The sequence below is a fragment of the Rhinoraja longicauda genome, chromosome 31 (genome assembly GCF_053455715.1).
Source record: "Rhinoraja longicauda isolate Sanriku21f chromosome 31, sRhiLon1.1, whole genome shotgun sequence".
Classification (NCBI taxonomy): Eukaryota; Metazoa; Chordata; class Chondrichthyes; order Rajiformes; family Arhynchobatidae; genus Rhinoraja; species Rhinoraja longicauda.
In genome coordinates, this window is record NC_135983.1 from 28,092,343 (window position 1) to 28,213,945 (window position 121,603).

Below are 121,603 nucleotides of genomic sequence, written 5' to 3' on the forward strand. Positions count from 1 at the left end.
CCCTTCTTCAGACTGAGGTCTCGACCCTAAATGTCACTCATACCTCTCCAGAGATGCCCACTAAGTTACTTAAAAAATTTAACAGGAATTTGAGTGGTAACCGTTTCACACAAAGGATGGTGAGCGTATGGAACAAGCTGCTGGAGGAGGTAGTTGAGGCTGGGACTATCCCAACATTTAAGAAACAAGGCAGGTACCTGGATAGGACAGGTTTGGAGGGATATGGACCAAACGCAGGCAGGTAGAACTAATGTAGATGGGACATGTTGGCCGGTGTGGGCAAGTTGGGCTGAAGGACCTGTTTCCACACTGTGACTCTATGGCTGCATCATTTTGTGTTTATCTTCTTCACACAACCCTGTCCTTACTTAAAGCTCTGATTCCAAATGATACGGCCACGGCAGTTTATTCTCACCGCCCTACCTTCAATCGTAGCAGGTATTGTTATGTTTTAAAAAGGCAAATTGCTGGAGTAACTCAGCGGGCCAGTCAGCATCTCTGGAGAATACAGACGGGTGACGTTTGGGGTCATATGGTCATCAGGCATAGGAACAGAATGAGGCCCTTCGGCCTGTCTAGCCTACACAGCCATTCAATCATGGCTGATCTATTCTTTCTTCTCAACTCCATTCTCCATAATCTTTGACACCCAGACTAATTAAGGGCCAGGGCCTTTATTGCACACGTCCTTGGTTGGCAAGTCTGGTGTGCACAGGATGGATGAGATAATTTAGTTTAGAATATTTTAGAGACACAGCGTAGAAACAGGCCATTCGGCCCACCGAATCTACACCGACCAGCGATCCCCGCACATTAACACTATCCTACACACACTGGCGAAGTAGGCTTGATGGGCCGAATGGCCTGATTCTGCTCCTATCACTTATGACCACATGACTAGGGACAATTTTTTAAAACATTTATACCAAGCCAATTAACCTACAAACCTGTACGTCTTAGGTATCACAAAGTGCTGGAGTAACTCAGCAGGTCAGGCAGCATGTAGGAGAGATGGAATGGGTGACGTTTCGGGTCGAGACCCTTCTTCAGACTGATTATGTCTTAGGGGTGTGGGAGGAAACCAAAGATCTCGGAGAAAACCCACGCAGGTCACGGGGAGAACGTACAAACTCCTTACAGACAGCACCCGTAGTCTGGATCGAACCCGGGTCTCTGACGCTGTGAGGCAGCAACTCTACCGCCACGCCACCGTGCTGCCCCACACACAACAGGAAGAAGAGGTACAGGAGGAGAAAGAAAACATTTGATGGGGGGCAGAGAGAGGGGGAGTTCAAAGAACACTGTGCATGAGAGCACACAGAGAGGGGACTTGGGGAAGATTTACCTGAAAGTTTTGTAACGTTGTTGGCACCAGAAACCATGGCGACTCCTGCATACTGCCTAAGTGAGGTCTGCTGTATGATCATACTGGTTTGCTTGCAAAAGAAAGCATTTCACTGTACATAGGTGACTATGTAATCTGCGGCTATCAAACTGTACAACTCCTCCCCCTTCTGTCATAGGGTAGACTGACTCCCCCCCCCACCCCACCCCTCCCCAACCCCCCCCCAAGGGAATGGAGGTGATGGCTGCAACGCGCCTTTGTGGCCAGCTGTAGTTGGGAATATAACATGGCATCAAAATGGTACCTCTTGCATATTGTCTCAGTGGGCTGCTCTTAGGGTTGCCAACTGTCCCGTATTAGCAAGGGCATCCCGTATTTTGGGCTAAATTGATTTGTCCCATACGGGACCGCCCTTCTCCCATATTAGGTCCGGGGGTCACTGTAGGCCCGGACAGTGTAGGCCCGGAGGCCCGGGCGCCGCCTAACAGAGGTTACATAGCAACCCGCCTCCCGGCCCGGGCGGCGGCCATTAATGGAGCGGGAGCGCGTGGCGTCACCTTGTCCCTTATTTGGGAGTGAGGAAGTTGGCAACCCTAGCTGCTCTGTGCCTTCTGTACTATAACTGTGCTTATGTACAAAGGGGAGAGTTTTGCTTAGCTGTATGCAAAAAATATATTTCACTATACCTGGTACACGTGGCAATGAAGAAACCATTGCACATCGGTAATATCAGGCCTGGCTGTCCGCCATTGTCTAATCAGACACCCCAAATTAACAAGTGTAAAGAGCCTGAGGGAAGAACAGATTGTCTTTTAATAATCACCACACACGGGGAAAAAAACAGGATTGAAAACAAAACAGCATTTCAACAAATCAATTTATTTTCACAGAAAAATACATTATACGATATGCAAGAACAGATATTGGAAAAGATGGTGACCAGTTTGGCAGAGACAAATTATACCGGAAAACAATAAATGTTGACATTTAGTGGAATGCATGACCAGCACTGAGATGAACACTGGGATGCTGCAGATCACCCCAGCACCTGCGGCCAAATGACAGAATGACAGAAGAAACCAAGAGGATCCAAAGCAAACACCAGTCACCTGCTCTCTGGATGCACGTCATTCTATGCAATGCGATGTAGACTTCATAACTTAAATCATTCCTCACGTAACCACTACTAAACAAGCCTCCTCCACAACTGAAATATTAACATCGGCCAGCACAGTAAAATGCGTGTGCAATTTTAAAATGAAAGCATATTTCTTCTCACGAGAATGATAGTGGAACGGAAACTTGTGACCTTAACAATTTAAAGATCAGCGTTAAAATTAATCAAAGGAGCTGGCTAATGATTAATGTGTAGGAAGGAACTGCAGATGCTGGTTTACACCGAAGATAGACACAAAACGGCTCGATTGTAATCATGTATTGTCTTTCCGCTGACTGGTTAGCACGCAACTAAAGCTTTTCACTGTACCTCAGTACACGTGACAATAAACTAAATTCAACTCAAATGCTGGAGTAACTCAGCGGGTCAAGCAGCATCTCTGGAAAAAAGGTCGACGTTTCGGGTCGAGACCCATCTTCAGATACTGAAGAACGGTTTTGACCTGGAATGTCACCCGTTCCTTCTCTCCGGAGATGATGCCTGACCCGCTGAGTTACTCCAGCATTTTGTGTCTATCTTTGGCTTACAATTAACTTCCCTTCACATGGAAAGCAGTGATTTGCAGGTAGTTTTAATGTTTATCTAGTGGGTTACTGTTTCTGCAAGTTCGTAGTTTGATTTGATTGTTTCTAACAGGTTACTAACAGGTCCCTGTGCTGTACTATTCCATGTACTAGGTTCTAACCCTCACTGTAAAGATTTGGGAAATCAAAGCTGCTCCTGTTTTATACACGTAGTGTTTCAAATATTAAAGAAAAACCCCACATGAAGAGATGAAAGGTGCTGATTTGTGCATTAGAGATTTCCTGGGCAAGAAATTCAACCAGTAGATTTTTACATGTTTTGGTTACATTCAAGTCTGTCAACACCATCTGAAAATTAAAGTGAAGTTTAATTAAAGTATTTGGAGAAATCTGCAACAGAAGGGGAATAGAACTAATTTTGTGTAGGGAGGAACGGCAGATGCTGGTTTAAACCAGAGATAGACACAAAAAGCTGGAGTAACTCAGCGAGTCAGACAGCATCTCTGAAGGGAAGGAACGGGTGATGTTTCTGAAGAAGGGTCTTGACCCGAAACGTCACCAATTCCTTTTCTCCAGAGATACTGTCTGACCCGCTGAGTTACTCCAGCTTTTTGTGTCCATATTTGGTTAGAACTAATTTTGTAGCTGTTTAAAAGGGTAGGCACAAATATGATGGGCAGAATGATCTCCTCTTGTACTGTATGAATTCACACACAGTCAGGTGTGGGCATTAAAACTAAAATGTTAACCTCTTTTCCATCTTAGATGCAGATTTAGTTTAGTTTAGTTTTAGAGATACAGCGCAGAAACACCCTAGTTGTGCATTTTTTTCAATTTTGCAAAAGTGGTTGCCCAATAGTTGCCGGGCCTCAATAACCTGCAGACAACAGGGGGCACAACGAACGGTTAGAGCTGCTGCCTTGCGATGCCAGAGACCCGGGTTCAATCCTGACCTTGGGTGCTGTCTGTGTGGAGTTCGCATGTTCTCCCTGCAACCTCGTGGGTTTCCTCCGGGTGCTCCGGTTTCCTCCCACAGCCCAAAGACGTGCAGGTTTGTGGGTTTATTGATCTCTGTAAATGTATTGTAGCGCGCAGGGAATGGATGAGAATATGGGAATAACATAGAACTAGTGTGAATGGGTGATCGATGGTCAGCATGGACTCTGTGGGCCGAAGGGCCAGTATCCATGCTGTATCTCTAAACCAGTTAAACTGGCAGTTCAGGAGTAAGCTGATTCTAATCTGATTTGAACTTCAGGTTACTTCTATATTACCTGGGAGTACGAACCAATTTACTGAATTCTGACCAAGAGACTGGGATCAATGGCCTCCGAATAAAGAATACTTTACAAAACATATCCCCAAATTAACTGTCATTTCTCTTATCATTAAACCATCAAGTGTAAAGTGGAGTATGAGAATCATTTTTCTTCAACACAAAGGCTTTGTACAACTTCAACAGTTGGACTGTAAACAAAATATCACCTAGTTTTAACTAGGTTTCAGTTTCAATAAATTTCCACATAAATGGTTTCATTTCTATTCTTAACTAGATTAAAATTAGTTTCAATCAACCTACACAATGTAGATATTTCCTTCATTTTTTGTTGTTGACATTACCCCGGCATTTACATTCAATTATATTACAATCACGCGACGTAATCATACAAAGGCATTTATATGGCTGTCATACAAAGTTAGTATTTTCCCAGTTTGAGCAAAAGAAGCCTCTGTCTTTGATGCTGCTCAATTGAGGTGCAACCTGTGCCCATTTCAGCAACACGAACCTTCCAGCTAGGAACCATCAGCAGGAAGAATGGGGTTTCTGAAGGTGGGGAAGAGGGGGTGTCTCCATACCCTCAACTAAATTAGCTTCAAAAAACAAATTATTGAGCAAACTGATTGCTTCTCAACAGTGTTAGAAGCCAGTTGAGGGTTTTTTTAAACACTTATTTCCACGATGCTAGCAAGATTGTATTTATTGCCCATTGCTGGTTGGTGGCCGATCTGGCTCTTTCATGAACACGTGGTTTTACAGGCTTCATCCACGGCTGACACAAAAAGCTGGAGCGACTCAGCGGGTCAAGCGGCATCTCTGGAGAAAAGGAATAGGTGACGTTTCGGGTCGAGACCCTTCTTCAGTCTGAGAGTCAGGGGAGAGGGAGTCTAACGATGTAGACGGGTCTTTGGACAAATGAATGGAAGATATGCAAAAAGCAAAGAAAATCAAGGAAAGATGGAGCCCACAATGGTCCATTGTTGGCTTGAGATAGGTGATGACGAGTGGTGGAACTCAACAGGACAACAGTAAAACTAGTATAATGACTATGGTGGGGAAGGGACAGAGAGAGAGGGGATGCAAGGATTACTTGAAGTTAGAGAAATCAATATTCATACCACTGGGTTGTAAGCTGCTCAAGCGAAATATGAGGTGGTGTTCCTCCAATTCACGTTTGGCATCAGTCAAACTATTGAACATCAACCATGTATAGTGGACAGAGTGGGTAGACGTTACCGGCAGAGTTTTTAAAAAACTTAGCATTCTTTTCTCTGCTCCAACGCCACAAGCTATCAGCTTGATCGAATTTTAAGGCCGCAAGTACGACCATAACCACTGTCAGATGGATACATTTGCTTCTCACAAGTTGTCAAAGGGTGAAGGATGGAACTCCATTACTTTTCATTAAACCAAGGACTGATTATCAGCGTTTATGTTCACTGCCAGTAATTCAATCAAACAATCAAAATAATTCTCTTTGTCGTGAAGGAAATGTAGCACTTTAATAAATGCGGAGCGTTTGGAAAGAGAAAGATGCAAGGCTGGCAAACAATAGTGACGCTGTCATGTACTTCCAGCCAGTCTACTTGGGAGGCAGTAAAGAATGGACCTTCAACATCGTGCATGCAAGATGAGGAGGCAGGGCTATCTATTGTGTTGAATCCAAGTCTCCCGTTTCAGCACCCCTCAGCAAATATGAATCAACTTTCACTTTCAAAACTTTTGAATGTACCTTCAGTTTTGATGGGCGGCGGGAGAATTCAGAAAACCTCAGGTGAAAAGTGTCTTCAAAGTGAATGTTAATTTGTGTAGGGAAAAAAAACTGCAGATGCCAGTTTAAATTGAAGGTAGACACAATGCAGGAGTAACTCAGCAAGTCAGGCAGCATCTCAGGAGAGAGGGAATGGGTGACGTTTCGGGTCAAGACCCTTCTTCAGACTGATTTCTGTTGATTAGCTAATTAATTTATTGCATCGAATGGAAGTTGCATTCCCAATCTCGTTGTACCCCTGTACAATGATAATAAAGATATATTGTATTGTATATGGTATTGTATGTCTGCCCCCTCCCCTGACATCAGTCTGAAGAAGGGCTCGACTCGAAATGTCACCCGTTCCTGCCTAACCCGCTGAGTTACTCCAGCATTTTGCGTCTACCTTTAATTTGTGTGGGCATTGATAATTACCCCCATTCAATTACCTCATTTAAAGTTAGGGACAGTTGAAAACGGCTAATTCTGACGGAATAAAATTTACTGATGGAATACAGCAACAGAGAATTAATGGCATTTGAGCATTGAGACGACTTCTGTGAACACTTACCCCAGAGTACAGTTAAAAATTAAATAGCCACATGTCAGAGGTCCATGAATTATCGGAGCAGAATTAGGCCATTCAGCCCATCGAGTCGACGCCGCCATCCATTCATGGCTGGTCAAACTTCCCTTCTCAACCCCATAACCCCCGGCACCCGCACTAATCAAGCCCCTTTAACAATCCCGTGAGAAGCCTTTACAACAGGGCGGGTGCTGTACAAATGCACAGTCGACACCTCATCAATGCGGATATACTGCCCCTTGCACTTTCAGTCCTTATTTTTACTGATCAGTTGGACAATATCATCGCAGTTCACCGCAGCCAGAAGGGCAGGGAACACTACTGCTAAATTGGCCGCGTTGTGAACTGACCACCAGTCTGTCTGTTGCACAAGAGCTCCAGAAGAGCTATCGAACTCTAAAACCATTGAACAGGAACAGTGGTCAAAGATCAGCTCATGAATACGGTGCCTCCCATCACTCTCCAGTCCATCAAACATTACAAGCCATTTTCAGAAGAAAGATGATTCCAGGGATGAAAGTCTCCCGTGAACTGCTGAACAAATCAGCTCAAGAAATATAAAGACGAGCAGCAGCACAGGACGTAATTAAGGAGGCATCGAGCATACAGAATTGACTATACCACCAGGATGGGGGTTGGGACTCGGGCCTGTGGTTGAATTCCCCACACAGTCAGAAACAGGAGTGAGATCAATGGAGATGCAGACAGTCCTTTGGTGCACAGTTGAACGATCTCTTGAGATGTAGATAATTCTCCCCTCGTGAAGTGTGTGTATAGTCCAAAGAGATAGCAGACAATCTAGCTACTGTTCGGTGGATGGTGTAGAGATGAGTCATCAAAAAGTGGGTTCTTGACCTCCATCTCTCCTGTCTGTGGCGAGCAAAACACAAACACAGAAATTGAGAGACACAGCAGGAAGATGCGGAGGAAATGGGTGTTCTGTTTAACACTGCCTGGTGCCATTCCCATTCAGTCTCCCCAGCCTACCTGAAAAGTTACCCTTTCAGAATGCAAGCAAGAGAGCGAGCTGTGAATGGGTTTGAAGCTGACAGGAACTGGGCTGCTGATTCACAAGCCCTGCCGCTCAGAGAAGACTGCATGTTAATAGGCTTGTAAAGATGTAATAATATGGCTAATATCTGTTCTCTTTGCCTAGCTGTGAGGGGCATTAACATAAGAAAAGCCCGCTGGACCTCCCTCCTCCACATTGTCCTCACAGCACTTTACTCGCAACAAGCAGCAATAACAGTGTCAATGGCAGGAGCTGCAGTAAAACTTGTTCAGTATTTTTTCGCCCGCAGCTTGTTTTTTGGTAAGGATTCCAGCATCCAGTTTCTTGTGTCTCCATTGGAGGCCTGTAAACTCTGGATTACTAGTGCTATGTGTCATAGGGTCATAGAGTTATACAGCGTGGAACCAGGGCCCTTCGGCCCAACTTGCCCACACTGACCAACATGTCCCATCTGCCTGCGTTTGGCCCATGTCCCTCTAAACCTGTCCTATCCATGTACCTGTCCAAATGTTTCTTAAACGTTGCGATAGTTTAAGACTATCGGGCCACAATTTAAGAATAAGGGCATTTAGAACGGAGATGAGGGAAACCTTTTTCACCCAGAGAGTTGTGAATCTGTGGAATTCTCTGCCTCAGAAGGCAGTGGAGGCCAATTCTCTGGATGCTTTCACGAGAGTGTTAGATAGAACTCTTAAAGATAGGGATATGGGGAGAAGGTAGGAACAAGGGCATTGATTGTGCATGATCAGCCATGATCACAGTGAATGGCGGTGCTGGTGCGAAGGGCCGAATGGCCAACTCCTGCACCTATTGTCTATTGATAGTACGTGCGATAGTACCTGTAGGGTCAATGAAAGTAGAAATATGAAGACAAAGCAAATTAACACTTTGATGCTGTCAGAGCACCAGAGGGAAGGTTTCTGATTTTGGGGACATTTGTAACCAGTTCCAGTGCAAAAGGAATTTGTTCAGGTTGGAACAGGTTGCAGTTTAAGAGATTTTGAGGAGCGATAGTGGAAGATTTAAAAGCAAATAGGCCAGGGGGGTGGGCAGCAGCAGCATGCAAAAGTGAAAGCCAGGAAGAGGTGGAATGTCAGATAAAATCAGAGCACACCGGAGTCGAGATCTGGAGATGACTAAGAGTCACCACGAAAAAGACAAAGACAGGTTTAGAATGCATGTGTATAAACACACACGTGGTGATTAAAGGTGATGAGCTACAGTACAAATAGCCTTGTGAGAATGTGATGTGACGGCACTAACAGAGATATGACTCGCAAATGGCACAGTACTCTCAGGCATGATAGGGCTGCACGGTGGCACGGTGGCACAGCGGTAGAGCTACTGCCTTGCAGCGCCACAGATCCAGGTTCGATCCTGACTATGGATGGCTTATCTGTACCTTCTTCCGTGAGCTGCATGGGTTTGCTCCGAAATCTTTGGTTTCCTCCCACACTCCAAAGACGTACGGGTTTATAGGTTAATTGGCCTTGGTATATAAATATAAAATTGTCCCAAGTGTGTGTAGGGTGATGTTAATGTGTTGGGATTGCTGGTCGGTGCGGACACGGTGGGCCAAATGGCCTCTGCATCGCTAATCTCTAAACTAAAAATCAAAGGAAGGAGATAAAAGGGATTGCTCTGCAAAGAGCCAACAGGGACAATCGGTGGAAAGCCTAACGTCTACACTGTAACGGTTCAATGATCACTCTGCGTAGGAAGGAACTGCAGATGCTGGTTTACACCAAAGAGAGACACAAAATGCTGGAGTAACTCAGCGGGACAGGCACCATCTCTGGAGAAAAGGAATAAGTGTCGTTTCGGGTCAAGACTCTGCTTTCACAATACTTTGGTACTTACAGGAGCCAGTCCTGGGCATTCATATACTGTGAAATCACCATCTTCATTTTCTCCTTCCGATTCTGTCGCTGAATCCGGTACTTTGGATTCATCTTTATTTCTGCATGGCAAGAGTGCAATTGTCAAGGAAGGATAATATCCAGCATTTGGAACAGTACATCACCCCTTCCTCAATCCTAAATGTACAGCAGAGGTCCTGGCAAAACTACTTAGCTTGCTAATATTGTAATATCAAAGTTACACAGATATGGTTTAAAGTGAGAAAACTCTGGGTAAGTCACCATTTTCCAGCATTTGTTGGGTTTTAATGATGTAGAAGAGGTCCCTATCAAATATACACAAATGGAATTTCTTCCCTGAAGTCCCTCATAAGTGATAGGAGCAGAATTGGGCCATTTTGGCCCATCAAGTATTCTCCGCCATTCAATTATGGTTGATATTTTACGCTCCCTCTCAATCCCATTCTCCTGCCTTCTCCCCATAACCCCACACCCATACTAATCAAGGCCGTACTAATCTATCAATCTCTGCATAACTAGTCGTACTGATCGATCAAGCTCCGACTTAAAATATACCATTAACTTGGACTCCACAGCTGTTTGTGGCAATGAATTGTAAAGATTCACCACCCTCTGACTAAAGACATTCCTCCTCATCTCCTTTCCAAAGGTACATCCTTTTATTCTGTGGCATCTGATCCTACACGCTCCCACTAGTGTACACATCCTCTCCACATCCACTTTATCCAGTCCTTTAACGATTCGGTAAGTTTCAATGAAGTCCTCCCTCATCCTTCTAAACTGTAGCGTGTACAAACGCTCATCATGTGTTAACCCGATCGTTCCTGGAATCGTTCTTGTAAACCTCCTCTGGATGCACTCCAATGCCATCACATCCTTCCTCAGGCATGGGGCCCAAAACTGCTCACAATACCACAAATGCGGTCTGACCAGTGCCTTATACAGCCTCAGCATTACATCCCTTGCTTCTATTTACACATCAACTCCAGTCTATTGGTTTTCTCATTGCTGTTTCTAGGTTGTCAATGGTGCAATTCATGAATAAAACCCATGGGTTGATCTCAATTAAAGTAGCATGGATGAATGATTTGGCACAGCCTCCATGTTCTTAACCAAGAGCATCCTGTGGTCAACAAGGTCACTGATGATTGTAGGGAGGAACTGCAGATGCTGGCTCACACAGAAGGTCAACATAATGTGCTGGAGTAACTCAGCGTGTCAGGCAGCATCTCTGGGGGAAAAGGATGGGTAATATTTCGGGTATGAAGGAGGTTCCGGACCAGAAACGTCACCCATCCTTTTTCTCCAGAGATGGTGCCTGACCTGCTGAGTTACTCCAACACTTTGAAGTGTCTATCTAATGTCATTGATGAATTGAACTGCAATTGCCAATCCATTTTAACTTTTTGTGTTTGATTGTATGAAGTTCACCATCACTAAATGAATTACTCAAAATACTCACTTTTCCATTGAGAGCATCTGCTGCTTCTGATGTTGGTAGTGGTACATCTGAGCACTCTGTGCCAGTTTATTGTCTCCATTCTAAACAAAGACATACATTTATAAAGAAGGTACATTTAATATTTTGAGTATCCATTGTAAGATAATCTCTAAAGTAATGTGTGGGAAGGAACTGCAGATGCTGGTTTAAACCGAAGATAGACACAATAAGCTGGAGTAACTCAGCGGGTCGGGCAGCATCTCTGGAGAAGGAATGGGTGACGTTTCGGGTAGAGACCCTTCTTCAGACTGACCCGCTGAGTTACTCCAGCATTTTGTGTCTACCTTCCATTTAAACCAGCACCTGCAGTTCTTTCCTTCACAGGTGAGAATGTTGAATAAAAAAAAGCCATGGATTTTAAGATTTTGGCAGAGAGAGAGAGAGAGAGAGAGAGGGAGAGGGAGAGGGAGGGAGGGAGGGAGGGAAGGAGGGAGGGAGGGAGGGAGGGAGGGAGGGAGGGAGGGAGGGAGGGAGGGAGGGAGGGAGGGAGGGAGGGAGGGAGGGAGGGAGGGAGGGAGGGAGGGAGGGAGGGAGGGAGGGAGGGAGGGAGGGAGGGAGGGAGGGAGGGAGGGAGGGAGGGAGGGAGGGAGGGAGGGAGGGAGGGAGGGAGGGAGGGAGGGAGGGAGGGAGGGAGGGAGGGAGGGAGGGAGGGAGGGAGGGAGGGAGGGAGGGAGGGAGGGAGGGAGGGAGGGAGGGAGGGAGGGAGGGAGGGAGGGAGGGAGGGAGGGAGGGAGGGAGGGAGGGAGGGAGGGAGGGAGGGAGGGAGGGAGGGAGGGAGGGAGGGAGGGAGGGAGGGAGGGAGGGAGGGAGGGAGGGAGGGAGGGAGGGAGGGAGGGAGGGAGGGAGGGAGGGAGGGAGGGAGGGAGGGAGGGAGGGAGGGAGGGAGGGAGGGAGGGAGGGAGGGAGGGAGGGAGGGAGGGAGGGAGGGAGGGAGGGATTGAAAGATTGAAGTGATGGGTTTAGTGACACTACACCACTTACATTTTTTATTTGCATGGGAATTGGGTAAAGAAATGCTTATTTAAAGGGTTCAACCTTCTAAAACAGTGAAAGAAAAACTTGCATTTCTATTGTACCATGTCAATTCTGGTAAGTGTTTTTCACAGAACCAATCACTTTTGAGTGCAATATAAACAGAAATATTTAGGATCTCGGGCAGCATCAGGTGAGGTGAGAAATAGACCAAACATTTTAGATTAATGAGCACTCAAGTTTCAGTTTCGGTGTAGACTCCTTGAACTTACCACAGATTTCTCAATTTGGGCATTGGATCCAGTTATGCCATAGCCTACATAATCTGTTTTCTCAGTTAACTTCACTTCCTTATGTAACCTAGAATTAAAAAAAAAAAATCATATAATAAGATCCTATGCAAGTGATAAAGAAATTCCATTTTATTCAAACGGGGTTATATTTTGCGACGTAAAATTAGAAAAGGGCGGCACGCACGGTGGCTCAGCGGTAGAATAGCTGCCTTACAGAGCCAGACACCTGGGTTCGATCCTGACCATGGGTGCTGTCTATACAGAGTTTGTATGTTCTCCTTGTGACCGTGTGGGTTTTCTACAAGATGTCCAGTTTGCCCCCACACTCTAAACATACAGGTTTGTAGGTTAATTGGCTTGGCGTAATTGTAAATTGTCCCTAATGTGTGTAGGATAGTGTTAGTGTGCGGGGATCGCTGGTCGGCATGAACACGATGGGCTGAAGGGCCTGTTTCTGCGCTGTATCTTTAACCAAAATAAATATGTTCATGTGATAGGAGCAGAATTAGGCCGAAGGTAGACACAAGATGCTGGAGTAACTCAGCGGGTCAGGCAGAAGAAGGGTCTCGACCCGAAACGTCACCCATTCCTTCTCTCCAGAGATGCTGCCTGACCCGCTGAGTTACTCCAGCATCTTGTGTTTACCTTCGTTTCAAACTAGCATCTGCAGTTTTCTCACCTAAGCAGAATTAGGCCGTTCGGCCCATCAAGTCTACTCTGCCATTCAGTCGTGGGCTGATCTACCATTCCCTCCTAACCCCATTCTCCTGCCTTCTCCCCATGACCCCTATCACCTGTGCTATTTAGGCAGGGAATAGATGGATGCAGACCACAGTGTAGGCAAATGGAATTTGTTTATTCTAGAATGAAGGAGGGCCCCGAAGGCACCGAGCGTTTCAGAGCTACACTGTTCCGTGTTCCACACTGAACATTCCATCACTGTGTCCGCTCATTATATTGTCAAGCTTGAGTGTCAAAGGCTATTCCATCTTCAGCTTTTTACCATTCTATTATGTTACATTATGTTAAGATCAGTTCTCAGTTGCCCTCGTTTCAAGACACAAAAAGTCACATTCCTCCTTTACTTTTTATCGTTTAGCACTTAAAGATCTTCAAAGCCTCAAAGCCTATCTATCCTTCCTTCTATTGTTTTTTGACTTGGAGGAAAGGTTGAAGCCTACAGCTGAGTAACGGCATCCCATTTTATTCTGAATTTATGATCTTTATTAATCCCTTCAAACAATTTGAGACGGCTTACCTGAACCAGCAGATGCCTGCAATGATTAATCCTGAAATTCCAGCCACTGTGAATACAATGATTAAAGCTGAGGAATAAATAACAGGTGAATGTTAATTACTTTCTACATTCCTCATAATAACTTCTACTTTTCATGAAATTGCACTTTATTAAAACTAGACTGACATCACCTTCACTTTTAACAAACTCCCACAGGAACTTAAATCATTGGGATACGACACCAGCAAGTAAAGTGACTCTACTGTGTAGGAAGGTATCACAAAATGCCGGAGTAACTCAGCAGGCCAGGCAGCATCTAGGAGAGAGGGAATGGGTGACGTTTTGGGTCGAGTCCCTTCTTCAGACTGAAGAAGGGTCTCGACCCGAAATGTCACCTATTCCTTCTCTCCTGAGATGCTGCTTGATCGGCTGGGTTATTCCAGCATTTTGTGTCTACCACACCTGAGGAGATTTCACAGTGCAACAGATAAAATGTGTAGGAAGGAACTGCACATGCTGATTTAAACTGAAGATATGTACAAAATGCTGGAGTACCTCAGTGGGACAGGCAGCATCTCTGAAGAGAAGGAATGGGTGACGTTTCGGGTCGAGACCCTTCTTCAGACTGTCTGTCTAAAATGTCTATTTTTTACCCAAAGCAGCTAGGTGCGAGGATAATCAGCAAGCAGTGTGCTGGGTACGGTCAGGCACTGCTGCGTTTGGTTACAGAGAGTGAGGAATTAAGTTGCATCCCGCCCACTCCCTCTTCTCCCCTCTCCCATGGGTACCGAAGTGTGAAAACGCACACCTCCAGATTCAGGGACAGTTTCTTCCCAGCTGTTATCAGGCAACTGAATCACCCGACCAACAACTAGAGAGTGGTCCTGAGCTTCTATCTGAGCTTCTATCTACCTCACTGGAGACCCTCAGACTAGCTTTGATCAGACATTACTGGCTTTATCTTGCACTAAGCGTTATTCACGTTATTCCCTTTATCATGTATCTGTACACCGTGAATGGCTCGATTGTAATTATGTATTTAGTTTCACTGCCTGGTTAGCATGCAACAAAATCTTTTCACTGTACCACAGTACACGTGACAATAAACTAAACTAAAAATCTTCAAAAGACACCGTGTGCTGGAGTAACTCAGCGGGTCAGACAGCATCTCCGGAGAACGTGGATAGGTCCATGTTCTCCAGAGATGCAGCCTCATCTGCTGCGTTCCTCCAGCACTTTCTGTCCTTTTTTGTAAACCACTATCTGCAGTTCCTTGTTTCTCAATTAAAATCTTAAAATTTTGATTGGCAATTTTAACTCTTGCAAGCCACACTAAATTATGTGCATTGTCTATATTGACTTTCCCTCCACCAATAAGGACGATGAACTGGGAAACAGAAACTTTTAATTTCAAGAATAGTCATGCCGTTTATTTTAGGAGCTGGTTGATGTAGTCAGTCGCCAATTAGACGGTACTTCACAATTCAATGGCCTGTGATTAATAGGAGCCTGAAATACATGGTGATTGCCCAATTAAACCAAGGATGTGTGATTATTAGGTTTGCACTTTGATGCTAATGAAACTGTCTACAAAGCACAAGTTTAAAATTTAGAGTGGATAAACCCACTCCAGATTTCAAGGCATCTGAAATTATTTATTTACAGTAAGTATGCTGGCGGATTCATGCAAACACAAATCGGCAGAACGCACCGTGGGAACTGCACTCGTCCCCCCCTGCCACCCCAGTAATGGACTGTTCCAGATGCTACGATCAGGCAAACGTCTCCGCTGTCACACTGTAAAAACGGAGAGGATGAGACGGAGTTTCTTCCCACAGGCCATCAGGACTGTCAACTTTTAAAACCCCAGAGACTAAATTTTTGTCTACACTATAGTAACTTATTAACTTTATTTATATGTTGTAACTGTAATTCTTTTTTGTGCACAATCCGCAGGCATTGCCACTTTCATTTCACTGCACATCGTGTATGTGTATGTGACAAATAAATTTGACTTGACTTGAAATCGCTAAACATATTTTCTGATGGATTTGCTTTACCAAAACCCTCTGTGCTATTAAATTCACTGAAGGGTCAGCATGAAAGCCATTAAGGTAGATTTCGATTTGTGCCAAAATGTTTCCAAACTAGGACCACAATTCAACTAACCATCGAGATCAGAGTCAGCATGGCAATGTGGTAGCTAGTTCTGCAGCCTCACAGTTCATAGAAAGAGAAGCGATCAGATCAGAAGAAAATGCTGACTCCAGTCATGCAACTCACTACAGTTAAAGAAAGTTGTTGATTACTGTGACACCTATAATAATAATAATAATAATAATATATTCCTTTATTCGTCCCACACCGGGGAAATTTGCTGTTAGATTTATTTTTTTGTTTAGTTTTAGAGATACAGTGCCGAAACAGGCCCTTCGGCCCACCGTGTCCACACTGACCAACGATCCCCGCACATTAACATTACCCGACACACACTCGGGACAATGTTTACATTTACACCAAGCCAATTAACCTACAAACCTGTACATCTTTGGAGTGTGGGAGGAAACCGAAGATCTCGGAGAAAACCCACGCAGGTCACGGGGAGAACGTACAAACAAGCTGCCGTAGTCAGGATGGAACCCGGGTCTCTGGCGCTGTGAGGCAGTCGCTCTAACGTGGCGCCACTGTGCCGACTATTCTCGTCTTGTACTCCCAAGAATTGCTAACCCTACAGAATCTATCTAGGGCTTGTGAAACCATGATTGAACTTTGTAAGAAGGCTGCTTTCATTCCCTGCATTGGAGTCATTCCAACTGGTTTGGAAAAGAATAGCTGCACAAACTGCAGCAATATAATTTATTTTTTACCACCAATTTGTGAATAAAACGACAAACACCCATAGACCTTAAAAAATCCACGCAGACCAATTTCTCTGAAATGCAATGGATACTTACTGAGCAGGATAACATCGGCGACAGGAACAGGTGATATCTTTGGGTGACTCTTTACTGCTGCCACTTTATTAGTTGTGTGTTGCCATGTGCTTGTCGTCACTGAGGATGCATCGTTGTCAGATAGTCGGCCCGCACGAATTGCCCTCAATTTATCTTGCAGTTGAGCAGCTTCCACCCTGTTAACTGTGAACACAAAGTATTGCATTGGAAACGTGTATTTGACAAGAGATCAGTTTCGTAATTTTTAGAAGATAGAAACACAATATGCTGGAGTAACTTAGCGGGACAGCCAGCATCTATGGAGAAAAGGAATGGGTGACGTTTCGGGTCAAGACCCTTCTTCAGACTCATTTTTGGTAAAGACTAGACCAAGTGGACCCTTTGGGCCGAAACCACTCCTGCATTGGTGCAACACCCTCTCCTCCCCCACTCCCCTCTCCCCCCCACTCCTACCCCCCCTCCGCCCTCCCTCCCCTCCTCCCTCCCTACCCCCCTCCCCTCCCCTCCCCTCCCCCAGCCCTCCTCTCCCCACATCTCCCCATCTCCAACCCCCTCCCTCCCTCAACTTCACCCCCCCACCCTCTCCTCCCTTCCGTCCTCTCTCCCCCTCACCCCCACTCCCTCTCCTCCCTCCCCCCCCACTCCCTCTCCTCCCTCCCCCCATACTCCTCCTCCCCCTCTCCTCCATCCCTCTCCTCCTCCTCCCTCATAATTTACACCTACATCTCCTGAAGGCAGCAATTACCTTGATGCATTTAATGTGGCCAAATATTTATTCCTTGCCAAATTATTAACGACAATATAAAAAACCTGTTTGTGAGTGTGAGCATATATACATATACTGAACTTTTTTTCTCATTTATTATAGTATATTATTTACAGTGTACTATGTTTACATATTCTGTTGTGCTGCTGCAAGTAAGAATGTAATTGATCTATCTGGTACATTTGACAATGAAACACTCTTAACTCAGCGGGTCAGGCAGCATCTGTGGAGAACATGGATAGGTGATGTTTCACAGAGTGCTGGAGTAACTCAGCGGCTCAGGCAGCATCTGTGGAGAACATGGATAGGTGACGTTTCACAGAGTGCTGGAGTAACTCAGCGGGTCAGGCAGGATCTCTGGAGAACATGGATAGGTGACATTTCGGGTCGGGACCCTTCTTCAGACTGACTGCAGTGTACAAAGTACTGGAGTAACTCAACGGGTCAGACAGCCTCGACCCGAAACGTCACCTATCCATGTTCTCCAGAGATGCTGCCTGACCCGCTGAGTTACTCCAGCACTCTGTGAAACGTCACCTATCCATGTTCTCCAGAGATGCTGCCTGACCCGCTGAGTTACTCCAGCACTCTGTGAAACGTCACCTATCCATATTCTCCACAGATGCTGCCTGACCCGCTGAGTTACTCCAGCACTCTGTGAAACATCACCTATCCATGTTCTCCACAGATGCTGCCTGACCCGCTGAGTTAAGAGTGTTTCATTGTCAAATGTACCAGATAGATCAATTACATTCTTACTTGCAGCAGCACAACAGAATATGTAAACATAGTACACTGTAAATAATATACTATAATAAATGAGAAAAAAAGTTCAGTATATGTATATATGCTCACACTCACAAATACACATATATATAGATCATATATATATATATGTACACACAAAAAACCAAACAATAATAGTGCAATAATAACAATAATAGTCTACGTAGTTCAGAGCTTATTTGAGGTTGTAGGGTATAGTAGCCTAATAGCTGTCGGGAAGAAGCTGTTCCTGAACCTGGACGTTACAGTTTTCAGGCTCCTGTACCTTCTTCCCGAAGGCAGGGGTGAAATGAGTGTGTGGCCAGGGTGGTGTGGGTCAGTGAGTGTGTGGCCAGGGTGGTGTGGGTCAGTGAGTGTGTGGCCAGGGTGGTGTGGGTCAGTGAGTGTGTGGCCAGGGTGGTGTGGGTCAGTGAGTGTGTGGCCAGGGTGGTGTGGGTCAGTGAGTGTGTGGCCAGGGTGGTGTGGGTCTCTGATGATGCTGGCTGCCTGTTTGAGGCAGCGACTCCGGTAAATCCCTTCGATGGTGGGGAGGTCAGAGCCGGTGATGGACCGGGCAATGTTCACAACCTTTTGCAGTCGTCTTCGTTCCTGAGCGTTCAAATTGCCGAACCAGGCCATAATGCAACCAGTCAATGTGCTCTCTACTGTACACCTGTAGAAGCTCAAGAGAATCCTCTCTGACACATCGGATCCCCGTAATCTTGTCAGGATGTAGAGGCATTGATGTGCTTTCTTTATTGCATCAGTGTGCTGGGTCCAGGAAAGATCTTTGGCAATATTTACACGCCCAGGAATGTGAAGGTTTTGACTCTCTCCACCGTCCCGTTGATATAAATGGGATAAATGGGTCCTCATCCTTCCTCTTCCAAAGTCCACAATCAGTTCATTGTTCTCACAAGTATTGCAAGCCAGGTTGTTGAGCTGGCACCATTTGGTCAATCAGCCGATCTCACGTCTATACTCTGACTCATCACCATCTGTAATTCGTCCAACAATGGTGGAGTCGTCGGCGAACTTGAAGATACTCCAGCACTTTGTGGGGTTTTTTTTGCAAACCAGTATCTGCAGATCCTTGTTTCTACTACCTACGATGTATCTAACATTTAACCATGCTTACAACAGAGCCCATGATTATCTGCACACAATACTCCCATTCTTTCCTCTCTGTCGTTTTGCTCTTAAATCCCTTCCTCTTTCACTATCACTTTAGATCTTTTACTTTTCCTCCCTTGCCTCTTCCCTCCCTTTTTCATCCCTCCTCAATTCTCTCTAGCATAGTTCTCCCTCCCTCATCCCCTTTTTATCCATCATAGAGCAGCCAATTTTTTTTTAAAGATATATTTTTTCCAAAAATAAACTGTATTCAGAATAATAAATATATATATATACAAAACAAGAACAATGCAAAACTCTTCCGGCATTCTCAATGGCTATACATAAATTCATTAACGTTATATTTGGTAATGTTTATAAAAACATCATTTTAAAAGGCACCCTTGCCACTCATGTAGTATATGAAAATAACTGCAGATGCTGGTACAAATCGAATTCAGTCTGAAGAAGGGTCTCAGCCCGAAACATCACCCATTCCTTCTCTCCTGAGATGCTGCCTGACCTGCTGAGTTACTCCAGCATTTTGTGAATAAATACCCTTGCCACTCATGTGGTCCCCTTCCCTTGTACCAGGAGGGTAGGGTCGCCAACTGTCCTGTATTAGCCAGGACATCCCGTATTTTGGGCTACATTTGTTTGTCCCGTACGGGACCGCCCTTGCCCCGTATTAGGCCCGGGGGGGCACTGTAGGCCCGGACACTGTAGGCCTGGGGGCCGCTGTAGGCCCGGACAGTGTAGGCTAATGGAGTGTGTTCGAGGAGCGGGGCCGAGTGTGTTCGCCTAACTTAGATTACGTAGCAACCTGCCTCCTGGCCCGGGCGGCTGCCATTGGTGGAGCGGGAGCACGTGGCCGCTGGCTGAGTGAGCTCACATGGGACGCGAGCGGTGACGTCACCTTTTGTCCCTTATTTGGAAGTTAGATAGTTGGCACCCCTAGAGGGGAGTCTCATCCAGACCTTGCCCCCCAATGTCCAGCAGTGGAAAGACCCTAGACTGTGGTCCTCCCCCACAGACCCTTGGCGTTGGTGAAGTTTCGGGACGGCTTAGGTAATGTGTCGGATCCCGGCCCAAAATATCACCCATCCATTTACTCCAGAGATGCTGCCTGACCCGCTGAGCTACTCCAGCACTTTGTGTCTTACAATGGAGGAAATTAGATTAAAGTTTCAATAAACAAAAGAGCAAGTGACCAGAGGAGGCCACCGTGAATACCCTACAACATGTTAAGCAGGTTTATGTGCAGAATGGGATACGAGGGGCCAAAACCAGGGTAAACAAAAAAACACCCAAACCCTCCTTCATCCACACTTACGTATTTTTTCAACACAGACAACAATACATGTTTCTGAGCTAACAACACTGCGATTGTCACCACAGATCAAAGTGCCACCATTTTACAGCAGGTAATGGTGACCAGCAGAGAACCTGCTTGTTGCAATGGTGCAAACAAAGGAACAAAACCCAGCAGGGGCCTTAAACAAAGGACACAATGGGTCTCAAAACCATTTATTTCACATTTCGGAGGTAGACACAAAATGCTGGAGTAACTCAGTGGGTCAGGCAGCATCTCTGGAGAGAAGGAATGGGTGACGTTTCGGGTCAAGACCCTTCTTCAGACTGAAGTCAGGGGAAGGGGCGGGACCCGCCCCCTCCCCTGAAGAAGGGTCTCCTCCCGAAACGTCACCCATTCTTTCTCACCCGAAATGCTGCCTGACCCGCCGAGTTACTCCAGCATTTTGTGTCAACCTTCGATTTACACCAGCATCTAGATTTTTCTTCCTACATATTTCACATTTCGGATTTGGTCTTAAGCCCTCTGATGTGCTGAGTGAAAGTGCACTTACCCGCTGCATTTGTCTGTGACCGATCAACCTGCTGGGCCAGAATCGATGCTAAGTAATCAATATCACTATCAATATCTTGGTCTCCATGTTGCATTGCTGTGGGGAAGAAGAGAAAACATCTGAATAGGGCCGCAACCTGCAAGTAGTTTTAATGACAGCAAAGGAGAGATAACAGAAAGTGAACTTTGTAAAGATCAGATTACATCGAGGGCCCAAGCCAATTAAGCTGTACAAACTACTTATCCTTTTAACATCCAGTGCAAACTTATTTAAATAGTTAATTTAAAAATAAGATAAAATGTCCTCCAGGTCTGATTTAAATACACGGTAAATTGTTAACGTGTTCATTTTTGACATTAGCTGCATTTAATGCTCCTGACACAAGGCTTGCACATACACTTTGGTTGGTGCATGAATGCATACTACACTGATTTTCACTGCAGCAACTTAGTTTAGTTTAGTTTAGAGATACAGCACGGAAACTGGCCCTTCAGCCCACCGAGTCCACACCGACCAGCGATCCCCACACTATCCTACACACACTAGGGACAATTTGCATTTACACCGAGCCAATTAACCTACAAACCTGTACGTCTTTGGAGTGTGTACGTTCGGAGTATGGAGTTTATACGTTCTCCCCGTGACCTGCATGGGTTTTCTCCAAGATCTTCAGTTTTTCTTCCCACATTCCAAAAACGTACACTTTATAGGTTAATTGGCTTTGGTAAAATATAAAACATGTTCCTAATGTGTGTAGGGTAGTGTTAATGTGCTGGTCGGTGTGGACTCGGTGGGCCAAAGGGCCTGTTTCCACGCTGTTTCTCTAAACTAAACTAGAATCAAACAGCAGGCCAAATGGCCCTTTGATCACATTTAGTAGCCATTAATATCAACTCCATTTTATTCATTCTTCATCATTCCCGTCAGCTCTCTCCAGATTCTACCACTCACCTACACAGCAGACAATTAGGTGCCCATCTAACCTAATCTGAATGTCTTTAGGATGAACGAAAATGGAGCACCCAGAATTAAACACATGCAGGCACAAGAAGAACACACAAATTCCACACAGACAGCATTGGGAGGTCAGGATAGAAACTAGGTTTGATGAAACTGAGAGGCAGCAAGCTCTACTAACTGGATCACTCGAGACTTGTGGGATTTCTCGCCCATTTTTGATCAAAATGGGGAAGGAAAAAAATTACATAGTAACATAGAAATAGGTGCAGGAGTAGGCCATTCGGCCCTTCGAGCCAGCACCACCATTCAATATGATCATGGCTGATCATCCAAAATCAGTACCCCATTCCTGTTTTCTGCCCATATCCCTTGATTCCGTTAGCCCTAAGAGCTAAATCTAACTCTCTCTTGAAAATATCCAGTGAATTGTCGTCCACTGCCTTCTGTGGCAGAGAATTCCACAGATTCACAACTCTCTGGGTGAAAAGGTTTTCCTCATCTCAGTCATAAATGGCCTACCCCTTATTCTTAAACTGTGACCCCTGGTTCTGGACTCCACCAACATTGGGCACTGAGTGCCTTAAGTTCCATCTGTTGGCTACAAACAGAAGTCCCACACAAAGAAACAGTGTGCCACCTCCCAAACTACCCATGCACCCTGCCAACACCTCCTGCCCCACGACCAGGGTTGCCTATTTCCTCACTCCCAAATACGGGAGAAGGTGACCTCACCGAGCCAGCGGCCACATGCTCCCGCTCCACCAACGGGCGGTCGCCATTGGTGGAGCGGAAGCACGTGGCCGCTGACTGGGTGAGGTCACCCTTTGTCCCTTATTTGGGAGTGAGGAAGTTGGCAACTCTACTAATACGGGACAAGGGCGGTCCCGTACGGGACAAACTAATTTAGCCCAAAATACGGGATATCCCGGCTAATACGGGACCGTTGGCGACCCTACCCACCACTGGCAGAGTTTTGTGTGTCCTACATTGACCTCATTGTGAGGAAAATTCATACAGAAATATTGGAATCAAATAATCCTCAACACAGACATTGAATGAATTGTCAAAGAGAGTGAAGCTAAACATCTAGGCAGCACGGTGGTGCAGCGGTAGAGTTGCTGCCTCACAGCGCCAGATACCCGGGTTTGATCCTGACTACGGGTGCTGTCTGAAAGGAGTTTGTACGTTCTCCCCGTGACCTGCGTGGGTTTTCCCCGGGTGCTCTGTTTTCATCCAACATTCCAAAGACATAAGGGTTTGTAGGTTATTTAGCTTTGGTAAAATTGTAAAATTGTCTCTAGTGTATAGTATTGCGCCAGTAGTACAGGGGCCACAGTCTAAGAATAAAGGGGAGGCCATTCAAAACTGAGGTGACAAGGAACTTTTTCACCCAGAGTTGTGAATTTGTGGAATTCTCTGCCACAGAGGGCAGTGGAGGCCAATTCACTGGATGAATTTAAAAGAGAGTTAGATACTCTAGGGGCTAGTGGATTCAAGCGATGTGGGGAGAATGCAGGCACAGGTTACTGATTGTGGATAATCAGCCATGATCACAATGAATGGTGGTGCTGGCTCGAAGGGCCAAATGGCCTCCTCCTGCACCTATTTTCTATGTTTCTATGATCACTGGTCGGTGTGGACTCGATGGGCCAAAGGGCCTGTTTCCACGCTGTGTCTCAAACTAAACTCAAACAAGACCCATCAATTTTGGTGTAATAAAGACTCAGTTTCTGGTGTTGTTAAATAAAACTGTCAACACCACATACCATAACCCCAAACAACTGTGAGCAGTTGCAAGGGAAGGCAGCAGGGAGCCTGGTAATCACATATCACACTCTCTCCCGACAGCAGCAAACAGGCCGAATTCTAAGCAGAGAGGGCTTGACCCAGGCAGCAGGAGCTGGTACAATTGTAAATTAGCTGCTTGCACAGTGTCAGCTTGCAAACACTCAATGGGTCTGAAGGAAGACAGATGAGATTGATGACAAATTGCTTTACTTCTTAATAAGCAGCTGGCAGCCTACCCACCTCCTGGGCTCCTCCTTCACCCACCCACCCCCACAGTTCACAATGACCAGCAGCCTATGCAGCAACCGTTCCGAATGGTACTGGCCTGGGGTGGAGCAGCAAGACGATGAGTTTGGATTGATTTAATCACTCAGAAAACATACAATGCCCGAGATAATGTCTGCACTTTCCTGTTCGGTTGGACTGCATACTAGTCAGTTTTCCTTATCAAGTCTTTATCATCCTAGCCCGGCATTATAACGACGTTAATGCCTTGTTGACACTGAGACTCGGTGCCGACATTAAGGCAGTAGACAATGGACAATAGGTGCAGGAGGAGGCCATTCGGCCCTTTGAGCCAGCACCACCATTCAATGTGATCATGGCTGATCATTCTCAATCAGTACCCCGTTCCTGCCTTCTCCCCATACCCCCTAACTCCGCTATCCTTAAGAGCTCTATCTAGGTCTCTCTTGAATGCATTCAGAGAATTGGCCTCCACTGCCTTCTGAGGTAGAGAATTCCACAGATTCACAACTCTCTGACTGAAAAGGTTTTCCTCATCTCAGATCTAAATGGCCGACCCCTTATTCTTAAACTGTGGCCCGTTGTTCTGGACTCCCCCAACATTGGGAACATGTTTCCTGCCTCTAACGTGCCCAACCCCTTAATAATCTTATACGTTTCCATAAGATCTTCTCTCATCCTTCTAAATTCCAGTGTGTACAAGCCTAGTCGCTCCAGTCTTTCAACATATGACAGTCCCGCCATTCCGGGAATTAACCTAGTAAACCTACGGTGCACGCCCTCAATAGCAAGAATATCCTTCCTCAAATTTGGGGAAGCCTGTGCTAGCCACTTGCAAGAGCTGGCAGTGTGTCCATAACTGACTTATAACTGCGCGTTGTAACTCCAGGCAAACCAGCAGAGCAAACTGCAGGCATCACACAAAGATCACATAGGGCGGCACGGAGAAACAGCGGTAGAGTTGCTGCCTTACAACGCCAGAGACCCGGCTTCAATCCTGACTACGGGTGTTGTCTGTACGGAGTTCAGACATTCTCCCCGAGTCTCTTGCCCAGGGTCGGGGAAAGGAGAACCAGCGGGCACAGGTTTAAGGTGAGAGGGGAAAGATTTTATAGGAATTTGAGGGGTAACCTTTTCACACAGGGTGGGAGGTGTACGGAATGAGATGCCGGAGGAGGTAGATGAAGCGGGGACTATCGGAACATTTAGGGAGCAATTAGACATGTTTAGAAGGATATGGGCCAAACGCAGGCAAGTGGGACTAGTTTAGATGGGGTATGTTGGTCAGTGTGGGCCGAAGGATCCGTTTCCACGCTGTATAACTCTATGCCTCTATAACTGTGGAGAAGATTCTCATTCAACTGCAGTTTTTTCCCCTCTCGGCCATGCTGAGTTGAATTCTGCTCCGCCATGGAAAGTGAACAAAGAAAGAAATCTATCAGATACACAAAGTTACTGGAGCATGACTGCAGCATTATGCTGACGGCTGCTCACTGCAGTAAACACATCATGTCCAATCCACTTTATGTGCCAACTTGTTATTCTAGATCTCATAGTCAATAGTCAATTTATTTGTCACATACTATTGACTATGAGATCTAGAATAACAAGTCGGCCACATAAAGTGGATTGGACATCTTGGAGCGTCCTGGACAATACAGCTCACCCCCTCCATGACACACGGGTCAACCCGAAGAGCACCTTCAGCAACAGACTGGCTCCACCAAGATGCCGCACAGCACGCTACAGGAGACCCTTCTTCCCCATGGCCCACTCCTTTCCCTTTCGTCGTGGGGTAAACTGACTCCCCCCTCCCCCACCTCAGTCTTTGCACATCCCAAAGCCTGCCTGCACTTTCCACTCGTCACTTAAATTTCATGTTTCACATGGATCTTATTGCGTTTTATGACTGTTGGCAGTCCAATTTCCCTCCTGGGATACATAAAGTTCTATCGTCTTGTACTTGCAAAGTGAACCACATTTCACTGGGAGTGTTGGTAAATAGCACACGTGTATTAGAAGATCATCACCTTCTCTATTTTACATATTAAGTCCTGGAAACGGGACTGGCTGGCACTTGTTTGTCCCGTGCACAAATCAGCCATAAATTCCAATAAACAGGCATTTCTGGCCGTTATTCACTTTAGTGAGTCTGACATTGCTCCTGCAATGGATAAAGGCATAAAACATCAGGCTTTGCACAAAGCCTATTTGCATCCTCATCAAAATAAATTAGTGCAACCTGTGACCAGGTTTTGCTGCATTTATCATGACTATTTTCTTGGCACTTTGCTGAAGTGGAAAGCTTTACTGGTCAATCTGATGATATTTTTGATGGTGACTCGATCAGGTATTAACACAAAGCACAAAACACAAATCATGACACAAAGAGAAGATAAAATTTAAATTTGGTTTACTTTTAGTTAAGTTTATTGTCACATGTCACATGATGTGCACGGTGAAAAGCTTTTGCTGCGTGCTAACCAATCAGCGGAAAGACAATACATGATTACTATCGAGCCATTTAAGGTGTACAGATACATGATAAGGGAATGACGTCTAGGCCACTAGAGACAGGGCAGCAATCTGACTAGGAAGCCAGAAGAAGACAGGAAAGTCCAGTAGCAAATAAATGAACAGTTATTGGAAAGAAAATGGGTTGGGAAGACCTTCTCCCAAACTTGTTTTAAGAGATATTGTATTTGTGGTTGTAATTGAGGGAGAGCACAGGACAACTCCACTGATGTCTCAGAATAGTGCCTAGGAAATCTAAGACCACAAGACACAAAATGCTGGAATATCTAGCGGGTCAGGCAGCATCTCTGGAGAACTTGGATAGGTGGCGTTTCAGGATTAGAAGGGTCCTGACCCGATAAGCGACTTATCCATGATCTCCAGAGGTGCTGCCTGGCCTGCTGAGTTACTCCAGCACCTTGTGTCCTTCCTTGTAAACCCCAACACCTACAGATCCTTGTTTCTACAATCTGACATCTACATTGGTTGATGCAGTTTTGTTTAATGCCTCATGTGGGAAGATGTATTGATATCATTCTCCTCTATTTATCCTTCCCCCCCCCCCCCCCCCACCCCTCCCCCCCCCCCCCCCCCACCCCCCCACCCCATGCAATTCGAAAAAAAATCTGATTGAGACCAAAAAGGATGCAGCCTTTTTGACAATACAGATGAAAATCTGTGTTTGAAAGACCTGGAAACAAAAGAGAGCTTCTGGCTTTATTCTGCTAATTGCCTTTGAAGGCTCTGCCCTAGCTAGGTACAGCTTTGATCTTCCAGCGCTCTGTTGCACATGTAGTGTCATGCTTGAAGCTAGATTTGTTAAAATAAATTCATTTATTTAATTTATTAAAGCACATGTAGGTGGTACCTGGGAGGAGTTGGCTGCGCCTAACGGCTGCGGCTCTCTGGCAGTCTGTTGTCTTTTTTTCTTTTTTTTTGTTTGTGTCGGTGTTGGGATGGTTTTTGTTTCTGTTTTTGGCTGTGTATGTGTGGTGGGGGTGTGTGGTGGGGGTGTGGGGTGGGGTGGGGCGGGGGGAAACCTTTATTTTATTAGGTCTCTTCCCCGGGGCGCGGCTCGGCTGCGGGCCTTAACATTGCCGGCGCAGCTCGGCTGCGGGACGTTTCAGTGCCCGGTGCGGCTCGGCTGCGGGCCTTAACATTGCCGGCGCAGCTCGGCCGCGGGACGTTTCAGTGCCCGGTGCGGCTCGGCCGCTGGACTTAACATCGCCCGGTGCGGCCGCGGGACGTTTCAGTGCCCGGTGCGGCTCGGCCGCGGGACGTTTCAGTGCCCGGTGCGGCTCGGCCGCTGGACTTAACATCGCCCGGTGCGGCCGCGGGACGTTTCAGTGCCGGGTGCGGCTCGGCCGCGGGACGTTTCAGTGCCCGGTGCGGCTCGGCCGCTGGACTTAACATCGCCCGGTGTGGCCGCGGGACGTTTCAGTGCCCGGTGTGGCCGCGGGACGTTTCAGTGCCCGGTGCGGCTCGGCCGCGGGACGTTTCAATGCCCGGTGCGGCTTGGCCGCTGGACTTAACATCGCCCGGTGTGGCCGCGGGACGTTTCAGTGCCCGGCGCGGCTTGGCCGCTGGACTTAACATCGTCAGCGCTGTTCGGCCGCGGGACGTTTCAGTGCCCGGTGCGGCTCGGCCGTTGGACTTAACATCGCCCGGTGTGGCCGCGGGACGTTTCGGTGCCCGGGGCGGCTCGGCCGGGGGGGCCTTCCATCCCCTTGCGGGGGCTGCGCGTGTCGTTTGCCTCGGTAGGGGTCGAGCTGCCTGTCCGTGGGTGCGGGGGGAAGAGAGGGGAAGTTTTGTTGCCTCCATCACAGTGAGGGGGTGTTTGGAGTCACTGTGATGGATGTTTGTGTTGGGGTCGGGTGTCCTGTGTTCTTTTCTTTTTGCTGTATTTTGTGACTGCTGAAATTTCGCTCGGTGTTGTGCCGAGTGACAATAAAGTGTTGTTATGTTATGTTATGTTATTCTGCCATTGCATATATAACCTTCACCATAGGATGGCAGCAAATACCCACTTTTCTGTGAGTTTTCCAAGTTTATTATCATTGAGTCTCCTTAAATAAAAAGTGAAAATATCAATGGATTCCTGTTGGAAACCCAGGGGTGTCAGGTTTTCTATCACAGAGCAGGGGAAGTGACAATCCAACAGGAAAAGCAGTTTAATACTCCAGTAAGATTGTTCGGAAAAAACAACGCTTGGAGACTTTAAACTTATCAATTGTACAATCTTTTCATTGCTGAGCTTCATTTACCTTGCCTCTTTCTTGGTAGGCTTTCCGAATCACATTTACATTCAGATCTATACTCCGAGCATCAGAAATCTGTTTCTCATGATGTTGCTCCCATCATCAGTAAATCTTTGGATGATACAAACAGAGGTGCCAGAAGTTACGGGGGGAAGGCAGGAGAATGGGATTAGGAGGGAGAGATAGATCAGTCATGAATGAATGGCAGGGTAGATTTGATGGGCCGAATGGCCTAATTCTACTCCTATCACTTATGATCTCAATGTGACACTATGCTTTGGGTGAATGTAGAAACAAGGAACTGCGGATGTTGTTTTTATAAAAATAAAACATAAGGTACACTTCTTCTGAAGGATCCTGACCCAAAACATCATCTATTCACGATCTCCAGAGATGCTGCCTGACCTGTTGAGTTACTCCAGCACTTTGTCTCTTTGTTTGGATGGGTGAATGTGCTATTCTGTGTTGATATTATAATACTGACTGCTGCTTGCTGAAAATGGGGGAGTTAAAGTGTTTAGCAATCGGGAAAATCTCTGACAAGGCCCCAGCAATCACCTCTCTTAGCAGTTTAGGATACATCTCATCAGGCCCTGAGGATTTATCCACTTAAGCCCACTAAGACAGTAAATACTTTCCCCTATTTAATGATGCATGCAGGTACAGCAGGCAGTGAAGAAAGCCAATGGAATGTTGGCCTTCATAACAAGAGGAGTTGAGTATAGGAGCAAAGAGGTCCTTCTGCAGTCGTACAGGGCCCTAGTGAGACCACACCTGGAGTACTGTGTGCAGTTTTGGTCTCCAAATTTGAGGAAGGATATTCTTGCTATTGAGGGTGTGCAGTGTAGGTATACTAGGTTAATTCCCGGAATGGTGGGACTGTCATATGTTGAAAGACTGGAGCGACTAGGCTTATATACACTGGAATTTAGAAGGATGAGAGGGGATCTTATTGAAACGTATAAGATTATTAAGGGGTTGGACACGTTAGAGGCAGGAAACATGTTCCCAATGTTGGGGGAATCCAGAACCAGGGGCCACAGTTTAATAATAAGGGGTAGGCCGTTTAGAACGGAGACGAGGAAAAACTTTTTCAGTCAGAGAGTTGTGAATCTATGGAATTCTCTGCCTCAGAAGGCAGTGGAGGCCAATTCTCTGAATGCATTCAAGAGAGCGCTAGATAGAGTTCTTAAGGATAGCGGAGTCAGGGGGTATGGGGAGAAGGCAGGAACGGGGTACTGATTGAGAATGATCAGCCATGATCACATTGAATGGCGGTGCTGGCTCGAAGGGCCGAATGGCGTCCTCCTGCACCTATTGTCTATTGATGCTCGTCTTGGAGATGTCCACCAAACATAACGCAGCAGCATTTTCCGGTTATCCTGTAAGTAACATGGTTGTTAATTGATACCTATTTTCAGGAACAGGTCCCGGCAGCAGCGATCTCTGCCCACAAGCTGATCCTTGTGTTTAAAATGAAGCAACGAGGAAACGTGCATTGCACTCTTGTGGGAATATTTAATATTGAAAAAGCAACTAATAGTTGGGCATTCCATCAGATCTGAATAGTCTTTCATGTGAATTTTGAGACCGCTTTATTATAAGGCAACCCTAGGCTGCATTTGAGGTTGTTGTTCTGCTCACGTTTGGATGTGTATCAAACCTTACAGACTTGCTGGTAGATACAAAATGCTGGAGTAACTCAGCGGGTCAGGTAGCATCTCTGGAGAGAAGGAATGGGTGACGTTTCGGGTCAAGACCCTTCTTCAGACTGATGAAGCGTCACCCATTCCTTCTCTCCAGAGATGCTGCCTGACCTGCTGAGTTACTCCAGCATTTTGTGTCTACCTTAGATTTTAACCAGCATCTGCAGTCTTCTTTCAGCGAGTCTGTGGAATTCTCTGCCACAGAAGGTAGTTGAGGCCAGTTCATTGGCTATATTTAAGAGGGAGTTAGATGTGGCCCTTATGGCTAAAGGGATCAGGGGGTATGGAGAGAAGGCAGGTACAGGTTACTGAGCTGGATGATCAGCCATGATCATATTGAATGGCGGTGCAGGCTCGAAGGACCGAATGGCCTACTCCTCCACCTAATTTTCTATGTTTTCCGACATATCTTACAGACTTGTTGTTGTGCCTCTATTAGCAAATAACAGGCAAAGATGACTTGATGGCTTTACCAAGTTCTTGATTGCCAGTGTAAACAGAACCAATCCTTTTCACATCTGTACAGATACTTCTGTGAATATTATGAAACGATCTGTTCTGAGAAATGTGTATTATTGATCATCTGTATTTGCAAATTAAGATTTACTGATTAAATTAAATTTCTTTAGAAATCCAATAGGTAACATAGAATTTTCTAATGCATGTAATGGCCAATAAATTGTCCAGATTCAGGGAGTTTCTTTCTTCCAGTTTCTTCCCAGCTGTTCTCAGGCAACTGACCCATCCTACCATGAGCAGTCTCGAGCTACTATACTATCTACCTCATTGGAGAACCGAGGACTATCTTTAATCGGACTTTTCTGGACATTATGTTGCGCTAAATGTTATTCACGTTATTCCCATTATCATGTATCTGTACACTATGGACGGCTCGATTGTAATCATGTATTGTCTTTCCGCTGACTGGATAAGATGCAACAAAAGCTTTTCACTGTACCTCGGTACATGTGACAATAAACTAAACTAAAAAAAAGTTTTAAATGTAATGCAGATATCTGCAAATTCTAAACTACATTTTAATGTATTTATACTTTACTTAAAAATCCAAATATATTGTCAATAAAAGCTGTTAAAACCAAAATGTTTCCTAATGCTGGAGGGACTTTCCCCCCTGCTATCTGTCCGGCATTTCTGTGGAAATAGGTCTTTATTTGAACAACTAAATAATCCCTTTTCAAAGTCAGAGTGAATGAAAAGCATAAAAGCCCAGATCCCTTGGATGCGTTTCTGTGCTGGCTTTTCAACAGTGCACTCTAATGCTCAGTCTGAGTACTACCACACAAAAAGGCAAGGGGATATCAGAGAACCAAAGTGGGGTGTTCACCATTTAAAAACCAAAATGTGGCAACATTTGTCTACTTGCAGAGTGAATGAAGTAGTCATTGACATTAATTTTACAACATTATATTGCAACTTCCAAATATATTGACAGCAACCAATGTTGGAAAAAGGAGAAATATGTATTATGGAGATCACTAGTATTATAGAGATCACGTATATTTTCCAAGAATAATATTGAATGCCGAATTGTCGTAAGTGGATGTAAGACCCTATCAACTGTTGAGGCAGATATAAAAGCTCATTTTTCTGCTGAAGTCTTATTAATATATCCTTTCAGTGCCAACTAAAGCAGATTAAAAGCTCATTCTCTGTAATAATTCACTGAATATAAATCTTCTGCAATGTCTGCCGATGCAAAACTCTTTGGGATGGCTGTGGGTGAAAAATGCACTCAGCATTTTACAGGAATATGTGCAGTCAAAGACATCATGGCGGTAGTATCAGAAATAAACTAGTCATAACAAAAATCAGAAATACAGGCGCTAAAAGAAAAAGCATCTAGGGGAACAACGATTCAGCATCGGCAACCTTTTAATTCAGCCAAGGTTCACGGGATTCAAGTTCTTCCAGGAGGGGAAGTCCCATGCGACCTGAATCCATTTACTACTAATGCACATCTATAATAAAAGCTGTTCACAATTTGGCACGCTGAGAGCACAGAGGCCACGTTAACTTTCTGTTGCTGGATTCCTTCCCTTATCCTGGTTACAGAATCATGGACGCACATTTCTTTTTAAAATATTTTTATTTATTTACATTTTTAAGGTCAGGTAGTGTGTACAATTACAATGGCAGTACTCGGTGTTAAACATAGAGGCAAGATAAAGTAATGTCCAGTTAAAACAAAACATAAGAATTGAAACAACATATAGTAGAGCAAACAAAGAAGAAAAAAATAAAACATTTACCTTTTTCTTTTAAATACTAAATATTATTCAGGAAATGAAGGATGCACATTTCTGATGGCTCACGAGTCTCTTGCAGAATCAAGAAAACATGCTTTGATAAATGAAAAGACAGAGTGTAGAAGTCACCATGCTGTGACACTTATCTCAAATACTCCAAATATGAAAGCACTTAGGGCCAATCTCACTGGTCAGCATTGACAACAGGTATCTACAATGACTAAAGCCACACATTCATGGAGTGTACAGCATGGAAACGCATTGGACCCACGCAGGCCAACATGTCCCAGCTACACTAGTCCCACTTTATTTCTAGCCATTTTATTTCTCAGCATAATTCGCACCTTTATAACATTAAACAAAGATAATCTATAATCACACATTGCATTGGCCTGGACATGAATCTGCTGTTTATTGTGTAAAACTCCCGTGTTGCTGCCATTTTACGTCTGCCATCAATTTCAGGATTTCCAACTCTTCAGCGTTGCTCATGTCCAATGCTTTGAGTTGGTCATACTCACGTGAGTCCCAAATGCTAACTTTGTGCTCAGTCAACTCTCCACATCCATCAAAGGTGGAACTTTTAGTGTTAAACTGACCGTTTGATTCATGGATGTTGGGAAAGCCATGAATGATAAAAATGCCTGTGGCATCAGATGTTGGGGTTTAGATATTTATTTAATTTCAACTAGGGGAGTTGAAACAATGCTGCATACAACAATACTGTTATTTTAAAATCTTGTCTAATAATTACCAGTTTGCAATGGCGATTCCAATATGACACCACAACATGGAGTCACAAGGAAGAACTGCAGATGCTGATTTACAAAACAAAAACACAAAGTGCTGGGGTGACTCAGCGGATCAGGCAGCATCGCTGGAGAACATGGACCTGTCTACGTTCTCCAAAGATGCTGCCTGACCTGCTGAGGTACTTCAGCACTTTATACACAAAATGCTGGAGTAACTCAGCAGGTCAGGCAGCATCTCAGGAGAGAAGGAATGGGTGACGTTTCGGGTCGAGACCCTTCTTCAAAACAGCTTCTGCAGTTCCTTGTTTCTCAATTAAAATCTTAAGTACTTGTCTTCTGCCTAAGTGCAAATTGCAAGTCTGAAAAGGAAGGCCAATCCTTCAATGTTTTACAACCTTGCCTTTAGAATTAACTGATCTATTGAGGAATGAGTAGTAAGGAGTTTCAAATTAATAAGATTAGGATATTTTTCCATTATGTTTCAAAATGGCATTAATTGTGTAATGAACCAGATTTGATAAGGGAACTCAAGGTAAAGGAGCCATTACGAGGTGGTGACCATAATATGATAAGTTTTAATCTACAATTTGAGAGGGAGAAAGGAAAATCGTAAGTGTCAGTATTACAGTTGAGCAGTTGACCCTCGGACTATCTTTGATCGGACTTTACCTTGCACTAAATGTTATTCCCTTATCATGTATTCATACACTGTGGGTGGCTCGATTGTAATCACTGGTTAGCATGCAACAAACGTTTTCACTGTGCCTTGCTCCACAGGACAATAAACTAAACCCAATTGAACGATTTGAGATAAAAAAATAATACTTGCTCTCATGGAGCTAGTGAAAAAATATTTTTTTCAACTCATATTTCTTAAACGCACGTGCAGATGGTGTAGCTTCCCATAGTGGAAAATGGCAATATGGTCATAAGGTCAGAAGTGAAAGGAGCAGAACTAGGCCATTCGGCCCATCAAGTCTACTCCGCCATTCAATCATGGCTGATCTATTTCTCCCTCCTAACCCCATTCTACCTCCAAAATGGCGGCGCTGCCCTAGCAGCTGCGGCTTACCTGCGGTCTGTTTGTCTCTGAGTTTTTTGTTTTTTTTGTCTTAATTGTAGATGTGATGTCGTGTTTTTGTGTTTGTGTACTATGTGTGTATGTGGGGGGGAGGGGGGGAACTGTAAAATTGTAATATGTGTCCCTTCCGAACGGAGACCCGACCTTTGTTTTCTGGGTCGGGTCTCCGTTCCTGCTGCGGCCTACCATCGGCCCAACTCCTGGAGCTGGCGGCCTCCAGGGCTCTGGTTCGCAGAGCCCGCGGACCGGACTCACCATCAGCGGAGCCGACCGGACTCACCATCAGCGGAGCCGACCGGACTCACCATCAGCGGAGCCGGCCGTCCTCGGAGGCTGCGGGAGCGGCTGCGACTCGCCTTCGGCTCGGGCCACGTAGATGCTGACATTGGGAGCTCCGGCAGCGGCAGCGTGATTGCCCGCCCCGGGATGTGGGGCTTGGGTCGGCCCGCCGCGGACAATTCACCGTCCGGCGTGGCCTGAAATAGGCCGCGGGATTTTTCTCTGCTCGGCGGGGGCTTCAATGTCGCCCCGACGTGCAGCAACAGCGGCAGCGACAGCGTGTTCGCCCGCCCCGGATAGCGGGGCTGGGGTCGGCCCGCCGCGGACCTTTCACCGTCCGGCGCGGTCTAGAACGTGGCAACGACACCAGCCTGGCCGCGGGAGAAGACAGCAGGGGAAGGGAAAAGACATTCTGGCCTTCCATCACAGTGAGGAGGGGACTGGAGGAGACTCACTGTGATGGATGTTTCTTTTTTTTGTGTGTTGGTTGGGGTTGTGTAATTTGCTTGTTTTATTGCTTTTATTATTGGACTGTGGGTGACTAAATTCCATTTAGTCACCCATTCTAGATGACAAATAAAGATATCTTGAATCTCTTGAATCTTGATCTTGAATCTTCTCCCCATAACCCCTGACACCCGTACTAATCAAGAATCTAACTATTTCTGCCTTGAAACATACCGAATAGTGAAGTGGTTGTAGAGAGGATGTTTCCACTAGTGGGAGAGTCTAGGACTATTAGCCTCACAATTAAAGGATGTTCCTTTAGGAAAGAAATGAGGAGGAATTTATTTAGTCAGAGGGTGGTGAATCTATGGAAATCTTTGCCACAGAAGGCTGTGGAGGCCAAGTCAATGGATATTTTTACGGCAGAGATAGATTCTTGATTAATACAGGTGTCAGGGGTTATGGGCAGAAGGCAGGAGAATGGGGTTAGGAGGGAGAGATAGGTCAGCCATGGTTGAATGGCAGTGTAGACTTGGTGGGCCAAATGGTCTAATACTGCTCCTATCTGGCCCCCCTCCCCCTCATCCTTCTAAACTCCAGCGAGTACAGGCCCAGTGCTGTCAAATGCTCATCATAGGTCAACCCACTCATTCCAGGGATCATTCTTGTAAACCTCCTCTGGACGCTCTCCAGAGTCAGCACATCCTTCCTCAGATGTGATGCTCAGATATGGACTATTTTCTAGGAATACAACCTGCATATCGTACGGATAAAGGTATTGCACTTCATAAAGAATAAGTATGTTGCATAACAGAGAATCTGGGAATGAAAAACAAACTATTCAGGTAGGTTCACAGAAAAATCTACAAAAACTAATACATCTCAAGGTTAATGAACTAAAGTCCCTTTCAACTGCCTGTGTGCTATTATTTCATACTATGCTATTTGACAAAACTGGAAGAATAATAGTTTTGGAGAAGACTTGAGGACATAATCCAAGATGGCAAGGGATGGAATTTAACACTGCTCTTCAATTCACATGTCATACTGATGGGTAACTGAGAAAGTGAGAGTGGCTCTTCACATAGATGAGCATCCAAGAGCTTACAGGTAGATCTGCTTCTTAATAGCATCTTGTACAATCTCACGATATCCAACAGCATTTTGCGTCCAAATATGTGGCCATTGCAAAGTTAAAAATTGGTTTCTGCACGTCTACAAAGATAGAGTGAAATACTTTGGAAGAATGCTTCAGTGAAGCAGGCATTGAGTAATGGGTTGAATGGTCTGTTTCTAAGATGCATTTCTATGATTCATATCCTCTGTGACTCTACAGAATGTCAGGATTTGATTCTAGTGCTCCACTAGACTTTATTGCCTTCCATCACAGTGAGGAATGTGGGGGGGGCTGCTGTCGTGGATGTTTACATTAATTTATATGCAGTTGGGCCTCTTATTGCTTTTTTGGTATGACTGCATGGCAAAATTAAATTATTTCTATATTGCAAAACATACTTGGTTAATAAATTAATTACGATTACGATTATTTCAAAAGCTGACTGGTCCACACTTACATATCTAAACAAATACCTTTGAATATTCTGCAATTGTGAATCTGTAATGAAATGATAAGAGCATGCATAAACTGGCAAACCTATCCTCCAAATACAACACCGCTCTAAATAAATAAAGACCTTAATCAAATTGAAAGACACTGGTGCAAAAACAAAATGAGTAAAGGAAAAACAAGGAGATGGACACAAAAAGCTGGAGTAACTCAGTGGGACAGGCAGCATCTCTGGAGAAAAGGAATGGGTGACGTTTCGGGTCAAGACCCTTCTGTGTCTGAAGAAGGGTCTCAACCCAAAACGTCACCCATTCCTTCTCTCCAGAGATGCTGCCTGTCCCGCTGAGTTACTGCAGCTTATTGTGCCCATCTTCAGGTTTAAACCAGCATCTGCAGTTCCGTCCTACACAAAGGAAAAACATGGTTTGACGTCATGTGAAGCTCTCAAGTGGATTAGTTTTTTGATTTATTCACAAGCAACAGCAATCCCCTATCTAATCTCATCGATCAATTATTTTGGTTAATTGTTTAATTTATTGCGTTATGCCTTGAATTAGCCAAGCCACAGAACAGTGATAAGCATCTTTCACCTGTAGCTTAAAGATCAACCTCCAAAACCATTTCATTCAATGCAGTCCAGTTCTAGTTCAGTGACATCAATGAACATGGTTTAGTAACTTGCAGCAAAATTATATACCAACTGGTCTGCAGGTTCCCCCTCAAAATAACTGATATAAATCTGGCATCAGGATTAACCACCTTTAATCAAATGTGCACTCTTTTAAAAATATCATTAATCGTTCTTCCATTCTGGTCTGTGCCAGTTCTGATCGTTTATGAGGTCAAATACACATCGAGATCCTTGAGCCAATTAAACATTTTCATTCATTCATTTTGATGAGATTAATTTCATTTTGACAACCTCCACTATATTTTTTAAAAAACAGATTCAAAAATCATTCGAAAAACTGGAAAAGGGCAATGTTTTTCTGGATGCAGATACAACTCAAATTCTTTCAGGAATATATCATCTTATTATTGCTGTTTTTATTCTAACCTTCCCTCGTCTGCAAGTTAAAAGGTAAATAAACAGAGCTCAGTGATGTCACTGGCATAAAGCTGGATTGGATTAAACTGCTGTCTTTGTGCCACCAGCCACGCACGCAGCATTGAGGACGTTGCTATGGACACAGAAAGAGCTATTCCAAGGAATCTATCAATATCCTGAAGGAAAGGATCAAATTAGCTTTAACGGACAACATCATTCTACAAATTGACGGTGAAAGAAAAAGTTAAATCTGAATACAGCATCGCCTCTCATTAATTCCAAACCTAAAATGAGGAAACAATCAGTTTTCTATAAATGCAGCCTCACATCTAAGGGTTAAAACCCACCCTTACCTCTCCAGTGTCCATGGTCTCTGTTCAAAGGAGTGCAGATACTCAGGGTAATTAATGCAAAAAGGCACTTTGGAAATAGAATTCTCTGTACATTCATTCTTGCAGACAAAGTAGAAATGTGAAAGGCAAACTAAATGTGGCCGTAGGCTGGTTTCCTTCTTCTCGTGGAGAAAGACGAGGTATTGCAGGATAAAAGGCACTGGCAGCTGCCCTGCAGTCAGCCCGTGTTGAATCTGAGAGCTTTCAGCAAAGTGGGATGAGTGAATGAATACCAGCCTGTTCTCCACTGGCCAATAGTAGAAACGCTACCAGAAATTTGTGGAAAATGCGTAATAGCTGTGACATAGAAGATAGCGTGGAAGATGACAGCCTGCGATAACTCAGCATTGCACTGAAACACATTCTGTCTGGTATTCATTTGCAGCTTCAGATTTCTGTTTCAGATGAGCATCTTAAGAAAGCGTTTTAAATAAAACTGCCCTGCTATGCACAGAACAAAGGTTCTATGACTTTCATGTATTTTAGAGATACATTTCCACTTAATATGATGGAATTTTTAAAAATTGATCTCATGACTCTGATCATATATATCTGAGGACACCGTGGGAAGCTAGAGAAGAAATAACTGGCATCCTGGCTGAGATGTATGGATCATCATTAGACATGGATGAGATGTCGCAAGACTGGACAGTGGCTTATGATGTGGCTCTAATTAAGAAGGGCTGCAAGGAAAAGCCTGGGAACCATAGATTACTGAGCCTGACATCTGCATCTGTGGTAGGCAAATTACTGGAGAGTATTCTGAGAGGGGGGGACACACACACGCACGCAAGCACGCGTACACGCGCACACACACACACGCACGCACGCACGTATAGACAGGGGCTGATTCGGGATGGTTTTGTACCTGGGAGATGATGTCTTACGAATCTGATGTTTTTTGATGAAGTAAGCAAAAAGGTTGACGAGGGCAAAACTATGTTGTCTATATGGACTGGACGAGTGAGGCATTTGATAAGGTTCCCAGTGGCAGGCTGCTCTGGAAGGCAAGATCGCGCGGGATCCAAGGAGAGCTGGCCAACTGGATACAAAATTGGCTTCATGGGAGGAAGCCGAGGGTGATGGTGGAAGGTTATTTTCTGACTGGTGGCCTGGGGCTAGTGCTGTGCCCATGGATCGGTGCTGGGTCCATTGTTGTTTGTGGTTTATATTAATGATTTGGATGAGAATGTAGAAGGCATGATTGGTAATTTTGAGAATGACACTAAGCGGTTGTAGTTAGCGAAGACGGTCAACAACAAGTACAAAAGGATCTTGCTCCATTGGCTGAGGGATGGTGAATGGAGTTTCATGCAGATAAGTGCAAGGTGTTGCATTTTGAGAAGTCAAACCAGGCCAGGACACTCACAGTGAATGGCAGGGCCCCATTGAGTGTTGTAGAACAGAGGGATCTAGGAGTGCAGGTACATAGTTCTTTGAAAGTGGCATTGCAGGAAGCTAGGGTGGTCAAGAAGGCTCTTGGTAAATGGCCTCCATCAGTCAGGATATAGAGTGTAGAGGTTGGGATGTTATGCTGTGACATTGGTGAGGCTCCATTTAGAGTAAAGTTTTCAGCTTTGGTCACCTGCTATAGGATGTTGTTAAGCTGGAAAGAATGGAGAGTGCCAGGCATGACCAGCACCAACAAGAGTGAAGTCTGACCACTTATCCTTGACATTCATTGACATTAGCAAAATTCCCACCCTCAGAAATGTGAATGGAATTCGCTCTAATTGTCTTGGCCGATTCAAAAGCTTTCTACCCTTGTGAAGAATTATATCATGCTCCTGCATGGAAACAGGCCCATTGGCCATCAAGCATCAATCTAAATCGTCCATTTTATTTTCCCCATATTACCTCTTTGGAACCCAGAGCACTTGGAGGAAACTCAAGCCGTCACAGGGAGAAGGTAAAAACCTAACGGATGGATCACACCAAGGCTGGTTGGGATGCAGAGACAGTCAGGATTGAACCTAGGTGAAACTAGTACATCTCCAGCCTTCTTTTGCAGTACAGATCACTTTTATTTGCTGTTTTTGTGCCAGAAAGCAATGCTTTCTTGGACAATACAGTCCACCCCCTCCATGACACACTGGTCAACCTGAGGAGCACCTTCAGCAACAGACTGGTCCCACCAAGATACAGCACAAAACGCCACACGAGATCTACTTTTACATTAATTGTTCATTTGGAAAATATGAATAGGAAAAGATCTGTGTCCTTCAATGAATAATGTTATGTTGCCTTTAAGGGTCTTGAGACAGGATTAGCTCATTAGCGCCTTATACTTGACTTTCTTTCCTCACCCCCTTAACTAAATACAGTACTGGTTTGCGTTAATATTCGATCAACTCCTAACCTTTAATACTCATTTCTTACTGCAGCTATCGCGTTTGCAGGCCAAGGACAAAAGAGCAGCTGGCCTCATAGAAACAGAAAATAGGTGCAGGAGGAGGCCATTTGGCCCTTCGAGCCAGCACCGACCGCCATTCATTGTGATCAAGGCTGATCATCCACAATCAGTACCCAGTGCCCGCCTTCTTCCCATATCCCTTGATTCCACTAGCCCCTAGAGCTCTCTCTAACTCATCTCAAAGACAGTTTGAAGATGTCCTCGGCTGCGATTTTGTCATTGATGCAAGTGTCCTTGATTCCACCCACAGTAAAGTTGCCCTGCTGTTACTCCTGATTTACTATAAACTCAAGGTGATCATCAGCCTCTGGCACTGCAAGGCAGCAAATCCACCTCTGAGCCAACGTGCCGCCAGATTAATTCTCATCCCTCATAACTAGGGTCGCCAACTTCCTCACTCCTAAATGCGGGACAAAGGAGACGTCACCGCCCCGCACCCCACGTGACCTCACCCAGCCAGCAGCCACATGCTCCCGCCGGGCCCGGGCGGCCGCCATTGGTGGAGCGGGAGCACATGGCCGCTGGCTGGGTGAGGTCACGTGGGGCGCGGGGCAGTAAAGTCACCCTTTGTCCCTTATTTGGGAGTGAGGAAGTTGGCCACCCTACTAACACGGGACAAGGGCGGTCCCGTACAGGACAAAACTAATTTTGCCCAAAATACGGGATGTCCCGGTTAAAACGGGGCAGTTGGCAACCCTACTCACAACCGTCTCTCCAAGAGAGTTCTGGGAAACTCCACACCCGACTCCTCCCATCCATGTCTTTCCCTTAGATTTTTGATGCAGTGATTATTACTCATGTTCAAGACGAGCACTCAGATTGCCAACAATGAGTGATTCTTCTTCGCATCTCTAACCCTAACTACAGCTGAATCACTGTCATGGTTCAAAGTATGTGCTAGAACACCCCTCCATTTCAAATATCTGCCCTTTCGCAGTGATAGACAGAAAATAAATCGAGGCTCAGTCAGTTCTTTCCTCCTACACCACTTGCTGCTGTTTTTGAAAAGGTCACAGAATCAGCATCATAGAGTAGCCTGAGTTACTAAAGCCTGAAAATGAGACCCTGCTGTGATGTCTGGTTGTAAAGCACGTTTTTGGCCATGTGATGAAAGGCAATGAATTTTGCGTCTATTATCGAGTTCGGAAATTTAAAAAGGATAAGTCCAGAAGGATTTAAATATTTGATGAGGGGATTAGAATTGCCGGGATAAGCAAGGTACTCAATTTAATTTTTTTTTTTTACCAGCATACAATGGGGCATGGAAAGTAATAGCGTTAATGTTACAGGTTGCAGATCCTTCATCAGAACTGAGAAAGCGATAAAACTAGTTTTAAGTTACAGAGAAGGAGAGGGAAGGAGCGGATAGGCAAGGGAGATTTGTCCAAGTGACCCTAATGCTTACAGAGATAACTCGTTAACTAATTAATAAGGGATGGTAGAGAGGGAGAGAGAAAGCAAGCAAATGAACATGATAAACGCTGCACAATACTAACCACTACCTCAGCAACTATGAACTTATGTGCACTATTTATTTGGTTGCAATGCAGACTTGGGTTTTGCTCTATTATGGATGGACTAGTTACCTTGTTTTACTGATTATTAATTTATTGTATTACAAACCATTGTATATTTGTATGATCGCGTTAATTGACCTGTAAAGCTGCAGCAAGCAAGAATTTCATTGTTCCATTGCCTGTCCATATGACAATTCAAATCTCATAACACTTTTTTAAAAATATGCAAATCATCCAGAAAACCCATTGTGCACATAACTTAATATAACAATAACCATTTAGCGCTGAAATCCAATCATTGCAAATGTAATTTTAATTTGCAAAGCAATAAAATTATGTGATTTAATTCCTAGGTCAATTGTGCTTGAACCTCGGGTGACGTAATAAAGTTGTTGTTGTTGTTGGTCCTTCGGGTTGGAAGATGACCATGACTTCACTTTCAGTTGGAGGATTGGTGACTGTGGGTCCGGAAGTGACTGGTGAGACCAATCGGGGCCCGGAAGGCATGCCCACACGTAGGACACAAGTGGATGGGTGCTGCAGTGGAAGTGGAGGTAGCCCGGGCCTTGCTCGCGGTGCGTTTCCTCTGGGCCTCTGCAGTGCGTCTGTTCTCTGCTGCACGGGCTCCTGTGGTGAGCTTGCTACGCCAGGTTGGACGGTCCAGAGCAAGAGACTCCCAAGTGCTGAGGTTGATGTCCAAGTCTTTGAGGGACACTTTGAGGCAGTCCTTAAACCGTTTCTTCTGTCCTCCTACTGAGCGCTTGCCCAGACACAGTTCTCCATACAGAAGCTGTTTCGGCAGTCGACTCTCGAGCATTCTGACGACATGGCCTGCCCATTTGGCTTGGGCTTTCCGTAGGAGGGTGTGGAGGCTGGGGATTCCGGCCCGTTCCAAGACCTCTGTGTCGGGAATTTTGTCCTGTCACCTGATGTGAAGGAGTCTGCGTAAGGCAGCACAAGTGAAAGTGTTTGAGCTGTTTGGCATGTCTGCTGTAGACAGTCCAGGTCTCACTGGCATAGAGAAGAGTGGTGAGTACCACTGCACGGTAGACCTTCAGCTTGGTGGTGAGGCCGAGTCCTCTCCGCTCCGCTCCCGCCTTGGCAATCCTGTTGTTGACCTCAGCGTCAATGTTCACCACTCACGAGAGTGTACTACCCAGATAGGTAAAGCTGTCGACTGCCTGTAGATTCTGCCCCTTCACCGTGATGTGTGGTTCCTGGTAGGGCTTTTCAGGCGCGGGCTGGTACATAACTTCAGACTTCTGGGTGCTAATGGAGAGACCAAAGTTGTCACAGGCCTGTGAGAAGCAGTCCATTTCATGCTGCATCTTCTGCTCTGTGCTGGCATTGAGGGCGCAGTCATCAGCAAACATAAAACGATCAGCATAAAGTAAAACGATGGTTGGAGTAGACCAACTCGGTCACAGTTACACAGGTGATTATATGGGTAATACTACCTTATACAGGTAATTATATAGGTAATACCACCTTGAGTGGGAGAGGGTGAACTGAATAGCAAGCAAGGTAGTATTGACTGTCGAATATAATAACAGATGTTATTTAACAATATGGACATCAATAATAGGTAAATCAGGATAAGGTGAAATCGATCGGTGGCATTCTCAAGCAATTTGGATCTACGCGTTCTTAATATTTGCAGTTTTTTCACCAAAATCACATCTATTAATTAGGTGTTAATGGTTACACTTTCAAATATGAATGGGTTGCATAGCAACACAAGTTATAACTTTCAATTCATTCCATAATTGGGAAAATGTATTATGTCTCACTGATTCAATGGCACAGTGGGGCTTTGATTGTCACACGAGCGAAGTGCAAACGCAGAGTGAACTTCTCTTCTTACAAACAGTCCAGTAGAGCATTGCCACACGCAAACACATCCCCGATTAGCAAGTGTACAGGAATAGTCCATTGACCCCGCATGCAAGAGGTGCTATGTAATGGCGTCATTTTCAAAGTCCAGGCTGGGCTCTAGTTTTTTAGACAAACCCCAGGCTGCTGTGGGCCACCAGCCATTGCCTTCCTTGAACATCTGGACCGACCAGCGAACCCACGTCCCTCTTCCCGCCCATCCACCATTGTTCCCTGGGGGAGTCTCCTGCAGCCAGATCCCCCGTTCCCTCTCCTCTTCTACCGGCCTCGCTCCTTGCCGGTTGCATCTGGCATCGCCGGCTCCATCTCCCGGCCTGTGGTCTTTGGTGGATGAGCCGGGGCCGGCTTAGTGGGCTTCCCCTTCCAGGTCGTGGTCCATTGGGTCCCATGATCAGGGCCGCTCGGCAGGCTCCCCCTTCCAGACCGCGATCCGCTGGGTCCTGTGTGTGGGGAACCAGCTCGGCAGCTACCTACAGCAGGCCGCGGTCTGCTGGGTCGCGTTCGGCCACGGGGGGGTGGCTCAGCTGCTACCCCCTGCAACTTGCATTCAGCCGTGGGGTACCGGCTCGAGGGCTTCCCCTTGTTGGCCATGGTCGGCTTGGTTTTGTGGGGTACCAGCTCGGCGGCTTTAAAGACAGCATCCATGAGGAGAACACTATCAGGCTCCGTATCCACCCCTTCTTCCAGCCATGATCCTGCTTTGATTCCTAGTTGTTAATGTAGACATCTATTTAGCCCCTCTCTCAGCCACATTCTTGCCCATGCTCCCCCCCCCCCCCCCCCTCCCAGGTCTGTCCATGTTTCCCCTGCTGGACAAGTAGAGGAACAGTGTCCTAAAAAGATTCACAGGAAGACCCTGAAAAATCTGGGCCACTTCCCATACCTGGAGAGCCACCTCTCAGTTAAAGCATTCACTGACAATGATGTACATCGTTGCATTCATTCTAGAGCAAAGACTTAGATCAAATGTGGAGGGAGGAAGGAACTGCAGATGCTGGTTTAAACCGGATAGACACCAAAAGCTGGAGTAACTCAGCGGGTCAGACAGCATGTCTGGAAAAAAAGGAATAGATGACGTTTCGGGCCGAGACCCTTCCATAGAAGGATCTCGACTTGAAACGTCACCTATTCCTTTCATCAAAGACCTAAATCAGTTGAGGAAAAGGGTGCTTGAAGATCGAGATGTAGAACCCTACATGAACCATGAGAATCAGTGATACCTACCTTCTTTTTTTAGTTTAGAGATACGGCGCGGAAACAGACCCTTCAGCCCGCCGAGTCCGTGCCGACCAGTGATCACTGCACACTTTACGCTATCCTACATACACGAGGGACAATTTACAATTTTACCAAAGCCAATTAGCCTACAATCCTGTACCTGTTTGGAGTATGGGAGGAAACCGGATGCAATTGTACACTTCCAAGAATTTGCCTACCTACAGCAAGCATTTCAAAGCATAAGCGTGGTACTATCAAGTCTGTCTTCACAAAATCCTCCCAAGTCCACTGAAAGAGTAAGCAAACCAATATCATGTCCTCTCCCTAGCTGATTTACCTTGCATTGGGGCTCTCATTTACCCTCAGGCCATGTCCTTCACATGCCTGAATCTATATGGGAAAACCCCTGAGGTCCATAGAAATGCATTTGAATGAATCTATGGAATTCTCTACCCCAGAGCCTTGGAGGCTAGGTCAGTAGGGATGTTTAAGTAGATTCATTTTTGAAAGATAGTGGAAAGTTAATAGGGTTGCCAACTTCCTCACTCCCAAATACGGGACAAGGTGACGTCACTGCCCCGCGCCTCACGTGACCTCACCCAGCCAGTGGCCACGTGCTCCCGGCCCGGGCGGCCGCCATTGGTGGAGCGGGAGCACGTGGCCGCTGGCTGGGTGAGGTCACGTGGGGCGCGGGGAGGTGATGTCGCCCTTTGTCCCTTCTTTAGAAGTGAGTAAGTTGGCAACCCTACTGATACGGGACAAGGGCGGTCCCGTATGGAACAAACCAATTTAGCCCAAAATACAGGATGCCCTGACTAATATGGGACAGTTGGCAACCCTAAAAATGAATCTGGCACAGACGAGGAGACGAGGCCTGAAGTAGATCAGCCATATCATCCCGAATGGTAGGGCAGGCTTGAATGTTCCAGCGGCCTACCACTGCTTTTGTGTTGTTCAAAAGGATTCCAAGCTGAGTCATGAAAATGGATCACGAGGTGGTCAGAGGATAGGGTTTGGGAACAGCTCCATCCAAGACCACAAGAAATTGCAGCGAATTGTGGACGCAGCCCAGACCATCACACAAACCAACCTCCCTTCCATTGACTCCATCTACACCTCACGCTGCCTCGGCAAGGCCAGCAGCATCATCAAGGACCAGTCTCACCCCCGGCCACTCCCTCTTCTCCCCTCTCCCATCAGGCAGAAGGTATAAAAGTGTGAAAAAGCACATCTCCAGATTCAGGGACAGTTTCTTCCCAGCTATTATGAGGCAACTACCTACCACAACCAGAGAGCCATCTTGAACTACTATCTACCTCATTGGTGACCTTCAGACTATCTTTGATTGGACTTTACCTTACACTAAACGTTATTCTCTTATGTATCTATGTAAATGGCTCAATTGTAATCACGTATAGTCTTTTTGCTGACTGGTTAGCACGCAACAAAAGCTTTTCACTGTACCTCGGTACACGTGACAATAAACTAAACTAAGGTTCAAGGACATTCTCAAAGACTTCTTGGTGAGTAAATACCAGGAGTCTCTTGCTGCCCATAATAGGGGCACCACAATTAATGTGAGCATTCCTAACCTCAAAATAAATCCACCCAGATTCCGGCTGCTCAATATTAACCAGTGATCCCTGATTATAAAGGTCAAGGCACAGTTGCCGGATAAGGTTATGACTCATATTTCCACACTCTGTATTCTAGCTGGGCCTTGTTCCAAAATAAAAACATACTTGACTATATTTTATATTAACAAAATATAAAAGCCAGAAATGTTTTCCTAACTGGAACTTCAATCATCATTCTCACATCCATCACGCTCCTTTCTGAAGCTGAAGTAAATAATTGAACAGCTGTAACCAAAACACACATATTTTTCACAATTACACTCAATGCAAACCATAACATGTAATTTGTCCCAGTCTGCCAGAGGTTTGTAGGCACACAAAGCTGCTTATTCAGATTACTAACAATGCAATCAACACCGAGATATCTTTGGAACAGCTGCCTACTTCAACCCCAAGGCAGAATCGCAGTGTGGCTCCAAAGGAACCTGTATTTATTGAGGATTAGCTCAACAATTGTCCCAAATCCCTGGATTTAACAAAAATTTCCACGGAACATCTTCTCCAGATTATCACAGTGTCAAACTGCCCCTCGTCAAATTCATTTCTTGCTGGTTCACATATTTCACTAAATATCTTTTTTAAAATAGATCACGGCATTGCACATCCATTTGGGCTGTTGCTCAGTTGCAAGTTTTCATGTTCGTCAGAATTATGTGGACTTTAATTGTGCTCGCAAGCTAAAGATGAACACAAAACCTTAGAATGACTCAGCGGACAGGCAGCATCTCTGGATGGAAGGAATGGGTGATGCTTCTTCAGAAGATGGGTCACGACCCAAAATGTCACCCGTTCCTTCTATCCAGAGATGCTGCCTGTCCCGTTCAGTTACTCCAGCATTTTGTGTCTATCTTCAGTGTAAACCAGCATCTGCAGTTCCATCAATGGTTCAATGGTCCTTTATTGTCACGTGTACCATTTAAGGTGCAGTGAAATTTGATTTACCATATAGGCATACCAGAAAAAAGCAACAAGAAACATAACTACATAAAAGTTAACATAAACATCCACCACAGCAGCTCCCCCACATTCCTCAATGTGATGGAAGGCAATAAATCTTATCTTCTTTCCTCCTTATTCTCCCACGGACGGCGCAGTTGAACCATCCGTGGTCGAGGCGGTCGAAGCTCCCATGTCCGTGGCCGTCGAAGCACCTGCGATCGGGGCGGTCGAAGCTCCTGTGTCCGGGGCGGTCGAAGCTCCCGTGTCCGGGGTGTCGAAGCTCCCGTGTCCGGGGCGGTCGAAGCTCCCTTGTCCGGGGCGGTCGAAGCTCCCGTGTCCGGGGCGGTCGAAGCTCCCGTGTCCGGGGCGGTCGAAGCTCCTGCGATCGGGGTGGTCGAAGCTCCCGCGGCTTGGAGCTCCCGAAGTCGGTCCCTAATACTGTTCTACACATACTCTCAAGCTATTTGCATGGCGCTCTGGGTTAACATTAAGCACTGCGCTGAGGAAATGCTATGCTGTGGAAGGTGCTGATGCCCACCTTTCAAATGAGATGTAAAACTGAAGCTTTATTTGCTCACTCAAATGAATATTGTAGATTGCAATTTGAGCAAGGAAATTATACATTTGTTCTCAAATAAACATCACTTGAGACACCCTGAAATTGCAGGAGGGTTTGACGGCACTGGGCCTGTACTCGCTGGAGTTTAGACAGATAAGGGGGAACCTCATTGAAACCTACTGAATAGTGAAAGGCCTGGATAGAGTGGATGTTTCGAGGATGTTTCCACTGGTGGGAGAGTCTAGGGCCAGAGGCCATAGCCTCAGAATAAAAGGACGTACCTTTTGGAAGGAGATAAGGAGTAACTTTAGTTAGTGGGTGGCGAATCCGTGGAATTCATTGCCACAGACGGTTGTGGAGGCCAAGTCAATGGATATTTTTAACGGGGAGATTGACAGGTTCTTGATTAGTACAGTTGTCAGGGGTTATGGGGAGAAGGCAGGAGAATGGGGTTGAGAGGGAAAGATAGATCAGCCATGATTAAATGGCAGAGTAGACTTGATGGGTCGAATGGCCTAATTCTGCTCCTCGAACCTATGAGAGGTATTGTAAGTAAATAATTTTTTCTACCATTATATATTAAGGTTTCGCCACCAACTGCAGCTGTTCAGATTGGCTTTTGCTGCTTGAGCCTAATTCACATGCATGACCATCTCCCCATTAAATGCTTGCAGCCCACGCTAAGTGGAACTGGGGAAACCTAGGAGGAGAGGGAAATGGATGAACTGGAGCAAGCAAGAAGCAGGGAGAGAGGAGACAGGATTTCAGGGAGCATGGGATGCGAGAGGGGCAAGGAGGATGGAAAAGCAAAGGCTGCAGTAACTGAGTGGAGTTACACAGGGAAAGAGAAAAGGAAGTATTGGCGAGGCAAACAGAGCATAAATAAATAAATAAAAGGACCAGCAAGAATAATGGCGTGGGAGAGAAAAGTGAGTGAGTGAAACCGACTGAACTACAGCCAAACAAATGAACATGTATAAAAAGGCAAAAAAATATTTTACGTGTCAGAGGACCAGTGATTCAGACTTATGTTGGGATCAACTTGCTGTTTTTTTTTTAAAAGAAAGAGTACAGTAACATGGCAACCAAATCAACTCCATTCTGATTTACAAAATCTAGATACATAATAAAAGATGAAAGAAGATTTGTGATGAAGATCCAGTTAAATTCTGGATTAACAAGATCAACAAACCTTGAAAAAACGAACACATGCCTATCTTGTGTACTCCAGGTTTTTTTTTTAAACTGTGCAGTTGACCAGAGAGGATGCAGTAAGTAAGGCGACAGGGTGAGTTATAGATGGAGATCACCGCGACTCCAATAAATAATAGCAACTGCTGAATTTCCACCCACGCACAATTTGACGTGGAAATCCTGAAATTGCTGTCAGCAATTTAGCCCCTCGCCACATTGTTTACAGCACTCTCCAAAGGAACCAGGAGAAATCTCTTGAGAGGAAATGAATGCATCTTAACACACTGGGCCTTCTGTAAAATAGCCTGAAAATCCTGCAACCTCATCGAACATATATATACACACATACATGATATGACTGTTGGCAGACCAATTTCCCTCCTGGGATAAATAAAGGTCTATCGTATCGTATTGTATCGTAAACACATCATATATTCAGAAAATATCATGCATTTTGAATTTTCTTTCTTAAAATGTTTGACTTATTCAAGTTTTACTTGCCAATCTCTATTTAATCCATTTTTATTTAGCAATGTGCCTCTGGCTTCCTGGGTTGCTGAGCATTAGAGTTTTCCCTTTTGCAGATGGCTGCTAAGTCAGCAAGATAACAATTTAGCTCCTGGACCTCAGGGATCCCTCGAACTGACAAACTCAGGACATTTTCGCACAGAGGTCTCTCTAGCCTTGCTTTCAAGGCTACCAGATAGTGCCATCGCTTTACAGCTGACCAGAAATTCCAACCATTAAATGTGTTGAAAAATAACATGTGCAGGATTATGTCTCTCATTCTTCCCACTATTGCAATATCTCATCCCTCAGTCCATATGTTGAAGTGCCACAGCAGTAGACTTTAAACAGAATTAGCTTTTTAAAAATATTTTGTAATAGCTTGTATTACATATAATATATCATATATAACCTATATTGTATATATATCATACTTATATAGCATATATTTTATATAATGCATATTTTATATAACATATATTTTTATAGCATATATATATATATATATATACACACACATATATATATATATAGTTATTTTATAGTTATAATTATTTTAATAGCTTTAAAAAAAAGTGCCTGAAGATGGGTTTGACCCGAAATGTCACCCGTCCTGTCTCCAGACCCGCTGAGTTACTCCAGCACTTTGTGTCTATCTTCTTTGAAAAATGCAATCCTTATTACTTTCAGGAAGAATTTATTTGATGTGGCACAAGAGTTTAAAAAATAAATCATACAGGATCAATTGGGTCTTACAACAGGCAATAGACACGCTTAAGAGTTTAAAGTTAGTTCTCATAAAGTGGGTATTTGCAGGCAAATGCAGCATTGGTTGACTAATTGCAACCACTTTGAGATGATGATGCTACAACTGAATAGCTTACAAGGCACGTTCCAATTGAGCAGAAAGGTGCCTTGTGATTGCATCTCAGCCAGGCTGGACAAGGGAGACAGGTTTACCTTCTGATAGATCATTCCATGAAGATATTCAGAACCGCACAATTTGAGCTGAAAGGATGAAATAATTTCAACCATCTTCTATTAAACAGCATTGTATATAATAAAGCAAGCCAGTTTTAAAGAAACAGATTGAACAGAGGGAAAACACTTCCTCAAAGCCTACAAACACAGCACCTTTAACTTATTCCTTTGCCCAAAGTTTACAGGTAGATGGAAAGGACTCTCTAAAAATCAGAATTCAAACTTTTTATTACATACCATGCTGTGCAGAGGGGTTCCGTACACAATTTCCTTTCCCATCTTCAATGAAGTCAGGGAAACATGGCCCGCAAAAATTGACGCCAGGTGCGCAGGATGCTCTTCGTTTAATGGTACAGTCCAGTGGTTTGGGACAGACTCCAGCTGAAGAGTAAAGACGAGGAAGTCAGAACATCAGACCCAAGTTTCTGAACATCTTAAATAAGTCAGCAAAGACAAAGGAAATTGTTCATTGCATCAATATATCATAAATTTCCCACTCTGATTACAGAAAGAAGTCGGAAGAATGCGGTTGAGGGGGATAGAACAGCCATTATTAAATGGTGAGATGACTCGATGGGCCGAATGGTCTAAATCTGCTCCTATGACTGATGAACTTTCACCATAGGTTTCTGTTTTTAATGAGTTGTGTTCATTGCAATCACCATTAACCCATCCTATTAATGTGAAAGGATCAATAGAGAATAGACAATAGGTGCAGGAGGAGGCCATTCGGCCCTTCGAGCCAGCACCGCCATTCAATGTGATCATGGCTGATCATTCTCAATCAGTACCCCGTTCCTGCCTTCTCCCCATACCCCCTGACTCCGCTATCCTTAAGAGCTCTATCTAGCTCTCTCTTGAATGTATTCAGAGAATTGGCCTCCACTGCCCTCTGAGGCAGAGAATTCCACAGATTCACAACTCTCTGACTGAAAAAGGTTTTTCCTCATCTCAGTTCTAAATGGCCTACCCCTTATTCTTAAACTGTGGCCCCTGGTTCTGGACTCCCCCAACATTGGGAACATGTTTCCTGCCTCCAACGTGTCCAACCCCTTAATAATCTTAATAATGATCAAATTCTTAGTGAACAAAAGCGGTGGGAACATTGAACAATTTAGGAAGCTACTTCCTGCAGAGTGGAAGGGTGGCACTTGATATTCAAAACCTTTGATGGGTAACCCCACTTTCATGTCCCTAATTGATGCCTGAACCATGACAGTTTCCAGCATGTTCAGTTTTTGGATCTGATTTTTAGTTTGTAAGATTTTTTAAAACAATGCTCTGAAACTGTGAAAACTGGGAAAAAAACATCAATCATGGGAACAAAACCAAACTGATCGTGAATGTCCTGGAAGCAGAATGAGACTGCTATGATTCAGAAAACAAATGGAGAAACTGCAGTGTTTACCATTGACTAGTAATGGCTATGACTCATGTTCTACTGTGAACGTGATAAGCTTCAAATCAACGACACCAACTCAATGCCAGCAAAACAGTTACCAATGTGGAATAACAAAGCCACCTTGAAAAAAGTCCTTTAATGAGATATTCCCTCAGCAACAGCTTGTTGCCGATGGATCACAGACTTGCATTGCAAAGCCACATCATCTTCGTCGACAAAGATAGACACAAAATGCTGGAATAATTCAGCGGGTCAGGCAGCATCTCTAGATAGAAGGAATGGGTGACGTTTCGGGTCGAGACCCTTCTTCGGACCTTCCTCTTGAGACTGAAGAAGGGTCTCGACCCGAAACGTCACCCATTCCTTCTTTCCAGAGATGCTGCCTGACCTGCTGAGTTACTCCAGCATTTTGTGTCCATCTTTGGTGTAAACCAGCATCTGCAGTTCCTTCCTACACATTTAATCTTCATCAACATTCTCTTGCAGCCTCTTAACTTTCAAAGGACAATTGATTTGCCTTGCTTTCCAGTTAGAATATATAATCAAATGTATTTCCAGAGAAATAATAGTCTAGACCAGAGGTTCTCAATCTTTTTCATCTGCAGCCGAAAACTGATCAAACAAATGGCCCATATTTTAAGCTAGCATGATAAAGGAATTAATAATTTTGTCACACTCATTTGAGTTTTCAAAACACTTTAGTTTGGTTTTGCAACTTAATAATCACAAAACTAAAGCTTTCAATAAAAATCTAATTAAATTATTGAAAACAAGTTAGAGCATGGAATAAAATTCAAATTAAATTGTTGAACACAAAATTAAAGCATCAAATAAAAATCAAATTAAATCATTGAATGCAAAATTAAACCATCAAACACTAATCATATAGAACTTAATTAAAACATTCAATACAAACTAAATCAAAGCCTTAAATAGAAATCGAATTAAAACATCTAACACAATTGGTGACTTCCTTGGTGTTGAATTTAGTTTTTTAGTTTAGTTTAGAGATACAGCATTGATACACCGAGTCCTCACCGAAAAGCCATCTCCGCACATTAACGCTACCCTACACTAGGGGCCATTTACACTTATACCAAGTCAATTAACCTACCAACCTGTAGGTCTTTGGAGTGTGGGAGGAAACCAAAGTTCTCGGAGAAAACCCACGCAGGTCACGGGGAGAACGTACAAACCTCGTAGCCAGGATCACACCCAGGTCTCTGGCCCTGTGAACGCTGCAAGGCAGCAACTCTACCATTGTGCCACCGTGCCTCCCGTTCAGCCAGTGGCTGAATCCGTTCAGCCAATGCACGGATTACTGGAAGAATATTGATACAAAGAGCCCAGTGCAAATCAAGGATTAAGCAGATTTATTTAGTTTCCGTATTTGCAAGTGCCGACAATCCTGCTTCTCAGTTATATGTGGTTGGAAGTGGAAGCAAGGCTTTGTTCGTTTCAGCAGAGAGAACTGGAAAATCTTGAAGTTCTCATCAAAACTACACCAAAGGAATTCAAATTTCTCCCTCAAAACCTGACTAGCTTGGAGGTCAAGCAATTCTTCCCGAAACTTAGAAATGTTCTCAATCAACTTCAGTTGCATTAACTTCAATTGGGTTTTGATTCCAACTGCTCTCTGCCACCTCAGTATTCTCAAGTATTTCTGGAATATCACGATTCAGCTCCATTTGCAATCTTTGCTGATATTTCTGAAACATTGACTGAAACAAACAGCATAAGGTGGCATAGGCCCCATAGCAAAGCGCCCACATCGCGGGGCTGGAAACTGGAAGTGTCCTGAGCTAATTCTGCTACCACCATCATCTATTGTACAAGTGATGGCTCCCACTGATTGTCGCCGGAAGCTTGCCAGTGATGTAACATTTGAAACATGAATGATGGACACGAAAGAAGAGGTGACATAAGTAAAACGTAGCAGAATCTCCTCTGATTCTTCCAGAGATTAACCATCCACTTTACCTGATTCTTCCAGAGATTAACCATCCACTTCACCTGATTCTTCCAGAGATTAAGTGCAGAAAAGGTAGAAAGTTTTCTCTTTTTTCCATGTTTTTGCTCCTTAACCCAAGTTTCTGTTGAATGATGAAATCTTCTCACCAATTTCAATCATGGTTCTTGCATCTCCTTGTTGAGCGCATTCAAGAGTAAAAAAAATATCCTCCAAATAAGCAAGCTGAACCAGCCACGTTGAACTCTGAAATTTACCAGCCAATTCATGACTCTTTTCTTGCAAGAAAGATTGCAATCTCGGTTCTCAGATTAAGAACTCGCACAAGAACCTTTCCATGAGATGGCCAGCGGATCGCTGAGCAGTACAGCAGATCATGGCACTCAGAACCCATTTCTCCACTTTGGAGCATTTTAACTTGACAAAGTTCACAGCTTGATGACTTCTCACAGGGGGGCATGGAGCTGTGGCTGCATTTTCCAAGGTAGTTTGATTATCCAACATGCAGAGAATGATAATGGCATTTGGATTTTCTTTAATGACACAAATGCAAAAGCCCAGTTGACTTCCCACCAGTGCTGGTGCTCCAACACCACACCGAGCATAACAGTTCAACCACAACAGGCCACGCTGCTTTAAGAAGATGCTGGGCGGCTGAAAAATATCTTGCCCGCATTGTTGCCATCAGTTTGTTGCAAAATTAGAATTTCTGCCTGAATAGTCACTATTTTCAATGAAACGAACAAACACGAGAAGTTGAAGATAGTCTACAATATCCATGGACTCATCAATTTGTAATGCATCAAAAAGTCCTTTTTTTGTTTTGCCCCATCATCAGGTAGACAATGCGATCCAAGGCTGCTGGTTTTACCAAATCCACTCCAATACTTCTTGGAGTGAGCAATTCTTGGAGAGAGACTTCTTGGCATGAGCAATTTTCCAGGCAACTTCAAAGGATGCCTCTCATGTCTTTTTCAGGGAGACAGCAACAGTACTGCATGACACATTTATAAGAGCTTTTAGAAAAATATAACATTTGCTCCTCCCAGTCTACCCACCTTTCCCTTGCCTGATGAAGCTTGAACAAAGCAAGGTTACAAGACTGCACGTCAACCGTTTCAACAACTTTTGCCACAAATTTGCACCAATTAAAAAAAAATATGGATCCCTTCACGTCCAGTTTCAACCCTTTGTGGCACAATTATGGGTCGAGACCAGAGGTTGGGAACCAGTGGTCTGGGCATGGAGTAAAGTAGCATATTCCGTTCTTCAACAAAGAGCTAGCATCAAGGAAATGTGAAAGAACGATATACGGTTGCACAGCATCCTTCACTGCAGTTACTGTGATAACTGTGAGTGAAATTGAGTCATAAAGTCGTACAGCATGGAAACGGGCCCTTCGACTCAACTAACCCGTCTAAACTAGTCTGGCTGCATTTGGCCCATATCCCTCTAAACCTGCCCCATCCATGTACCTGTCTAAATGTTTCTTAAACATTGCGATAGTGTAAAAGTAAATAAGTGAAATGTCAAGCAAGTTGGTGGGTCAGGAGTTATAGATATGCTGGAAGAGGCAAGGATTGATAACAGAAGATTGAATTCCCCAAAGGAAGTGAGTAAATCCGATATGAATCTACACACTGTCATCTGGGACAGGTTACATATTAGAATGATGCAATCAGCCACAATGCCAATCCATTTCAATGTTCCATTAGCTTTAATATCATAAATATTACAAAGCACACAAATCCACAAAATACCATTTGGCACACCTTAATGTAACCACCCAGAGCACATTTAGAGATGGTTGGGATTTAAATCAATAAGCATTATGTCTGTTGTTTACTAATATTGTTTTAATAATAATTCACGGTAGTGTTCGAAGCAAAGAAAAGTGGCTTAGTGGGACCTCGCGTGATCGAGAAAGGTTTTACTAAAATCAGCATATTCTTTTACTTTGTGAATTAAAGAGAGACGTTACTCAAGAATTTCCTCTGTCGTGCTTTCACCATCAACTGTGCAGAGGCATAGATCAGTCATGATTGAATGGTGGAGTAGACTCAATGGGCCGAATGGCCTCATTCTACTCCTATAATGTGTGGACTTGTGACCCACACAAAAGTAAAGTGCTGCAAATTGGTTTCAATAACATACCTCAACCTCAAATTCACTGGGTGTACCTCTCCTCTGCATTTTTCCTTTCATAAAACCAGCCTGAGGAACCTGCCAATGTAGTCAATTGGGAGCACGAAGACTGGAATTTGGATCCATTGATGTTTGTTTAAAACCATCCACTTCATTGAAACCATTTACTTTTAGGATCTGCAAAGACAGACTTTCTCGAGCTTTTTGTACATGTGCTGCCATCCGTGGCAGGGAAAGTTGCAGGAATCGAGTGCTTTGAGTGGTGCATTTTGTGGACTACATTGTCCTTGTCGGTGTTGAGCTGTGACTTTTATTGGACCTGCACTCATCGAGGCAAGCTGATAATATTATATCACACTGAAATTTAGAAGAATGAGAGGAGATCTTAACGAAACGTATAAGATTATTAAGGGATTGGACATGTTAGAGGCAGGAAACATGTTCCCAATGTTGAGGGAGTCCAGAACAAGTGGCCACAGTTTAAGAATAAGGGGCAGGCCATTTAGAACTGAGATGAGGAAAAACTTTTTCAGTCAGAGAGTTGTGAATCTGTGGAATTCTCTGCCTCAGAAGGCAGTGGAGGCCAATTCTCTGAATGCATTTGAGAGCTAGATAGAGCTCTTAAGGATAGCAGAGTCAGGGGGTATGGGGAGAAGGCAGGAACGGGGTACTGATTGAGAATGATCAGCCATGATCACATTGAATGGCGGTGCTGGCTCGAATGGCCGAATGGCCGAATGGCCTCCTCCTGCACCTATTGTCTATTGTCAACTCCTCCTGCCTTGTGCTTTTTAAATGCTGGAAAGACTTTGAACTGTTGGGAGCTGTTACTTACTGCAGAATAAGCAGCCTCTGGCCTGCTTTCGTAGCCACAGCATTCATGTGGCTGGTCCCTGTTGAGTTTTTGGTCAGTTTGTGATCCCAAGGATAATGATGACGGCAGGCTTAAGATAATGCTATTGAATGAGAAGGCTAGGTGGTTGCATATTCTCTCTCTTTCTCACTATGTTAACATTACATAGAAACATAGAAAATAGGTGCAGGAGTAGGCCATTCGGCCCTTCGAGCCTTCACCGCCATTCAATATGATCATGGCTGATCATCCAACTCAGTATCCTTCATGCCTTCTCTCCATACCCCCTGATCCCTTTAGCCACAAGGGCCACATCTAACTCCCTCTTAAATATAGCCAATGAACTGGCCTCAACTACTTTCTGTGGCAGAGAATTCCACAGATTCACCACTCTCTGTGTGAAAAAAAACGTTCTCATCTCGGTCCTAAAAGACTTCCCCCTTATCCTTAAACTGTGACCCCTTGTTCTGGACTGCCCCAACATAAGGAACAATCTTCTTGCATCTAGCCTGTCCAACCCCTTAAGAATTTTGTAAGTTTCTATAAGATCCCCCTTCAATCTTCTAAATTCTAGCGAGTACAAGCCGAGTCTATCCAGTCTTTCTTCATATGAAAGTCCTGCCATCCCAGGAATCAATCTGGTGAACCTTCTCTGTACTCCCTCTATGGCAAGAATGTCTTTCCTCAGATTAGGAGACCAAAACGTACGCAATACTCCAGGTGTGGTCTCACCAATGCCCTGGACAACTGCAGCAGAACCTCCCTACTTTCTTTTCATCAGTGTTAATTTTTTTTTGTAGATTAATCCCTTTAAGCAACTGGGAGGCTTTTGTCACTGAAACACTAAATAAGTGCAGGAGTTGGTGTTGCATTACCCTGATCTATTTTGTGTCCGTTTTTACATGCATGCTCAAGTTTCTGCAATATACAGATACAAATTGTTAGTGCTTGTAGATTCAGATGGTATTAAAACATGAGAACCTCATCTCATTTACTGCTTGAGGCAAGTGTAACTGTTGACATTTCAATAACATTTGTCACAGTCTGGAAGGCTGCATTTAACAGAGAGCATTGGTGCTGCATGATTTAATGTCAACAATTCGCAAACATGGCTATAGTACTGAATCTTAATTGCTGTTAATCTGCTCACAGGAAGAAAATACAGGCAACAAACATAGATTGAAGCAAATGTGTCAGACACCTTATGCCGTGTAATTGAAGATTTTTACTCTTTACTGTGAACAGAACAGTGCTGTGTGTGGCACAAGCACAATTTAGGATACCCTCAAAACAAATGATCAAATCAATCAAAAACAATTGTGTCGCACCTTAATGCACTTCCCAGCCTGAAAGCACAAAAACTGGATCAAGTTATATTCAATATTCCAAGAGATTGGTAGAGCCTGGAGCAAACTTGGTGGGCCAAATGGCCTTATTCTGCTCCAAGAACTCATGGTTGCTTGGCAAAAAAGAACATCTTCTCAATGCTACTTACTGTCTCAGAGTCTTCATTTGTGCGCAAGATTAAAAGCTACACCAACAGGAATTATGTACAAGTGCTAAATGCTCCGTATATCAGGCCAACAATATGGTGTTCCTCTCCGATTGGGATGAACAGGGCAAAACATCATCTGCTGAAGCTTCCACAGCTTCCCTATCGTGCAGTTTGGAATAATCTTTTTTGTTTAAGACATTTGGTTCAACGTCTTAAACAAAAACTCAGATCCTCAAACAGGGGTTTCTCATCTCTGAAAGTGGACTTGGACTGCTTGAAATATCAGCCCTTCAATGCATCACACTATCGCATCGCAATCTGTTCATCACACTGTGATGTCCATTGCACTCGGCTGCGTGCCTAGCAAAATTGGCCAGTAGGCCAACAAACAAGCGCTTTTGATCACGATCAAAACAAGACTTGGAATTTCCCCAAGTCTATTTTATGTTTAGTTCACAATAGACCAAGTGGACCTGTTGGGCCCAAACATCTCCTGTATTGGTGCAGCACCCTCTCCTCTCCTCCCCTCCCCTTTCCACCTCCTCCCCCCTTTCCTAATCCCCACCTCTCCTCCCCTCCCCCTTTCCCCCTCCCCTCACCCCACTCTATCCCCCATTGTCCTCCCTCCTCCCCCTCCCTTTTACCCCCCCCCCCCTCCCTAGGAGATAGATTTAAACTTTAAAATGTGAATAACTTAAAAAATATAACACCAATTTCAATGAAACTTCTTCCATTAACACCAAAAGGACGGCGGTGAGTAAGGTGGGCCTAAAATTGTCGTGCTATCGTGTACCGTTTTGGCTGTAGTTCAGGAACAAACAAATAAGTTTTAGTATATAGATGTTTTAAGCATCTATCCATCAATAGTTATAAAGATGTTGAGTGAAGACATTTACACAAGTGGCAGAGATTAATTACTTGATATATTTTTTTAATACAGGTGGAACTGCAATACAGGAATATTGTGGGTCATCTGTTTACTGGCCATCCCCAGCTTACAATTGCCCAACTTATTGTCACCCCGTATATGTGAACAAGTTCCCATAAAAGTTACTAAACTCAAACGAGAACTTGTTTTGAAAAATAAACCTGTTTCCATGTAAGCGTGTACACAGTAATCAGTTACCGCTTTCTCTTATGGACACGGGCTGGCAATTTCACTGCCGCCACTTGCGAGAATCAATCGTTTCTATATTATATTTGTGCAGGGGTACTCTATTAAACAATGTAATAGCCACTGATCAAGCCCATTAAAACTAGCCATTGGGGAGAACTAGGTGGGAGAGCAGCTGTGACACAGGGGGGAGAATGGGCAAGGCTGGGGGATGAAAAGAGGGGGACTGTGGAGGAGAAAGGAAGGGGGCAGGGGGGGAGTAGTTAGAGGTTACCTAAAGTTGGAGAATTCAACATTTATACCGTTGGGTTGTTGTAAGCTGTTTCCCTTCACAGTCTGAAGAAGGGTGCCGACCCGAAACGTCACCCATTCCTTCTCTCCAGAGATGCTGCCTGTCCCGCTGAGTTACTCCAGCATTTTGTATCTCTCTTCACAGATGTTTTCTGACCTGCTGAATATTTCCAGCATTTTCTGTTTTTATATTAAGTTTCCAGAATTTGCAGCGTTTTGCTTTTGCAGGGTTTTTAGACCAATCCTGAACTACTGTCGATCCTGAGACTATCTTTTATTGGACTTTACTGGCTTTACTTTGCACTAAAAATTATTTCTGTACATTGTAAATGGCTTGAATGTGATCATGTATTGTCTTTCCACTGACTGGTTAGCCTGCAATAAACACGTTTCACTGTACCTCAGTACATGTGACAATAAACTAGACTGATAAATGAGCTTTCAAAACATCAATTACATGGTAAAATTCTTGACATTTATAAAATTAACCATCAAAATGTTTAAAAACCTCACTCTGATAATATACTCCTCATCTTGGGTATTTTAGAAAAGAAAAATCAGTCTATCAGATAAATATACAAATTTAAAAATCTTTGATTGGTGCGATGGCATAATTTGTCAAAATATCCAAATACCCTAGACTTGCCCTCAGCTTTAGCAAAGGAATTAATGAAGAGTCTAAAGAAGGGTCTCGACCCAAAACATCACCTATTCCTTTTCTCCAGGGATGCTGCCTGACCCACTGAATTACTCCAGCTTCTTTGCCTATCTTCGAAATAATTATAAATCTCTTTTGGCAATGAGTTACTGTGACTGTCAGAAAAAAGTATATTCATTGCATTGTGCATGGATCATCAAGATTTTAAAAATAATTAGCCTAAAGATCTATTCTTAGCAGAGTACGCAAGCATTGACATTATACATGACAGATTAAGTTAACCAGTTAAATACTTACACCCAAGACACCTGTGACAAAACAGATACAGAAGCCAACACCTCCACAGAACACTATCTGCAATGTTCTTCATATTTAGAGTCAAAGGGAAGTTTAAAACAAAGAAAGCAGACACATGGACCTATTCGTCCCACATCAGGTGTGGCACTTCAAAACTATTTGGCCCTATTAGGCGGTAAGATAAAGATTCATGTCCCATGATTTATCATCATTAACTGATGTGCAATCTGTGCATTTATTAACTGATCACAGTGATCATCTACTATGCTTCTGAAAATAAAACTATTTAATGCACTGATTAGAGCTATCTTTTCCTTAGGGGATACGCAGAGAAGCTCATAAAGCAAAAATAAAAGTTTACTTGTTGTCAGTAAAATTTCTCCTGTTCTATAAAGGCAGAGTAGTCGGAAATTTTAAGGTTATGCCGGCTACTAAAATAATTGTCGTTTCTTGGTGTTTCAGGCAATTACACTTGGCTCGTGTTGGAAATCTTACTTTAATTTCAAAAATACATTAAGCTTTGATTAATCGATGCTGACAAATGCAGAGAACCTGTCTCCATAACAACAGCCCACAAGCTGAAACAAATGTGTTACTAATGGACTGAACGCCATTTGATAGCTGGGGTATTAGAAATTCTTTGAAGCTTATGAAATGTTTATAAATTAATGCAAATAGCAGATTTGGCTGTTCAGTGCCAACATCGATTTTACAGGCTGCAAAATCAACCAACCTAACGTGGCAAGTAGAATTAACAGCAAACAATCGCACAAAAGCGGAAGGTGAAGTGCTATTAAAACGTGGTCCCAACATTTACCTACAAAATGATTGCTTGCTACAAATCACCCAAATTTAAAAATAATTTGCTTTTGATTTAATACCCGACCAAAGGACACAATAGCATCTATTCAGTTTGCTATCCCCATTATTTATATTAGAAATGATAATGACGCGAAGTGTAAATGTTCCGACTAATAATCTGAGTACAGCTGGGAATACTGCAGGTACAATCTGGTAATAATTACTGTATGAACTCCGTTCACGGACACTTTTCTCATGCTTCCCATACTTGCTGTGTTGCCTGAATGAAAACTAGCTCTCTCGTGGACCCTTGTCTTGTGGGAAAAGGAAGGAGTTGATGGTTCACAAGCTGCTCTGGGAGGTTTGTACGAGGAAGGGCAGGGGGGGGTGGGGGGGGCATGGGTTGTGACGCAGCTTTGAGGATCTTGGGGCCCGGGTAAATTTTGACGGTATTAAAGGTTGACTACGGGATACTGTTTGCAGAAAAAGGGGCGTCTGCCAAATGCCAAATGGGAGGCCTTTAAACATGAGACAGTGAGAGTTCAGAGACATTGAAGCCCTGGTCAAGAAAATGTAGGTACGTGTCCGATATAGGCAGCTGGGATAGAACGAATCCCTTGAGTATAGGTGTAGGTGTACACTTAAGAGGGGAATCAGTAAGCCAAATATACATGCGATAGCATTGGTAGTTAAGTTAAGGGAGAATCCAAAGAGATTCTAAGGGCAAAAGAGTAACTGTGGAAAAGATAAGTCCTTTAAAGATCAACGAGGTGTTTTATGTGTGAAGGCATAGGACGTGGGCGAGATGTCAAATGAATATTTCTCATCTGTATTTACTGTGGAGAAAAACGACTATGGGAGGGAAGTTGGAAAAGTTATTATTGACATGTTGAAGAGTCCATATTAGATGAGGGGAAGTGCTGAAGGTCTTAAAACACATTAAACGTAGATAAATACCCAGGGCCTAATCATATGTATCCTCGGACATTGTGGGAAACTAGGAAAGAAATTGAAGATCCCCTGGCAGAGATATTTGTGCTATTGATAGCTAGTGGTGAGATCTCACAAGTCTGGAAGGTGGTTAATGTTGAACCTCTATTTTGAGAAAGGCTGCAAAGAAAAGCCTGGGAACAGACCAGTGAGCCTTACATCAAGGATGGGCAAATTATTGGAGGTGATTCCGAAATAAATGATTTATATGCATTCCGAAAGGCAGGGGTTGATTAGGGATAGTCAGCATGTGTGGGAATTTGCGACTCACCAATTTGAGTTTTGTTGAAGAGGTGACCAAGAGATTGCTGAGGGCAGTGCAGTAGACCGTCTATATGGACATCAGCAAAGCCTTTGACAAGGTTAGATCACACAGAGAGTTGTAAATCTGTGGAATTCTCTGCCTCAGAAGGCAGTGGAGGCCAATTCTCTGAATGCATTCAAGAGAGAGCTAGATAGAGCTCTTAAGGATAGCAGAGTCAGGGGGTATGGGGAGAAGGCGGGAACGGGGTACTGATTGAGAATGTTCAGCCATGACCACATTGAATGGCGGTGCTGGTTCGAAGGGCCAAATGGCCTACTCCTGCACCTATTGTCTATTACAACATTCCCACCACTGTTGTAAACATAAATTAGCTGCAGGTTTCAGACAGCCAACTGCCTCAAGTGTCTGAGGAGTAGAGGTATGTGTGTTTTTCTTGCTGATCTGTGACTTGGTCCCAACACACAAGCTCACACAAGTAGGGCTGCCAACTGTCCCGTATTAGCCGGGACATCCCGTATTTTGGGCTAAATTGGTTTGTCCCGTACGGGACCGCCCTTGTCCCGTATTAGTAGGCTTGCCAACTTCCTCACTCCCAAATACGGGACAAAGGGTGACGTCACCGCCCCGCGCTCCACGTGACTTCACCCAGTCAGCGGCCACGTGTTCCCACTCCACCAATGGCGGCCGCCCGGGCAGGGAGCACATGGCCGCTGGCTGGGCGAGGTCACATGGGGCGCAGAGCGGTGGCGTCATCCTTTGCCCCTTCTTTCGGAGTGAAGTTGGCAAACCTACACACAAGCCATGTCAACAACAAAGCAAATCTAATAAACTTATTCATTCTGATGGCCTGGAAGACAAAGTTAAGAAAACCTACATCGGCCAGTCTGGCCACGCAAAAAAATAACATTTCATTGTTGCAGCTGGGACCTTCAACGGGATCAAATTTTGAGAGCCAAAGTTAAAGCATGGCAATATTATATCAGCTCATTTTGGACTTTAATTGAACTATATCAGTAATGATGCCTCAATTTGGAGAGCAAACCAAACGTTGCCAATTTGTATTTAGTTCCAGTTTAATGCCTATAACATCCAGTTCCAAAATGTTACTGCAACAAACTTTGATACCATGTGGTCTTAATTATCAGGCACCAAATTACAGTAGGCACAGTCTGATTTAATATTATAATTCCTCTCGCACTTGGCTTTCAATAGATTTAGTTAAGATGAATTTTAAGATAGAGCCGCAGGACTGAGCTTCCATTCAATATTGGAGGATTTAAAAGATTAGCATTTGATTAACTTAAGCAGTTAGTTTTAATCCTGTTTTATACAATATCTATGTGCTTATAAACCGCAGTTTCATAAGTGGAATTTTCTTCCATTCATAATATTCATTCCAAGCTATTACTGTAAAACCAGCACATAGTTCTTAAATCTGTGAAAGAAGACATCAATGATGAACCAAAGGCCAATGTCTTGCACGAATCATAGAATAACTAATCTATCGTACTTTTCAAAGAACACATTGTTCACAGCACTGCAGGCAGTTTTCTCAGCAGTCTGAGAAAAGCAGACGAATCTCCCACTTCAATTTATCTGCCTTAGTGGTCTACAATTTTTGCTCGCAAGGCCAGGCTTTACAATTGAAACCATTTCAGAGGACCACTCAAAGGAAACGTATTTTGTCCAAGACATTTGCCAAAAAAAATCAAACAAAACAAGTTATTTTAGATATAAAAGGTTACCCTTTCACACCTTCTTCAAAGGCACAGATTTCCTATTTTCCAGTCAGGAAGCTGAATGTCCTTCCTCCCCACCCACCCCGAGTAACCTTTGAACTTTCCAGTTAAAGTACTCAAGATTCAAGGATAAACATCAAGGAATGAAGGCACAGCAGGAATAATAATTCAAATTATCTTGCACCCTTTGAGTATATATCAAGCTCACTAAATTGCAGTTGGTGCTTGTTGATTCTGAAAAATGATTGTCCACCAGTACTATATGTACACTGAATAGATGGCTGGCGCTCAGAGACTAGGTAGGAAGCAGTGGGGAATTGATCCCCACATCTGAGAAAGGTTTACCTTTATCTACCCTGCTGGTTATGTGTTCAAACAACAAACAATTACCTTTATGTTCTTCCTTAATAAAAGATTCTTACATTTTCACCAAAACACATGCAAATACAATTTATTTACTCTTGTTCCCTCGTTTGTTCACTCCCTCTGATAATTTTAAAAAAAATCACAACCAATGCATTACCATGGACATACAAACTTTGGACATTGTGTCTACCTTCGATTTAAATCTGCAGTTTTTTTCCCCTACAAACCTTGGAGTTTGAATTGGCCACACACTTTAAAGGGTAACAAACATTATAATCATCTCAATATCATCTTAACATCTCAATACATTAATATGAACAGCTCTACTGCAAAGAAACTTCTGACTTAAGGTCTGAATATTTTAGAGTATGATAGCCAGAACTATAATCAATTCCACAATACTACCAACTTGACACAGGTGAAAGTATTAGTGAAGTGAATCACAACATGTGGCATAAACTTCGAGTTGGTAAAAACAACTGTGGTACAGAGTCAAGACTGAAATCAGATGGCTTTCAACCTTGTGATGTATGAGGGTCGAGAGGAAAAAAAAGGTACTTCTTTCCATTGAACTAGGTCATTGGATAGCTGATTCACTAAATTTATAGATGAACTAAGGAAATCCAGTATTCCTGTTCACCGGAATTAGCAGATGTAGACCCGATATCTTTCCCATGCAGCTCCAGAGAGTGAAGCATATCAGATGCTCTTGTGGGTAAGGTAACTCCAAGTTGAATCATACCAATGGTGAGTATTTTTACTCGTTATATAATCATTCCTTCCAAATTATTACCAAAATCTTGGGCCTAGACTTTCATATTATAAAAATCAATGCAAAAGAATCTCCCTCCTCCCACCCCACCCCTCTCAGACTACCTTGGAGATTTTTGTTTAACCAATCCATCAAAAAAACTATGTGCCAGCAATAAATAATGATGCAGAATGGATGTTTTGCTTCCAGAATGCTGCACGAGGCTCTGTGTTCGTGCGTACAGACTGCTGCCCAAGCCTATTTGTCAGCATGGTAGACACAAAATGCGGGACAGGCAGCATCTCAGGAGAGAAGGAATGGGTGACGTTTCGGGTCGAGAAACCCTTCTTCAGACTGGAGCACAATGCATTGACAGTGATGAAAAATGAAGAGTAAAATCAGGTCAGAAATGAGGAGAGAAACCAAAGCACAATTGATTGAAAGAAAAATGACATTTTTTAGCAAAGGAATAATGAGGTCTAAAATAATCCACGGCAAAGTCATAACTTTTGTGGTAACTAGCAATTAGTGAGATTTTATAGCACCGGCGCACAAAATTAAAATGTCCAGGCCCAGACGGTTGATCGATTTTGTTCTTTTCGCAGCGATATGTGAACCAAGAGCAATGCCATCCAGAGTAAATCTTATTAACAATCACTTCTGGATGAAATCATTCCAATGACTAAAACAGACTGCTCTCCCCGTCTATCAATTCCTTCTTGCAACATTAGACAGGCATCTATTGGGAATAACATTTTCTGCACGGCACCTTGCTGAATAGTCTCAGGGAAAAGAAACCAAAAAGAGAACACGAGAGAGGAAGCGAGCGCACAAGAGCATCTGATCCACCTCCTGCCATGCTTTGCTTACGGCGCCCTGGCTGACTGGTACTGAATCATACTATTAGCTTACATCTCTGATGAATACTCGATGTGTAAATCGTGGACCTCTCTCTCAACCATGGCAAACACAGCAGTTTATCTGATGATCATGGAGAATGTGACTTTTTTCACTATTTGCTGTGCAGCAGGGGGACAGAGAAGCAGAGTTAACATTTCTTGTCGAAGACCCTTCATTAGACATCTTCAAGCTAAGATGTTAACTTTTTCCCCTCCCACAAATGCAGTTCGACCTGTTGAGTGTTTCTAGCATTTTCTGTTTTATGCTAAGTTTCCCTTTTGTCTATTTCCACTGGAGTTAAGTATAGTTTTGTTCAATCAGGAAGCGCACTGGTCACTGTTTAGCACTTCCTTCAGGATTGTAATATTTTGACCAATTTCACCTGTATTTTTGAAACTTAATGGTGGAGGAAATGTTAGGAATTTGCCATTGGGTCTTCATTTAATGACATTTTAGCCCAGCATAAAAGGAGAAATGTATTTTGTGATCACTGGCATCAACTTCTGGAACAATATAGGTGCCACTAACAAATTCCAAATGAATTAATATAAGAAGGTATGCCAATGTGTGGTATAGATACCACTATCAATGCAGGCCAAATATTTGAATAAGAATCCATGTGACTGATAATGTGACTGATCACTGAATAAGCAACCATCATGTGATATTAATATATTAGTTGCATTCATCTTTAATCCATTTATTTGTGTTAAAGCAAAAATGGCAAGATTAAGAAAATGTGTATTTAACAGTTTTCTAAAAGAAAAAGTTGGTAATCTTTCTGTTTAATAAATGGCAGAAGATATTAAGTATATTCTTATTGCTTAGTGCAGCAAAAGCAAATTCTACAAAAGTTGACTGCTGGCAAAAATTGTGTTGTCACAGCAACACCTATGGCTGGTCAGCAATTTCTACTGGACAACATTGATCTATAAATCATTAAAGAATTGTATTCCACCAAATGTCTACCTTTGCTTCCATTCACTTTCCATCAGAACTTTAGCACATCTGGGTATTGCTTTTTAAAGTGCTGTGTCTACCTCTCACAGTATTACGAGGACTGGAATGCAAATACAAAGTGCTGACACTCCTGTTCTGCCACATTCATCTGGGTGGAACATACTTAAATGCATATTTCCTCCCAGCACATGGAACAAGCCCCAAAGATTATAACTTTGCTTAGCAAACACACACACCTCAAAGGGTGGGTCCCGTAGAAGCATAAGCTGAAATTTCATCCAGCGCTCATTAATGACTCAGCTTCCAGATCGTGCTTCGATGGTGTACTTGTGCCTGTGATATTAACCAAGGAACACAAGAATGATCCCAGGAATGAGTGGGTGTAAAAAAATAACTGCAGATGCTGGTACAAATCGAAGGTATTTATTCACAAAATGCTGGAGTAACTCAGCCGGTCAGGCAGCATCTCAGGAGAGAAGGAATGGGTGACGTTTCGGGTCAAAACCCTTCTTCAGAATGAGTGGGTTAACATATGATGAGCGTCTGACAGCATTGGGCCTGCACTTGCTGGAGTTTAGAAGGATGAGGGGGGACCTCATTGAAATTTATAGAATAATGAAAGGCTTGGATAGAGTGGATGTGGAGAGGAGGTTTCCACCAGTGGGAGAGTCTAGGACTAGAGGTCATAGCCTTAGAATTAAAAGACTTTCTAAGCATGGAAAATATTAGCATTAAATTAAAAAACAAATTACTGTCCAAATAATTTCTCCTAACCTATTACCCCTACAAACACAACCCCCTCCACCCCACCAATTCAATACAATTTTAAAAAAAATCAGAAGTTAAAATGCAGGAAAACATTCAGCGCAATTGGAGCACTTTGATTGGTTTGCACACAGTGCTAGTCCTATTCTCACATCCACCTGTCCGATCTTCATCCATCCAGAAAGTTGACAACTATTTGCTTCAACCATTAATACTGGAGGTAATACTCTGCATTTTTTAACAACTTTTGAGTTTGAATCATACAAAATGGCACTGGAAATGTGTCATGTACCATCTCAATGTCATCTACTATTGCTATGTTCTTGTAACTATGTATGATTTTGTGCTTCTGTATGGTGAGATTTTTACTGAACTGTATGCAAAAAAGGAGTTTCACTGTCCTGAAGTTAATGAGGATACCGATGAATCATTTTAAAGGTTTTCTCTCTCTGTAGATGCAGCCTGACCTTTTTTAGTATTTTCAGCCAAAATGTTCTCCAGAGATGCTGCCTGACCTGTTGAGTTACTCCAGCACTTTGTAAACCAGCACCTGCAGTTCCTTGTTTCTCCTTTGAATACAGGTCAGTTAATGTAAAACAGTATTTCATCAGTAGCAACAGAAGTATTCTTAAAGGGTTGCTCAATTAGTGATAAATGAGGAATGATTGTTTGCTCATAAATGATGTCTTCTATCCTTGGGGGCCTTCTGCAATCAGTAACATAGTGATTTCAAATCCAAATTATTTCCTTACAAGACTGGAGTAATTTTGTACCTCAAAGCAAAACTCAGCACTGAAAAGAATAAGTTTACATGTCAAAGGAAGAGAATCGATTACAAACAGGATGCCCAACAATGAAAAGATTTTTAACCAAATCCATAATAAAAATGGGGCTCAATAAAGAAATGCTATTTTGGTGCGTTTTCCATCAAAAATCGATTCAGTGAAGATTTCTAAATTGGTTTTGTCAGCTCCCTTTTGAACCCTGCATAAAACCAACAACAATGCTCAGTAGGAATAACCAGATCAAGTATTTTTCTTGTGACATTGTCAGGCGTAACAACACAGCATTTGACGAGGTGAAAATAAAGTTTTTAAATAAAAGATGAGAATTAGCTGTCTAATGCTGCTCCGAGTCAAAAAAGCTGGAAAGCAACAGATTTAATTTTCGGACCGCATGAATTATTGGTACATCGTCTAGGCCCAGGTGACAGTTGTGACTGAAAACTAAAACAGCAAGCTTCCTCTTGCTTTAGCTTAGTGCTACACAAGATATGAAATCTGACACATCATTGACACCCCACTTACATTAGCAATCACATTTCTTAGCCTGTCAAAATTTTGAAATTTATAAACAGTCATTCCGAGCACAGCATGCGTTGATGATACTGAATCATCCAACAATAAACGAGTCTGATTAGCGGCTCCCTGTCAAGCCCACGCAAAATCATTTCTTCTTAGAAATTCATGTCACTGCAACAGTCATTCACTTCAAATGATTATTAAAGTAATTACAAAATAGGGACCTTACTCTTAAAGCTTGCATTTGTTGAAGTGAGCATGGACTTAAAACGGAAAATTTAGATTTGTTTGCAAACATAAAAAACAAATCAGTAATGGCAAAGTATTATACAGCCGTCGATACATTTGCCACAGCCCAATGACCACAGAAGGAGCAAGAGCTTAAAATATCCTGGAACTAATCCAGTTGCCCTGTCTTACTGGAGGCCCTGGGGCTGCCATCTACCAACAAGAGCAGGGAAACGGAGCGCAAGAGAACAAAAATCATCCATCCCCGTGCACTGACCGAGCAGTTTCAGTTAACACGCTAGTAGTTCAGTAATGATACTTGCAAAAGAGGGAGGAAATAAAAGGAGGACTTGGTACTCCCACCAAGGGAAGATGTGGTAACACATTGGGAACATTCAGAAATGCTGAAAGCCAGAAAGAGATTATGTGCATTTAGAGCAGGGGTTCCCAACCGTTTACCCCTGGCAACTTTTCGAAAGTAAATTTACCCCCACCCTGTTTAGTTCAGTAATTTGAGTTTACACTTTTATCATAATAAAGCAACCGCCAAAAGGGAACATTTAAAATACTGTTTTTAACATTATTATTTTAAATTCAACTAACAATAATGGTAGGCAAAATTTACCCCCTGGGGGTAATTTACCCATGGTTGGGAACCATTGATTTAGAGCATGTAGTGGAATGGAAAGAGAGGACAAGGCTGATTTCCTGAGGGGGAACAGAAGGGCAAATGCAGAAATCAAACAGACAATCGAGGTCTCTTATCACATATAAGAAAATAACTGCAGATGCTGGTACAAATCGAAGGTATTTATTCACAAAATGCTGGAGTAACTCAGCAGGTCAGGCAGCATCTCAGGAAAGAAGGAATGGGCGACGTTTCGGGTCGAGAAGAAGGGTCTCAACCCGAAACATCGGCCATTCCTTCTCTCCTGAGATGCTGCCTGACCTGCTGAGTTACTCCAGCATTTTGTGAATAAATCTCTATCACATATGGTGAAGGACAATCAGTGAACCACTGTTATAGGTAGCTGCATTATCAAAAACGTCAAAGAAAAAACAGAATGAAGGACTCAGCAATGGAAAGGTAATTAAGGTGTCTCAGGGAGTCAATGTGTTTCAACATTGTGTATACAAGCAAAGAATCTCACTGTGCCCAGTTACATGTGACAATAAAGTATTCCTTTCCATAACGAAATGAAGATGTAGTCAAAGAAGAGAAAAGCTGGACCACATGATGGGAAGAGAAGGGTAGAAAGTGGCAGCGATTTTTAAATGTTTTCTAATTTGGAGTGAACAGAAAATGATATCAATGCTGGACATATCTTTAAACTTCAGAATTTAACATCATTGATGTTTTTGTTGCTGAATATAGTCTATCCTTGTTATTACAGACCTCTATAACGGATTGTGGTTCTAGTGGGCGGAGCAGAGTACGCAGACCCCACTGTTTCTTTAAGATCACGGGCCGCTAGTCACACAGAGAAGGCAATGGCAATTGACAAGTGATTGCTTCAATCCATACGTGCAATGATACTCTTAAATACTTGTACAATGATACTCTATTAAACAATGTAACAAGCAGCCTTTAGTATTTTTAGCTACAGTAACAAAACTACATTTTTATCAGTTAAAAGGAACTTTCTATTTGAAAACAACCCATTGGTCCACGTAGTGGCCACTAGGTGGATGGAACAAATCTCATACTCGGTTACAGCGGGCAGTCGACAACAATGGAGACCATTCCCCCCCCCCCCCCCCACTTTCCATTATAACAAGGGTATATCAACAGGTGCAGGAGTAGGCCATTCGGCCCTTCAAGCCAGCACCGCCATTCAATGTGATCATGGCTGATCATTCTCAATCAGTACCCCGTTCCTGCCTTCTCCCCATACCCCCTGATTCCGCTATCCTTAAGAGCTCTATCTAGCTCTCTCTTGAATGAATAACAATGTATACCCTTTATACTGTGCTACCAATGACCATCTCAAGTTAAATGGGAGTGAGCAGCTGCTGAACATCCTCCTACCACGTATGTAACATAAGGAATATCGGATGTAATTAATCCATTCCAGCATTATGCCACAATAAGTTTCTGTTGACTAAACAGGTACAACAATTATGTAAATTAGCAATTATTATTCGATCCTATCTACCCAGATATTTGCTTTGGGCAAAGATTTTAAGTTCAAAACAGTCAATGCTTCTTTCAAACAGGCTGCTGAACAGAAACCACAACAAATGGATAATATAGAACAATAGCAAAAAATGCTATAGGGAGAAATTATAGAGGTGGGCAACACTGAAAACCCTTTGCACTAGTTTCCACACCAAGTATAATAAACATCATAAATTCCTGGGTTTCATCTCCATCCTGTATGAACTCATTGATCAGCATCCCCCCCACCCCTACTCAGCAAAACAAACCAGTCCTTTTGAAAAAGGGTCTCAACCCAAAGCTTCACTTGTTCCTTTTCACTTGCTGCCTAACCTGCTGAGTTACTCCAGCTTTTTGTGTTTATTCACAAAATGCTGGAGTAACTCAGCAGGTCAGGCAGCATCTCAGGAGAGAAGGAATGGGTGACGTTCTCTCCTGAGATGCTGCCTGACCTGCTGAGTTACTCCAGCGTTTTGTGAATAAATACCTTCGATTTGTACCAGCATCTGCAGTTATTTTCTTACACCAGCTTTTTCTGTTTGTCTTCCTTTTAAATCCAAAGGGTTCTGCTGGAAACCCTTAAACATGGAGGCAAACATTACTTGGCTATGACATTCATCTGTGAAAATGAACACAATCCTGACTCTCCCCCAAAACTGAAGAGGAATTTTAATTGCAGATGCTAGAATCTGAACCAAAAAAGTGGAAATACTGGAAAAACTCAACCAGTCAAGCAGCATCTGTGGAATGAGAAACCAGGATCTCTCACCTGAAACATTAACTGTTGTCTCTTTCCAGAGATGCTGTTTGACTCATCGATTTCTTCCAGCGTTTGTTTTTTTTGTCTCCAGTAATAAAGTTATTTGGAGTGGTTGAAGTGTTAATAGGGTCCATGCTACTTCACTGTAACTGGTGATACTGGAATAAAAGTAATCCGATCAGATTCTTGAGATCATTTTAAATTAGGCCATATGTGATCTGCACCTCAACTTCATTTGCCTTTCTTAACTACAAAATCTATCTCTACTTTTAGCAAAGATGGAAAGGAAAACAAAGTTAACAATTCCATGCGTGTTGTTTCATTCCTGAATAATCTGCAGGGTATTGTTGTAAAGGGTGGGGTAACCATGAACTGCAGTACAGAGTGTGCAACGCTACTGAACAAGGAATGCTCAGATTATTTGCGACTTGTTTTATTAATTGGCAGTGTTGTAATATGTCTGTATTTACACAGCTAGATCATTGTGGAAATAAAAACAGACCTTTCAGTGGAAGTCAGCAGGTCAAGCACATCTGCAGAGGGAATTGGACAGACATAGACAGTTCGAGTCAGGACCCTTCTTCAGAAGGCCCTGAAATGTTGTCCATCCATTTCTCCTTACTGAGACTTCTTACCAACTAAATTCCTAAAGCAGTCCCTGTTTTGCTCAAGATTTCAACAGTTGGAGTATTTTGTGTCTGCAGATCATCGTGAAATGTTTCATCTAGTTTATTTGACTTGTCTGGAGATGTTACAGATTGTTTTTCCAATTTGGACAGATAGATGTATAGAAAGAACTTTGAGGCGTGTGGGCCAAATGCAGGCAAATGCTAATTTGTCTGCTATGAAAAGGTTAGCCTGGAAAGGGCTTGTTTCCATGCTGTAGAGTCCTATGTTCCATGACTCTGTTTTCCTGGACTACTGAAAAAAATGGTCTTATCCACTCCCAATTGAGTTCTTTTAGCAGTTAAAATTGCTTTAATCGCATGTATTTTTCTCTATTGTTTCTTAGTCTCGTGACCATTGCTCAGAGAACAGTGACGAGGAGTAGGCAGGAGAAACAACACTAGTCTCCCTCTCTTTTGAAACAGGGAGCATTCCAAGATGGTGCCCAACCCAGGTGACTATTTGCATGCTAGCCACAGAAGCAGTTCTACAAACACATTACAACCGCTCCACATTCTTAAAATCTCTATTCCGACAGCAACATATCTTATTCCCTTATCAAGTATCTATGCTCTGTAAATGGCTCGATTGTAATCACGTGTTGACTTTCTGCTGACTGATTAGCACACGACAAAAGCTTTTCACTGTACCTCAGTACACGTGGCAATAAACTAAACTGACTGACTGGTCCACACCGGACTCATGGCTAGTGCTTTCTCATAGCAACACGGTTAAATGCAGAATTTGGATAAAAGCTATTGGGGCACAGAGCTCATACTCTTAAAGGACTGAGGCACTCTGCAATCTTTGAAAAATATTTGGGGGGAAAAAATCACTCTTCACTTTATATAGAAGACTAGTAATGGTACAGCACTGTTATGTACTCGCGCTGAGTAAAAAGCAACACTAGAGATCTCCAATTAATAAATAACTTCCATTAAAGCAGCTAATTATATATATATATATATATATATATATATATAGAATTTTAACTGCTGGGAAACCACTTTCCTGATTTACCAAAATAGCTTTAAATATTAATATCAGTCCCTACGGTTACACTAAAAGGGTGTCACTCCTTTTGCTTTGATGACATTGAATAACTATGGCAGTTCACCAATGAATAAATTAACACAGCAAAGTATTGGTGCTGGGCAGGATGGTTGGCAGCCACAGCCGACCACTAAACTTCCACCATCAGTAACAAATTCTCTAATACTGCAATGTTTGCTTAAATGCAGGTTTCAGGATCTGGGCCTTGCTAGCAAGAGCATTCTTCATTGCCCAATGCTAATTTCCCTTGAACTGAAAGGCAGGTTAGTCTTCTCAAAAGGGTATTTAAGAGCCAATCACAACGTTCAAGAAAAACGATGATGGATTCTTCAGCAATTATGGAATGTCTTTGGGATAAATCAACCTCAGTTTCATACCCCTTACTAAAAGCATATGCTAATTTACTTTTCCTTATTTGATTTGCAAGTTAATGTATTTGCTCAACGCTGATCATTACAACATCTATTTAGAAAGGCGTCACTAGTGTGGTCAAACCTGGTAATGTGTAACAGGAGCTCAGTAAAACAAAGTTTGGTACAAAGCCCCACAGGAACATTGGACTGCATCTTATGGGGAGCTTTGGTGCTCCCATACATAACTCTCAGCAACTTTGGGATGCTAATACATTCACATAGTAATGAAAACACTGAAGTCCTGAATTTGACATCAGTATTTCACTGCTGTTTTGTTGTCCACATTTCAAAACATGAAAATTGGAAGTTGTAGAAATTCCCCATCACCAACAGTGGGGAATTTGCAGCAAGATCTAGCACAGGCATGCTTCTCTGTTTAATTCAGTTGAGAGGTATGGCTATGAGGACCCAAGATATTGGTTAATACAGAATCTTAAAATATTTAAAGATGCATAAAGTTTAAGTATAACTCGGTTAGGTTTCTTACTTGTTGCTTCTTGATGAGTAAGGGTGTTTTTGATTAGTACGAGTGTCAGGGGTTATGAGGAGAAGGCAGAATAATGGGGTTGAGAGGGGAAGATAGTTCAGCCATGACTGAATGGCAGAGTAAATCTGATAGACCGAATGGCATAATTCTGCTCCTTTAATTTATGAACTTAAACGAAGAGAGACCATTGGGATTACACTGAACACTTTGTAACTTTGTCAGTGCCCTCTACGTGGCTGCTATTTGCATACTTTGCTAATGGTATGCAAAACAAAGAATATTCACTGTGACCTGTCGTATGTGATAATAAAGTATAATTCAAGAAAGTATCATTCATTCAGCCACACTGCCAAGCTCACAAGGGAAAGCATGACATCCTGACCTCTAATTTCTTTTTTTGGGGGGCTAATATTTTCAAAAGACCAGTTAAAAAAACAATAGAAGATAGGCACAAAATGCTGGAGTAACTCAGCGGGTCAGGCAGCATCTCTAGATAGAAGGGATGGGTGACGTTTTCGGGTCAAGACCCTTCTTCAGACTGATGTCAGGGGAGTGGGCGGTACAGAGATAAAATGTAGTCGGAGAGTGTTACAAATGTTTTTAATTCTGTTGGTAACCTTATTGCTCACAACTGCTCCAACTAATAAAGATTTAAAGCTCTTCAAAATCATATGTTGGTGATTAACAAACTATTTTTCTTAGTTAGTCCCTGCGGTTAATGATTACTTCCTCCCATTCCTATTCTCTGGGTTCTAAAATGGCTTAAAAATTGTGTGTGGAGTTCACAAAGTCTACTGTAGCTGGGAGTTTGACGGGATATCTCGCTGGGTTGTTCTTCCATGAAACTTCCATATCGTTCGTTTGGCCTAGCACTGCTTCTGTCCAGCAGCTGTGCCTGGTTATTTGTCTAATATTACTCTTAGTTTGAGAAGCCTTGGCCAAAACCCAATAACCCAAAACAGTTGGTGAGAATGTTACATTCTGTCCAAGATTTTGAGGGAAACCCAGATGCATGTTGGGTTCTCCTGGAGTTGTTTGCCACAGTGGATCTCATAGCGCTCATTTTGGTTAGACATACAAATTGTTTCGTTTAGATTAGTTTAGAGATAAAGCATCTAAACAGACCTTTGGCCAAACGAGTCAATGCCGATCATTGATCATCCATTCACACTGGTTCGATATTATCCCACTCTCTTATCCACGCCTCACATTAGGAGCAATTTACAGAGGCCAATTAACCTACAAACCCACACATCTTTGGAATGTTGGAGGAAACCGAAACACTGGGAGGAAACCTACGTGGTCATGGAGAACGTGCAAGCTCCACACAGACGGAAACAGGGGTCGGGATCGAACTGGGGTCTTCTCTGGCGCTGCGAGGCTGCAGCTCTACCAGCCAATTGTAGAATGCACATTGAAGTTAAAGTTGATCAAGCTATATTAGAACCGTGACACAAAGTTGAATGACATAGACACTGATGAAATATAGATTGTTATTGCAAGGGAAGCTGGAATTTTTAAACCAGTGATATCAGAACCATGGATTTACAAATAATCACAAACTGGTGGTCTAAATCATGGGACTGGCACAGAAGAAGGGGAGATCGGTCATGATCATATTGAATGGCAGTACAAACTTGTGGGTTGGTCTAGATTACCTACTCCTTCCTTCTGCTCCACCTTTCTCGTTTCTTATATCCAAGCCAACAGACAGGATAAAAGTATATTTTTCCTAATCCTAAAAACAACATGAATTTGGAGGGATCCCAATCCAGCTTCTAAAGAACAGCATTCATTTTACTTAACTTTGCTAAATAAACTGATCTCTATAAAAAATTTAAAAAACGCTCAACGTGTGAAAATACAGGTTGCCAAATTGATGGTAGTATTAAGATATAGCAATGGCAATGGAGAACAGTTTCACTTCAGATGTTCTGCACCATCTAAGGATGCTCAATGATGACACCAAATCCATACGCAATGGTTTAATTTCACAGGGTCAGTCATTCAGCATCTTGAACAAAACTAAAATCGTCCAGAAATATACGTTTTTGAAAAATAAACCTCCACTGATTAAAAAAGTTCTTCAGAAGTATTAGGCAGGCATGCAACACTTGTGAATTGGGTAAGCACAGTGGAACAGTAGGCATTGCAGCTGCCTCTCAGCTCAATTGTCCTGGTTTTGATCATGACCACCAGCGATCTCCTGCAACCACACTGCAATCCTCCTTCCTCTGTATGCACCAGTTTCCTCGCACACCTGAAAGAATTGCTGGTTAAATGGTTACTGCAAATTATCCCAAGGTGGGTAGTAGGAGAATCAAGGCGGAGTTGATGGACACAGTAGAGAGAAAGGGTTAAATCAGTGAGGAAATAAAAGGGAAATAAGTGGAAGAATGGGGTGGGAGGTGCTTTACATCCTTGTCGTCTACCCTGGGTAGCTCTACGGAACTGGCAACATTTGCAGCAAAGCGTCAACTACGGTACTCTGAAGCACCAATTACCACTTCTGATTGTTGTAGTTGACATACGAAAGAAGAAGAGGTGGAAGAATGGGATTGCCAGATTGTTATGGCTGGGAGAGACTCATGGATAAATAGCCTCCTATTTCTTTTTAAAAAAAAGAGAAATTGCAACTGTATCAAAACCACTGAACAATGAAATGCGAATGATATTTGCCACATCAAAGTCTCATATTATAGACCAAGAACTGGAGTTTGGAGATTTTAAAAAAGATTGTTTAAATAACTAAATGGACTATGAAATCAGAAGTTTAATTTTAATTTATGAGAACGAATATTCTATTAAAACACAGCTTGCCCCAAGCTTGTTGTTTACATGGAATAACAAAGTCCCAATGACGAAGTTAAAGATCAACTATATAAACATTTAACAGAACCGAGCTTAAGTGAATCCATATTTAGCTCCAATCTGAGATATTGCAAGCTGTACGACAGTCTACCAGCCAGAGGTCAAAGCTGCCTTTTATCAGTGGTATTTTCGGGAAAACAGGCTTATTGTTTTGCTTTTGAACAGGAAATAAATTAGAATTTGAGAAACAATTTTGTTTGCATCATGTTCCACCCACTTACTGCCGGAATGAATCATAACATATTATGTCTCACAGACTAGGGAACAGTGTCTGCCAACCACAAAGATGGAATTACGAGTGGAGATAATGATGCCCAAGGGCAAAATGGGTATTTTCAAAAGTAGAGAATGAAAGGTTCTTGATTAGTAAGGGTATCAAAGGTTATGTGGAGAAGGCAGGAGAATAGGATTGAGAGGGAAAGATGGATTTGCCATGAGGGAATGGCAGAGTGGACTCAGTGGGCCAAATGGCCTAATTCTGCTCCTATGACTTACGAACTTATGAAATGAAACTAGGGCCGAGCTATCATTACTCATGTGGTCGTGTATGGTATTCCAGTTTCACATTAAAATTTAATGTTGTACCTTGAAGATAGACACAAAATGCTGGAGTAACACAGCGGGACAGGCAGCATCTCTGGAGAGAAGGAATGGGTGACGTTTCGGGTCGCGACCGTTCTCCAGACTGAAGAAGGGTCTCAACCCTAAACATCACCCATTCTTTCTCTCCAGAAAAGCTGCTTGTCTTGCTGAGCTAGTCCAGCATTGTGTGTCTATCTTCGGTGTATAACAAGCATCTACAGCTCCTCACTACACTTAATATTGTACATGATGTGGCTAACCAGAAAATTCCAGGAATCCTCAAAACTCAAGAGCTCCTAATTTTTGTTTGCATGTTCATTGGGGTTCCTTGCTTTTCTACACATGTTGAAATTTTTGTTACTGAAATAATTTGACACTGAATAGTTAGAACAACCTTTAGTAATTTCAGGAGAGACCCCTAGGAGAATGACTATATTTTAAAAGGTGTACGCCATTCAGAAAAAAATGAAAACTGCTCATTTTTGTAAGAATAATAAACATTAAGATTAACAAAGAGTTTTCCTTCTCATAAATTGTAATTCTATAAAATAAATTATACATCATATGCTATTTACAAATTAATAATCTTTAGTGACATTCTCTTAACAGCAATAATATGTTACAGGTTACAATTAGATCACTACTTTATGTACTCTGGATAAAAGCAACAGAACACAGCCTTGTTTTAGTTGTACCTTTAAAGATACAGCATGGAAACAGGCCGTTTGGCCCACTGAGTCCATGCCGACTATTGATCACCCATACATCAGTTCTATCCTCCATGCTAGGGACAATTTTACAAAAGCCAATTAACCTTCAAACCTGTACGTCTTTGGGATGTGGGAGAAAACCAGAGCACCCAGAGAAAACCCACGCGGGCACAGGGAGAACGTACAAACTCCATGCAGACAGCACCTGTAGTCAGGATTGACCCTGGGTCTCTGGCGCTGTAAGGCAGCTACTCTACTGCTGTGCCACCATGCCACCCTTGTGAAATTTATTTATTTCTGTTTCTTGCAATGGAAAAGAAACTGCGGTAATGGCATTCTTCTGTCACGATACAATGTAATGGTGAATTTTTCATACCTTAGGCTGGAATCTTCACATCCTAACTAATGAACAATGAGAGAAGAAAGAGGAAGGATCTAGGCCAGCTTTCTTTCTATTTTCTAAAATTGAACAATGGTGTTAATAGAATCATACCTCCTCAATAATTAAAATTTCATTAATACGGCTCAAGTGCTCAATAAATATTCTGGAAAGTTTCGGCTTATCTTAAAATCGGTGTCCTCTCAATTAATCTACTAGAGAGAACAAAGCGTTGGGGGGGGTCCGCCAAGAAAACAAAGAGTAACTATTGGGGACTACTTTGTAATTTTGTCGGCACCTTATACATGGCGACTCTTCGCATACACTGTGTAGGGTATGCAAAAAAGGTTCACTGTGACATGTCACTTGTGATAATAATTTATTCACAAAATGCTGGAGTAACTCAGCGGGTCAGGCAGCATCTCAGGAGAGAAGGAATGGGTGACGTTTCGGGTCGAGACCCTTCTTCAGACTCTCGACCCGAAACGTCTCGACCCGAAACGTCACCCATTCCTTCTCTCCTGAGATGCTGCCTGGCCTGCTGAGTTACTCCAGCATTTTGTAAATAAATACCTTCGATTTGTACCAACATCTGCAGTTATTTTCTTACACTTGTGATAATAAAGTATCTATCAATCTATCAAGATGGCAGATCCGCAATTATTAATATTTACCTTTGATATGCCTCATCAGATCATAACTTCACAAATTTGGTGAAACAAGTTTTTACTTTCAAAGAAATGCTTATCCATGGTAATATCCCAGTCAATGTGCACTACATTTTTTCAATTATTTATCTAAAATTACACACCGTATTCCAACTGAGTCCCTATATTTTACATGCATTCAAAATTAACTATCCTCTTTTCTTTTTCTAAGCCTTTAGGTAAAAATAACATTGATTTTCTTTACCTTTTTTACATTTTATTTTATTGCTCTATCACATTTTATAAAATGTGAGACCATTAGGATAACGAATACAGACATTTCATCTGGGTAACAAAAGAAAGTTTCAAGTCAGTGGGAAACTTAGCCAGTACTATCTGTGACAGCTTACGACATACAAAATTGCTGAATGCAGTATAACCATGCTCAGACCAGCATATGAACGCATGGAATTTTTCCATTAAAATCACTGCAAGCAATAATCTAAGTGCTGCATTAATGAAGGGCATTACAAGGTTGCTTTAAAATTCAGGAGACTGCATGATTAAAAAAACATGTTACACTCTGTGTGCAAGACTGGAATTATTCAGAAGAAAACGAAATTAGAAAATAAAAATGAAGATCCTCAATAAGAAACTATCCATGCAAAACACCGAAACACTGAAATAGTTATACAAGCACTCCAGCTTTAATAGATCTGCCCCCTTTTTAAAACCGATTAAGTCCGATTAATATGGATGACCTCTGCACTTGGCACTTCCAAGCCTCTCTCCCATTGGCATGATACCGCAATTTTCACCCAAAATATGCTTATACCAGTTTTTCATAGAGTATTATATTAACTGTAGGGGATCGAATTTACAGAGGTGCTGGAAATTGTGAATAGGTTGCTATTAAAATTATTCTCAGATTGGGTGGAAACGCCACCCATTCCTTTTATCCAGAGATGCTGCCTATCGAGTTACTCCAGTATTTTGTGTCTATCTTCGGTGTCAAGATAAAAGAGGGAGAAGTTAACAGAAATGAGCCAACCAAGGTCCGACCTAGTTTTGTAACCACTTGACAAAATAATAAGCTGGCTCGTTCATAGATTGTTTTTATTAATTATATCCATCCAATTCCTAGAAGCCTCTGCTCAAGGAATTAAATGCAGTGCAGAATGTGATGACTTTGTAATGGATCCAATTTGAAGGAAAATATAGATAATTTTAACCCAGATAAAATGAAAACTCCTGCTGAAGCAATATCGTTATACCAAAACATGCCAAGAAACCCATTAAAGATTTCAGAGAGTTCCAAATTTACAGATTCTATTGAATTTTGGTAAAATGAAGACACTGGGAAAAAGGTTATATTTTTTGCTGAAATTATATTTGTAAAAGAATACTGCAGCTTGCAGAGAGAACATGGAAGACTTTGACAATATGAAACATGCCTTTCTTGTTACCAGGGTGGTGCTCATTGATCCTGGGGCATTACAAATTATGAGACAGTGCGCAAGATGCTGGAAAACATCAGTTTTCATATCTGGCATTATTTCAGGTTGGTCAGAATGATGAGAAAGAATGCCCAGTTTTGGTAAGATTTCATAACCTGCTAGTTTTCTTTATAAAGATAATAGATAGCTCAGTTGCTTCTCATTGCATCCATAGAGGAGTTCCAAAAATTATGTCCCGAGTCGACTAAAGAATGGCAATACATTTCCAAAGGTAGACACAAAGCGTTGGAGTAACTCAGCGGGTCAGGCAGCATCTATGGAGATAAAGGATATAGAGCAGATCACAGGAAAAGTGCCCAGACATGAACATTGTGCAACTGTCAATGAACATCCAGTGATGAGATATGGAATATGACCCTGCTTCCGGTGTCTCAGCGTAGATATAAACGGTCAGGGGGGAGATCCGGCAGAGGTAGGTTGAGAGAGGACCTGTGCCTTCTAGATGTTTAGTGTAGACACAAGAGACTTCAAAAGCTAGTGTCTTGAGCAAAAAAACAAAATGCTGGAGAAATTCAGCAGGTCAGACTGCATCCATGGAGGGAATGGTCAGATGATGTTTTGGGTCAAGACCCTTTTTCAGACAGGAAATGTGTAGTGTGTTTGGTCTAAGGCCCATCTTTTCACACACAATGCAAATAATCTTGACTGTTTTACCAGGACCTTACAGAATTTCAGCAAGATATCTTTAATAAATTTCGCTGAAACCACGTGAGTAAACTCTTCCGCATCTTTTTTCGTATTTTGACCTCCTTCATAAGCTGTGATGGCTATGATTGGACACAATGTTCCAGCAGGGAGGCGTTTAACTATCGATTTTAGTTATTGCCTTGAATTTAGAAGATTGAAAGTTTTTTTTGATAAGAATTTATCGGGCACTATTTTCTCTGGTGAACAAATTAAAAAGCATTTAATTCTACCATTAGGGCTCGGCCAATCAGTACTGAAGTGAGGAAGCAAAAACATTGCAGAAATCTGGACCTCCACCCCAAAATATTCATTTTTGGATCAATAGAATTTTTCACAGCTGAAATCAACATTATTTCTTCTCACAAAGATATCCTTTGATCTATGACCATTTATTCCTATTGACAAGCCTCCTGTAGAGGTCATGGAACACATTTTAAAGCTGGCGCAAGATAAGGCAAAGTGCTTTTTTACTGGTAGGTCTAGCATTGAGGTAGAGTAACAGCATATAGTTTGATATGGTGAGGTTAGCAATTAATGGAATAGAACAGCATTTCCTTATCATTTAGAACCTAACTGTTTATGGACTCCTCTTAGATACAAAGCAGATACGAACTGCAGATGCTGGTTTGTGCTGAGGATTGACACAAAATGCTGGAGTAACTCAGCAAGTCAGGCTGCATCTCTGACTAAAAGGAATAGGTGACATTTCGGGTCGGAACCCTTCTTCAGACTGAAAGATAGAGAAGCGGTCTGTAGAAGGGTTCCGACATGAAACATCACCTACTCCTTTTCTCCAAAGATGTTACCTGACCTACTCAGTTACTCCAGCATTTTATGTCTGGTTTTGCTGTACAACTAGTCACCATATCACAAAATATCTCTGAGTAGACAAAGTCTGCCAATATCTTCCGAATAATCTCAAAAAATGCTAATTTTTATTTTTCCTCGGAATCAATTACATCATAATTTGATAATAGCTCTGACCAAGACGCCAAGAATTTGCAGAAAGCTTTGGATCTGGTCCATCACAGAGATTGCATCTACACTTTACGCTGCCCCAAGAAAGCAGCAAATATAATCAAGGCCATTTCCAGTCCAGTCATCCCTTTTTCTCCCCTTTCCGGTTGGGCAGAAGATACAAAAACTTGAAAGCTTCTGGAACAGCTTCTGCCCTGCTGTCATCAGACTACTGAATAGTTGTCCCATAAGCTTGGATGTAGTCCCAATCTTCCAATTTATCTCATTGTAAACCTTTGACTTTTTCTCTGTAAATGTAAGGCCATAATGCTGTAACACTATTCTATGCCCTGCATTCTCTTTGCACTACCTGCTGTACTTCTGTATGACTTAATTTTACTCGTATATAGTATGATTTGACTGGATAGCATGCAAACAATCGCATTTTAATTTACCTCAGTACATGTAACAATAATAAAAATACCAATACACGTGCAAAGTTGTTCACAGCCTCTGGGTATATGTGGAAACGTTATTGGTTATTATCTTCATCATGTACTGCTACTGTTTGCAAAGTAAAGTTATAGCTGGAATTCTTCAAGTGGCAAGTTGCTCAATTTTGATCCAAATACTATGAAGGAATCATGATGTATTTTAAATCTTGGGTTCCTGGATTAAACAAAGGGGAACTTTTTCTGAAGGAGGGTCTCGATCCGAAACGTTACCCATTCCTTCCTTCCAGAGAAGCTGCCTGTCCCGCTGAGTTGCTCCAGCTTTTTGTGTCTATCTTCGGAAACTTTTTCTCCGTCCTTCTCAGGTGGTGGAGGGTGAAAGTTTAACATCTGCTTCCCAAAAGCAGCTCTGTCAAGTTGCTGCAATGCATCTTGCAAAAAGGACAAAATATGAGATGACAGAATAGAAGGCGGCTCAGAAAGCAGCAGTAGAAAGGGATGTTCCTCTGTATTATCTCAGGGGTTTGGTCCAATTATATTGCCACCAGCACTCCAGCCTTCCGATCTACATGGCTCAACTGCTCACCAGGTAAATTTACCAATGTTATACATTACCCCTGTTTTTAGGGTTTCCAACTATCTCACTCCCAAATACGGGTCAAGGTGACCTCACCCAGCCAGCGGCCACGTGCACCCGCTCCACCAATGGCGGCCGCCTGGGCCCGCTGTAGGCCGGGACAGTGTAGGCTAACGGAGTGTGTTCAGGAGCAGGGCCGAGTGCTACGCAACCTCCGTTAGGCAAACACACTCGGCCCCGCTCCCCGAACACACTGTGTTAGCCTCCAATGCGGGACAACCCAATTTAGCACAAAATACAGGATGTCCTGGCTAATATGGGCCAATTGGCAACCCTACCTGTATACAACAACTCCTGTATATGATGACTTCACAAGGTCTTCTCTGTCTGTCTCATCAAAGCCAGATACTTTCATTAGAAAAACTATAATCCATAAAATGTGGTTGGAATGTGACTGGCAGAGTAATTTTACGTAGGCAAAACTAGATTGAGATTCCAGTCTCATTATCAACATTTTCTTATACTTTTTGTGCTTTTATAACCTCCCTTGTAACCTTTTTTTGTAATAACTCTTTTGTAATCTTCCTTGTCCTACCCCTTTTCAAAACAATATGATGAATCCTTAAGTCAACAATCCTATCTTGTTGATTCTAAAGTACAAGTCTGCCTTCTCACAAGCTATACTCCTCTAATACAAGTCCAATATGTTGAAATAAAGATCACATAGCATTAAAGAATAATCAAAAGTAGAACAGCGCTCATTTCCTTTAATTCTCATGTAACTCAAATAGTTATCTTTTATAGATTCATGGCTCTTCAACACTTTGCCAATTAATGATTCTTAATTTTGTTTTGAATGGCAATCGTTTTTAACACAGTGGGACCAGATGCCCACATGAACGTACACGTGCACTATACCAACCTCGTTTGAATCCCTAATGAAGTCATGCCTCAAGGTAAACATATCCTCTTCCCCGTAACAAAGTGTCTCACGAGTGCCCCATGTTTTCCTTATTGCCTTGCAAATCTAGATCATATATATGGAGATGCAGTGACCTAGTTTTGCACACATTTATCAGCGACTAATACTCACTGCCGAGGTTCCAAGAGTAATCATAAGACTTTGTTCATGCAATGATATCCCAATGCATGCTGTGGTTAAGAACAGAACATTAGAAGAAGTTTTCTTAACTGCCAAAGAAAATGTGCTAAGTACTGAAAGCATTTGTTAAACCTGTTTAATGCTGGGGCTTGGATTAATAGTTTTGACAGGAAAATAGGTGATGTGTTAATTCAGATTTATACATGCTCCATTGACTTACTTTGCCTTATACCAATCAAATAAAAGGTAAATTAGATGACGAGATGAGAACACAGTAATTAACAGTGGATCACCACTAATAAGTAAATTAACACAAATCCCGTCAATTTATACCATGACTAAAGCACAGAATTTCTTGCAAACACTTTGACCAGTTCTGCAATTCATAAGCACAAAAAAAGAATTAGACCATTCGGCCCATCAAGTCTACTCCGCCATTCAATCATGGCTGATCTATCTATCTTTCGCTCTCAACCCCATTCGCCTGCCTTTTCCCCATAAACCCTGACACCCTTACTAATCAAGATAGGGTAACAGGACCAAACTCAGGTGACTACTTAATTCAAGCCATAGTTATGCACCAAACATTGCCTCTAAACATACATGTTTTGTTTTAATCAATTCATTTTTTATGACTGGAAAAATAAAGCTTACAGTCCAGGGCACTACCTCAGTCACCACTACCTGGATATGACAGCTGGAAAGTTAATGATTCTCAAAAACACTCTCTTTGCAGAGTTGTTCATTAACTTTGAATATTTTGAAAATGTCTGGAATGAGCTGCCAAAGGCAGGAATATTAACAACAATGAAGATGTATCAGGACAATTAGTTGAATGAGCAAGGCATAGAACAATATGAAACTAATGCAGTCAAGTGTGATTAGTATAGATAGGCATGATGGCTGCCTAGATGCGATGAGCCAAAAGAACCTGTTGATATGCTGTAAAATTATGAGTCAAGTTCTAGATTTCTCAGCAAGGTTAAGCATTCTCTCTGCACTCAAGTCTTTTAAATCCTTGTGAGAATTTTAAATGGTAGAGAATGAAGACCTAGCCTACTCAAAGCCATCCTATGAACTTAACCCGGCAAATTTTCACTGCATTCCCTCCTTACATTTTACCTTACATTTATCATTTTATGATAAGGAGACAAAAATTGTAAATAATGCTCCAGGTTTGGTTTCATCCGGGCCCTATACAATCTTAGTTGCAGTTGTATTCTAAAATTATCTTTATTTTGATCAATATATAAACCTCCATAACATTTCCAAACACCTTTTTCATGTTGAGGAAAAAAATTAATTTTCACTGATCAATGCATAATTTTGACAGGTTAGTTTAGTCCGAGTGGGAAACTACTTTGGTTTGCCTAAACTTTCCATTCTTATAATCAGGAGCGATGAAACATTTATTTCATTGTTGTGGATTGGATTTCAACCGAATTCTCAGAGATGAAAGGTTGGTGCATTACTGAGTTTATCATATGACCTCCACAATACCCAAGGTAAACAGCTTATTTAATCTACATAATTCTGCAATTATACAGCTGCAGTTAAAAAAAGGCTTGTCATATGACTATAATGAGCTGGATCGAGTTCAAACATGAGCAGTGTTCCGTGCCATCTGTCCTTTGTTGTTCAGCACATCATCATTATCATCATCATCATCTCTGTACTCTAACATAGAAGTCAGAAAAATACTGCAAGTCAAATGCTAACATCGCTTTCCTGACGCACGTCACTGTTCCGGTTCTGACTGGGCCGAGGAGCCAAGATACTGTTCACAACCCCCTTTCAGCTTTACATCAGCCAAGGGACAACCTCATTAATCTAAATGGAATCACCAGCTTTCTTTGAAAATAGACAATAGACAATAGGTGCTGGAGGAGGCCATTCGGCCCTTCGAGCCAGCACCGCCATTCAATGTGATCATGGCTGTTCATTCTCAATCAGTACCCCGTTCCTGCCTTCTCCCCATACCCCCTGACTCCGCTATCCTTAAGAGCTCTATCCAGCTCTCTCTTGAATGCATTCAGAGAATTGGCCTCCACTGCCTTCTAAGGCAGAGAATTCCACAGATTCACAACTCTCTGACTGAAAAAGTTTTTCCTCATCTCAGTTCTAAATGGCCTACCCCTTATTCTTAAACTGTGGCCCCTTGTTCTGGACTCCCCCAACATTGGGAACATGTTTCCTGCCTCTAACGTGTCCAACCCCTTAATAATCTTATACGTTTCGATAAGATCTCCTCTCATCCTTCTAAAAGGATAAAACTTCTGTTCACGTTAATCATTCACTTCCCGTGCATGTTATTAATTGAACGGAATATCAAAGACACACACACACACACACACACACACACACACAGATATCCGAGCAAAACAAGCTTTAGTCAAAGGCGCTACTGTGGACAGGGCCCAGGTTGCATACTGAACGGAGACCTCCACTGCCCATAGAAACTAGGTGCAGGAGGAGGCCATTCGGCCCTTTGAGCCAGCTCTGCAGCACTGCAATGGATCTAGTGGGTGCCACTGCAGGTAAGTAGTGAAATTAGCCCCGAGAATGAATCCAAGGTCAGTCAAACATGACCTAGCTCATTATTCTTCATTCATTTTCACAAATATTTTAATATTTCTAATCCCCCCCGACATGAGTATAAAGGACAGGTTATATCTCAAATCCACATAGCAATATATCCTTGCAATCAAATTCTAGGACTGTATGTACTCTTACTGTGTTTTAGAATTTTAATCTTATGAAAGCAGTTTTCAATTAAGAAACTGCAATGCCCTATATTGCATGTGTACATAATGTAGCGTTAATTCCAATGAGTGAAGGTTACATTGAGGGTGATTAAAGTGTAATGGGCTGAAAATAAGTGCTTCATTTTAGGTCTGACCTACGCAAAGGCAACTTGAAAATCTTTTGCAGCTCCTGTCACTTTCACAAAGATTCCACCACTAGACATCTTCCCCTTTCAATACTATGAAGGAACCTTAGTATATACTTTCATCTCCACAAACCACTCCTCTTCTCATGGCACTTTCTCATGCAACTGCAGGAAACATTAACCAGCTGTTTAACCTCAACCCCCACCACCGAGAGTGAACTTTCAATGAAGTTATGATTCACATGCGCTTCCTCCGGTGCTCATGAGTCTCTACTGTAATGGGGAAATTGTTATATCTACTGGGACCAGAACAATTCAATTCTTACTTGCTGCAGCTTATACAGGCTTACTAAAGCAATAAACACATAAATATATAATGGAGTTATACGGGTGGAAACAGGCCATTCTGAACAAGACGTAATGATGCAGCCCTATAGGACTTTGGTTTGGCCACATTGGGATTATTGTGCGGTTCTGGTCACCCCATTAAGATGGGGAAGCTTTGGAGAGGGTTTTCCCTGGATTAGAGGATTTCAGCCACAGGGAGATGTTGGATTGTCTTGCTTTCTGTGGGATGTCAGAGGTTGAGGGGAGACCAGATAGAAGTATATAAAATTCTGAGGGGCATAGTGTAGACAGTCAGAATATTTTTCCCAGAGTGGAAATGTCCAGCACTAGAGGACATAGCTATAAGGTGAGAGGGAGGTTTAATGGAGATACCACTCACTTGATACAACAATTTACCTAGCTACTGACACCATGGTGACATAACAGTTTATCAACATGCCTCTAAAATGAAAGAGAACCATGCTTCCCAAAAATCTCTGTTCGCTGTTATTGTTGTACAAGTGGAATCATGAATTCATTCTACGATTATTTCAGTCTGATAAATTATGAGCAAACATTAAATATATCCATATTATACAGATCAGTTATTTGTGACCTCCAACCGGACATGAAAGCCTTGCCTCAAAGCTAAAATTCTCTTCCGGATGTTTAAGTCTTTTTGTAGCCTTTTGCATCCATATTGATGTAACCTCATTTAGACCACAACTCATAATTAGTTTTATTTTGATTCTGTGCCTAATGTCACCTGACTACACCTCTAAAATATTATGGATTATTTATCTATAGGTGTTGATGTAAACTTTCAGCATCATACAAAAAGTTACATGTTTTTTTAACCATATCCACTTTTGAATTGTTTACTCTCAGCTAAACACAGGAAAGACACGGGTAACAAAAGACATTATCTCCACCCTGGAGCATTGTTTCGGATATTATTCCTTCTTCCCGAGAAGATGCTCAGGTTGAACCAGAGAGTTACAGCCTCAAACAATTAGTCCCTTAGGCTTGGCACTCCTCTATCCCCCACCAACATTGTTTGTAAATTAATTTGTGATTTTTTAGTGAACAAGTAAAAATACAGATGCATTTGGAGACAAGATTATTTCCTTTACAGATTCAACTAGATTAAAAAACAGAAATCATGCTGTCAAGTTGAGAGAGAAATATATAAAGTGTCTGGCTTCCAAGTGAAATTCATTATGTGCATAACAGCCCGAAAAGGCAAATTGGCAACTCCAGTACTAAAGGCAAACATTACATCATCTACAAGAGATTTTAAAGCACAGACAGACATTGCTGGGAAGGATCTCTCTGCTGCCTTCATTGCTTACTTAAATAGTGTCAAAGGAATTCCAACAATTATGACATCTTGCAAATGCAGGAACAAAGAGAAAATTGACATATTGTAACTTGAAGAAAACAAAATGTAAATATACAGCAGGTATGTTTCCATCTAAGAAATAGGTGCAGTGCAATCTCCTTTTTACTCAATGATATCTGGAACATGAGGTCATATGTGATAGGAGCAGTATGAGGCCATTCAGCCCATCACGTCTACACCGCCATTCAATCGTGGCTGATCTATCTCTCCCTCCTAACCCCATTCTCCTGCCTTCTCCCCATATCCCCTAACACCCGTACTAATCAAGACTTTATCTATCTCAGCCTTTAAAATATCAATTGGCGGCCTCCACAGCCTTCTGTGGCAAAGAATTCCACAGGTTCACCACCCTCTGACTAAAATGGTAATTAGGTTGGTTTTGTCTTAACTTCTACATCACCTACTCTACATTTCAAAAATCCTCTGCTCCATCAAAACAAATAAATAGCAAGATAATATTTCCAGTAAACGAAGTGAAATTGCAAAACTCCAGTAGGAAATTAGGCAAGAGGTATTGAAAGATTAGTTTAGCAGCTTAAGTACCCACTTTACAATCCCAGTATGTCCCAAACATTTCTCAGCCAGTAAAATAATCACTTTTGTAAAGTTTTTAAAAAGTGACAATTTATGTACTGCAAGGTACCACAAACAGCAATGAAATAAAATAAACACTTTGGCAGAGTCCCACAACCCCCCTTCCCTCCATCGAGCCCCACCTACTTCACCCCTCCATTTCCTCCCCCCCCCCCCCCATTACTTTCCTCCCTTGGGCTTTTCAATCCGCAACTCTTCAACCCTGTCTCACCCCTTCCTTTCTTATTTCCTGTTATTCATACAGCTATCTGCAAACTCCCTATATATTTTCTAACTCTCCCAGACAACTGGGGGAGCAAATATAATCTAAATAAACCAAAGTGACCATGTCCTTCTTATTTCTAAGTTCCACCCATCTCTTCTCACTGGACAATCCAAGGATATCCCAAGCACTGCCATGAGGTTTCCCTAATCAATTGACTTCTCCTATCAGCAGTTAATCAGCAGGACAGGCAGATAGAAGGAATGGGTGACAATTTGGGTCGAGACCCTTCTTCAGACTGAGAGTCAAGGAGAGGGAGACACAGAGATATGCACAGGTAAGGTGTGATAATGAGATCAAAGGGGACAAAGCTCAAGGAAGATGTAGCTCTATTATGCCTTAAGTATATGTTCCCGAGCTACTGGACCGACCCTTCCCTCTATCATGGCTATAATATCTCAGAACCACAAGAGGGACTGTCATTTTTGAGGATAAGATGCTAATCAGCTACCATTAGCTGGGTGTAAAGCCATAACAAGGTCAAAATGCCGTTGAAGTACTTTATGGTTCAAAAAGCCATTAAAGTGCACTCTCAAGAAGCATAGTGGTAGAGTAACATTGTGGTTAACAGAGCGGCAGCCAGCGTTTCAGCCTATTGATCCAGAAACGAGAGTCTGAATTCACACAATAGCCGTTGGCACTTCTAATTAAATAAATATAGATTTATTAAATATATATAAAATCTAGTCTCTGAAACAGTAATCAATTATAAATACCCAACTGGTTCATTAATGGGTTTCAGAAAAGGAAGGCTACTGTGCCTATACATTCTAGCTCCAGGCTCATCATTGTGGGTGATTTTTCAATGTCATCTCTGTTCAGAAGCAATTAAAGGAGGTCAGCAAGTGGTGGGATTGCCAATGGCTTCCACATACAGGTCATACGCTACAATGGAAACTAAAGAAACTGCAGATGCTGGAACCCTGAGCAAAAAAAAAGACTGCTGGTGGAACTCAGCGGGTGAGGCAGCATCTGTGGAGAGAAATGGATAGATGGTATGTTGGGTTAGAACAAATGGATAGATGGTATAGAACAAATGGATAGATGGTATGTTGGGTTAGAACATTCTTCAGAACAAAGGATTCCAATACAAAACACTATCTGTCCATTCATCTCCACGGAAGCTGCCTGACCCAGAGTTCCACCAGCAGTTAGTTCTGCTGTAATTAGTGAATTGGATATGGCGCTATCGATGAATCAGGGAACGCAGACCAAATTAGTCATAACAGGATTTAGACCAGGAGCTAAAAAGTCACTTAAGAGTTACTTTGGAACTTGGCAAGCAGAAAAAAAGCTGTTTTTTGGGAAAAAACACAATAGACAATAGACAATAGACAATAGGTGCAGGAGTAGGCCATTCAGCCCTTCGAGCCAGCACCGCCATTCAATGCGATCATGGCTGATCACTATCAATCAGTACCCCGTTCCTGCCTTCTCCCCATACCCCCTCACTCCGCTATCCTTAAGAGCTCTATCCAGCTCTCTCTTGAAAGCATCCAACGAACTGGCCTCCACTGCCTTCTGAGGCAGAGAATTCCACACCTTCACCACCCTCTGACTGAAAAAGTTTACATTAACCACTCTACAGTATTCAGACACCCATTGTTCAAGAAATGAGTGCTAGTTTCACTGCAGTGGGCCATTGGAAATTTCCAATCATTTGTTTCTATTGATACATGTGCAATGATAACATATATTTTTTAAATAACATATAGACTTTCGTACTTTTAGCTGGCAGTAACAAAATAAACCTATAACTATTTTAAAAATGCCTTTAATTTTGGAAATCCCGCAGGAAAACTAATTTTGTTGCTGCACCTGAAATTCTCTAGCTTCCAACACACATTTTTCAACTAACACAAAAAATGTTAATGCAACTTTCTGTACTACAAGATTTCTTAGAAACTCAACTTTCACCATGTAGCAGAACTACCTGAACTGCACTGCAAATGGATGAATACAAAAATGTAATGGTGAACAGGTAACCTGAGTCATCTCATCTCAAGATGGGGGGTAATGGAAAATAAATTCAAACACTTGGTTGCTTTGTAGTTAAATATTTTTTTGTTACAAATCTTGTTCTTAAGAGTAACCTATAATCAAAACGGAAATATCTGGCTCAACGAGCATAACAGGACATTTAAATTGCAGAGAGAGACCGATCACACCAGTTTGCAATGAGTCCTATAATTATAAATCAACCGTGGCCAAAAGAAATACCACTACATAACCATCTATTAAAAGTGAAGGATCTATATAGCTTATCCATCTACATTTAATGTCATGAAGTATCATGTGAAGATTAATTATTTTTTAACTCAAATATTCTTTCACCTCAATGTTCATTCATGCAAGTAAATACACATGGAATTAGTTATTTTACAACAGAGAATAATCATTCAACGGGGAAAAAGCAGGAACTGGGTACTGATTTTGGATGATCAGCCATGATCATATTGAATGATGGTGCTGGCTCGAAGGGCTGAATGACCTACTCCTGCACCTATTTTTTTATGTTTCTATGTCAATGCCCTTATTTCAATGCCCTTTAAACGATGCAACAAAGGAGCTGTTTTTCAGTGACAGGACATTGAGCCAAGTTAAATGATAAACAGTTCATCTGCACTCCTGGAAATAAGTAGAAGCAAGAATAGCCCCTTACACCAGCTCCGTCATTGTGTAAGATCATGACTGATCTTTTACCTCAGATCACTTTCTTATACTAACCCCATGTGCCTTTAGATCCTTAATATCCAAATGCCAATTCATAGATGAAATATCTAGACAGTGAAATCAGACCGTTTCCTCCAACAATGAGCAAAAACAGATACTAATGGGCGAGATATAAAACTGCATCATTAGTAGAATCCAGACACCATTACAACTGGCAACATCCAGAGGGCAAAGAAATCCTGGAAGCAATTATAAAATCTCTAGTTTAGTGAAGATGGAGGAAGGATAATTGACTAAATGGTTTATGTATGGAATAATAGCTGACACTCAAATAGTTTCTAGGCAAAAATCTAACCGAAGGATAAAATTGGAATATTCACAAGATAGAGATGAGATCACTTCCAAAGGCCAATCATTGAGGACATAAGCATGGGTGTGACAATATAAAGCATGACTGAAAGGAGTCTTATAGATAAAAACAAACAACAGAATGAATACAGGAGATTTATAGCGAGAATTGTGGCAAGTAAAAAGAACAGATGAGTCAAAGGAGTCCTTCCTTCCAAAATGCTGGAGAGCTTTCCTCCCTCAGACATCGTGTAGATTATCTGGTCGTGACTTGCTGCTTGTATGACCTTACTACTGACAAACTGCAGTCATATTTGTCAAACTAACAAGCTAAAATGCAAGCCATCTACTGTATGCAAAATGTCTTGTGACTAGCTGAAAGTCGGCATTTCAATGTTAGCTTCTATTTTTTTTAAATCATTCCATCTACAATTGCTTTCTCCCAAATGTATTGCCTAGTTTGTTTAATGCATTCCTTCCAAGTCACTATATAGAATTTAAGGCAATGTCCAGTATATTGTTTTCTCGGTCCTTGCCTGTACCTCCATCTTCTTAAATCATCGGAGATGTTGCCATTATTTAGGAAACGGGTGTTCCTCTCTTCCATTATAGATGAGGCCCTCGCATGAATTCACAACAGCTGAACATCAAACATTTGTATGTTAAATCAAAATATTTGTTAAATATCCTGTGTTATGGGCAAGCATAAATTCATATAGGACACAAGTTCCAGCCATTGTTATTCTATAAAGGTTGCATTCTTGATTTGAACAAATCAGTATGTATAAATGTTACAAACAACATATATTAATCAGATTTTTGAAAATACAATAGTTCACTAAATCATTTTCTGGTCTCCAAACATTTTATATGACAGTGCCAGACAATAATCGTACTGTTATTAATTCCCACCTTTTATAATAAATATATTTATTTAAATATAGAATGGAATTAAAAACAAATGTTTATCTTAAATTTGTAAAAACCAAGTAAAGGATTTGTATTAACTGATAAGTTAAGCATTTAAAACTTGTACTGCAGGTAGAATATGAAAAAAATATAAAGTCTTGCTTAAACAAAGTACAAGCAAGTTTTTTAAATAGCTCGGCTAATAATCCATTACTTGCAAAATGTATCGCAACACTCTCGCCACTATACATTTTTACATTTATTTTCTTAACCTGTTAAAATGCAACTTACATTCCTCTCCAAAATGTTCATTATCTAAACTGCACTCAAACTAAATGATATCCAGAGCAAAAGTAAAATTGTGCTCATCATAAAAATCATGAAGCTTTATGAACCATGACGCTTTATTAAATAAAGAGCCTGCTTTAACTTTTGATTCAGACAGATTTCTCGATGCTCACTTTTACAATTTACTCCGAATATCTCTAACAACTACGTTATTGACAGAAGATTCATCAAATATTAATTGTATTAATGCTGTACACAATTTGTGTTTGTCCAGATCAGCAAACGTTCTTGCATTAAACCCTAAAAGTACGCATTTTTGATTACTCCAGACATTATCCACATTGCAGATGCATTAAATATCGTTCCGCTGTGACCTTCACGACTTCATTTTAAGCTCTTGATAAAGGAATTTATAAATTATACTCTTTTAACATCGCTCCTGAGTAAATATTGAGTTGCATTAAATTTTTACTTTATCACGAGGAACTGCAGGTGCTGGTTGGCAAAACAAAAGAAGACACAATGTGATAGAGTAACTCAGCGGTCTGCCTTACCTCATTGATTATATAGTGTCTTTACATTTTAACTTGATCTGCTTCAGTGTTTGAATTAAGTTTTAGCGTATGCTTATAATGAATAATCTATCCATCCCTAAACCATTCTGCCCACACATACCAACTGCATAGGAAGGAACTGCAGGTGCTGGTTTACACCGAAGACAGACACAAAATGCTGGAGTGACTCAACGGGTCAGGCAGCATCTCAAGAGTCACGAGAGTGTTTTATTGTCATATGTCCCAGACAGAATAATGTCATTCTTACTTGAAGCAGCACAACACAATATGTAAACATAGTACTTTGTAAACAATATAATAAACAAGATTAAAAAGTTCAGTACAGTTCATATATATTTATATATATATACACACACACACACACAACTTTTTGCTCTCACATATGTATGTGCATGTATACATGTACATAAACACACATACAGGAGAAAAGGAACACCGATTCCTTTTCTCCAGAGATGCTGCCTGACCCGCTGAGTTACTCCAGCATCATGTGCCTATCTACACACACACTAACTGATCATTTGTTCCCGAGGTGCATCCACCATCAACTCTAGGGTCTCCCGCAGCCCCAATGCTCTGATGACAGACATTGTTTTCACAAGCGCTGATAATGGCCCGGCACTGATTATGACAGGCAGCATCTACAGAGAGAAGGAATGGGTGACGTTTCAGATCGACACCCTTCTTCAGACTGAGAGTGTAAAAACGACTGGTGAAAGCAGAGGAAATGTGTAGGGAGGAACTGCAGATGCTGGTTTACACCGTAGATACAAAAAGCTGGAGTTACTCAACGGGTCAGATCAAAGTAGATGATCTTCAAGGAAATGTAGAATGGTTCACTGTTGGCTGAAGGGAGGTGACAAGGAGGCATAATGGCCCAGGTACCTGAACACCGCCAGTTACTGTGTGAAGCCACCACCGCAGCCAGCGGCCCAGACCCACAGACCGAAGACACAAAATGTTGGAGTAACACAACGGGACAGTCAGCATCTCTGGAGAAAAGGAATGGGTGACGTTTCGGGTGGAGACCCTTCTTCGTCTGCTCCACAGACACAGACCCACACACCCCCACCCCCACACACACACCCCCACGCACACACACACCCACACACCCCCACACACACCCCCACCCCCACACACACCCACACACACACAGACCCACACACACAGACCCACACACACAGACCCACACACACACAGACCCTCACAGACCCCCACCCACACAGACCCCCACACAGACAGACCCCCACCCACACACAGACCCCCACACACACCCACACACCCCCACACAGACCCCCCCCCCCACAGACCCCCCCACACACATACACCCCACACAGACACACCCACAGACACAGACCCTCCCCTCACACAGACCCCCCCTCCCCACACAGAGCCCCCCCCCACACACGCACCCCACAGACCCCCCCCCCACACACACGCACCCCACACAGACACACCCAGACAGACCCTCCCCTCACAGACCCCCCCCCCCACACGCACCCCACCCAGACACACAGACCCCCCCCCCCCACACGCACCCCACACAGACACACAGACCCCCCCCCCCACACGCACCCCACACAGACACACAGACCCCCCCCCCCACACACACAGACCCCCCCCCCACACACACAGACCCCCCCCCACACACGCACCCCACACAGACACACAGACCCCCCCACACACACAGACCCCCCCACACACACAGACCCCCCCCCCCACACACAGACCCCCACACAGACCCCCACACTCCTACACCCAGACCCCCCCACACACACAGACCCCCCCCCCCCCACACACACAGACCCCCCCCCCCCCCACACACAGACCCCCACACAGACCCCCACACTCCTACACCCAGACCCCCCCACACACACAGACCCCCCCCCCCACACACAGACCCCCACACACACACAGACCCCCACACACACACAGACCCCCCCCCCCACACACAGACCCCCCCCCCCACACACACACACACAGACCCACCCAGGCCTCTTACCTGCCGGCCGCAGCTGCAGCACCGACGCTGCGAGCAGGACGACGACGACGACCCTGAGCGGGCGGCTGCCGGGCCCCAGCGGCGCGGTTCCCCACGGGACTCCCATCCTCACCACGGCGGCATGGTGCAGGTTGCGGCGGCAGGTAGTGAAGGAGCTCGGTGTGGTGCGCGCTCTCTCTCCGTCCCTGTCTCTATCCCGATCCCAGGCGAGTCCGCTCTCGCTCTCGCTCCACCTCCACCACTGGCGCCGCGTCGCCACGCAACCGGGCCAGGCCCCTCACGCCGGCCACGCACCCGCGTCACCGCCGTACGTCATCGCGCAGCGTGCGTCAGGTGGTCGCGGCGGTGCGGTGAAGGCCTTGGCCGATAGATGGCGCCTGACCCAAGCTCAGGTCGGCTGAGTGCAATCAATGCCAGCACAATGAAATAGGTCAATGGCAGCACAATGAAATAGGTGCTGGCTTACCAACCACCTCAACCCAAGCTGGGTACATTCAATGGCAGCACAATGAAATAGGTCAATGGCAGCACAATGAAATAGGTGCTGGCTTACCAAACCTTCAGTATCTCAACCCAAGCTGGGTGCAATCAATGGAGATGCTGGCTTACCACCTCAACCCAAGCTCAGTACATTCAATGGCAGCACAATGAAATAGATGCTGGCTTACCAACCACCTCAACCCAAGCTGAGTGCAATCAATGGAGATGCTGGCTTACCACCTCAACCCAAGCTGGGTACATTCAATGGCAGCACAATGAAATAGGTCAATGGCAGCACAATGAAATAGGTGCTGACTTACCAAACCTTCAGTACCTCAACCCAAGCTGGGTGCAATCAATAGAGATGCTGGCTTACCAACCCTTCAGTATCTCAACCCAAACTGAGTGCAATCAATGGCAGCACAATGAAATAGATGCTGGCTTACTAATCCTTCAGTATCTCAACCCAAGCTCAGTACATTCAATGGCAGCACAAGGAAATAGGTCAATGGCAGCACAATAAAATAGATGCTGGCTTACCAACCCTTCAGTATCTCAACCCAAGCTGAGTACAATCAATGGTGGTGCAAGGAAATAGATGCTGATGGAAATACCAACCCTTCAGCTCTCTCAACCCAAGCTAAAGTAGGGTGAGTGCAATGAAAGGTGGCACAAGAAACTAACAACTGGCTTACCAAACCTTGAGTTCAAGCCAAGCTAAGATAGGGTGAGTGCAATCAATGGTGGTGCAAGGAACTAAACGCTGCTTTACCAAACCTTGAGCTATCCCAACCTAAGCTGACATATGGTGGGTGCACAAAGAACTAGATGCTGGTTTACCAATCCTTGAACAATCCCAACCAAAACTAAGGTTGGATGAGTGCAATTAATGGTGGCACAAGGAACTAAAAGCTAGTTTACCAAACCTTGAGTTGGATCAACCCAAGCTTATGTTGGGTGGGTGTAATGAAAGTTACACAAGGAATTAGATGCTGGTTTTCCAATGTTTGAGCTATCTCAGCCCAAACTGAGTGCAATCAATGGTGGTGCAAGGAAATAGATGCTGGTTTACTAAAACTAGAGCCAATTCAACCCAAGCTGAGGTAGGCCGAGTACCATGAATGGTCGCACAAGAACTAAATGATGGCTTACCAAAGTTTGAGTTATCTCAAGCCAGGCTGAAGAAAGGTCTCGACCCGATACGTCACCCATTCCTTCTCTCTAGAGTTACTCCAGCTTTTTGTGTCCATCTTGAGTGTAATGAATAGCGGTTCAAGGAAATAGATGCTGATTTACCAAAGCTTGATCTATCTTAAGCCAAGGTAAGGTTGGGTAAGTGTAATTAATGGTGACACAAGAACCAAATGCTGGATTACCAAAGTCTGAGCTGCCCCAAGCCAGGCTGAGTGCAATGAGTGGTGGCACGAAGAAATAGATGTTGGTTTATCAAAGCTTGAGCTAGCTCAACATCAGGACACAAAGAATTGCAGACGCTGGTTAACCACAGCGTGAGCTTTCTCAAGCCAGGCTGAGGGAGGGTGAGTGTACTGAATAGTAACACAGGGAACTGCAGATGCTGGTTTACCAAACCTTGAGCTGGAACAACCCAAGCTGAGGTAGGCGAGTACAATGAATGGTGACACAAGAAAATAGATGCTGGTTTACCCAACTTTGAGTGAGATTAAATGGACACAAAGTGCTGGTTCTGGAAGATCTGGCAGCGTCTTTGGAGAACATGGGTAGGTGATGTCTCGGGTTGGGACCCTTCTTCAGACTGATACCAAACCAATGAATGCGTCAAGGGCTCTGGTCATTCATGTGTTAATAATGTGTTGAGGTAAGGTGAATGGAGTGAATGGTGACACAAGGAACTTTAGTTGGAGGTTTACCAATAAAGGGACACAAAGTGATGGATTAACTCAGCATCTCTGGAGAACATGGATAGCTGACGTTTTGGGTTAGGACATCTCTTCAAACTGATACCAAACCAATGTTTTTTTTTCCAAAAATAAACGTTATTCTGAATAAAAAATGTATACAAAACAAAAAGTATATAAAAACTCTTTGGACATTTTCAGTATCCATACGTTCAATCATGTCATACTCAGTAGTGTTCGATACGATATGATACGATAGAACTTTACTTATTCCAGGAGGGAAATTAATCTACCAACGGTAAAGAAAAACACAAAATAAATTAAACATGAAATTAAAGGGATGAGTGGAAAGGCTTCGGGGATGTGCAAAGATTGGGGTGGGGGGGACGGAGGGAGGGGAGTCAACTCAGTCTACCCCATGACAGAAGGGGGAGGAGTTGTACAGTCTGATAGCCACAGGGAAGAAGGATCTCCTGTGGCGTTCTGTGCTGCACCTTGGTGGGACCAGTCTGTTGCTGAAGGTGCTCCTCAGGTTGACCAGTGTGTCATGGAGGGGGTGAGCTGTATTGTCCAGGATGCTCTGCAGTTTGAGGAGCATCCACCCCTCCAAGACCACACCCCGTGACTCCAACTCAGACCCCAGGACGGAGCCAGCCTTCCTGATGAGTTTGTTGATCCTATTGCCATCCGCAGCCTTCGCCCTGCTGCCCCGGCACACGGCAGCGAAGAAGATGGCACTGGCTAACACCTATCTTTAAACAAAACACCCTTGCCACTCAGATGATATCACTTCCCGTGTTTGAGGGGTGTCCCCAACTGACTCCGGGCTGTGGTCCTCTCCTACAGAGGCTCGGCGTTGGCTGCACCAAGCTTCAGGGCATCCCTCAGCACGTACATCTGCAGTCTACAAGGGGCCGGTCGGAGACATTCCCCGACCGACGTCCTGCTCTACAGGCAGGGCAGGCACTTGCGAGGTTAGCACGCAACCAAAGCTTTTCAGTGTACCTTGGTAACGTGACAATAAACTAAACCCAACTCAAAGTCCATCATGAGGAAACCCGAGCTTGATTTCCCTTTCATGCAGCCCTGCTCCCTTTGCTCAGTTTTATTCTTTACTCTGAGTTCTTTTATTACTTATAGAACAGTACAGCACAGGAACAGGCCTGTCGGCCCATCATGTTGGTGCCATACATGATGCCCAGTTCAACTGGTCTCATCTGCCTCTTCAGGATCCATATCCCTCTATTCCCGGCACTTCTATGTGCCCATCTTAAAGCCTCTTAAACACCACTATCGTATCAAACGTATAAGATTATTAAGGGGTTGGACACGTTAGAGGCAGGAAACATGTTCCCAATGTTGGGGGAGTCCAGAACAAGGGGCCACAATTTAAGAATAAGGGGTAGACCATTTAGAACGGAGATGAGGAAAAACTTTTTCAGTCAGAGAGTTGTGAATCTGTGGAATTCTCTGCCTCAGAAGGCAGTGGAGGCCAATTCTCTGAATGCATTCAAGAGAGAGCTAGATAGAGCTCTTAAGGATAGCGGAGTCAGGGGGTATGGGGAGAAAGCAGGAACGGGGTACTGATTGAGAATGATCAGCCATGATCACATTGAATGGCGGTGCTGGCTCGAAGGGCTGAATGGCCTCCTCCTGCACCTATTGTCTATTGTCTATTAAACCAGCATCTGCAGTTCCTTCCTCCACATTTACACTCTAGTCTGCGTGGTTCTCATGCTCTCTGTGACAATATCTTTCAAAATCCTTTGCATCTTAGCAGCACAAAGTTTAAGGAGCGATGGACTTGCACTCTCATTTCTTTCGGATTTTGAGCATGTGAAATTATTTTGTTTTTTGACAAAATATATTATCTGGTAATAACCAAGCTGCCACTTGCTCCCAAGCCTGTCATTGTGTTGTGAAGTCGATTGTTTGTTTTGCTTAGTTCTTGGAGTCACATGAAGTTTCTAGATGTATTGGGAGGATAGGTTTGGGAATCCTTACCTACGTCAGCTACTGCACCTCCTCTGGATACTTGACAACATAAGAAAAAAATAAATCTCTCTATGTTGTAGAAATCAAATGTCAGTATCTCAGAGCCCACACGTTACAATGAAAACATAGGCTTATATATTAATAGATATCGGTTGCGTCAACAAAGGTAGGCGTGGTGGAGATTGTGTGGTGGAAACCAGTAGGTCTGGTTTTACAGCATTTTGTGAAAATTTAATCTCACTGCGATGTTTGTTATTTCCTGCCAAGAAATAAACCTCATTGGCAAATTGACAGGGATTAGATTGATTGAAAGATACAGCATGGAAACAGGCCCTTCAGTCCACTGAGTCCACACTAGTTCCATATTATCCCACGTTCGTATCCACTTCCTGCACATTAGAGGCAATTTACAGTGACCTGCAAGCCTGTCGCAGGAAACCGGAGCGCCTGCAGGAAACCCACGCAGTTATAGGTAGAACGTACAAACTCCACACAGACAGCAGCTGAGCCCATGATCAACCCCGGGTCTTTGGTGCTGGGAGGCAGCAGATCTATCAGCAATGCCATTGTGCTGAATGATGGCTTAGTGAGGATGGATGAGGATATTTGACAGCCATGTGTGCAGCGGGTAGAGCTGCTGCCTCACAGCGCCAGAGACCCAGGTTCGATCCCGACTACGGGTGCTGTCTGTACGGAGTTTGTACGTTCTCCCCGTGACCTGCGTGGGTTTTCCCCGGGTGCTCCGGTTTCCTCCCACACTCCAAAGACGCACAGGTTAGTAGGCTAATTGGCTTCAGTAAAGATTGTAAATTGTTGCTAGTGTGTAGGAAAGTGCTGGGTTGCGGGGATCGCTGGTGGAACACGGGCTCGGTGGGCTGAAGTGCCTGTTTCCGCGCTACATCTACAAACTAAACAAGCAATGGAGACGGAAAGAAGAGTGCCGTGAAGCCAGTGAAGGGCTTGAATGTGTCTCAGAACGTTTAGTGACGAACAACATCAGTGACTGCATCTTGCAATGCCATAACTTACCAAGTGCGCTCATGGGCTTGGTCGCTGCTTAACAATATTGCATCACTATTATTTGCCTACCAACAAGATCCATACATAACATTCCAGTATTCCACCACACCCCTCTGATTAATGTTGCTGCAATTTTCTGCTGTTCCCACATTTCATTGTTTATGGTTTTATCCAGGCATTCAGTCCTGACTCTCATACCACCCCAAAATATATTTTTCAGATTCAATGGCAAAATTTATTTCTTGCCAGACAAGAAGGCGTCTATCCAAATGCAATAGGTGTCATCCTGAGATATACATAGGGTTGCCAACTGACCTATATTAGCCGGGACATCCCATATTTTGGGCTTAATTGGCTTGTCCCGTATGGGACCGCCCTTGTCCCGTATTAGGCCTGAGGGGCACTGTAGGACTGGACACCGTGGGCCCGGACACCGTAGGCCCGGACGCCGTAGCACCGGACACTGTAGCACCGGACACTGTAAGCCCGGACACTGTAGGCCCGGACACTGTAGGCCCGGACACTGTAGGCCCGGACACTGTAGGCCCGGACGCTGTAAGCCCAGACACTGTAGGCCCGGACACTGTAGACCCGGACACTGTAGGATCGGACAGTGTAGGACCGGACAGTGTAGTAGGAAAAAATCTGCAGATGCTGGTTAAAATCTGTGCCTACCTTCCGGACCAGGTAGGTGCAGACAGTGTAGGCCCGGACACTGTAGGCCCGTGGGCCGCGGTAGGCCCGGACAGTGTAGGCCCGGAATCCGAAGATCTCGGGAGAAAACCCATGTGGTCACGAGGAGAACGTACAAACTCCGGTCCAGCATCTCTGGAGAAAAAGGATTGGTGATGTTTTGTGTTGAAACCTTTCTTCAGACCACATCAACATGCTCCATCCCTCTTGTGAAGACAGTCACACAGCATGCATTGAGAACGGCATCCTTGTCCACTGCATCAACATCTGAATTAACATCTTCATCCCTTACAGGCTCCCCCGCAGAGAAGGAACTTCTTTAGTCAGAGGGTGGTGAATCTGCAGAACTCATTGCCACAAAGGGCAATGTCAGTGGATATTTTTTATGGCAGAGATAGACAAATTCTTGATTAGAACGGTGTGTCAAGAGTTATGGGGAGAAGGCAGGAAAAAGGGATGAGGAGGCAGAGATCAGCCGTGATTGAATGGCGGAGTGGACTGGTTGGGCCGAGTGGCCTAATTCTACTCCTATAACCTGTGAGCTTGTGAGTTACTCCAACACACTGGCGGCACGGTGGCGCAGCGGGAGAGTTGCTGCCTTACAGCGAATGCAGCGCCGGAGACTCAGGTTCGATCCTGACTACGGGTGCCGTCTGTACGGAGTTTGTACGTTCTCCCCGTGACCTGCGTGGGTTTTCTCCGAGATCTTCGGTTTGCTCCCACACTCCAAAGACGTACAGTTATGTAGGTTAATTGGCTGGGCAAATGTAAAAAGAAACTGCCCCTAGTGGGTGTAGGATAGTGTTAATGTGCGGGGATCGCTGGGTGGCGTGGACTCGGTGGGCCGAAGGGCCTGTTTCTGCGCTGTATCTCTAAATCTAAATCTAAAAGCACGTTGTGTCTGTCTTTGGTGTAAATCAGCATCTGCGGTTCCTTCCTACACATGCAGCTACCTTTGGCAGAATGGTGATTTTCTAGGGCTGGAACTGTTTGATACTATCTGTAGTATTCTTCATTGAGAGTCAGCAGCCTGACTCTGCAGCATTATAGTGCAAGTGTCCCAGATTAGCCGGACGCACATAGAAAACTGCCACCAAGGGGAGAGATACATTAATTGAAGATAAACACAATAAGGCAGCAACTCTATTGCTGCTCCACCCAGCCACCCTTTTTTATAATTTTCTTATCCCATTCAGCATTCCCAATGTTCCTCTTTCACTATATGAAGGAACTGCAGATGCTGGTTTATACTGAAGATAGACACAAAGTGCTGGAGTAACTCAGCGGGTCAGGCAGCATCTCTGGAGAAAAGGAATAGGTGACGTTTCGGGTCATGACCCTTCTTCAGACTGAGCGACAGTCTGTATATTTTCTCAGATTATTTTAACTTTGTTTGGAATAAGGTCGTGCTTCACATTAAAATTTGTATACTTCGTGAAAGCTGTCATTTTGACACTGTGAGATATCAGAGGGAAAGCAAACATTTAGTTGGTGTTGAACTGGTGGATTGAGATTGTGCTACTAAGCAATTATACATATGGTATTTTCATGGAGAAGCTGGCAAGAAAGATTTGCCTGTGTTTCTACCACTAATCATCAGTCTGTCATATGTTGAAAGACTGGAGCGGCTAGGCTTGTATACACTGGAATTTAGAAGGATGAGAGGGGATCTTATCGAAACGTATGAGATTATTAAGGGGTTGGACACGTTCGAGGCAGGAACGGGGTACTGATTGAGAATGATCAGCCATGTTCACATTGAATGGCGGTGCTGGCTCGAAGGGCCGAATGGCCTACTCCTGCACCTATTGTCTATTGTCTGTTGTCTAATCCCCTTCATTCTCCACCTTCTCCCCATTCTCCTACAGCTTTCGAACAGACTGTTGCAGGGGTGTGAGGAGGCTTTGTGGATGCTGGTGGCTTTTCTGAGGCATCATGTGTTGCAGATGTCCTCCAAGGCTGGTAGCTGTGTTCCAATAGTCTTCTGAGCTCTATGGACTACACGCTGAAGAGCTCTCCTCTCTGCCTCCGATTACAATCGAGCCATTCACAGTGTAGAGATACATGATGAGGGAATAACGTTTAGTGCAAGGTAAAGCCAGCAAAGTCTGATCAAAGATAGTCCGAGGGTCATCAATGAGGTAGATGGTAAGTGAGCACTGCTCTCTGGTTGTGGTAGGATGGTTCAGTTGCCTGATAACCGCTGGGAGGAAACTCTCCCTGAATCTGGAGGTGTGCGTTTTCATGCTTCAGAACACTGTGGGCAGGGAAGCATTGTTCCAGCATGCTGATCTGCCGTATCAGATTTCATGGGTCACCTTGACCACTTGTTGTTTGTATGTTATGTTTGGGATGTCCAGTGCACTCAAGCACTAAATTGTTAGCATATGGATTTTGTCAGTCATTGCTTTTCCATTGAGATTCATAAAAATGTTAGAACTTAAAAATAGAAATAGGAATAGGGCAATCAATCTCTTCTGCCCAAGATAGACACAAAATGCTGGAGTAACTCAGCGGGTCAGGCAGCATCTCTTGAGAGAAGGAATGGGTGACGTTTCGCGTGATGTGTGTATGTCTCTGGAGTGTTAGAAACAATTAGACAGGTACATGGATAGGACAGGTTTGGAGAGATATGGGCCAAACGCAGGCAGGTGGGACTACTGTAGATGAGGTATGTTGGTCGGTGTGGGCAAATTGGGCTGAACCAGTACATGCTGTTTGACTGTGTGATTATATTAACAATGCCAAGGATTTGTGAATGGATAGAGCCATAGAGAGCCATAGAGTGATACAGTGTGGAAACAGGCCCTTTGGCCCAACTTGCCCACACCGGCCAACATGGCCCTGCTGCACTAGTCCCACCTGCCAGCATTTGCCCATATCCTTCCAAACCTGTCCTATCCATGTACCTGTCTAACTGTTTCTTAAAGATTGGGATAGTCCCAGCCTCAACTACCTCCTCTGGCAGCTTGTTCCATACACCCACCACCCTCTGTGTGAAAAAGTTACCACTCAGATTCCTATTAAATCTTTTGCCTTCACCTTAAACCTATGTCCTCTGGTCCTCAATTCACCAACTCTGGGCAAAAGACTCTGTTTATCTACCCGATCTATTCCTCTCATGATTTAATACACCTGTATAAGATCACCCCTCATCCTCCTGCGCTCCAGGGCGTCGAGTCCCATCCTGCTCAACCTCTCCCTACAGCTCAGACTAGTCTAGGCAACACCCTCGTAAAAATGAACTGCAATATTGCCAGCCATCAAGACATGGGGAGTTTCACTAGTAAACTGACGTTAATGTCAAACGGGAAGATGAGAGGAACGAACACGAGATGAAGCACATCCCACTGAGGTTTACATGAATGCAAAGGATCATACGGAATAGGGGTAGAATTAGGCCATTCGGCCCATCAAGTCCACATGGCTGATCTATCTCTCCCTCCTAACCCCATTCTCCTTCCTTCTCCCCATAACCCCTGACACCCGCACTAATCAAAATCTATCTATCTCTACCTTCAAAATACCCACTGACTTGGCCTCCACAGCCTTCTGTGGCAAAGAATTCCACAGATTCACCACCCCCTGATGAAAGAAATTTCGCCTCACCTCTTTCCTAAAAGAACGTCTTTTAATTCTGAGGCTATGACCTCTAGTCCCAGACTCTCCCACTAATGGAAACATCCTCTCCACATCCACTCTATCCAGGCCTTTCACTATTCTGTACGTTTCAATGAGGTCCCCCCTCATTCTTCTAAACTCCAGTGAGTACAGGCCCACTGCCGACAAACGCTCATCATATGCTAACCTACTCATTCCTGGGATCATTCCTGTAAACCTCCTCTGGACCCTCTCCAGAGCCAGCACATCCTTCCTCAGATATGGGGCCCAAAACTGCTCACGATATTCCAAATGTGGCCTGACCAGCGCCTTATAGAGCCTCAACATTACATCCCTGTTTTTACACACAAGCCCTCTTGAAATAAATGCTGGCATTGAGTTTGCTTTTGATTAGAGTTTGGACCGATTGTGCATTGCATCCGATCGATCAGCATAGGTTTACTAGGTTAATTCCCGGAATGGCGGGACTGTCATATGTTGAAAGACTGGAGCGACTAGGCTTGTATACACTGGAATTTAGAAGGATGAGAGGAGATGTTATCGAAACGTATAAGATTATTAAGGGGTTGGACACGTTAGAGGCAGGAACCATGTTTCCAATGTTGGGGGAGTCCAGAACAAGGGGCCACAGTTTAAGAATAAGAGGTAGGCCATTTAGAACGGAGATGAGGAAAATCTTTTTCAGTCAGAGAGTTGTGAATCTGTGGTATTCTCTGCCTCAGAAGGCAGTGGAGGCCAATACTCTAAATGCATTCAAGAGAGAGCTAGATAGAGCTCTTAAGGATAGCGGAGTCAGAGGGTATGGGGAGAAGGCAGGAATGGGGTACTGATTGAGAATGATCAGCCATGATCACATTGAATGGCGGTGCTGGCTCGAAGGGCCGAATGGCCTCCTCCTGCACCTATTGTCTATTGTCTATTGGCTATCATGTCCCACAGTAATGGTGCGCACACAAAACTGCCTGGGGCAGATTCTCTCCCTGTCGCTGCAATATTCACCCTCTCAGAATTCACACTTATTGAGCAGGCATGGCATTTGGGGAATTACCAACACTTTGCCAGCGTGTCATATCAACACTAGGGATACAATACAATACAATACAATATATCTTTATTGTCATTGTACTCAGGGGTACAACGAGATTGGGAATGCGCCTCCCAAACGATGCAATAGTTTAATTAATTTAGACAACAGCAACCCAACGAAACAATTGTAACAGTTTTAGACAGGGTAAAGTGCAAGTTGATCTATGCGTTGTGACCATCCGGCTCAGCAGGACCGGTTCATAGCAGCTATGGCCCTGGGGATGAAGCTGTTCCTGAGTCTGGAGGTGCGGGCGTAGAAGGCCTTGTATCGTCTGCCCGATGGAAGGAGTTCGAACAGACTGTTGCAGGGGTGTGAAGAGTCTTTGTGGATGCTGGTGGCTTTTCTGAGGCATCGTGTGTTGTAGATGCCCTCCAAGTCTGGTAGCTGTGTTCTGATAGCCCTCTGAGCTCTATGGACTACCCGCTGTAGAGCTTTCCTTTCTGCCTCCATGCAGCTGAGATACCACACAGGGATGCCATGTGTTAGGATGCTCTCTATGGTGCAGCGGTAGAAGGTCGTCAGCAGCTGTTGGGGTAGACCAGACCTTTTCAGTGTTCTTAGGTAGAACAGTCTTTGTTGTGCCTTCTTGACCAGCGCAGCAGTGTTATTGGACCATGTTAGGTCCTCCGAAATGTGAGTGCCCAGAAACTTGAAGCTGGACACTCTCTCCACACTGTCCCCGTTGATAGAGATCGGGGCATATTCCCCGTTATGTGACCTACGGAAGTTGATGATCAGCTCCTTGGTCTTGGTGGTATTTTGGCTTCTGATCGCTGTAGCCACCCTCCCTGGTTGAGTCACTATTTTTAGAAATGTAATTCACAGTATAATCCACAGGACAATAGACATTTAGTTGAATGAAAAATGGGTTTGGTAAATTGCGGGTGGGAGTAGTATAGGAGAGGTTGCAGTGTACAAACAAACAAAGAGGGCGGCACGGTGGCGCAGCGGTAGAGTTGCTGCCTCACAGCGCCAGAGACCCGGGTTCCATCCCGACTAGGGGTGCTCTCTGTGCGGAGTTTGTACCTTCTCCCCGTGACAGCGTGGGTTTTCTCCGGGTGCTCCGGTTTCCTCCCACACTCCAAAGACGTACAGGTTTGTGGGTGAATTGGTTTCTGTAAATTGTACATTGTCTCTGGTGTGTAGGATAGTATTAGTGTGTGTGATTGCTGGTCAGCCCAGACTCGGTGGGCCGAAGAGCCTTTTGTTCCCACGCTGTGTATCTAAAATCTAAAGTCTAACTGCAGATGCTGGTTAATATACAAATGGACACAAAGTGCTGGAGTAACTCAATGGGTAAGTCAACATCCATGGATAGGTGACATTTCGGGTCAAGACCCTTCTTCAGACTCGCGTTTTAGATTGAGACCTTTCTTCATACTGCAGTAGTTGGGTTGGATACACCAACAGTTTCTTTGTGAGTGTCAATATGAAAAATGGGCCCATGGTTCACCTTGACACGGTTGATAAGGTTGTGAAACTTACAATATTGTTCTAATAGTGTGTGGCCCATCAATAGGTGAGCAGGTCCCAGTCTTTTTCTTCTTGCGTATGGCGTGCACAGCCTAAAGTTGTAGGCCAAGGGTAGACATCCAGGCCAGGGCCACAGGTTCCATTTAAGTACCTGTTTAATGCTTCCCCAAAGTCTGAAAGATGTTGGGCTCAATATGACACCAACATCATCTAAAATACCATGAGATGCACAAATGCCTGAGTCAATGAAGGTAGACGCCAAATGTTGGAGTAACTCAGCGGGACACTGATGTGAGGCAAGACATTGATGAGTCAAATGACAATTTCTCACCTTTGACTTTCTCAATGAGCTAATGGTAACCCACTTTGGTCCATTGGGGTCTGAAGAAGGGTCTCGACCCGGAATGTTACCCATTCCTTCTATCCAATGATGCTGCCTGTCCCGCTGAGTTACTCCAGCATTTTGTATCTTTCTTCAGTGTAAACCAGCATCTGCAGTTCCTTCCTACACATTCAGTCCACTGTTGGCTGTGGGCTAGGTGATAAGGACATACACACAACAAAACTGTAGACAATGAAACTGTCCGTGATAACTCGTTATCACCTATTCCCACAGCCAACAATGGACCAAATGTGTGGGAAGGAACTGCAGATGCTGATTTACACCGAAGATGGATACAAAATGCTGGAAGGTATTTATTCACAAAATGCTGGAGTAACTCAGCAGGTCAGGCAGCATCTCGGAAGAGAAGGAATGGGTGACGTTTCGGGTCTGAAGAAGGGTCTCGACCCGAAATGTCACCCATTCCTTCTCTCCTGAGATGCTGCCTGACCTGCTGAGTTACTCCAGCATTTTGTGAATTGTTATGTTCAACACGGCATAAAGATAAAGTACACTCACACGTTAGTTGCCTGAATCACACCAGCCTTTATTTACCCAGCATTCCTAGCTCAAGGAACGCCCACTCATTAACATGGCACATGAATATGCATGAATACATTACACTGCTCTCCCTTTTTTTAAGTATTAAATCCAAGTACTCAGTTACAATTTTGGTATTGTGATACTTGATTTACATCAATACTTTTAACCATATTTACAAATTTAACCTAGTTACTGGTTTGCGGTTCCTGCCTGATCGTTTAACAGTAACAGGTGCAACAGGCATAACAGATGTACGTGTAGACTCAACTGTTGGCTTGTTTGGCTCTATGTTAGTACGCTGACCTTGACTAGAGAAGTCTGTCCCTTTATCTGTACTCACTGAATTTTGTGTATCAACCACAATAGTCTTTTCTAACTCACTTTCAGATGAATACTCAGGGATTAGGAATTCATGCAGTTTTCGGTTCGTCTTTGGCTGGAATCATTTGATCCACATGAACACTTTTGATTTTGTCTCCAACATCCACTAAGTATCTTTTTGTTCCACACACTTCCACTATTTTCCCAACATCCCATTTGTCTCGACTGGACTTGTTGGGAGGACTGAGCACACGAACTTGCTCATCTGGCTTGAAGTTCCTCTCCTTTTTGTGGAAGTCAAAGTGGTGTTTTTGACTTAACTGTTTTTGCTCAACTCTCGAGGCCAAATTGGGTTGAACTAGACTTAGGCGTATTCTTAGCCTTCTCTTCATCAACAGTTCTGCAGGTGAATAACCCGTAGTTGTGTGTGGTGAAGTTCTGTACTTCAGCAAGAAACTAGCCAAACGATGTTTCATGCTGAGCTTTGAACTACCCTGCAAAACCTGTTTCTTGAGAGCCTCTTTGACTACTCTAACAGACCTTTCCGCCGCCCCATTGGAGGCTGGATGGTATGGAGGAACAAGTGTGTGTTTTACCCCGTTACGCTGCATGAACTGTTTGAACTGTTCTGAACGAAACTGAGGTCCGTTATCAGAAACAAGTTCTTCTGGTAAACCATGACATGCAAAAATTGATCTCAATTCGTCTATGGTACGCTCAGCAGTAGTGCTTGACCCCATATGCTTAGCCTCAATCCATTTGGAATGACTATCTACTCGCACCAGAAAATTATCATTACCCTTTTCACAAAAGTCTACGTGAACTCTGTGAAACGGTCTACTTGGCCATGACCAGGGTTGCAGTGGTGTTTTTGGTGGTTTACTGCGGCAATCTTGACACACGCTACATTTGCTCACCAGTGACTCAATGTCACTGTCTATACCAGGCCAATACACAAAACTTCTAGCAATTGACTTCATGCTAACTATGCCAGGATGTTCGGCATGAAGTTCGTACATAATCTTGTTTCTTAAAGACTCTGGTACAACCACTCTATAACCCCACTTTATGCATCCCTGCTCGCATGATAATTCGTGTCGTCGATTATAGAAAGGCTTCAGTTCCGAGTTTGATCCACTCTCGACTTCAGTCCAACCATTCAATGTCTGTTCATAAACACTCTTCAGCACAGTGTCCTTCACTGTTTCAGCTGCAATTTCTGTTGCAGTCACTGGAAAGTCTTCATCTACGACTTGCAGTGTGTAGATTGAGTTCTCGCTTCCCACATCAGAGTTCTCATGGGGCAATTGGGACAACGCATCTGCGACTGCATTGCATTTGGAGCTTCTGTACTCCACCTTGTAGTCATACTGGGACAACAGAATTGCCCAGCGCTGCATCCTTGATGCCGCCATGGAAGGTATAGCTGACTTGGGACCCAGTATCGTGAGTAGTGGTTTGTGATCAGTCACAAGGGTGAATGGTCTGCCAAGAAGAAACTGGTGGAATTTCTTGATTCCGAACACAATGCTGAGTGCTTCCTTCTCTATCTGTGCATAGTTGCGCTCACTTGGTGATAGGGTGCGGGAGGCAAAAGCAATAGGCTTTTCCTGTCCGTCATCCATTACGTGGCAAATCACTGCACCTACACCATAACTTGAAGCATCACAAGCAAGTTTCATCTCGCGCGTCGTGTCGTAGTGAACAAGGAGTTTGTCACTTGTCAGGTTTTTCTTGCAGATGTCGTATGCATGTTGTTGTTCCTTTCCCCACATCCAATTCTCATCCTTTTGTAACAGATGATGTAGTGGCTTTAGCACGGTTGCTAAATCTGGAAGGAATCGTGCATAGAATTGCACCATCCCAAGGAATGATCGTAGCTCTGTCACATTGTTGGGCGTTGGAGCATTCACAATTGCTTCAATTTTCTCCTTCACAGGGCGCAGTCCGTTGGAATCTACTTTGAGTCCAAGGTAGATCACCTCTGATTGTGCAAATGCACATTTGCTCTTTCGTAATTTTACGTTGTGGCAGTTCAATCGTGTGAGAACTTGCTCGAGTATCTCCAGATGTTCTTCCATGCCCACTGTGAATATCAGTAGATCATCCTGGTTGCACACACATTTCGGAATGCCTTGCAACATTTTGTCCATGACGGACTGAAAGATTTTCGGGGAAGATTTCACACCATAGGGCAGCTTTGTGTATGAATACAAGCCCTTATGTGTGTTGATGGTCAAGCACTGCTGACTTTCTTTGTCAACATTGAGTTGGGCATAAGCATGAGACAAATCCAGCTTAGTGAAGACTCTTGCTCCGCTAAGTTCTGCGTACAGATCCTGCGAGGTTGGCAAAGGATACTGTTCGTCATCAACAACTTGGTTGATTGTGACTTTGTAGTCACCGCATAGTCGAACAGTTTTGTCAGCCTTAAGCACAGCCACAACTGGCGTTGCCCAGTTGCTCTGGTCTGTCTTCACGAGTACTCCATTCCGCTCCAACCTGTTGAGTTCTTCCTCCACTTGTTGCTTTAGCGCATATGGTACCGGTCTTGGTCGATAATATACAGGTGTCGCATCTTGCTGCAGTCGAATGTGTGCAGAGTATCCTGTTATTCCCGTGTAACTGTCAGCAAATATTTCAGCGTGTTTGCTAACGACATTTTCAAGACGTGATTTGGACACATCAATGCTGAAAATGTTCTTCCAGTCTAATTTTATTTTACGCAGCCAATCCTTTCCAAGGAGGGTCGGTTTATTTCTGTAGCTGGCCACTATGATGGGCAGTGTTACTGACTGTCCATTACACTGAACTTTACAATTCATTTGTCCGCACGTCTCCAAGGCTTCGCCGGAGTAGGTTCTCAACTTGACCTTACTCTTGGACAATGGTGTCTGTGAGAACTTTGTTTCGTACAGGTCTCTGCTCATGACCGAACAGTCAGCTGCCGTGTCAATGCACATATCAATTAACTGTTCATTAACCAATAGTTTAATTCGAAAGTCCTTGTCTTGGCTGGTTGTAGGCTTATTGACATCAGTTGCATGAATGATGTACAACCCAAGTTCATTGTCATCCGGGTTCATCTCTAAGTTGTGAACTCCTTTCTGGTGTTGTCGTGTGTTTCCCACTGTAAGCTTGGCCCGACATGCTGAGGCGATATGGCCTTTCTTCTGGCAGTTATAGCACTTAGCTGTTTTGAACTGACAGGATTGGGATGGGTGATTACCGTTGCAACGATAACAACTGGCTGCACTCGGCTCCCCGCCATATTTCGGTTTCAGTTTGGCCCTAGGCGCTGCTTTGTGAGTATACACGGCCACTGCAGTATGTGGTGAACGAAACTCGCGAGCATTCTTTGATGCCATCTCCATCGTAGTAGCAATCTTGCATGCTATCTCAAACGTAAGATCAGGAGTGCTCATGAGTCTGGACTGAATTCGTTCGTCCACTAGACCACAAACAAATCTGTCGCGTAGTGCGCGTTCAAGAAAGGCTCCAAAGTTACAGTGCAACGTTAAGTTTTTCAAGGCAACAATGTACTCACTGATTGTCTCGTTTTGCTTCTGGTTTCTCATGCCGAATTTGTAGCTTTCTGCAATTTCCAGAGGCTCTGGGTTGAAGTGCTCCTCCAACTTCTTTATAATGTCACAGAATGGCACATCTTTTGCCTTTATGGGCACAAGGATATTCACAAGTGTGCCGTACACTTCAGGTCCGATCACCGTGAGCAGAATCGCTTTCATGCGTTCACGAACGGCCCTGTTTGTTTCAGCCACTACCTCTCCTTCACCACTGGTCTCTGTGATGTTGTTTGCCATGAAGAACATGTTTGCTCTCTCCATATAGGAGCTGAACGGCTCTCTACTTTTGTCAAAGATGCCCAGGCTTCCGATATAGCCCGTGGACGCCGCCATTTTGTCCCTCTCTTTTTTTTTTAAACAAAGGGATGAGGAGAGTTTTTTTTTCTTTGCACAAGCTCAGATTTCCTGCCTGTTCTGGTGTAGCAAAGCACCTAAAACTTAGCAGTACAAAAGCTATGCAAAACAAACTCAGTCTCCTCCACAATCCCGTCCTCCCACTTTGGTCCATTGGGGTCTGAAGAAGGGTCTCGACCCGGAATGTTACCCATTCCTTCTATCCAATGATGCTGCCTGTCCCGCTGAGTTACTCCAGCATTTTGTATCTTTCTTCAGTGTAAACCAGCATCTGCAGTTCCTTCCTACACATTCAGTCCACTGTTGGCTGTGGGCTAGGTGATAAGGACATACACACAACGAAACTGTAGACAATGAAACTGTCCGTGATAACTCGTTATCACCTATTCCCACAGCCAACAATGGACCAAATGTGTGGGAAGGAACTGCAGATGCTGATTTACACCGAAGATGGATACAAAATGCTGGAAGGTATTTATTCACAAAATGCTGGAGTAACTCAGCAGGTCAGGCAGCATCTCGGAAGAGAAGGAATGGGTGACGTTTCGGGTCTGAAGAAGGGTCTCGACCCGAAATGTCACCCATTCCTTCTCTCCTGAGATGCTGCCTGACCTGCTGAGTTACTCCAGCATTTTGTGAATAAATACCTTCGAGTTGTACCAGCATCTGCAGTTATTTTCTTATACAAAATGCTGGAGTAACTCAGGCTTAACCTTTCCTTGATCTTTGTTACTTTTTTCATATCTTCCGTTCATTTGTTCTATGTGCCATCTGTATCTCTCGTTTCCCTCTCCCCTGACTCTCAATCTGAAGAAGGGTCTCGACCCGAAACGTCACGCGTTCCTTTTTCTCCAGAGATGCTGCCTGTCCCTCTGAGTTACTCCAGGTTCTTGTGTCTGTCTTCAGTGTAAACCAGCATCTGCAGATCCTCTCTACACAGTTAGCCCACTTTAGCTTCTTGGAAACCTCCCCACCATTGAAGCCTGATGCTGTGGTCCTAGTTGGCCCTCTAGTGGTGCCAGTAACATTACAATACTGTATTTACTGAGGGTCATTTTGTCAAGTCGGGTTGAGTTCATTGTGCTGGATGGGACTGCAGATGCTGGTTTAAACCGAAGGTAGGAACACAAAGCTGGAGTAACTCAACGGGACAGGCAGCATCTCTGGAGAGAAGGAATGGGTGAGGTTTCAGGTCGAGAAGAAGGGTCTCGACCCAAAACATCATCCATTCCTTCTCTCCAGAGGTGCTGCCTGTCCCGCTGAGTTACTCCGGCATTTTGTGTCAATCCTTGTACATTGTCTTAGTTTAGATTTTAGTTTTGGAGATACTACGTGGAAACAGGTCCTTTGACCCACCGAGTCCACCCTGACCCACCGAGTCCACCCTGACCCACCGAGTCCACCCTGACCCACCGAGTCCACCCTGACCCACCGAGTCCACCCCAACCATTGATCACCCCCGCACTAGTTCTACGTTAACCCACTTCTGCATCCTACACATTAGTGGCAATTCACAGAAGCCAACTAACCGACAAACCTGCACGTCTTTGGGATGCAGAAGAAAAACTGGAGCAGCTGAAGAAAACCCACGCAGGTCTCGGGGAGAACGTACAAACTCCGTACAGATAGGACCGGTAGTCAGGATCGAACCTGGCGCTGTGGCGCTGTGAGGCAGCAACTCTACCACTTTGCAAGTATGCACAGGTTTGGTGAGTTACAGGTAGGGTTGCCAACTTTCTCACTCCCAAACAAGGGACCAAAGGTGACGTCACCGCCCCGCGCCCCACGTAACCTCATCCAGCCAGCGGCCATGTGCTCCACCAATGGCGGCCGCCCGGGTCGGGAGCTGGGTTGCTATGCAACCTCCGTTAGGCGGTGTCCGGGCCTCTGGGCCTACAGCGGTCCCCAGGCCTACAGTGTCCGGGCCTGCAGTGTCCGGGCCTACAGTGTCCGGGCCTACAGTGTCCGGGCCTACAGTGTCCGGGCCTGCAGTGTCCAGGCCTACAGTGTCCGGGCCTACAGTGCCCGGGCCTACAGTGCCCGGGCCTGCAGTGTCCGGGCCTACAGTGTCCGGGCCTACAGTGTCCGGGCCTGCAGTGCCCGGGCCTGCAGTGTCCGGGCCTACAGTGTCCGGGCCTACAGTGTCCGGGCCTACAGTGTCCGGGCCTACAGTGTCCGGGCCTGCAGTGTCCGGGCCTACAGCGCCCCCCGGGGCCTAATACGGGACAAACCAATTTAGCCCAAAGTACGGGATGTCCCGGCTAATACGGGACAGTTGGCAACCCTAGTTACAGGTACAATGAAAATCTTGCACGCATCAACATTGCAGACACATAGACCCAGACAACACACAAAACGTAAGTCATGAATAAATTATACAGTTTCCCTCTCCCCTCCCTCTCAGTCTGAAGAAGGGAATCGACCCGAAACGTCACCTATTCCTTCTCTCCAGAGATGCTGACTGACTCGCTGAGTTACTCCAGCACTTTGTGTCTGTCTTCGGTTTAAACCAGCATCTGCAGTTCCTTCCTACATATCCCCGGGTTACAAATGGGATTTGGTTTTACAAACATCCATAAGTTGATTTTGTCCTTATACATCTCAGTGCACATGACAATAAGAAACCATAACAATAATGATAACAACCATGACAATAAAGATATATTGTATTGCATTGTATTGCATTGCTAATAGGTCAAAACTAATGGTTCAATGGTACTCTATTGTGTATCCATGTACAGTTAAAGTCATAGACTCATACAGCGTAGAAACAGGCCCTTCGGCCCAACTTGCCCACACCGACCAACATGTCCCAGCTACACTAGAGTCCCACCTGTCTGCGTTTGGTCCACATCCCTCCAAACCTGTCCTATCCACGTACCTGTCTAATTGTTTCTTAAACATTGCAATAGTCCCTGCCTCAACTACCTCCTCTGGCAGCACGTTTGGAGATTAGTTGGCTTCGGTAAAGAGTGCAAATTGTCCCTAGTGTGTAGGGTAGTGTGAGTGTGCAGGGGTCGCTGTTTGGCACGGGCTCGGTGGGCCGAAGGGCATGTTTCCGCGCTGTATCTCTAAACTAAACAATGCAGCCAAGGACTGCAGTATTGCAGTTACATCTGAGGCCCAGTAGATGGTGCATTTGTTCTGGCAAAACTTGCAGAACAAATCGATATGGAAGAGTTGCCTTTAGTCAGAGGGCGGTGAATGTGTGGAATTCATTGCCACAGAAGGCTGTGGAGGCCACTTCAGTGGATACTTTTAAGGCAGAGATAGATAGATTCTTGATTAGCACGCGTGCCAGGGGTTATGGGGAGAAGGCAGGAGAATGGGGTTAGGAGGGAGAGATAGATCAGCCATGATTGAATGGTGGAGTAGACTGGATGGGCCGAATGGCCTAATTCTACTCCTATCACTTATGACCTTATGAAGGGGCTCACGTTGTCGACCTCCCTCCCCGTGGTGAGCCCTGTCAACTGACCTCAGTCAGGTGAACGACCTCAAACAGAGACACCAGAAGCAGAAGCAGCTTCATAACTTCTGTTGCCCCAAACGCAAGAAGACCTTATGAAACCTTCGGCAGGATCTCAGGGGAGAACTACAAGTGGAAGTTTGGGTAAAGATATGACCAACACAGGAATAAGTGTGGAGGAGAATTTTGGAGGATATTGCCAGGACTCCAATGAGGTGAGATTGGATAGACTCGAGTATGGATAGAGCAGTCTGAGGGGAGATAAAAGGGATTGCAGAGGCTGGAATCATCAATAGACAATAGACAATAGGTGCAGGAGGAGGCCATTCGGCCCTTCGAGCCTGTACGCACCGCCATTCAATGTGATCATGGCTGATCATTCTCAATCAGTACCCCGTTCCTGCCTCCTCCCCATACCCCCTGACTATCCTTAAGTGGGTATGGTGGGTACGAACATTCACTAGGCTGTTGCTCGGACCTGAGGCAGTGAGCTATAGGGAGAGGATGAGCAGGCTCGGACTTTATTCCGGAGCACAGGAGGATAAGGGGTGACCTTCTAGAGGTGTATAAGGTCATGAGGACAAATGCACAGAATATCTTACCCAGAGATGGGGAACCCAGAGGACATAGGTTACAGGTGAGAGGGGCAAAATTTAATGCAAACCTGAGGGGCACCTTTTTCACTCAGAGGGAGGTGGGGACATGGAGTGAGGTGCCAGAGGGGGCGGTTTGGGCAGGTGCAATGACAACATTTAAAAGACACTTGGAGAGCGACGTGGATAGGAAGGTTTAGAGGGATATTGGCAAAACACGGGCGGGTGAGACTAGCGAAGTGGGACATCTTGGTTGGCCTGGTCGCTTTGGGTCGAAGGGCCTGTTTTGGTGCTGCATGACTCTATGACGACAGGAATGAAGACCAAGGAATAAATCATAATCGGGACTATCATATGGTGAAAGACTGGAGCGACTAGGCTTGTGTACACTGGAATTTAGAAGGATGAGAGGAGATCTTAGCGAAACCTATAAGATTATTAAGGGGTTGGACACGTTAGAGGCAGGAAACATGTTCCCAATGTTTGGGGAGTCCAGAACAAGGGGCCACAGTTTAAGAATAAGGGGTAGGCCATTTAGAACGGAGATGAGGAAAAACTTTTTCAGTCAGATAGTTGTGAATCTGTGGAATTCTCTGCCTCAGAAGGCAGTGGAGGCCAATTCTCTGAATGCATTCAAGAGAGAGCTAGATAGAGCTCTTAAGGATAGCGGAGTCAGGGGGTATGGGGAGAAGGCAGGAACGGGGTACTGATTGAGAATGATCAGCCATGATCACATTGAATGGCGGTGCTGGCTCGAAGGGCCGAATGGCCTCCTCCTGCACCTATTGTCTATTGTCTAAATCAGCATGGGTAGAAAATTGACAAAATACCATGACACAAAGTGAGGTGGTGAAACGTTGTTGTTCTTCAGACTGGAGCAAACAACATCTGATGTTTCCAAGGGCTGGTAACCATTGCTTTTCTTCATTTATACATCATATTTGTGACTTGCACGTGTCGTGTCTACAGAGCACAATTTCCAAATTTGCAGCTCCAACAAAAGCACATAAGAGACGAGTACAATTTTGCAGATTCGGGGAATCAACGAATCTGAGGTTACACAGGAAAGTGATGTTGAGATTACACGTATAAATTCTAGCATTACATCCCTGCTTTTAATATTCTAGACCTCACTAAATCAATGCTAGCATTGTAGTTGCATTCCTTACTACCAAATCGACCTTGCAAATTAACTTTTTGGGTATCCTGTGTCAGCACTCCCAAGTCCCAAGTTCCTTTGCACCTACCCACGACGACAATGCTCCTATTAAACACTACAACCTCCAAATAACCTCTCAACTACATAGAATGTTTTTTGTCTTTTTGCACTATTATTGTTGGCTTTGAATGT

General features: G+C 43.7%; 2 protein-coding genes across 3 annotated transcripts in view; one reads left to right on the forward strand and one right to left on the reverse strand.

The window, feature by feature from the left end:
* Positions 1-2,234: 2,234 nt before the first annotated feature.
* Positions 2,235-99,043, reverse strand: LOC144608557 (neural proliferation differentiation and control protein 1-like). Of its 2 annotated transcripts, XM_078426500.1 has the most exons (9): positions 98,761-99,043; positions 51,420-51,563; positions 21,020-21,115; positions 16,511-16,693; positions 13,578-13,644; positions 12,299-12,386; positions 11,016-11,095; positions 9,534-9,633; positions 2,235-7,531 (listed from the first exon to the last, which is right to left on the reverse strand). In XM_078426500.1, the coding sequence occupies exons 1-9, from the start codon at positions 98,864-98,866 to the stop codon at positions 7,460-7,462; spliced, it is 936 nt and encodes a 311-aa protein (XP_078282626.1). In that variant the 5' UTR covers positions 98,867-99,043; the 3' UTR covers positions 2,235-7,459. The 2 variants fall into 2 exon arrangements, with proteins under 2 accessions (XP_078282626.1, XP_078282627.1); XM_078426501.1 differs by lacking the exons at positions 51,420-51,563; positions 98,761-99,043 and adding an exon at positions 38,286-38,454.
* A 20,768-nt stretch (positions 99,044-119,811) lies between these two features.
* The window catches only part of LOC144608444 (NMDA receptor synaptonuclear signaling and neuronal migration factor-like), a 40,883-nt gene continuing 39,091 nt past the window's right edge, over positions 119,812-121,603 (forward strand). Inside the window, 2 exon segments of the mRNA XM_078426218.1 lie at positions 119,812-119,874; positions 121,284-121,338. Of these exon segments, the coding sequence (XP_078282344.1) occupies positions 119,812-119,874; positions 121,284-121,338 (118 nt within the window).

What these genes read in the sequence shown, in the direction of transcription:
- LOC144608557 (XM_078426500.1), bottom strand. Translation starts at nt 98,866, where the DNA reads ATGGGAGTCCCGTGGGGAACCGCGCCGCTGGGGCCCGGCAGCCGCCCG. An exon ending in CCCAAATTGAGAAATCTGTG is followed by an intron (nt 11,096 to 12,298) that starts GTAAGTTCAAGG and finishes GTCTTTGTTTAG; the next exon opens with AATGGAGACAATAAACTGGC. An exon ending in CAGATGCTCTCAATGGAAAA is followed by an intron (nt 9,634 to 11,015) that starts GTGAGTATTTTG and finishes CTTGCCATGCAG; the next exon opens with AAATAAAGATGAATCCAAAG.